General features: G+C 40.5%; 2 protein-coding genes across 8 annotated transcripts in view; one reads left to right on the forward strand and one right to left on the reverse strand.

The window, feature by feature from the left end:
* Nucleotides 1-5026: 5026 nt before the first annotated feature.
* Nucleotides 5027-120750, reverse strand: SOBP (sine oculis binding protein homolog). Of its 7 annotated transcripts, none has more exons than XM_062572682.1 (7): nucleotides 120329-120750; nucleotides 110934-111072; nucleotides 108878-109063; nucleotides 96431-96582; nucleotides 56063-56158; nucleotides 18927-20881; nucleotides 5027-5110 (listed from the first exon to the last, which is right to left on the reverse strand). In XM_062572682.1, the coding sequence occupies exons 1-6, from the start codon at nucleotides 120422-120424 to the stop codon at nucleotides 18929-18931; spliced, it is 2622 nt and encodes an 873-aa protein (XP_062428666.1). In that variant the 5' UTR covers nucleotides 120425-120750; the 3' UTR covers nucleotides 5027-5110; nucleotides 18927-18928. The 7 variants fall into 7 exon arrangements, 6 of the variants coding, with proteins under 6 accessions (XP_062428666.1, XP_062428667.1, XP_062428665.1 ...); XM_062572683.1 differs by having other exon boundaries at nucleotides 5064-5110; nucleotides 18891-20881; XM_062572681.1 differs by lacking the exon at nucleotides 5027-5110 and having other exon boundaries at nucleotides 18693-20881.
* Nucleotides 120751-138214: 17464 nt separating this feature from the next.
* The window catches only part of PDSS2 (decaprenyl diphosphate synthase subunit 2), a 126073-nt gene continuing 120108 nt past the window's right edge, over nucleotides 138215-144179 (forward strand). Inside the window, exon 1 of the mRNA XM_062572687.1 lies at nucleotides 138215-138450. Coding sequence (XP_062428671.1) covers nucleotides 138215-138450 — 236 coding nt within the window. The remainder of the gene's footprint in view (nucleotides 138451-144179) is intronic.

The raw sequence follows: 144179 nt of genomic DNA on the forward strand, positions 1-144179 counted from the left end.
AGTTTTGCTTCTTGGTTTGGGCAATGTCCCACCCGTAGTGCAGACTGCTAGGATCTTACACCAAGCCCTGCGTAGGACGCACGTGCAAGGCTGCCACTTCTCCCACAGAACTCAGGTGCCTGCACACTCAGTGTACAGACATGCAACTTTTAGGTGCTTACATCATTTCTTGGGAAGATCCTTGTCAATGTACCTGGCTATCTGTCTATCAGTCTTCTACATCCTCAGAGAACTATGTTTGTAAAGCGGCTTTCCTTCCCATAGCAAATTGAAAGAATAGTTTTATCCTTGTACACAAGGTCTTGAGCCACGCGTTCTCCTGACAGTAGTGCTTAACTTGGCTTAAGAGGCTAAATATCCCCAGGTGCTGGAGAGAAACAGGTGAAGTGACTGAGATACTCACTTGCTCCAGTAGAAAAATAAAGTTAGATACTAGGGAACAGCTTCAAGAAAAGAGGCTGTTGGTGGCCTAAATTACTCAATTTTTGCCTACTGGCTAGGTCAGTTCCTTGCAGTGGTGCAGAAGGCCATGTCCTCGCAGACCTTGGGTGTGAGGATGAGGAATGTCCATGTGCGATGTCCCCTCCTCCTTCACCTCCAAGGGGCTGTGCTCCCAGCCTTGCAGGACACAAATGGCCAGGGGCTGTTGTTCAGCTGGTATGGTCATGCTTCTGAGTATCTATTTTTTTGGCATGTCTTGTATTTTGTGGAAACTATGCCGGGGTGCTCACTGTGGCGTTGCATTCCTTTGCCCTGTGCCACATAAATGACAAGTAAAATGTATGTAAGTCTGCCCGTTTTGAGATACCTGACCAACTGTTACATTCAGTGCGAAGCAGGTGAGCTCAATTTCTTGCTCTCTCATTCTCTTTTTCCTCCCTCTGATGTGTGTGTGTGCATGTGGATAAAGCCTAAATCCAATGTTTCTGTACTTACAGATCCCAAGGATGAAACCAGGTTTGGATGAGAGCAGAAAACAAAGTAATTTAAGGGGCCATTTCTCCTCTGAGTTATACCTCAGTAAATCCAGAGTGATTCCAGTGGAATCAACCTGCACCAGCATAAGCAAGTTTGTTCTGAATTTGAGCACAGCATGTTTGTCATAGTTGTTATTAAATGATGCCTTTACATATTCCAGGCCTATTTTTAAAACAAAGGCAATGAAGTTAGGGCATCCAGTTCTATATATGGACACTCCAAATGGCACTGAAATGCCTCATGCATGTGTTTGGCTGAGTGTTGATTTGGGTGTCCAAATATGGACCTCAGAATGGGATATCTCACTTGGATAAGCATCCTTGCAAATTTGGCGCACAGCACTTATTTGAACAAAGCAAATTTATTTCTATCATTTAGCGGGGAAAAGGCATGAAAGGCTTGCATTTTATGGGACCTTCTTCTTCATGGAATTAGGCTGATCAAATACTGAAGTGTGCAGTAGTCCTTCTGAAAAAAAATAAAGCCCTCAAAACCATCTAAGACAACACAGGAGGTAATTAATGCAGAGTGTTTGCAGCACGCAGACCCCCTTTTATCGCAAGGGCAAAATTCTTGCTGACAGCAAGAAATCAGTGCCAGCAGAAGGGACCTATGCGGCTGGATCACGGCAACCTCCCCCTCTGCCCTGGAGGCGTGAAGGGATGCACGCTGGGCCAGGTGCTTGGAGACTTGAGGCAAAGCCGCCTCTCTGCTCGTGAAGACATGCTCTGCATCCCCAAACTGCACATGTGCAATATTACTGGAGTGATTTCTATTGCATACAGGGACCTTGCAGTGTATGTCCCAGCGCATCTGGATTTTCTTTGTCTGGCTCCTTGACGGTACGTTCTCCAGGAAAGAGGTTGGCTTGACTGCTCTGTCCTAGCGCATAATAAATAATGTCGGCAGTGAGTGAGTGCCGTTTTGCAGCCCTTTGCTGGGCTCCTGTTAATTGCAGGGGACTTCCTTATATCCTTTGTGTAATCCACTCATTTTGTTGGCATTATATAAGGGGTGGATTTGGCCTAAAAAATAAAGCAGGTTTCTTTTGCATAATGTATCATACCATTTGGTCTACATTTTGCTGAAGGTTTATGTGTACTTGGAGATTTCTCTACAGACGTGCAGCTGTAGACATTTTAAAATAGCAAACAATGAACTGATTCTACTGTCCAAATCAGTTGTTCAGATTTCAAATTTTGGGGTAAGTTGTTAAGAGAACATAATGCAGGCAAATTTTCAGGAAAGCTCAGGTAAGCCTGTGATCATTTGAAATGTGTGGAGCCAGCTTCAGCCTAAATCTCTTTCTGTACCTCTGCTGTCCTTATGATTTTTGACAAGCTGATTCCATTTCTGGAAAAAGCAGTTCACGGGAGAGAAAGATTTCTCTAAAGAGTCTGTTGTTTTTCAGAAGAGTGAAAATGTGTGCTAACAATTCTGGACCACTGACAAAAGCAAAATCAATACACACGGCCTTCATTTTACAGCCAAGTTCAGATGAATAAATAGAGATGCAGCAAGCTGTTTACTAGGGAGACAAGCTTTGCTCTACATGCCCTTCCAAGCCGGCACTCGTATGCTGTTTTTGTTTTCCTTACATGATCGGTTAATGAAATCAGTCAAAAAGTTACCGAGCTCACTGGACATTTCAAAACCCTCCGTCGGCAGCGCTGGCGGTGCTGGCCGAGAGCTAGGCAGCGGACGCTGTTGCGCAGCAGAGCTCCGAGCCCCGAACGAGCGAACTCACTGCTATGGCAGAGTTGGAGGGCGTTCGGGAGGAGTTACGTGCTTCGGAGGACCTGGGCTTGATTTCAGGGGGAGAGAAGGCATAGAACAAACACACCCTTACAAAAGGCACGGCCCCCGGGCTCGACGCGCAGGCCCCAAACGCAGCGCGAGCAAACGGCCCTTGCCCCAACCCCCTTGAAGCGAATGAAGCCGCAGCCATTGCAAACGGAGCTCCCCCTCCGAGGATCAGAGCCTAGCTCTGCGCCGCCGTCTGTGGGTTGTCCTCCCCGCACCTCGAACACTGCAGGAGCGGCGAGATGATCAGAAAGGCGAGAAAACGTAAGCAACAGAGATTCAGCCTCCAAGAACACTTACGCATACTTTTCCGAGACTCCAGACTGACTTTTGTTTGATCCGTGACCAGTCAGGTAGAGGAATGAATAACTGCATGCACAAAAAGGAAAAAAATAATAAAACAACAGCACATTTAAGTGCATTTTTTTTCTTGGAGATTTATTTTGTTTTAATAAATCTGACACCAGTCAGGGAGAGAGAAAAGTGTTGTGAGCCCAAAAGGAAAGCAGAGCACACTGAGGGTGCTTTAGATGCTTGCTCTCTAGAAGGTGTTTCATCAATATCTCTTTGAACTCTCTCCCTAGGCTCAGGAGTTGTTGGATTTCCCCTCCCCTTTTTTTTTTGTCTTTTGTTTTTTGTTTTTTTTTAAAAAGCGAGCTTGCTCGCCCGGTGATTTTTCCAAGCTTTCACAGCTCTAATAAATAAGGAGCACCTGTAAAACAGTAGCTTGACTTAAGTGAATCTGTACAAAGGAAAATATAGAAATACAGTATATACATAGTGCTCATAGTGCACCATCGCTACAAGGCTCTGGTTCAGCTGACTTTGATATCCTGCTCCCAACACCACTGAAGCTATCAGAGACACTGCTTCTGCAAACTGCTCCTCACTTCCCAGCAGCAGCCTTATAGAAAAGGTGTACTCTGAACACTTGAGAGTGAACAATTGCTTTATTCGAGTTAGTAAACAGTTACACTGAATCACAAGGTGATCTGAAATTTTGGGGGGATTTTTTTTGTTTTTGATTTTTTTGTGTTTTTTTGTGTTTTTTTTTTTTTTTTTTTTGTTTTTTGTTTTTTGTATTTGTCAGAATGGGATACTCCACGACTCTCTTACCAATTCAGTGCCAGTATAACATGCTCTAGTGTACTTTTGGACTCTTGGCTACAACTGTACAAGTGCACACAAGTAAATTCTACCCTGTTATCCTCCACCCACTGATTGAGGATCGAATTGCACATTTCTCTTAACCATGACAGGAGAAAGCAAACAGTGAAACAGAATCATGGGGGATCTTTCTCACTTTACCCTTGTTTTCATTGGTTTGTCCATACCATTCCAATTATCATGAAAGGGCTATGCATATGGAGAGATTGTCTCACTGCCTTCCTGGATCACTGAAAACCATCAGGGTTGAAATTTCATCCAAGTCTTTCGTGACGCCCAGCAAATATTCCCCTCAGATTATTTTACACCTTGAGGGAATTTTGGTCTTTAGTTCAACACTCTTGCTCTGTTCCCAAATGGGGCGCTATTTAGGGGAATTTAAAGAGAAAGCTGAGAAGAATAAACATTTACTGAGTTCTCTTGGCATTCAGTCTCTGAAAAACCACAGTATAAACTATTCATGCTGCTTCTTACATCTGTCAAATCAAAAATTAAAAGCCATAAAAGTGTAACACTGAAAATATGGCATTAGAAAGGATAAAGGTGGCCTTTGTAAAAATAACAAGGAAAGTATATTAGCCAATAAAATATTCTAACTCTTCATTTAAAAGTGCATCATGGGTAGGACAGAGATGACTCTGAAGCGTTGCTACTCCAGTATTACCCCTTTCCCCCATCAAAACTTGAATAGGTCCAAAACCATACAATGCAAATCACGATTCTTAGTGTAGCAGCAAAACCACAGCAGTTTTTCGAAAAAAAAAAAAAAAAAAAAATCCGTATCATTGTCCAGTCTCAAATATATGAACTTTGAAGTCAGAGAGGGGAAAGTACCTATGTTGGTCCATGTGGTTTTTGAAACCAGGGTGACGAATCCCCCCCAGTAAGAAACCAAGAGGAAAAAGTGTTCCTTGGAGGAGAAGAGGGGGTGGCAACAGGAATGCTGAGCACACTGCGGGGGTCCGTGCTGTGCTGTCTTCTGGGTTGAAGGCACCCGTGGGACTGAGGCTTCCTCGGAGGGACTTCATGGTGGGAAGCAGTTTGATTTGATCGACTTTGAGCTGGAGGGGGTGGTGAGTGGCCCAGCTGGTGTCAGTCGGTGAAGTGACGTGGTTTGCTCTGCTCCCGTTCTCCATGCAAGGTACCCTGTCAGCGCGTGTTCCTGTGAAGCAGACAAGAAGAGCAGATCAGAGGCAGCAGGAGGTAGCTCACTGCAGGTGACATGGGCATGGGCACGAGCCCAGAAAGCACAGGCATCTGGGCATGGACATGACCCTGCTGCTTCAGCCTTGACCGGACCTCTCGCTGCAAAGGACCACCAGCAAATTATGCCTCCTTTGCAGCAAGGCGGCTGGAAAGTAAGGAGGAGGAATTTCTGTGACAGAAAGCTGGAAATCGATATAATAATAGTTCATTCTCTGCATTTTATAGAGCGCCTTTCATCCTATAAGATCACAGGTGAATAATGATACTTTGCAATCATACAGTACCCTTCATCCCTTGATCTCAGCGTGTGTTGCAGAGCTGGGATGTACCATTATCTCCACTTCACAGGTGGAAAAATGGAGTGAGAGAAGGAGAGGCATCCAGGCCAGGATCCCACAGCACCTGGGATGGTGAGAGGATGGGAGCAGCACGCATGTCTCATGACTCATAGTTGCTTGCTTTTGCTATTAGAGCTGGATGCCTCTGAGAAAGCCAGATTTCCTCCAGCTCTTTAAAGGCAGTTGAAAATAGCATTTAGAATATTAAAACTGCAGTTTATTCCAATACTCTATATGTTTATAAAGCTGTCTGTAGTGCAGTCCAAGTGGCAGGGAGTGAGTGGATTAAGATTTCATTTAGTTCCCCTAAATAACACACAGGGCTTCCCTTCTCCCTTCTTCCCCTTGTTTTGACTGAAACACTGAGCTGTCTGTTGAGGACCGCTCCCAGCATCACTACCGTCAGTATTCACATTCAAACTGGTTGTTCATCTTGTGTGCATGCTGTATAGTCATTTAAGATAATTGTGCGATTTTGCTCCCAGAACAGTAAAGGTTTCTAGAGTCATCATGAGTATCAGAAAAGTGCTTGGAAAACTTCCCCCCACCCCCACAGCCTGGCCTCCACCCTTACTTGGAGAAGAGGGTATGTCTGCACCTCACATCCCAGGGCACAACAGAGCCACCACGCTGGACAGACTAGATGGCATCTCAGGCAGAACAGAGCCACATCAGTAGAATGGCTAGACAGGGCTAATTCATCTCACGGAGAAACTGGGAACTATACCTGGAGAGAGCTCACTCTCACACAAATATGGATCCTCCAGTAACACAGCTAACTCTGTTCAGCTATGTCCTGTGTGTGCCATGCATACAAACTGAAGATACCCCTCTACGGCCTTTCCCCAAATCCTTAGTCATGCAGATAAGTGAGGTATACTCAATATCAGCATATCCAGGCTGCAGCGAGGGAGGTCAGGACTGAGCTCCTCAACCCTCAGCCCTCTCCTGGGATGGCCTGCAGCTGGCCTCCTCCCACTTATGCCATCAGGACAGCAGCTGCAGTGCTGGGGAGACTCAAAACTAGCAAAGCACAGTGACTGACACTGCTTAGTCTGACAAACAGATATTGAATGAAGGCATCTGAGGACCAAAACTGAACAGAGTACTACTCTCACTGAGGTAGAATGCTACTGAGATCTGATTCTTTCCATGGTAAACGCTCACACTTCCTTGGACAAGGTGTAAGAAGAGAACAAAACCGTTCACTGCTAGAGCAGATCACAGAATTAGGCAGAGTTTAATTCATGACCCCTTGTATTATCTAGGGGCTACTGGGTGATACACCACGGTCTCATTTGCTCCCGCTTTCCTTGTCTCTTGATCATGTAGCTTGCCAGCAGGGACTGTCCTGTGTCTCTAAGCAGCATGCATTGGATGTTGACTCCTGAGGTGGAGTCCATTGTCCCCAAACGTCACAGACTGAAATTCCAAAGCACAGTATTAGCCTTCATTTTGGCCACATTTGGGTCATGCCTTCCTTCTGAGCCTGCTCCATGATCTTCCCTTTACACTGACTCCCCTCTGACCCCTCTCATTGCTGTGCTCATAATCCCCTGCCAAACTTCCACTCTTCTCCAAGCAGAGAGTGAAGGCACATTTAATATGTTGACCAGCATGAACTCCTAGAGCAAGAATGCTGAAGCTGCTGATGTGCTAGAAGATGCCTAGTTCATCTAGGACGTGCATGGCCCTACAGTAAAGACATAGCAATTATTTTCTCAGGGAAGCTACACCAAAGATAAACCAGCAGAGTGCAACTAAAGTCAGCATGGGGGCAAGCTCAGCCCTGGAAACACTCTGGAGTCATCTGTTACTTGTAGTCGTTCTGCAATTTATTTATTTATTTATTTATTTATTAATCTTAAAGCGGTTCAGACTTCCTCATTAGAAGCTTCCCCTTTGAATACTTAATACTTTATCTTTCCATAAACTAACTGAAGGGATGCATCATTGCAAGAGTCGGGGAGGCCTTTTGTATGAACAAAATAATAACTTGGCTCCTTATTATACACCAACCCTTTCCGGACAAACTTCCCTTGATTTCTAAGGTGGCATTTTCCTCCTCCTCTGGTCCTGCAAGCTACAGCTCTTTCTTAACTTTGTGTCAAATATGCAACTCTAGCTCTTCCACCTACTGAAAAGAGAGCTGCAATCTGAGCAGACATTGTGACTTCAAGGAATTAAATGGGGAAAAGGCTTGGGATTTGTCCTGCTTGTATGTCGAGGCAGAAGAAGTGCTGGGGACAGCTTAGTCAGCCCCTGACCCTGTGACTGCATGGTGGTGGGGAGGCACTAGAGGCTGTGCTTGCAATCATATCGAGTCACTTTGTAATTGGGGAAGGACTTTGAGGGAGAAACATGAACTGGAAAGTAGAAGGACTGCTATGTACTGACCCCTGCTTCCCTGTATCTATTCCTAGAAAAGTCTTCAGGGAATTTGCACCTGAAATTCATATCTACATTCGGCCCCTTGCTGGCGCATTTAATACCATCTTTCACTAAACTTTTTCAATATACTTTAAATTGAACCCTGAAACTAGCTACTGAGGTTAGAAACAGGGAGGTATGTTACCAATGCCCTTGTTATGTAGCAAGAAAATGTAGGAAATACAGTTCCAGGCTCTCCTTTGTGCTCCTGCATGTCACAGATGAAATGCACTTCTTAAAAAGTGTGAGCAAGGGGATCACTGCTATGGAAGTGACCCAGAGAGCTACCAACAAGATGTAGCCTCAATGCTCCTAGATTTACCAGGCTGCTGGTGATATTGAAGAGACATGAGATAGAAATCCAACCCCCTACTGTACTCAAAATCTGTGGGCAATCTTTCAAATTTGGCTATTTAGGGTCTGCTCTTCACTGAATTTGTTCCTGCAGCCAGGCACTGCAGTAGAGAGACAGCACAAGGCAAAAGTAAAAGGTGTCTCTTTGCCTCATTATGCATTTCCATAAAGACCATGCCAAATAAAACTGGAGTCCCCAAAATGGGAGTGGTATTGGTCTGGGTAAGATTGCAGCTCTTCTTCGAACTTGTGGAAACAGGATTCCCTAAGTTTAGCAGTGAGCAGCCACATACTTGGCTGAGTGGCCTGGGCCTGCTGTAAATCCTCTCCTGCATCATAAAGCAGCAACGTAACTTTGCTGTTTGACTTGTTCTACGCATACACAGGGGACAGGGCACATCCTCTCCCCCTCAGGTTTACATTTTCCTAGGAGAAACCACTGCCACTAGGATAGCAGCATTTCAAACATTTTCAAATTTCCATTTCTCCACGTCACTGTTACCGTTCAGCCTTTTGTGAAGGCAACTCCACATCAAATCGCACTGCTTTCTCCTTACCTTGCCTTGTGTTTCTGAGAGAAGAGCGGCGGTGCAAGCATTCACCAGGACTCACTAACTCCAGCCTTGGGAAACTCCTTCCCAGGAGGCAAGCAGCCCAGCAGACCTGGAGTTAGGTTCTCTGAAACACCTTGGAAGAGCCTCTTGTCCACCAACCGTACCAGGAGTCAGAGGTGATCACTCTCAGTAAGCTAAGTTGAACATTTAGGTTCAGGTCCCCAGGTTTCAGCATCAGTGTTGCTCTCAGGCTTCTTTACTGGTGTCATCCTTCCCCAGCTATACCACTTTCTGTAGTAGCAGTCTCCCCAGAACTACTCGATATTTTTTCATATAATTTTACATCCTTTCAAAGTCTTCCCTCATGTTTTAATTCTCTATAGAACAAACGCTCAATGCGTTCACGAAACTCACCTTCATTTTCAATCTGAACTGAAGACAAAATCAGTGTCAGCTAGTTCCTTCTGTCCAGCTCCGGACAGAGACAGGGGGTCTCTGCTTTGCCCTTTGAGGCATTTTGAGATACATGCTCAAGTCTTGCAGAGCGGAAAATGCCATCGCAACCCCAGACTTCTAACCTCAGCTGTATCATGTGCCCGTAACCATTCAGCACACCACAGAGCCTGCCTAGGCCAGATCCTGTCCTGATTTACCCCGGAGTGATCGAATATATCTCCACAACGGGGAGATACCAGACTGCTCTGCATCAAGTGCAGCACTGGCATATTTGGCAGAACTGTAAGAGCTTTGCTTTGCCCCCCACAATGCCTCATATACAGAGCAGGCAGAAGACAGGATTTTTCATTAAACAACAGGGGTCAAGTTTTCAATTAATTCTCCCATTCTGCTCTGGGATAAAGCTGAAGCTTTTCAAGATTCTTTTTGTAAAAGCAAACAAACAAAAAACAAAACAGGAGGTAAACCAAATGTAGACAGTTTCTCCTCTCCTTCCCCTGAAAATAGGCAACCATTGGGATGTGATAAGCTTTCATTAAGTCTCTGATTTTGTCTGATTCAAAATAGAAACTTTAGCTTGAAATTTTTGCAACCTCCTGTGAGTCCAAAACACGAGGCTTTCAGCTATTCCAAGGGGCTTCTCAATTTTCTTATCAGAGCTGATCTCTCCAGTTAATCTAGTTAAATAGCTAGAAGAAGGCATATTAACTCAGAGTGCCAGTGAACCGGCAGAGTAGCTGCGAGGCTAGCTCAGATTGAAAGTCCTACCTCTGAACCTGTAGAAGACTCAGTGGTAATCGTGAATGCCGTACTTCCCCTGTGTTCTTCTTGACATGAATGAGAAAGCAGAAGGGTTATGCATGGACCTTACATTTTCATCAGAAATTCTGCTGTAGACCAAAAAATAACAATAATCTTCCTTTCTTTACTGAAAACTTTTTAGTGAAAGGTTTCAGCACCCAGCATCAACATTTTCTGACTAAAATCCCCTCCATTCGAAGCTGACCAGGTTTTTAGGCCAAATGTGGCTGCAGCCGAGCCTGGACAAAGGGGGCTGAAGAGCTTTTCTAAACACTTCAGCAGAAAGGAGCAGAAGCAGGGAGGAAGGGACCATGATGGCTGTAGAGGTCCCCTGGCCCAGGACCCACCTGGCCTACCCTCAGGCTGGCTATTCCTGTCAAGCTGTGTGTTGCTCCAGGCCTATCAGGTGTACAAGAAACCGAAGTTTGGAGTTATATGCAGATATGGCAATCACCAGCTTCTTTTGATGGAAGAAAAGGCAGAAAACCAGGTCAAGGCATGGTAGGGGCTGAAATTGGGCCCACTTCTCAGCTACTCTGCCTCAACTATGTGTGAAGATGGGCATTTCCATTGAAAGATGCTGTCCTAGGGTAGGCATCAGCAATTTTCCTTTCCCCAGCTTGAGACTGAACGTGCTTGTAGGGACCCAACAGGAGTGGGGTGATACTGTGTTGCCAGCGAAGAAGCTGCCACGGTTGAGCTGGTGAGCAGCATCTTGCCCCTGGGGGAGGCAGAGGTGCTCAGCTCTGGGTCCCAGCGGCATCTGGAGCTGAGCCTGGGCAGCAGAGGACACGGTCCCTCTCGCGGCAGGCCCTGGGGATCACCTCAGGGAGGGAGAGCTCATCTTCCCATGGAGTTGGGCCTCCCCACCTTCAGGGCGGCAGCTGGGATCACATTGCTCCCTATCCAGCCCTGCGGCTCCCAGGACCTTTCCCAAAGCCTCCATGGGTGCCACTTCCAGTGCTGCTGTCCTAAATGCCAGGTCAGACTATCATGCCAAAGTAGGAAGCTGATTTTACACTAGTCCAACATCATGGAATCCCCATGAGTCTCACAGCCACATTAAGGTTTGTTTCAACCCAAACAGGAGCAGACACAAGCTTTGCAAATTTAGCCAGCTTTGAGGCTCAAGAGCATGGAGAGGGGCTCAGGTGGCCAAAACATCAGGCAGATTAGACTATTTGTGGAAGGAAGAGGAAAAATCAACCCAGGAGCAAGTGGGTTAGATCTAGAACATACCAGAGGTGCAGTGCTAGGTGCTGTAGGTATCTCTGCCTCAGCTCCAGTGCTGTCAATCACTAAGCGAACTGCACTGACACCAGTCACTATTACAGATTTTTCCCCATACACACCCCAGCCCCCTTGAGAAAACAGAAACAGTATTTTTACCATGAAGAGAACTGGTTCAGTAATTGCAAATAGTACAGAATTGGCATTGCAACTGAACTCAGAAAGTCAGGTTCAGAATTCAAATTTTTAGTGACCTCATCATGTATCTTTTCTTTTATAACTAGCATTCAAGCATCTCTCGGTTAGAGATGTTTGTTTCAATTCCTGTGGGAAAGGGGTTTTCCTCCTCCTTTGGATAAGAAACTTAAAAGTGGCAGCACAAGTGGTTCATGAAAGCTTATAAATATTTGAAGCATAAGCATGCACCAGATCATAATGATACAGAGTTTTACATTTAACCACATGAGCTACAAATAAATAGCTGAAAATTGCTCTAAACATAGTTTAAAATATCAGTAGGCTGATGATGGGATGCAGATCTTTCCAGAGAGGTCAGAACTTGATAGTTGTTTCATGCTGCACCACTCAATCTCTACAACCTTTTTCTGGTTTTTTGGAAATGTGTACTTCCATAGGAGATTATATTACACAGCCTAAAAATCCAAAACAAGGACTGGAAGATGAAATGTAGCCGAGGGGGAGGTGGTTGTTCTTAAAACAAATGCAGTTCAGCTTTTTTGCGTCTACATAATTTGTTATTGTAGATTGGCTCAAATTTAAGACAGTAATGTTTCAGAAACACTTGGAAAAGTAAGCCAGCTGCAGGGAGGATATCGTTACAAATTGAGACACATGTTGTACAGGAATACCATTCTTTTCAAATACCAAAATCATGTCTGGGGAAGCAAAGCCATACAAATGAGTCAGAGACAGGACCTCGTTCTGCAGTGCACCAAGTGCTTTCGGCTCTCATTAGAGGCACTGGTAGTTGAAGGTGCACAGCACTTCGCAGGACCTAGCCCAGCTATTTAACAGCTGTATTTTTCAGGGTATATGCAAATGTTGAATAGTTGAGGGTGCCATAAAATGTCAGAGTTTACCTTGATTCCCTTCTTTCCTGAGATGATCACATGCACTTCCAAACACAACCTCTAGTCACATGAGTGAAATGCAGTTTGTTATCAAAAACATAACGATGAGTAGGCCTGAGCTGGGAGGCCTTGACTGATGGAGGCACTCAGGAATGTGCTTAACTTGCCTGTTTTGCTGTGTGGGACCTAAAAATAGGCAGGGAGAGCCTCAGCTGGTAATCTGGAAATAAAAAAATATTTCAGAAAGTCTTGTTTGCCATAGTGAGATTTCTTCCTGATTTCTGGCTCAGATGGCTTTGCTTCTACTTTGCTTGATTTTCCTGTACCTTTTTTTTTTAATAGGAATGTAATTTTTTTCTTAAAACCTATTGCTCACTGCTTGATTATGTCCACCTCTTTCACAGCAATAGTCCCCAAAAGTGTTCTACTCCTTTCTGACCCACCTTCAGGATTTGTTCCTAATACTTAGAAATAGTTTAAAACTCCTCACAGTTCTTCTGAGTTCATAGTTCAGCACTGAAGTTGGCCATGGCTGTTTGAGGGTCAAGCTTCACAAAGGCAGGTGCTTACCTCCTTATCTGATTTCAGTGGCAATGAGACACATACTGGCCACAATCTCATCAATCTCATCATCTGAATGTAAAGGCAATCATTGTCTCTGATGATGTTTTCACAAGGTGTCCATCTGGTTTATTGTGATCTTTGTTGTAATAGTCTCTGTATTTAATCGTGAGCTTTTTTTTTCCCACAAACTTTGCCTGCAACATTGATGTTGGTACCTCAATAGCACAAGAAAAAAAATGACATGATGAAGAGCTAGAATCTCCTTCTACGCCCATTTTACACTTAACACTTTTGATTGTAGCTGAATCTGCTTTACGCTGACTTAAATGAGAAGAGCATAGGCCTTGTATGCCTGAAAGTGCAGGAGTCAGACTCTAAAGCCTCATAAACCGTTTTGAGTAGCCCTGTTGTTTCAGTATGAAGGTGGGTTGTAGCAACCTAAGGAATGTCACAGATAAGATATTTACTTCAAATAATTTTCTTTCCACAAGATAATTAAGTTAGTAAGGGCCAGTAAGTGCCAAAGGAATCTCTGAAGTTGGTGGTCCCAGACCTTGACAGGTACTAGTTGATCTACAGTCTCCAGGAGCCAAAGCTGCTGCAAATCTCTGAGTGTGTGCCAATGAAGCTATCGCCTTTTTTTTTTTTTTTTTTTTTTTTTTTTTTTTTTTTTTTTTTTGCTAGCTGAGGCTCTGGCCCTGTATTTTGCTTGCAAAGAGCCCTCAATGCTTTCCACTTTCACAAATCAAACCAGGTATAGCTATTTTTAAATGGGTTCAGGAACCAAATTTCACATTTGAAACGTATGCCCTGGAAGGTTTTATGAAAAAGTAGAAAGATCCTATCAGAAATTAGCACTTGTTCTTTTGACTTCAAAGTATATATAGTCATCTACAGCACTGTACCACAGGCCTGCTATTTACTGCCATTGAGGTGGAAGTCAGTGCTCCCACACCCTGGCAGCAAGATGCAGGAGCTGAAAGCTAGTCTGGAAGTATGTCATTTTATACTTCATCATTTTGAGAACTATTTTTTTTTCTGGGAAAACCTTTTTCTAATTTAATATATCTGAGAAGCTACCCAGGCAATTTTGAAATGTAAGATCACACTGTTAGTGCCAGGCAGATCTCAAGGGCAAAGCTTCAGTTCCAAGCAAATGTGTTTAAGGCTTTGTGGTGTTAACAGTCTCTCCTCTCTCCTGGAGAATAAATGGAAAATTTCTGTAGGCTCATAAGAAGCCAGGTGAAGGAAAACTTCTAGACTAGGAGTGTAGGTGTTAAGTGCATGCGTCCAATTACTCTGCTGATTTAAATTAACTTAGCATCAGTGGAACTATATCCAATTAAAATTAGCTAAAGCTCTGGCCCATAGTACTGCATCAGCAAAGAAAACTAGCATAATATGGGTAAGTACACCTGTAGAGTCATGTTCTGTCCTGATCAGAGCAATGAGGGCAGGGTAAGATGCTAGTAGATAGATGCTACAGCGACACAGGAGCTATAAAAACTCTTAAGGCAGAAAGGAAGGTTAATAGCTATGCCCGTTGCCACAGGAATCCTGACCAGAGCAGGAAATCTTGTCTCGGACTGTTATGGGCTGGGGAGTTCACAGTGGGATATATATTACTTCTGCTCTGAACTGGAGTGTTCTGCACATTGTATATTTTTACGACTACAATGTATGGACTAGACGGCTGGAGGTTGGGGCTTGTAGCTCAGCAGATGCTGACCCCAGGACATATGGGTTGGCTCAGTAGGTGGCCATATTCCTACTATTTCCACACTTCTGGGAGAATTCTGCTTACATAGGCAAAAAACCTTCCTTTTCTTATCCCTCTCCCCTCAACATAGGATTCATCAACATACACACATTCAAGCACACAAACACACATGCACACACAGAAGCTAGTTGTCAGTTTAGCATGTACTATTTAATTTGCTAATTCACTTTACTAGAACTATTATGTCAAAGCCAAGTGGCCCTTAGCATTTTGACTTACTTGCCTTAAAAAAACTTGACAGCAGAACCTGAGGGTTATGACTGAGCCTGCCTGGATGTAGAGCATGCAGTTAGGCAATACTAACACAGCTAATTTTAGAAAATTCACATTGCTCAAACTTGAAACAATTACATTCAAGAAAATATTCTTCTTTTTAGCTTCATTCCTTTATCATACTGGGGCTTTGGCCCTGAGACATCTTTTGCTGGTTGTTTGAATTGCATTGATCTATAACAGCTTGACAGTCCACATCCTGATGGAGAGACTAAACTTTAACATAAAGGATTATGTTGCTGATTAGCACTTCCAATAATCAAGTAATTGGTACATTAAATAATCCTGAGTTTGGCTACTTGCCCAAAAAGGTCATGCTTGCATTGATTTCTTTTTAGAGAGTCCATGTTGCTGTTCCATTAATTCAATCTGCCTGTCCAGAACTCTAGCGTAAAAATATTTGGCTAATTTCGTTCATTTCATACAATTTGATGGGAAATAAAATCCAGGAAAAGTTGCACATTTCAGCACTACGTTCAGATTTTCCAATTAGAGGAGGTTGGGAGCAAGAGAGAAAAAGACAATTCCCTGGACGTTTTTTGCTCCCAGGTTAGTGTGGTCAGTGCAATATAAAACTCCAGTGGTCCACGTCAACAAAATCTTTAGTGCAAATCCTACCCTTTTTGTATTTTATTCCTTCTGGGGAACAAGATATTCTCAAAGGCTGTCAGTGTGCAGTAAGAGATCCTCCTCACAGCCATAATGCTGAAGGAGCGGGGCGTTATCTTCTCCAGCCTTCCCATGAATGGGGCAGGAGGAACTTGTGGCTATGGTGGAGGTCAGGGCTGTGGTTTAAGAGGCTGCGCTGATGCTCTGTCTCCACACTTGTCCCCACTGTATAGACACATATCGACTCTAAGTGCTGGGAAGCCTTCACGGATAAACTTCTTGAGGGCCAGAAAAATAAGCAGCACCCTCCGACTGGCTATTAGTAGCACTCGCAAAAGGAGGCTGTGCATGAAACCAAAGAATCCTCACCTCAAATCAATCATCAGAACTGCATAAATCAGATATGCGTGCCTTGCGAGTCTCAAAACCCACCAGCATTTCACTGTGGTACCCACTGGAATGAGATGGTTATCACACTGTTTATTTCTGCAGAGCATTTTGGGTATCCCCTTTCCCTGGAAATACACAAAGATCCTGGTCTCACATATCTTTTGTACAGAGGCTACTTCTTCTTGTGGAGAAAAGAAGGGACAAACACAGAATGAGTAATAGCCATTGCTTATGCTCTTACACAAACTCCCAGGGCACAGCAGACACCTAGGCAGGGCTTTGTCTCTCTTAACTTTCAGTGTCTATGTAGACGTCTATGTCTGTGCCAGTCACCTCTAGTTTCCTTCACGACAGAGAGCCATAGGCATTGCTATGGCACAATTCATCTAATCTGTCTTAGTTGTCAACTTTAGGATGAGCTCAACTGCCTCCCTGAAGTGCTTGTTTTTTCTCTAGGTTGATTTTAAAGAGAGTTTAGATGATTGGCTCAGCTGTGTCTTCATTACAGATGTCTATATTGGATCAGATTAATCTTGCCTGGCAAACAGGCAATCTTGCCTTTCCTGCAAGACAACTGAGACACTGAGACAAAGAAAAAATATATAAAACTCTCAGTGAATAGGAAAATGGTTATTCCTGAGGAAAGCCAAAGTGGCAGTTCTTGACATTTAGAGAATATAAATGGTTGAGGACAATAACTGTGTGATAAAGCATCCTTTTTGTCTTTTTAATGCTGTTTGTTCAGTTTGTCCACTTTCTCTGTCAAATACTATCCATGCAGTGATGCCATGTATAACAGTGTTAACAGGAAAAAATAAACAAGAAAAGCCAGAGCTCTCTCTGAGCTTAAAGGCTCCAACTCTGGAAGATGCTGAACTTGCCCCGGGACCAGGACCTCAGAGCAGTGGCATTACTGCACCCTGGATGGTCTAGCCGAGCATATACACAGAAGCAAATACACTCCAAGAGGCAGCCTGTCTTCAAATACAGCATCAGCACACTTCAGGTCTCTTAACACAGGCTAGAAACAAAACATAGGTGTACAGAGAGCTTGAGGAAAGCAAGAAAGAATGTGGTAACCATAGTTGTCCTAAAAAATACATGCAGTCAAATAGCGGCATTCCCACTAGATCAAAGCACTTCCCCTAGGTGAAACGTAGGTACATTTACGAACAGACGATCTTTCAGGCTCCAAAGGATGCATGCAGGGAGCTGCAATAAAGCTCTTGATGCTGAAATAACCAACTGATAGAATAGGTGGATGTGTAGTCCAAGGCTCCGAGTACGGGGAGTCCCCACTAGTAGGGCCTAGGGGAGTATAAGGATTTTAAATACTCATTTAGCTTCTGAGTTATTGTACGTGTTGATTATTAGTCCAAAAAAGTTGCAGATGTCCTCTGTTCTTACAAATGTATCTTTTAAATGTGTCAGCACATGCCTAGAGCAAAGAATAATGGCTCTGTTCCACCAAAGAAAGTAAATAAATACTGTGTGCGATCAAAGGAAGCAACATTTCCTTCGCTGCAGCCAGAATAGAGAATGCAACAGTCACAAAACAAAGAGGCAACCCTGGCTATACTGCAGCATCTTTGATAGTGCAATTAGCCTGCACTGATGGAGCAGGGAGATACTGCACTATCCCAGATTCCACAGCGTGTGCTATGTCTGTGGTAGTGGATGCCAAGCTGTTCAAGGCAACATTCGTATTGCACTGCTGCAGTCACTATTTGAGCTACCAGGGACAGGGATTTACTGGAGGCTATGGAGTATTCCACAATTGTAATAAAATCTGGCATGTCACCAAGCCACATCCGGCAAATCATCAGTGTTTCACTGCTGAACAGATTCTTGTAACACCCACCATTTTCCCTTTTTCTGAAAGAAGCTCTCCATGCTTGTGAATTTAAACAAATGCAATTACATTTGTTTCTTGTTCACAGGTTTGAAGCAATAGACATATATTAAACAAGCAGTTTTGTAAAGGCTCTGTTTCATCAGAGGGATTCAATAGGCTGAGAATAAGGAATGAAGTGGGGTTCTGCCTCTAGAGCACTGTCTTTGGACAAGCCGCAGGTGTTGGTGGACCTGTCTGTATTGCTGCATTGCCCTGAAGCCCTTATCACAAAATATAACATATATACCAGCTGTGGAGCCAGGGGAAGTCTCAACTGCTTCTCTAAGGTGGGAGGGATCCTTGCATCAAGGCAGATACCTTGAATAAGAGAGGAAAGGCCCATGGTCCTACCGCAGTTGTCCATTGCCTATCAACTACCTCTTCAGCTGAGCCACAAAGCACCAATCCCAAACAGCAGACAGTCCCCGAGCACTGATACCTAGCGGGGAAAGCTCAGGGAGGGGGACTGAGTGCCCCAAGAACACCATCTGAAAGCCAGGATGCATTCAGGAGGCACACCGAAGCCAGGCAGTTGGGGATGACCATTTAGTGAGTCACCTGGACCTCAGCTAGCAGTGAGTAGCTGGGTCATCCTGTTTTACACTGTGCTGCAGGGCGAGTTCAGTCATATCATGAAAGCTTGAACTGCTGTGTAACTCGGCTGGAATAAGTAAGCAGATTAATAGCCCAGATGTAAACCATCTCTTAGGCAAAAAAACCCACTGATTTTGACATACACAACACAATAACTTCAGAGCCAGCACCATCACAAAATGTTCTGTGAGCGAAAGTGTAATGAGGCTGCTGATGGATGAAGTACTGACAAGTACAAATGCAATACAACACAAAGAACAATATTAAAACATAAATATCAATAGTTTTATGAAAGTGCTGATAAATCGGAATCTGTATCTCTCTGTTTCACAAAGGCCACATCCACATGCGGTTGGCCTCATACTTGAAAATACTCACTCTACTCACACAGAAGGCAGCAGTGATTACACAAACCTTTACTTATTCTGATTTCGAATTCGGAGGCACCTCCTTTTCAATGGTGGCTCCAGATCCTCTGGCCCTGTGCTGAGTATTGGCGTTGAGATAATGCACGGTGCTAGAGCAGTCTTTTCTGATGGTTTTGGCACAGGCTGGATCACGCAACCTGTCTTGGGTAGCATCCGCAAAGCATATGCATGGTCCTCATCTGCTGGATTGTTAAGGTTTGGGTCTTGTTTGTCTCCCCCTGCAAGGGGCTCTTCCCCAGTCTTCTTGCCAGCCTCTCCCTCAAGGTGGCAGTTTGATGCGCAGTTGTTCTCCTTAACAGACTCCAGCTCGCTCACCGCCAGCTCCTCTGGGGGCTGAGGCTTTTTTGGCTCTGGAGGCAGCTCTGGGTTCTTGGAACCCTCCATGCTCTTTGTGCCATTCACAATGACGTTGCAAACTGCTGCACTAGTTTCTAGTCCTGAAGTACTGGAGGCCAAGGAGACAGGACAGCAGTGCGCTGCATCACCGCACGGCAATGTTTTTGAGTCAACTGGGCTGCAATTGTCCCTGCAGTCGCTGCAGTTCCTTTTTTCTGAGCTACCAAAAGCCAAATTTACAACACTGTTAGGTTCATGTTCAACTTTCACTTGGGCATGTAAAGCCCTGTGGATAACATTGTGCAGCCTAGACCGGTGGCCTACTGTTAGGTCTATCACACCATCCTGAGGACCCTGTAGCACACTGGGGAACCCAAATTTACTGTTCACCGGACTACTAGGTCTGACAGTCAAGTCAACAACTTCATTTTTACTGTGCTCCTGAAGCACTTGAGCTTGATTTAAGGACTGGCCTGAGCAGCTCGGTGACGAGTCAGAGGATTTAGAAGATCCTTGCTTTGACTCTCGAGGGGATGAAGAGTTATTGGCTGGCTTTGCCCCAGGTGTCTCGCTGGAGGTGCTCGGAATGAAGTTCTCACCATTGCTGGAGAAGCCATTGGGAGGCTTGGAATCGTTGATGTGAGGAATGGGGATGGGAATTGGTATGGGGACGGGCAGCGGGACAATGACAGGATATGGCACTAACAGAGTTGGGGGTGGCACCAGCGGAGCGAGGGATGGCAATCCAAAGTTCATCATCTGTGGCATAGGCATAGGACCATTTGGCATCATGCTGACCGGGGGAAAGGGAAGGCTGGGCAAAGGAGCTCCGGGAGGAGGTGGTGGTAACAGACCTGGAGGATTCCCAGGCATGGTGGGTGTTGTGGGGGGATGGATATGAGGGGAGAGCATCGGCCTGTGCATGGGGCTGGAGGTGGGACCCATATTTCTGGGACCACCTGGTGGTGGACCAATTCCAGGAATCATTGGATTTGACAGAGGGCTGTTAGGATTTGAGGCATGGTGAGGTGGCCCACGAATAAATGGTGGACGGATTTGCTGCATAATTTGCTGTTCCATGAATATGGGCAGAGGAACTGGTCCACGGTTTGTCATTACCATGGGAGGACTGCGAGGTGGGACACCAATTGGAGGCACAATGCTAGCAGGTGGCTGGACAGAAACTGGTGGAATATTTGGATTCTCACTGATAGGAATAGGTTTGGGAACTGGTGTGGGGATTTTAGTGACAGAGCAGTTGGCAGTGTCAGATGGAGAGGCAGTGGTAGACGCTGATGGTCCAGGACCTTGAATTTGGCCAGCTGCAGACACTGGGGATGGGGCTTTTCTCCGAGCATCTGCTAGCGGTATATTCCAAGAATCTGGAGTCAGCAGCTGTACCCCAGTGCCTTCTGCTTTATTTTCGACTGGAGGATGTAATGTACTGCACAGTCCAGCTGGAAGATTGGCCTGTGTCTCTTTGTAGAAAATGTCCATTTTATACTGATTGAGACATTTTGCACTGCAGAACTGAAGCCTTCTTTCCCCGTCCCCAAAATCCAGATACTCTTTTGTGTGTCTTATGTGCTTACACCAGTCACATACCTACAACACAGTAATAAAATCAAATCAGGTAAGAAAAGCAATCTTTTCTTCGTAGCATTATTTTAAAAGTCATTTTTCAGTTGCTTGCTAAATAACCATGTTAGTTTTCTAACAGGAAAGAAAAATGGTCATGTTTGTGAAAACTACGCTTATTGGCTCCAAAATATCAGTGAACTGAATTTAAAGAATTCAGTTTAAAGGGCCGCTCCCTTTTTACGTCTCCTATGATCTTAATTCTGCCCAGCATGGTACATTATATAGCTTATATCCATACCACAGCAAATAATCCTCAGCTGGTGCAAACTGTTATAACACATACAGGTATGTATGCATACACATATGCTAAATCTGTATGAATATGACTGTGATTGCTCCCCAGTGGTAACCTACACACACCTGTACTATCTGAGATGCAATACTACACACTAACTATGATAACAGAAAAAGGACTCAGAAAGTTGCTGTGAAATGTGAAATGCAAACCATCACTGCTAAACAGAAGCACACTAACATTTTGTATTTTATTAATGGTACTACATAATAAGTTGAAAAGATATTTTAAAATAGTATGACAGAGCAAAAAGCATCATTCTTCCTTTCCCCTTCATTCCAAGGAGAAACTTTGAAATACTCAGGAGATTTATGTAAGGTTCAAATATTCCCAATTTGTGATGGTTCAGCAAGTTGGAATTACTTTCTGAGCTGTTTGCCCACTCTTGTATACTAGCCTCTTTGCGTAAAACGTCTTGGCAAGCAAGGTCCTATTTAGCAACTTTTGAAACACTATACCAATAAAGTTTGCATTGCAAGCTTTTCTATTTGTTTGTTTCTCCCCTTTCTATTTCATCCTTTTCTGTGTTCCTATCAGTGTGGTGAAGGCATAGCCAATTTTTTTAAAGTAAGGCTGCAGAACTAATTAAGCTGTGAAAGGTTTTCCCAGTTGTAAACCACTAGACACCAAAGTTCAAAAAATAGTCATTCTAGGCTTCAGAATCCATTACTTCAGAGAAATTATTGTGATTTCATTAACACATTAATTTTGCAACACCAACAGCTCTCACAGATGGTGAAGACATGATCTACAATTCAAATATGACTCTTGTTTGCACAAATGCCTTTCCTTCATATGGCATTTTAAACAAGAATTAATATGAGTAATCTTGCCATAGCTATAAACAGATAAACAGATGTCAGATTTTTCAGTGCCTTACTTTTTTGACAGAATTTTACACACACAAAAAAAAACATTTTTGTCATTTACATTAGATCTCAAAATATTCTGTTGACAGAGATTTTTGGTGCTTTCTATCAGCATGTTGAGCCTATGACCATACCAGAATACATCATGATATTGTTTGTTCTGCCTTTTCCAAATAGCCCATATTAGCTTGCTTTGAAATGATTATATCTTTTGTATGAAAAAAAAGAATATGATTTTGAAAAGACTGCATTAAAAGGATAATTAATTTTAATAACTATTGGCCATATAAACAATTCAAAACAACATATGTCGGGCATCTGATTACCCATCTCATTTAACTCTCAGCTTTCCTTTAATATAAACAGTTGTGACATTTTTGAGTTTTCAGTAATATATTTTTAATATATATATTCACACACATACATACACTCCTATATGTTATGGCTATTAGACTGTTTATTGTAATTCTGAACCCTTCTGGTTATCCCTTTTGGTTGCTACTTCATTCCCTTTCCTGTCTCCGTACCTCTTTCACATACTCACACACATACTGTGTTTCTCTACCATGAAGTTTTTATCCCAAGTGTTAAATCGAACTAAATAATTACTTGAGAAATAGCAACTATGAAGTCATCTCTGAAGTATGGAAATGTAGGAGCCAGATTTTAGCATGGACACGCGGATACAGCACCATGGAGACTATATCAGAGGGGCACCTGGCTCCGTGGACCCTGTGCTGCTCTGTGCAGTCTGCATTAGTGCAGGCTTCTTTCCACCACAGTGGCCCACACAAGTAAGAAAAGGCACAGTGCCAGTGCGGGGCACCCACATATTGCATGGCCTGTGGGGTTTTATGAGCATTGATCCTTTCCCTGTAGTAGGAATTTCCCCGCTTCCCGCAGGAAGGACCAGCAGCCTTCGCAAACGCCACGGGAGCCAGGCAACCCCTTGCTGCAGGTAGTGCAAACACATAGTCGCGGGCACTGAACAATCCCAGGTATTTGGCATATGTACAGCTTCTGCCACCCGTCTGGCAAGTCAACACAGCCCCGTCACAGGATGAGCTGATGGAAACACCATATCATTGACTTACTGAAATTCCCTGGCTTGCCATATTTTTCCAGGCAGACAAAAGAGGAACTTGTTTGTGAGTCTACTCTATAAAGTAATAACTCACTGTTTACCCCAGTAAAGCTGCTGATTTTACCTAAATGTCATACAGAGCTCACTACTGCAGAAGCAAAATGCTGTTTCTGTTGCGTGTATGGAATCGGGGTAACCTGCTCCTTCAGCCGCGCGCAGGCTATGGTCTTGCGAAGAGCTGTGCAAAGTGGCAGGGTGTCTCTGCAGGCACCCAAGAGCCCCCAGCCCGTGTCCTGGCCAGGACAGAGCTCACTGAGCCACTTGCTCATCAAATCAGCGTCCCTTTGCCGAGGAAGGACCCAGAGGAGACTAGTCCCAGCGAAGTCTGGCCCAAGAGATGGGGCAGGATCCCAGGCTGCAGTTGCTTCCCTGATTTAGCCCTGGGATGGTGCAGCTAAGACTCACCCTTCCTTCAGGGCAACAAAAACACACGGCTCTACTGCTTGCAAGCCTGCTGTGAAAGAAGCACCTGAGAAATAAGAGAAAGTAAAAACAGCCTCCTGATCTTTCTAAGAAGAGCCCCCTCAGTGACTTTAATTAGACTGAAAGCAAAATACAGCAAGAAACTCATGGCATCTACCCTAATCATTTAATTTTATTAGTTATCAGTTGAAAAATTCACTGAAATATTTTAGTGTTTTATTGCTGTATTGATTTCTTTATATCAAGTGGGCTCCTATGTCACTTGCAGCTAAACAAATATTTTCTCTTCCACAGTAAAATATTTAGAAATCCTGCTTAGAAATTCTCTACTGATTTCTCCTGTTTTCAATAATTCACAGAGGTATAAGAAATTCTGAAGTCTGTCTGCTTCACTCACATATTGATCACAGACTATTCTGTATATTTTATCACTACATAAAATTAATTAAAGACACAGAGTTAAAAGCAGTAATTCTGCTCCTCTGAACATCCTGGATGGACCATATATCTAATAATTATCTCATTGATTTTATGCAACATCCCAAAGTGTTAAAGTGAGCATCAGTGATAAATGCTTATCATTTATTACATTTATATATTCCATTATTTTTATATCCACCTATCTATCTATTTACATAAGCAGTAAGTCTATGCTGCTTATTTAAGATACAAATATAAAATGTGTATGTCATATGCAGGTAATAAGATGCCTTAGAATATCATAGTAAAATGCAGGAAAACAGTCTCTACAATGAAGGGGAAATTACTAGAGGAGAGAAAATGTCACTGAAGAATTAATGAATCAAGTCTGTCTTACAGGATTGATCATTTAAGATGAGGTCAATGAATTTATGATACAAATGGCTACATCACTGGGGTAATAAAATGGAGAAATATCATTCATTTTACTTCTAATTAATGACATGCTCAGAGTAATTACAGATTTCTTCTAAAAGCCTACAATGATTATTTCAGATGTGATAGGTGAAACATATATCTTTCAGTTCAATAAAATAATATTTTCTTATCTATAAAATACACAGCAAATGTCTTATTTTTTTAACTACTTGCATTCCATACAGAACATCATTTTTTACAGGCAGCTCAAAATCTCTCTATTCATCCATTCCTTTTTCTTCTTTCTCCTGCCTTGCCATTTCCCTGGACTGTACAATGGAGAGAGGAGCTCAGTTCTTGCAGAATGTTTGTTAATGTGGAGTACTGGCTCCTGTAATGCTTGCGCACAGGGGTAGTTCCCCCGGCTTCAGCGGGATTAGTCAAGACAGCTAATGCCACAGCATCAGTTCTTAGGGTCTGACCCAGCATCCACGGAAAACAACGACAAGACTCCCCTTTATCGCAATCGGCTTTGGATCTGATGCTTAATGCCGGATTCTGCTCACCCTGAAACCAGCGTGAGCTTTGCCACTGACCTCAATCAGCGCAGACACATGGCCAGGGGATTTCTGTAGGAACTGTGTCAGAAAATCCGGTAACAAAAGCTACCGAAAGGAATACACAGGGGAAAAAATGCTACAATGATTAGGTAGTTAACTTGTCAGACATTTGCTAGCAAACATACGTAACGCCACCATTTCGTACCTTTCTAACCAAAAACAAGGTGGCACCCTTAGCTCTGTGACCCGCGAGTGAAGGAGGACCATGAAAACTTCAGGGCTAATGGGTCAAATTTTGCAAGGTGCTAATAGATCCCCTAAGCACCTTCATCTGCCTTGGAAAATACTTGTCCTATCATTCCTAGGCAAACACACTTCAAATCACAAATGCCAGAACATAAAACCTGAATGACAGAAAGATCAGAAATAAGATAACTGCAGTCTCATTCAGCTGTAACACAACAACCTCCAAGAAGATTAAATTTACCTAACTGGGGCATGTCCAATTCTAAACAACAGAATGAACATTTCCTTTAGTACATTTAATGTATTTATATTTTAGTGGCGGGTTGCCAATGTGCTACTTATAAGCTCAATGTCTTGATATCATTCATCCGTTTTCCTGTGAAACATGCAGCAATCCACACCACTAGACTACTCAGAAGACACTGCATCAGCAGAAATATTACTCGCTCCTGATATGGGAAGACCAAGAAAGCCAGGACTGAGCGATCTTGTAACACTTGTATTTCTCTAGTACCAAGAGGAAGAAAAACTATTCCTGTTGGCATCTATATCTTTATTTTGATAGAAATGTCCAAAGTCATGTCCAAACTTTGCCATGAGGTTACCCGCACAGGCACAACAGACTTTCTGCTGAGTTTAAAAGTGCTGTGCTCGTGGCTTGATGCACAGGTAACCATACTTTAATCAGCTGTCAAATGCAGGCGCAAAGTTCATCCATTAGTGCAGTCCACCAACAACCTCTGAATGATAATCTAGTGTCAGATGCTATTTCATTAAGAAATATATTTGCTAATATCTCTGTCTACAGAGGCATTTACATCAGTCTGAGAGAAACCAGGCATGAGTAACAGGCAAACACCACCACTACAGTATAGGAGAGTCTCTATGTCTTACACACAGCACTTTGGACAAGTACCAGCTCCTTTGTAAAGCTGAGCAAAAGCAGAGAAAGGCATCACTAGGGCAAAGATAGTCCCTAAGATACCTCCCTAAAGATAATCCCTAAGATAGCCCCTGAAGATAGTCCCAAAGATAGTTTTCAGCTTCTACAAAACCAGATAGTCAACAGTAGAGCCCCTCTCCTTGGTTGGGACACCTTGCAAAAGTGAGGGCTGAATCAGATCCTGGGTATAAGGCTCCTATCTAGGATGCCAAAACATAGGGCCGAAGCTTATCAAAGCCTCACTTGCTGAAATGAAATCCGTGTATCGAACTTTGCTGAGTAGTTTCTACTCCCTTTTCCCAGTGCAGTATCCAAATGCTGTCTCTTCATATATGCTCAGGCATATATTCTGGCTTCATGGACATCAGTGCAATTTCCTGCACCCGCCTGGCCCAGTCCTGTCTGGCCTTTCCTCCAAGACCAGATCGAGCCCCAGACTCTTCCCTGCTGTTTCCAAACTTGCCACTCACCAGGATATACAAGGAGTGGAAGCAGAGGGCTTCCAAGTCAGTCCAAAAGCCAGAAGGCGAGGAGATGAAATCACCTCCCCCCTTACACACACTCCTTCCTTGCAGCCAAAAGTGAACTCAACATACCAACCATATGTTTTTAAGTAAGACCTCAAGTTTTTGAAGCCTGCCAAATGCTGGATGCAGCAGCAATTGAGAAATTAGGAAGTGGCTTGAAATGCACATACAGAGGTTTCTAGTAAACATTCAGATGAGTCACCAGCAGTACTCACCACCAGTACTCCACACCACCCAGTCATCCCCTTGTTTTTCTGTGTGGGAGTTACACAGCCAACTACAAAACCAGCTGCCACCACAACACAGGAGCCACTGAGCTCAAGCAAAAACGCTGGGGAAACACTGAGCACCCAGGCCCCCTTGGAAGGCTATGAGAAACATTCCCAGCAAGGTAACAGGGAAGAATTCATTGTATCAGAAGGAAAAAGAACTCAGCTCAATGTGTCTTGGAGCTGTGGGACTAGCATTTGTTACCTAACTATCTGTAAAGGGCAAAAGAGTGTAAAATCTCCCTCAGTTTGTTGTGAATGCTTGCTCCCTGCAGGCTTTTCTCCCGGGCGGGGAGCCTGGGCATTTATTCATGACTAAGGCTTCTGTTCAGAGCAAGTCACCTAAAAAGTTCAGCAAGGTAATGCTGATGTCTAAACAAATTCCTCTGTAGACCCTGCCACAAGGCCAAATCCCCCGCACAGCTTTATCTCTGCATCCTATTGCATGATCTTGCACTTTGAAACTTTGGGGCAAGAGCCATACCTTTAGCATAAATGCATTCAGTGCTTGCGAGTGCAAAGAAGCTGCAGTCCCCAATGGGGATCTGGGTTGACTTGACTCATGCCAGTAATAACAGCAACTCTGAAATCTGTCCTGATGCTGCACCTTCTGCCCTCCTTGCCTTGCTGGAGGACTCACTCACAAGAGCTGCTCGAGTGGATGCAAAGCCTCTGGCTGCATTGGGAGGAGGCTACTCAGCTGTTAGTAAACAAATATGCAGCAATTTGATTGACATAAAGATCATTCCAGAGCACTGGCATTCCCTTTTAGCATTTTCTGACTCAGGAAAAAAAAAAGATGAATATTAAGAAGCGCAAGCGAGGCACCCTTTCACGCTTGTGGGAAACTGAGCACATGAAGATAGCAGGGCTAAGGCTGTGCTCAGACATGCTGGGTCAGAGGGAGGAGGAGAAGGTGAACACATTCCATCCAGATACAACAGCAAAGGGCATGCTCCTTTGAGAGGTTTGCAATAAGCAGCACAGCAGAACTGTAATTCATAATTTACAGGCGTTTTTGTTTATTCTAATGCTGCTGTGCTTTTTCCAGTTAATTTGGTTGCTAAAGGTATTCAGGTGACAGCACCCAGGCAGAAGCAGCACAACTCGTCACTCACTATGGCGTCCCGCACTTCCCTACCTGGTCCTGCTCTCAGAGGCAGCCCCTGGACACACGGAGCTTTTAGCCTTCTCCCAAGAGTGGTTTGGCAGCCCTGGGCACGGCTCACACATGAGCAGTAGCTAAGTCCCAGCTGTGGACCTATGACACACTGCTGCCTAGAGGGCAGGAACACCAGCACAGGTGTCCCTGGCAAGGAGGAATACTATGGACAGCCTCTACTTCCAAGACAACTGTCTTGGAATCAAGCCCTGTCCCTCAGTTGTCCTTACTGGGAATTAATGTTCTTTCATTACTAAACCTCAGACAATGCTAGTAACATGCCTAAACCAAAGTGGTGGCTCCAAGCAGTCATCTAGGCTTAATCACCATCTTCAACATGCTCCTTGCAAGATGTTCAGCATGTTTATTGTGGCAGAATTTGCCTGCCCAAGATGGCTTGTGATAATTTTTTGTAATGATTGTTCCACTTAAATAGAATCATTATTATAAAAAAAAAAATCATTCCAGCTGAAACCTGCTACAAAGGAACCCCGAGGCAGGCTCTAACACACTCTCAACGTGGTTGTAATATAGCTCGTAGCAATGCTAGGTGTGAATGCAAACAGATTTTTATAATGTTTGTAGCTCTGTGCAAAAACAGTTTACAAAACAAAATACTGCAGTTGCCTGCAACTTAAAACTGTCCTGTGACAAATTTAGTCTTTCTTTCAATCTATCAGTTTAAAAGAGAGCAAAGCTTGCTTGCTTACTTTTCCTTTTGATGATAACCTTCCAAAACTTCTTTCCCTCCTGAAAATCTTTACCACAATTTTCTGAGGTGAGAATACTGATTTTATGTCATTTAAATGCAAGACCCACTCTATCTCAATTTTTCATTCTAATTATGCAAAAGTCTAAGCTACATGAAGCATAAGGAGAAAATAGAGCTATTTGGTAATTAATGGCTAATGATAAATTGATTTCATTTCTGAATCATTGCAGTTGTCATCTGTGGTATTTAAGACATAGTCTTTTCAAAGCCCTTGTGTTCCTTTGTTTTGGGGGGCTTTTTAATGTTCCCTGTGAAAAGCAATGAATGTAAGCTTATGCTAATGCCCAGTGCAATTCTAGTTTGCTTCTTATTTCATCAGAATGGCTACATATTTGATTTTGTATATAAACAGCTGAGCTCCGTGCTTTCAACTTCAGTCTAAGGCTTTGAAACCGTAGTAAGAACTTTGCATCTGAAACCTCTGGTGAAGCCCACAATATGGTGGGCGAAACTTCAGGGAAAATGAGTGCAGTGTGAAGTGGAATTTGCCAAGAGGGAAGTTCTTCTCCCCAGAAACCTTTCTGTCTAAAATAAAACGAAATGGAACAATAATAGCATTTAAACCTTAAAATCCTTGATGTTGGGTCTTTACACTTAAACTATATAAAAGATGATTGCAGGGCACATCCTTACTGCTGTTTCAGTACTGACTAAGGCTATCATTCCAGCAGTGACATAAATCCTAAATAAAATTAATATGCTGCGGAAGATGAAATGATGGCTAGAGCGGGAGAGGCGAGGGATTGAAATGCCATCAGCAGGACAGACAATTTGGCAGACCAAGTAACCAAGATGCTGGAAAGCATCTCCAGCACAGAAGGCCCTCAAAGATGAGTGATGCTCTGAGGCAAGCTTTGCAAAGCAGATACAATGCACATCAACCCCTTTGCATCCTCCTCCACTCACCACCTTTCCACTAAAACAAAAGTTGTTGGGGGTTGTTTGTATTTCATGCGGAAAGATTTTTAGCTTGCATTCTTGTTCTTTGCTAGAAGAGAAACAAAGAAGACAATGCCAGTCAAAAACCAAGACTTGCATGGTACAGCATTCCACACGTATACATGTGGTGCAGAGTTTGTGCTAATAGCTCTGTTATAACCCACAGGAGCTCTTTGGGTTCACATCAGCAGCGCCTATGACCTGTGCCACGTGTGAACATAACAGCAGCTGTACTGGCCAGACCCAGTTTCCATCTATGCCAGGATCCTGGACCCTTCCTGACCAATAAGCAGATGCCTAAGGAGGGGTAGGAACACAGCAAACATATGTTCCCATTTACTGCACTATAGGCATACAAAACTGAAACCTATAAATACACGAGAAAAAGAAATTCCTCCTGTATCTTCACAGGGCTACTAGCAGGCACTAGTATTTAATATTTACTGCTTAGATAAACAAATTACATATGAACTGCTCATGGAGAGATGCTAAAAAGGGAATTTGTTCTGACAGCCACACCTACGATGCTGATGCCTGTCTGCAAGGAATCAGATCAAGACTAGCATTTTCCAAAGTGCCTGAAGAACTTCAAAGCCTGAAACCCCTTTCCAGGAGTAACATAGGCCCTTAAAAGCCTGTGTCTCACTGCAAGTTGGCTGGTCTTTGAGCAAAACTACATCATGCAAGAGACTATGGGGCAGAGCTAACCCAAGTTCACACCATCACATCTACCACAGATCTGAAAGGAGTATAAAAGCATTTGCATAGTGTTGCACCCACCCCAAAAAGGCCAAGAGGCAGTTCCTTTTCCAGACTTAATGTGGTCTTATAGGAGACTGTTCAAGTGTGTCTTGCACCTGTTTCTTAGTGAGCCCAGGTCACGGGTGAGTTTGATGGAGTCTGTGGACGTCTGCACTATGCTCCTCATTACCCTGAGCTTGAGGGTAACCATGGAAGAAGCCAGCTCAGCACACCAGCAGCAGAGACACATTTGCTAGTCAAGCAAGCTGATTCATTCTATGAGCACATTGGTCAGCTTAAGTTCTGATACTTGATCACTAAGCCACAACTTTCCATGATGTGTGCTTTTAAACTTCCTCTTGTCATGAATATTCTAGGGAAAAATTGCACCGCTAGAAACAACTAGATCGAATAGGTGGAGCTGGAAGTCTTGGCGAACTCCTGTATGCACCTTTCAACATGTGATTTTCCTTTATGATCCTTTCCTTTATGAGCCATAATGAGAGCTTTGCTTCTTCCTAAAGATGACAAGAATGTATCTCCTCAAACTGCTGGCTCAAAAGCTTTACGAAGTTATCAGCAGTGAGAAGCACTGTAAACACCTTGTGAGCAGGACAAGAATTGTCAGCTTTAAAAATTCAGGAAACCAAAAGAAAGAAAACAAAGCTAACAGCTGGAAAAACATTTCTGGGCCTTAGAAGTACTTCTTCACAGTGTCCAATGTCTGCCATTAGCTTGGGGCAGCAGGGCAAGGTTGCACTAGGGAACTCCCCCCACCCTCCTTTTCTTCTCCTTAAAGAGTGGGAATACAACTCTTTCCTCGTGAGGAAGGTTACCTACACATTGCTGGAAAACTTTCTGCACAGTTTACATCTGCAAATGCTCCACTGCAAGAGGCCACCAAGCAGCTTCTCTGTCACTGGGGTGCGCAGACTGTGGGGACCCATGAGCGTCCCACGCAAGAGCAGCTGCCAGGGCCCACGTGAGGGAGAGACAACTGGGCCGGCAGAGCAGGCGCTCCGGGAGCTCCAGGCCCTTACACGCGGGCTGCAAAGGCTCCCCAGCTGCTATTTGCAACGGCAGGACTGAGTATCAACTGCAGACGGTTTCTTCTGCAGACCAGCTGTCAACCAGTGGGTCGAGGAAATAATCTGTATGTGTTATGCTTTCCAGTATTCCCCACATCGAGCCCCAGTAATCAGAAAAAGAAATAGAAATTGAGAGCAATTAACATTGTAAATGGTTATATCAAGTTCTTTGGGGAACTAGGAATGCTGTTAAATATGGGAAAACTTAGAGGCAAAAGAGCAAAGGGACACTTTACAACCCTCAAATAGTATCTTATTTACTAAGTGATCAAAATCTCCCTAATTGAGAAATCTTCAACTTTAACAATCTTACACTACTAAATCTGTGGATAACTTCAGAAGTCAGAAAAAGACTTGTATTCTATAATTAACTCATTTCTTTATTCAGCACCTGAATAAACATGTGCACCCTCCTTTTCTGAACAAAACTTCATTCTGGTCATATAGCAATAACATTCCAAGATGGAAAATAACCCATGTGGCTCATCAGTCTAGAATTTATGTCTATTAATATCTTATATGTATTTTTTCCCAATATATTTTCTTTTTAATATTCAAGAGAATATAAAAATAACAATAAAATCCCCTCCATTATGTTTCCAGTGACTCATAAGATGGTTGACAGGACTATAAATGTAATAATGAGGTGGTTTGAGGGGCAGGTTAATGTTTTTTGCTCACACATGATGCTTTTAGCCTAAGGCATTGCTTCAGGCCAATACCACTTCACCTGGGCCAAAATCACCACTGAACACCCATTAAATCACTCAGACTTATACATAATATTACTGAGTCCAGAGAATATTATCGTAATCTAGATTTGAAATATTACTAGTCTACAGAATAGTAAATAGGAATGCAATCTGAAACCTTGAGAAACATTTATTTACCAATAAAGAAGAGCTCTAAGACCAGTTCCTCCTCTCACCCCTCTCAGTGGCGTAGCTAGCACTTTTTTGTGTTGTTTCTTCTGATCTATGCTTGTACAAACAGGAAGCTTGTGGAATAAAAGTCTCTGGGTGCTTTGGACTATATCTATATTTTTTCCACCTATCTATCTATCTAGGTCAGGGATCTTTAGATTTTATTATTACTTGTTAATTTTTATGATGCAATAATATTTACAGGTCAGGACTTGTTATGCTCTGCACTATAAAATACGTATCGCCATAGTATGGGCTGCAATGGGACTGGCTAGGTCTCATAGTCTACCTGGTGGAGACTACCCTCACATGCACATTTCCCCGCCTTTCCCAAACATATAACATCCTTGAGGGACTGCATCAGTTGCTTAATTGGAAAAATGGTTTTGGGAAAGATCAACTTCACTATTACTAAAAATGAGTAAGAAAAATCAAAACTTTCCAAGAAGAGCTTTGTTGGTTTAGTCTGTAGAGCTTTGAAAGGAGTCAGAAATGTTCCAGATTTGACCGTTCTGATTCACAGTTTGAGAATTACTGATCTTTGTACTGATAATGGTACGCACCACTCTGCATCCCAGAAAACATTCAGTTTAAAAGTTCTCCTTCTGGAAGCCGCATTTGATTAGAATAACCAGGGCCAGATCCCATGCTCTGTTTGGATCAAAGAAAAGTTTGTCACATCAGTCATTTAAAGACCAGGACCGAGATGCATCGCATCTCTTGAGGATTGGGCATGGTGAGTGGAATACATTTTCCCATTTCCTTCAGAGCTGGGGGCTGGAGAAGATGAAGCCAAGCAAAGAAATTACTCTGTCTCGCACAGGGGCAGCACTCTGCATCTGTCTAGTTTCTCTTGCTCTGAGGCAGTGATCCTGGGAGTCTGTTCTTAGAGCCCCCAGCTACTCTTGCCCCTTCTATTAGCAGAAAATCACCAGCTGAGAGAGGCTTCTTCTGACTCACTGCTAGACTCACATCTGGGCACTTCTGGAATGCATTGTTTATTCCATAGGTAAGATTGAAAGGAAGAGAAAGGGACTGCACCAGTCAGCACATCCTGCAAATGGAATAGAAAAAAAGGAAGGGAAAGGAGAAGGGGAAGGAAAATGGGAAGGGGAAAGGGAAGGGGAAAGGGAAGGGGAAGTGAAAGGGGAAGGGAAGGGGAAGTCAGAGGGAAAAGAGAAGGGGAAGGGGAGCAGAAAGAAGAGGGGCTTTACTTTGTTGCTAGTGGGTAGGTTTTGCCATGAATATTATGGTTGCTAGCTATCTTAAACCACCATTTTTCAGGATTTTAGCCTTAAAAATAATAAAGGAGAAGTTATGAAGGTCTGAAACTGTAGCCTAGAGCCAAACATGGTGGATGACTGTGTGTGAGTACTTCCTTCTCTGTTCCTGGTCATGCCCCTCTTCTTTTACTAGGAACATTCCTGCCATGAAGCTGGGCTTCCTCTGGCAGGACCTGCTGGGGGTGACAGCAGCAAGCAGCAGTGAGCTTCATTGGTGACCTAAGCCTGATGCGAGTAAGGCTACCCCGTTACTGTACTGCACTGCCCACCGTGAAACTTTTGTCAGGCCTGAAACATTTGCTGGTTCTCAAGTAATGGAAAATACACCTTCTTCCTTGGTGATTCACACATACTTCTTTCGAAGCAGGTATGGGTGTGGAATCTGACAAAAAATTCCACTAGATCTTTTCTGTTCAAACAAAAAGAGAGAATATTGCTTGTTTATCTCTCTGTTTAGGAAAGTTTGTTTAGCACTGGAGCATACCTGACATACAGCTATTTACATAATGTCAGAGAAAGGATCAAATCTATTCTTAGTTACACTGGAATGAGTCCGGGATAACTCCACTGAAGGCAGTGTTGTTTTTTTCAATTTGAACCATGCAACTGAGGGTTGAATTTGGCACAAAGTATTAATTTATCACCAAGTAGGGAGTATTAAAACATAAGGCATCAGACAGGTTATTCAGTAAAGAATTACAGGAAACCCTTTAGTAATGCATTATGTTACTGTAGATGGCACTCATTCCTTGCCCGTGTGTATTATGCACACTGCAACTGCATAGATTTTATCATGTAAATGCATCATGACAAACCTTTCATACTTACAAGATCATGCAGATGAGTTTCTTATTGCATGACATAAGCAACAAAGTAGCTATCTGGAAGCTGCACATCAGGACAAAAGAATTCAACACTTTTAAACCCTTATGTGCAAGTGTACTGCAAGCAAAGATCAAAAGTCCTGTGCATTTTTAATTCCTCCTCAAAAAGGACCACTTAACTTCTTGATTTCTGCTTCCCTAGGTCTTTCCGCAAAATTCCTTTTAGCAACAATTGTCATTTCACATAAAACTGGAACTATTCTTTGTCAAACCAACTAAAATGAGTATAGAGTTGAAAAGATGAGTAGCTATTGCATCCAAAGACTCCAAACAACTTATTTGTTCAACACAACTGAAATGTTTGCTTTTCTTAATGGCCTATTTATTTATTTATTTTAGCAAACAATCTGGCTGAAGCACTCCTCCTTCAGTGACTTACAGCAGTAAAAGAAGGAAGGTTATACAGTTAGGGTGTTGAACTGGGACTCACAGATTGGCATTTAAGTCATTCCCCTTAAACATAAAATTCTTAAGTAATTTTGGACAAGCAGAATGGTAGGGAGTGAAATAATCCAGATTACCTAATTTTAGGTACTTACTTTGATTGTCTAGCTCAGAAGGTTTGTGGACAGAGGTAGGTGTCTGTGCAAGGCAGTTTACAGCAGGAACCTAACTAGGAGGCTCCAAATTGGTCTCAGCAGTCTTTCTCTTTCCATTGATTACACAGAGAGCAAAGGGAGACTAAGCTTGGTCAAGTGCCTAGAGTTCAGAGGTTTATATATTCTGTATTTTCACTCTGCATCTTCAATTTCCCCTTTAAAATGGGAAGGCTTCCCCTTGTCTGGATTGCCTACTTAGAGCTGAGTTTTTTGAAATGGAAATCATGTTTTCTTAAAAGTGTATACAGTATCCAGTACAATCAGGTCACAAATACGCTGTATCTTCATACAAAAAAAAACCCACTATGGGGCCCTCTTCCCACTCTGTGTGACTCAGCAATCACTAAAGGTTTTGTCAAAGCCCAGGATTTAGGATTTGGTCCTCTATGGCACAGTACACACATGCATACTTGAACACTTGAACACATCCCTTGTTACATGAAACGTTACGTGGCATGGCTTGTTGCAGGATGCAATATAGTAATGGGAGAAAGGAAGATGGAGTTAAGTATTGCAGACTTACAGGTAGACATGATGGAGAATACTGACTGTTCTTCACATCTACCAGGCACATCACATCATGATAAAAGAAGAGAGATGAGGAGGAGGTGGGGACATGCTAGTTAACCTCAGGCGCTTGTCCAAGCACAACGAGATATCTGAGGTATGCACGAGGGTTGAAATTCCATTATAGGTTTTAAATAATTAAACACTACATGTTTGGAAGCTCATTCCTTCCTATTACTTTTTAAATAATTAATCCGTATTTACATCTATTGAACTTCATGGAGCTCTACACATAACAAATTTGAGTCAAGTTGCAGGAGAGAGATTTTCCTGTCTGACAGCATTACAAATGTTTTTTATTGTGTACAGTAACTTCAACTATGTGGGATCAGTCAAAATCGAATTCAACTAGATGCTGTAGATCACAGACACGTGTAAGGGGTTTTCTATCAAATTATTCACGAGTAATCAAAACACTAAGAGAAGCTGTAAATCCCCAGAGGAAAAAATGTGTTTCTAACATCTTAGAATAGCAAAAAGTGATTGAAGTTAGAAGTGAGTAAGCAAAAACGTATTTTTCCTTCTATACATTTCAGGCTAGTGCCATCAGTTCCATGTAACTTGTAGTACCATTTGGTAAAAATTAACAATTGCTGCAATTGAAAATGCTAGTGTCGATAGCCAGAGTAACAGATAAAATGGAGTAACAGAATCTAGAACAGCAAAAAAATATTTTTTTCTACAGCACTTCTCTTCCTACAACATGATTATTTCCTTCTATTTACTTTTGGTTTTAGCTGCATAATACATTATGTGACTAGCAGTTCCACCTAAGCGACAACATGCACACTGCACCAAAGCAAACAGCCAGCACTGCTCGGAAGCTTCTAAACAACAGAGCACTAAACCAGGCTTTTGAAACCATAGCTCTGCCCTGGGAAATGAATCTGTGGCAATGGCAGTAGGATTACATGTTCATGGTACATGTGATTTCCTGCTCAAGTTAGCTTCTATTTACAAGCAAGCAGATACAGATGCATTCACTTATGCAATTCTAGCTGGCATTCCTGCAAATTCAGTCCAAAAGTCCAACTAAGTTATTTCCTTTTCAAACAGAATTACTACTAATAGAAATACTGCTGGCCAAACAGTTCCTTCAATTATAATAAATGGAGCGATGCTGCCTTCAAACTGAGATCTCAGTTACACCTGCAGTTATTCTGGAAGTTAATTAGATTGCACAGGGGTAAATAGGGACTTTCCCCTCTTCAGAGGCCTTACAATGGCAGAAGACCTACTAGGGCTAGAAGAAAGAAATCAACTTGACTTTCAAATCCCAGGCTACCTTTACAATGAAGGGAGAAAACCATCTATAGGTGTCAGTGAAGTACGCTTAAGGTAGAAATTATGGAAAGATAGTCAATAATCATTTTGCTCCATGGCAAATCTATAATGTCCCCTTACAAGGGAAAGGTACAATTTAAAACTTTTTGCCATGTTCTTATTTGGTAATTGTTATTAAAAAAAAAATCGAGGACAGCCATTAGATCCCATAATGACAACTCTCCTGTTTGTTCCTTTGACCTGTATGGTTCTAATTCAGAGTCCTAAGGATAGAAACCAAACATCTCTGAACACCAGAGCACAAACACTGCTGCACAAGAAGGGAGCGTGAGGTCAGATTTCAATGAAATCCAGGAATCCGTGCCAGGCATGGAGATCAAGGACTGACTAACTCAAAGCACAGGAAGAACCAACGCTTCAGATGTCAGCTGTTTCAAGGATTATAGGCCCTACTGTTTCTGGTGTCAGGGTAATAATCAGAACAGCGTATACGCTAGGCTCCTTGCAGCGATAGCTGAAAGTACAGCCTTCTATTTGGACTCAGTTTGGGGATTTTGTTTCCTTTTTAGACAAAGCCAACAGTGCAAAGTATTCATATTTCAAGGCTGTTTTAAGGATCAAAATCCAACTTACTTAATAAAAAGATGAGGAAGATTCAAAGCAGAAAATTATATGGGAGCTTCATATACAGTAGGTGGGGAGACAGGATTCTGTGACTTTTTATCAGAGGTATTCATTTAGAGATTGGGGCTAATGACAGCATCTTTAAAATGTTTCCTCCCCTCCCCCCCCTATATTCATGTTTTCACATAAATCCTTATTTTGGCATATTACTTTATTGTGGAGACATTTTCTGTGTACTGGATAGCTTATGCAAATTAACCAAATGTCCTATAAATTAGTCTTGAAATGTCTGGGATAATGAGCTGCTTGCATGGTGAGTAGTGCACAGTATTCAGAGGGACTCTTTACCATTTGGGAGAGCAGGAGGGTATTATAAATGTACCCAGGCTGCACAACAAGGCGGGATACTCTGCTGGCATTGTGCTTCTCATCCTGAAAGGCAAAGCTGACTGACTAGAGTTGAAAAATACAATGATAGGGGATGCCTAAAAACTAAAACCCCCAATAATTATCTGGTAGGAAGACAATGTGCCCCTAGCTGCTGAAGCCCAAGCCTGCAGATCATCTCAGCTGACTTTGCCAACACATTTAAAATGCTTGTCGGCTGGGATTTCTTGCCTGTGTAAGTTGGATTTTCACTGAAGGCTTCCTAATGTATGTTATGCATATGAACACTATTGTATTCAATGCATTTTTTGGAGATTTTATCCATCTATGAAAAGTCATACTTTCCTCACATTCCTAACCTGAGATGGAGAGGCTACCAAACAACACTCACAGCCGCACTTTTTAAATAAACGTTTTATGTCAGTTAGTACTTACTTGTGAAGTACAGATTTAGGAGAAAGCTTCACCTACAAAGAGCTGATTCTCCACTCCTAACTTAGGCAGTGCTCTGTTTGAACATGAGCACCTATGCATGAGGCAAATGACAATAAATCAGATGACAAACATCAAAAATACACTCATTGTTTTGGGTGTTTGCTTAATTGGAATTTCAGATATAATAACTAAATCTGTATTTAATTTGTGTGTGGGCACCTTCATTTCAACATTAAAAATAATTAAATGACATTAGTGTTCAGAAGTAGGTATATGAGAAATAAAGTGCTATTAGCATTACTTGGCAACAATGACAGTCTTAAAGATCATTTTACCCCATATTCTTTTATTTCATTATTGTTACAGAACTAAACTGGGGAAGGAGAAGGAAGGAGGGAGGATAGCCAACAGTATCAGGGATGAAAGCTGTAAATATATTTCACAGATGAGGTAATTGCCTTGTCTCCACATCCTTCTTTCTGGTACTTCCAAAACCCAACAGTTTCTGTTAAGGACTGTATGGAATAAGCACAGAGAACCATTTTATCTTTTTGCCTATATAACCACTGTGTATTCAGCTACCTTCCTTGGTAGCTTCTCTATTTGCTGTTCACAGATGGCATAGGAGACTTCTTGAAGCACATGAAATTGCTATGTATATGGTAATAAGTCTGACTCTCCATTACCAAAGTTATTAGGCTATAGCAAGCAGAGGCAGGAAAGGTTAGCTTTAGGCTGGTCTAGTCAGTTGGAGTATAAACTTTACACTGGACATGGCTATTCTGCATTTCATCCCAGCTAACAACAGTGCAGACAACAGGAATGAGATAAGGGAAAAGCAAGCAGGGGGGATTTATCCTCGCAATTCCATAGGAACTCCAGGAGTGCAATTACACCCATTTTATGAATGGGAAGCAGAGACAAAGAAAGATAAAGTGACTTGGGCAGGGTCACAGGGAATATATGTAATAGAGCTTAGAAGGGACCAGACACCTCATTAAGGATTAGTCTAATACCATATGCCATGTCCATCTTTCCTCATGAAACTCATGACTTACTCTCAGAGTCACAGGCCACGTAGTTTGGCTATATTGTGAAATTAAGCAGTAAACAGCAGTAGGTAATCCCGGGTCTTTCCTGGGATTTAGTAACATCTCTGCCTTACAACAGTTAGGGAAGGGGACCTTCTACAGGTAACAGTATTAAGAAGCCAAAGAGCACAGGAAGTTCGAAAACAAGTGGGATGTGAAAAATATGTGTTGCGATTCACCATGGACCTGAGGAAGAAGAGAGTTAAACTGAGAGAAAGATAATAGTGGAGAAAGAGAAATATTCAGAAGGGGAAGAGAAAGCTAAGGAAAAAGTTGCAAGAAGCAGAAAACCAAAGATAAGGGACAAAAATAGTGAAAAAAATGGAAGAATACCAAAGCCAGACACACATAGGTAAAAGCAACCCAGCTGGAATGCCACAGGAAAGACATTTGCCTCACTGCCGCTTTAGATAAACACATATGAGCTTGTATGGGGAAGCTGGATTCAGGAGTATGCTCACACTACATAAAAAGGCATAAAAAGGACAAACTCGAAGAGAAAAGCTCTGAGCACGAAGGTACCAAACCCAGGTACCAAATCCAGCAGCCGTGCCCCTGCCGTGCTCTGTTCTCTTGCCACTCAGCACTGACAGCAAGTGTAACGCTAACAGCGGCTGTTTCAATAACGTTTTATACTTTGCTGCCCTCCTTTTCAGAGCTCTAGCATGCAGATTCAAATCCCTGGACATTCACAAGCAATTATTTTCTAATGATGCTAGAAGCAAAGCTTCCAGTCCTATAGCTTCAAAAAACGTTGCCCAGCCATGCTCTGCTGTTGACCTTTTCAAGACCTGTATATATATGAGATACCTAAATAAGATAATTGGCCAAATATAATGCTGGTAACCCAGAGGCTTGCACCAGAGGTGACACAGGCCCATGCTAAGCAGGAGAGAAACCGCAGGAACTCCATCCTCACTGGATTGCCCCCTGAGTTCAAAGTCTTCTCTGATGCTCACTGCTCTCCTGATTTTCTGTGATTTTATTCATGTGCATCTCAGTGTTAGGTTTCACAGTAGATATGTTTAGCTGTACAAACTGTGCCAAGCAATCCTTACTAGAATGGCAGTGTTGTGCACTAGATGTTACTTTTGCAAGGGCAGACTAAAATTCCTATTTCCATTGTGGTGCGATAACAGCCTCCCATGCCAAATAAGATATAAACATTTTGTGGCCTTATAGATAAGCTAGATAGACAGCTGATCCATCACCATGACTCCACATCACCACGACTGTTAAGGGATAAGGAGTAAAGCTGATGGCTTCTCCACAACAAACAAACAAACGCAGAGGCAGTGTTTGTTCATTTAAATGTGCAAAGCCGGCTTGTTTAAATATGAATATGTTGCTTATAGCCAAATTTTAGTGAGAGCAGCCCCACGGCATCTATCACTGCACTTTTGCTAAAAATAGTCACATTGTCTTGGGATTTTCTCAGATTCCATGTCTGCAGGAAGTTTTTGCTCCCCTCATCCCATCTAGAGCCTGCTACAGTTTCCTCCACCCTCCTGGGTAAATCATGCTCAGGAAGATGCTAAGCACGCAAGATTCACACAGTGTCACAAAAACCTGAAATCACTTCCCTGTCCTCACCAAAAGTCTGTATCCTTTCCCTCTCTTCTCTCATTCTCTCTTTCTCTCTCTTTCATGTTTCTAGGCAGGGCACTAGGCACAGCTTCAAAATACTTCTAATACCTTCACTAAAGAGTCAGGTTGTCTAAAAGGCGGCATACACAGTCAAGACTGTGGGACAGTTGCTCTTAGACCAGATCAAGATACTTCATGCTTCTCCTCTTCACATGCAGAAAAATAATGAATTTTATTCCCACCATCAGCCTAAAGCATGTTGCAGGTACGCTTTAGAATCAAAGCACTGGCTAGAGGAACTAATAGGTCTTTTCCATTTCTAGCTTTCACTTTATATATTTAGACAAAATATCTATCCCCCGTTCAGAGTGACCACTTTAAGTCAAGCTTCTCTACACAGATGCTGTGCTTACAGCTATGAAAGGGAGCAAATTTCACCCAGTAAAGAAGCAATCAGAAAAACACATAATATGAAATCTAAGTTCTTGAGGGTCCCTCAAACTCCCACAATCCAGGAACTTTTCAAATAGCTGTTCTGAAAGAGAGCAGATCTCCCAGAGTTCCTGAGGGATCAGCAAAGTCCCAGCTATCTCAGATTTGCCCTCTTTGCAGTTTCCTCTCTATATCTACCTCTGATAGCACTGGGAGATCCCCATGCCTGCAGCAGCTGCAGTACATCTGGCATGAGCACTGGCATTCATCTGGATGGATTTTGCTGCAGGATTGCAGCTTTGACTCCAGGGAAGCAGTACCTCCAAGACACTCCTGCTGTGGTGGTGTACCACGGTATCAGTGTGGTGGCACAACAACATGGAAAAAGTCATTCTGAAAATAAAAGACCAGATTCCCCAAGCCAGTCAGGATTTTGCTAGCTTAGCATGGGGGACCTGCAGAGAGCCAACAGAGATAGCGCACTGCATAGCCTATCAGTCTGCAAAACTTAAAAATGCATTTCCACCTCTGCTTGCAATGTACCTGTCCCAATGGCAATCCTCAAAGTTTTACAGCAGAGCTATTTTCTTCACTTCGTTAATCAGATTTGCTTTCAGCAGGTTTTTCTAACAGCATGGGGAAAAACTAGGCTAGTCTACATTATACAAACTAGTCTACATTATGGCTCCTCCCAGTGCTAACATAGGCTCAGCTGAGCTGCAGAAAAACACTGGTGGGGTTATAGTAAATTTGAGGGAGACAAGCACAGCCTGTTTTCCAAGTACACAAGCAAGATACTACAGATAACCTAAGCAGGCTGCTGCAGTCTGCTCTGCCTCCCATCTCCCAACAGACCGCAGAGGGAGCCACAAACGGGCAGCAGCTTGAGGGCAACAAATGGACACATCTCACTAGGGTTACAACCAAGAAAAAAGCTCTGGACTCCTGGGCAGAAAGAAGCCACCACTTCTGTCACTGCTGCTACACAGTTACTTAAGGCAGCTCAGACTTCTGCTAGGTGTCAGGGAAGGACTTTGGCCCTCTGGTTATTTCCTTTCACTGACCAGTAATCTCAGGCTAATCTAGTTTGAACTTTGGGCAGCTTGTAGTCACACAGGCCTCAGCTGTGCCTACCTACTGGGGGTGACTTTCAGCTCTAGTTTGTGGATGAAGGAAAAAAAAAAAGAGACATAAAGCTGGACTACAGGACTGGGCACACACGTCAGCTACATCCCCTCATTAAATGAACTCTGCATGGTGAATAAGAAAGATGAGAGCACATAGCCCTATGGCAATACTCATGAGCGAACCCTCTGGAGAAAAGCATTTGCTCAATGCAGCCTACTGCAATGTCCCAGAAAGGAGGTAAGACATGCATAAGATAAAACTGGACATATTTTCGAGGTCTTTTACAACCCCTGTGCCTGGAAAAATGTGTGTGCACATGTCACACATGCAGATCCTTCCCTGGGCATATGCTCTGACAGGAAAACTGCATGCTGCATGCGCATGCAGCTCTGGGAATCTCACCTCCTTGCTTTTTCTCATGGACATGCACTGCTTCCAATTTAAACAACAGATCCTAAAGGATCTGGAGTTTTATATAAGATGCAGTCCCGGAGATGGAAAGTGAGGGCAAAATAACAGATAAGAGAAGCATTTACCATTCTCCATACTGAATCAATCTACTAGCTCTTTAGTATTTTTGTTTCCAGCATCTTTCACCCCTCAACACTTGGTGCTGGGCCAGCTGTAATGAGATACACCTGCACAATGTCCTAATCCTATCTTCTGGCCTTACATAAAACTATGTTTGGGTCAGATTCTCATCAGCTCGGAGGCTCCTTTACACCACTCTGGCAGCAGAAAGGGGCCTTGCAAGCACATTACATGCACCACCACCTCTGAGATTTCTTTCTATTGCCAGAGTGGAGTAAAGGCATCTCAGGTTCAAACAAGAATCTGGCTCTTTGTTTAATGTGTTTAACAAACGATGAAGCTGCTATTTGTATCCTAAAGGCACAGAGAGGGTCAGTAATTGAGTAAGCACCAAGTGCTTGTTCCCTTGGCAGTGGAGAATCCAGGTTGTTAAAAAGCGAAAATGTATTAGGTGTGGGAACCATGGTGAAATAAACAAAAAAAATCTCCCAGAAAATTACTGTTTCCCCTCTTGACTAAAGAGACATTAATTTCAGTGGTATGTGCAGTAATGTACATTCAGGACTAGGCACAGGTGGTCAATTATTCTTCTGACTGTCTAGAAGAAGCTTGTTTATTCCTCATAATAAAAAGTATTAGTATAATACAGAGCCTGTTGCTCAATTGGGTAACTGATGTGCAAAGTTACAGCCTCTTACAGGGAATACAGCTAGTAACAAAGTTTTGCAGCCAAATGAAATACCAGCCTCCCTCCCGTCAGACACACAAAAAAATACACAACTTAAGAGCCAATTGACAGGTTTTTGAGGACCCATATTTAACTAGCCTGTCAATGGTATATTGTATTGTATATTAAAGCTCTATATCAAAATATGTTCCTTTCCTTATTTAAACATTTTTAATTGATCATTCAGGCACTGATCAAAAAACCAAGCACAGAATTTAATTTTGTTCCTAAGCATAAATAAAGCTGTGCATTGAGCAGAATTTGAGAACACAATAGACATGTACAATTTGATCACTTTGTGGGATCTGCATTGACTGCACCGCTTGCTTTAGTTACTATGCATTGCCTACACTGTCAAATTGTTTTTAAATACCTAAAGGTAAACCTAGAAACCTGTTTTCAACTATTGTGCCAGATAATAATTCATAATAAATGAACTTCTCTGCAAATACCAAGGGCCCTGTTGTTAGCTATATGAAGTATTACACAACATTAAATAATAGATATCTCTTTGCACTTCTAACATTTTAATCTCAATCTCAAATTGCATGCAAAAGTGATTAAATAACAGCATTCTCATTTTGAACCTGGAGATCAGACATCTAAGCACAAGGTCAGCAGCTACCTAAATTTAAGCATATCAGCATTCCCTCTGCTTGCAATGAATGGATCTACAGACGAGCTCAAAGTTAGACACGTGCCAAAATATGCTGCTCAACTGCTGACTGTAGCTGTCTAAAAGTTAAGTGTCATATGGAATATGACTCAATGGAAAGCTATAGGCACCTCAAGGAGGTGGGTCAACCTATCCTAAATCAGCACCAAATCATCCCAAGTAAATCACACTCTAGAAGGGCTTGTCTTCCTATACTGGCTGTCAAGGAAACCTAGACCGAGAGATTAGCCCAGATGTCGAACATTTAGATACTACAGCTAGGAAAGTGAATCGCATCAAAAGTCAAAGGATACTGAGGAACAGGAAAGAAATGTGACACATGTAAATAACAGAGTTAAACCTGGACCCAGCTGAAGCTCAAACTGAAACACTTATTTTCTTAACTGTAACTGAGAACAACATTCAACCACCTGAATCCCACAGGAATATTATTGTTAGGGTGTACCTAGCACAACGACACCATAAAAAGTCCTTAATATGACCTTAACATTGATTAAAAGGAATTTTTAAAGGACTTAAAAGGACCTTAAAATGGTCCTTAAAAAGAGAAGTAAACTCCAGTGTGATGAAGGTTTCACTGAAGTTGTTTATGCCAGTTTGGTGCAAGGGGTACAGCAAAACTCTGTTTGCCTGGAGAGAATGTGTGCAGGATATTGCTGCATTTTAATCTGCATGTACACCCACCTGAAAGACCCCAATCTAAAAATGAAAGCCAGCATTAACAAGAAAGCTTCACATAGGGAAACAGACACTTTCCCAGAGAGAGACAACAGCACATCAAAATCGCACTGTGCAAGACAACATTTATAAAAATGTTGACAGATATCATCCCGTTTGACTTATGGAGCCATCGAAACCTCACTTTCACAGAACATTTTTGGACCCTTTAGTTGACTGAATCACCAATTTAGAATCTGTCAGACTTCGTTATGCAGATTAAGAGTCTCTCCTTGGTTTCATTTGTTACACATTAATAAAAGAGCATTGGTGAACGTATCCTCTCACACAACCAAAGCCTTTGTGCCATTACATAGTAAATTTTGTTCTTGCTAGTGTTTGAAAAAAAAAAGAAAGCAATACAACAGCAACATGGCTTAGTTGCTATGCAAAGACTTAGAGCCACTGCATAGGGATCAGTTCCAGAGTTTGGTTTGATTTGAACCAAGCCAGGCAAATTATGCCTGGATGTGATTTGACAACGTTTTCCTGCTTGCCTGTTTCTCTCATCTACAGAGAGAGAAAGGCAAAGACAGGACCCAATTCAGACCAGCCTTGGCTCCCCCAGAACTCCCTGGGATCCAAATACTTGTTTACTGCCTTTCAGCTTGATGCCTGGTGCTATTAAAATACTCTGTACCAAAAGGCAGATTTATTATGAATGCTGGTAGGGATCTTTTTTCTCTCTCATTGACTAGATGTGACTCAAAAAGTTAATGGTAATTGCTCTCATCTTCATTTAGCAAAGAGAGAGAGAGCGAGCGAGAGAGAGAGAAATGGGAGCAATTTGCAGATCTGAGAACAGGTCATTACAGGTGTGTTATATTAGTGTATTCATGAGCCCCCTGGGACAGCCATGCTGAGATATCCAATAACTTTCTTAATGTGTAATTACACACCATTGGACTATAATTGATTAATTGAAAAGGGAATGTAGGCAGATGCTAGGCCAAGGCTTCTGCTGCTCATTAAATGAATATGTCCTTGCTTCTTTTTAATAAGTTAACTACTCAAAAACAATTAAGTGAGAACTGAAATTCATTAAATTTTAAATAATTATCAGTATTATCTTCTATAATAAAATACAGGATTTATATTTTGCATTTTTTTCCCATTCCAAAAGCAATATAATACATGTCACTACTCAGATGAAAAAATAGTATCTGATACAGGAAGCAGTAAGCAGGGAGAAACACCCTCCTTGCAGATAGATTTTCTTTGGTGCACCTTCAATGTAAAGTTAATCTGCCTTGTTGGGATGTCATTCCTGGAAGCTCTATGTAATCACAAGGATTTCCAAAGGCATAAGTCTATGAGCTCAATATTCCAGAGTGCTTCCAAGCATCCCTGTAGTTTAGCTGAATCGTTTCCAGACTTTTTTCAGCTCTTCTTGCCACAAGCCCCATTTTAATTCTGAGAAACAAAAATAGTATGGGCTCCCCATTTTCAAAATCCCGTTCTCTTATACAGTACGTCAGATTTTTGCTTTAATGGTGTCAAAGCAATATCATTTCAAACTCTTTTTTTTTTCTTTTTTAACTGGTAAGACAACCTATTCATCAATACGGGTTATAACTCAACTCCACTATTACCGAAACTCACACTGGTCTAAGCAGGTATCTTTTCAGGCCTGACCAAAACCATTCTAATTAATATCCCACGTTAGTGAGAGCTAGGGTAAAATGTACAAGAGGGCCTGAGAGCCCAAGACCTAAAGCCTGTCTTCCAGGCTGACTCCAGTGCTTCCACTAGCGAAGCGCCGAAGGCTCCCAGCGGGACATGGGGCGAGGGAGTCTCAAAGGCATCCATCTGGGTGCCCACTTGGTATTTGCTCTGCAGTCACCTGCCTCTTCCGAAAATACTCCAATAAGAAAATATGTATGGCTCTGGGTGATGACTGTGGAAATTGTATGTCCAATTTATGTGGAAGGAAATCAGATGAATATTACTTCACCATGCTTAACTTCCTTTGGAACAAAGCATATCTTTATTCTTTAACATTCTATAAAAATTGTCTGAATTTTATTTAGATTGGTTCTGAATGCCAGTTTCATGAAGAAAAGTCAGGATTCACAACTGTTTTATTTTTTTTTCCAAGGGGTACAAAACTGCCTCTTTTTTTTTTTTTTTTTTTTTTTGTTTCATTGAGGTCTTGAATGTGTGTGGGAGGGCAGGAAAGGGACTGAAAATATTTTTGTGCATTTTTACTTTAAAATGTATTGAAATAATTATTAAAACACAGGCTGCTAAAAATGCATTTTCAGCAGTTTCTTAACTTTTTAATCATTTACATTCCTATTCAATAAAAATATTGTTATTTTATAAAAACCATTTGAAAAGCAATTTTTCAATGAGAACATGTTTAATCTGAAAATCATAACTTCGGTAAACAGACCAAATGAGGAAAGCAAAGAGTAAAAATAGAATAATACAACACAGCATAGTGGTGAAGAGAAATTAAGGTTGTAAAAATTATTCAGAGGTCAACAGTAATTGCACATTTATTAATGAAAATTTTAATGCTCCTTCTGGGAAGAAAGGTGACAGAATTGGAGCTATAATGGGATTTTAATTATTTTCCTTTTTAACAAACACACTTTGCTCCTATTTTGAAATAATAATAGCGGCAATGTTAAAACCTAGACAAGACGACTCCTCCGGAGGAAAGAAAAGCCTGAGCTCTCAACGTACAGCGTCAAGTGTCACGTCCTAAAATTACGCTGCTGCGTCGGTATGAAAGAAAGCGGTAACCTCGAGGCACTGGGGCGAAGTTGCCGGCTCTTTCTGGCGTGCAGGAGGAGAGCGCTGCTGGGGAGGGGAGGCCGTTTGCTCCCGGCTCCGGGAGGCCCAGCACCTCCCGGCGGCAGAGACGGCCTTGCTCGGCGGCAGAGACGGCCTTGCTCGGGTCTGCCGCCTCCTCCCGGGTCGCTAGGCCTCCTCGCGGCGGCGCCTCTTCTTCTGCCTCTTTAAACTCCCAAATTGTGCTCCCTGGCTAGGTCCGCGAGGCCAAAAACAGCGCGGGTTACGTGGAGCTGCTAAGGGCACCCGCCTGCTTCTTGCTGGAATCCACGCCCCGGGCTGCGGGGGACTCCGCTCCTTTTATCCTTGTCCCTCTTCCCTTCTTCCTCTGCCTCCCCCCCGGCCACGTGCTAGCTGGGATTTTGCACCTTTTAGTGCATGGGTCGCTGGGACGTGACACAGCCAATTGCTTGTCCCTGGGTAGAGGGCGACAGGCAAGTCCTTCCAGCCTTCAGCCCCGGTGCTCTCCTCGGGTGCCACTGTCTCTCTTGAAGAGAAAGCAGTTCCTAATGACCCACAAGAGCCTCAGCAAAATGCCCCGGGAAATGCCCTGCACGGCGCCGCTGCTGCCGGGGCCTCCCTCAGCGGGCGCCTGGGAAGCCCTCGCACTGCCTACTGCTGCAGGTCGCGGCTGCGCTCACTCACGCCCAGCATAAAAGAAATGAGGTTTAGATCTTATTTCCAGTAAAGCTGCTGTCTCGGACTTGCTATCCTGTCTGTCAGGGTGATATTTTCCCTAAGTCCCTACAGCTGGTCTCTGACGGCAGCCTTCAGCTTAAATATTATTAATAAAGATCATGTTTGCTACACTTTTAATTTATCGGTTAGCTGGCCTACAGCAATTTTTGGTCAGGGAGGGGGAAGATGTCTCCAAGAAGGCAGTTTGTCTTTTCTTGTCTACAGAATACAGGGTGCCGTTTGGGGCTCCTGTATAGTTAACGGAAGGGATCCTATTGATTTCACCAGGCTTTGGATCAGACAGGTCTGGAGTCCTAACCCTGGGGGGAGTTACGCCAAAACACAAACCTCTTCAGCTCCCCAGCACAGACGAAACACGCTGTCGCTGTTTTACACGGAGCAGGGGGCTGGGTGCACCTGGCGCGTGATGGCGGAAGGGGGCAGAAGGACTGGAGGTCGGAGGTTTTCTCTCCAGACCCAGCGAAGGTTTCTTGTCGCCCCGGGGAAGAGAATGGAAATCTCCCCAGTCCGACCTGGTGCTGCCCTGACAAAAGCAACTGCCCTCACTTCCATCGCAGAGCAGAAAAACACATAATAAAAAGCAGGGTAAGGGATGCAGCCTGTGCCAGGCGAGACGGCAGACACATTTGTTGTAAAATACTAGCTAGATCCGTGTAGGCGGGCGTGCAGCCCCCCCCTTTCCTGGGGACAGGCTACCTCTGGGTGACGTGCAGCTCGCGGCGCAGCAGGAGCAGGGCTGGCTGTGCGTGAGCGCGCGGCCGCGGCGCTGCAGCCGTCCACCTGCGCGTCTGCCTCGTGGCCGGGCCGCGAGCCCCTAACGGGGGTCGGAGCTGCCCTCTCCCTCGGGGCTGCCCGCGAGCCCCGCGCTGTCTTTTCTCTGCGCGGTCGCCCTGCTCCTGGGTGCTGGAGCAGCCTCCAGGAGCACGCGCAGTGTGATCAGGGCATAGCCCTTAATTCAGCCTGGGGGCAATTAAAAACCAAAAAATCCTTGACAATTATTTTGCCTGGTTTGTTCCCCTTGCTTGAGAAGAAACAGAGCACAAGTTTTCTGTGGGGTTTGGGGAAGGGTTTTCTTAATATTCTGCTATAACTCATGAACAATTTGGTTCTTGAAAATGAAATGTTACAGGCCATTAGTCTACGATATGACCTAAGCTCCACTGTTATTTCAGTCACAAGAAAGGTTAAATTTCATGTGGCCAAGATTACTGAGGTTTTAAGAACACCAGTATCAATTCTCCGCTGCAATTGCTTTCCCCAATATTTTTGTTCCAGAGCCATAACTGCAATCCTGAGAGTCCCCTCTGTGCCTCAAACCGGTGGAGGGCTCTCCGACAACTCTTGTGGCTTTCCAACAGCCGTTTGCTGGAATCGCAGCATACGCTCCGGCGCGGCCGATGGAGCGGGATCGCTTGCTCAGCCCACAGTGGCAAACTGAGCAAGAAACTGAGGAAAAGTACTGATAAGCCTCGGAAAAATAGCACCAGCAGTCAGGCCCAGCAAACCACGAGCGCCATCGCACAGCAGCAGGCGCAGCCATGGAGGTTTTAACTCTACCAGGCCTGGAGCCTGCTTGCTCTGCAAGCTGGAGCCCCATGGGCTGCGGCAGCTCTTGCCCCCTCTCCCCTCCCGTCACCCCACGGCAATGAAGTTGCCTTTTGCCCCCATGGTGGGGCCATGCCTTCCAGGCTAGATAAGGCCTGACAGCCGTCAGAGCCGCTGTTCACAGTCCCATTCAGATTTCCTGGTGGAAAGGGCTGTGCGTCACGCACCCCAGGACAGGGCTGAGGAAATGCTCTCCCTCTCCCTCTGCTGGTTTGAGCCTAAAAGTGTGAAGGAGAAGCCAGCAGAGAGTTGCAAAGGGAAGGGGTCTCTGCTTTTTCTCTTCTCTCCAGTAGGAGTAAGAGGAGCAGGAGGCGAGCGTGGGGAGCGCAAAGCGGGAGAGGCAGGAGAGAGGAGGAACAAAGCCGTCTCCCTCTCATCCAGTCCTCCTTTGGGGGCACCATGGCTGCAAGTGCACTGACCCGTTATTTCCCTTTAACCCTGAAGCAGTAGCAGTTTTGCTTGACACTGGAGCCCAGGAATTAGGTCAGAAAACTGGAAAAAAAAAATCTAAACCTTGCTTTGTGGAAAAAAAACTCTCCTGGCCTCCAAAAAATGTCAATATGCATATTGACATTTAACTTGATTATGGACTACAGAGGATACTGGACTCATCTATCACAGATATTCCTAGTGCCTTTTTAAAAGCAGTCTTTTAAGTTTTAAATCTTTTCAACTTTTCAGTAGTGTAAAGCTGAAGTCAATCTGCCTGTATTCTTCGTTCTTGCTGCAATGTCTAGATGCCACACGTATGTCACATTTGCTGACCCTGCCTCTAGTGCTGCTGCAGCGGAGCAAAATGGCATGAATTAAAGCTAAGCATCAGCTCTAGCTCTAGCTTGTGTTAGCCTTGTCATAGCCTCCAAAAAGCCCTCTTGCTCACAGGATAATGTTTTGCATTTCATGTTTCACTTGTATTTATTTTGGATGTGTTTTTAAAGCTTTCTTTTCCGCTTTTTGTTAGTGGTTAAAGATAGCTGGCTGTAGGTGAATTTTGCGTTAAATCCAGTAACAAATGTGTTTTATTTTGTGTCTTTTATGTAACAACTTCCAAACATCAAGTTTATCTTCTAATTCACTGCATACTGGAGTCATGAATTTATCCTCCCAAAGCAGAACTAAAAGGAGCAGACTTTTGATTTCAAAGAGAATAAGATCATGACTTTACTGCAGGAAAACTATGGATCACAGCTAGGGGTGGGACTGGAACTGATTTTTTTTTTCAGGGTGTTTATGTTTTGTTTGCTTATTTGTGTGCTTTACATATAATCCCATAGCAGTGGGTGGTACTCATATCATCTCCATAAACAAATGATCTGGAAAGCAACCTGGCGTTTAATTTCCTTAACCCATCAAACTCTCCTTTGCTCATACAGCAGCACACCAATCTAAAACCTTGACTCAATATTCTGGGCAACTTGCGGGGGGAGGACAAATTGTTGGTTTTTTCTTTCCTACTTTTGTTAAAAGGCATCCAAGCATGGCTCTTCCTACCCTGACTAACCTGGGTAGGTGCCAGATGGATTTTCCCTTTCTCTAGGCAATGGCTCAGGAATTTCAGCTGGCTAGAGCAGAGGCTGCGGGCTTTTCACTGGCCTTTTCATTCTAGCCTACCCTTTTTCACCAGTTAATCCCATCTCTCTCCCCACATCCACTATTAGTTGGACTGCACTGTTCCTTTACAATCAGCTTCCAGAGCACTAAATTCTGCCTCTTCCTTGTGGAAACAAAGAGATGTGTCTAAAAGAAAAGCTTCCAGTCATTGATGGAATAAGAAATTAAAATCCTGAGGCAGGGCCCATGATAGTAGAGCGCGCAGCTGGCCAAGCCACCATGCTGGCCGGGCTCTTTAAAAAGAAATTTGTATTATGTAGTTCCCAGTATTTATCATGGGCAGCTAACCTTAAAAAAACATGATTCTCAAAATGACTGAAAAGTTCACAAGGAAAATTCTATAACCTCATTGACTAAGAGCTTTCTTAACCACTCTGTTTTCTGTGCTCTACAATAAATGGCATGACATATAACATATTTGGATTTAAAGTGGGAAATGAATACCCTAGCCTAATCCCTTAACTGCAAAATTGCTTTCTGTATCAACCAGAATCTTTAATTGTCACTGCTTTTCTTAATGCACAGAACTACCATAAGCACTTGTGGATTTATTTTGCCTAAATTATAACTCTTTCTTCTTATTATTTCCTTTCAAGCTCCCTTAAAAAAATAGCTGAGTTGTACCTCACTAACTAAAACATCTCCTCTTCCGAGGAATAAGCAATGAGGAAAGGACACAATTTGTGATAGTAGAGGTTACTGGGCTTCCAAATCTCTCCAAGTACTTAGGAGTTAAAGCTTTCAGTGAGTGCCTGTGACCTCGGATATTAACATTCAGCCCGTGTACTGCTGCTCTCGTGGGAGAGCACTTGCATGCAGACCCATCAGCGCCCGAGCCCCTGGATCCCGCCTGGCAGCACCCTCGGAGCACAAGCATTTCCCAAACAGAGGAGGCTGTGCTTGCTGGAACAGACCATACTGGAAAATGGCAGCTGAACCCTAAAGCTAAGAAAGCACTTTGGAGCCTCCGCTTCCAATTCCACTTGACAGGCTATTATAGAACTGACTCTAAACTGCACTAAGAAAACTCCAAGGATTTCCTGATTCTCAAAAGAATAAACAAGTTTGGGTTTCTCTTTCGTTTAAAAATCTTAACTTTTCACTCCTTTTTAGAAAGCAAGAAACCAACATCTGCCTTGCTCTGTTAGTGTCTGGGTATATGTTTTCCTTTGGGAAAAAAAAAATTCAGGAAGATGCAGTCCCCACTCTTTTTCATATTTTTTCGTCCCTCTTCCCTTCCAAGGAGACAACTGCTGGCACAAATATAGAAATATCAGCTAGCATTTACGATAAAAATGCTGTCTTACTGACCACTTCCTGTGAAATTCACTTTACTCTCAAGCACATTTTAATATAGCTTTGTTTCTGAAAATGTGAAAATTTAGATGGAAAAACAGTACCTATCTGTGAAACACATAGCATCTTAGACAAATAATAACACTAGTTCCCCCATCAACCAAGGCCAAGTCAGCATAGAATTTTCACAGAAAGTTACGAAAATACATCTTTAAAAATAGCAGAGGTATATATTCATAATTTGACTACGTTTTTTTCAAATACAAATTAAGCACAGACTCCATCCCTGCCAATTTTGTTTCCAATAGCATAGGAAAAATAAAACTATGACAAATTATTTTTATTACTTCCTTAAATAAGAACTGAAACTTGTCCAAAAAAGCACATGAAAGACTAACTTGGATGACTTGAGCTTTTGCCAAGTATAGAAGTGATAAAACAAAACAGTAACTTAAATGCATATTGAGTAGAACAATAATTAACAGGGCATTAAAAAATGCTTGATTTTAATAGTACAAAGGGAATTAATTGGTCCATTGATTTCTTGTACTTCAAATAAAACAGATTTTCAATGGAAACGATAGCTTACTTATTTTATGTACATGTCATTGTGTTGTCTCTAGACTCTAGTCCTGAACTCCTCCAATACTTAGAAGTTCTGCTGACCTCAGGGGGGATCTTGGGTGTGTTGTGATGGTTTATCAGACATGATCTGACCCGCGGTACAGTAATTGTGCATAGCCTTGAAAAAAAGAGCTTCTCTTATTTGGCACAATAATTGTGACTACACAGGGGAATTGCTGTATGTGTTTATTTAGTTTCTTCCCCTCAGGACCTAACCCTGCTGCCCTCAAAATCAACAGGAACTTTGCAAGTGATTTAAGAGGAAGTAAGATCAGTTCTTAGGGTTGAAATTGCTTTTTGTTTGACAGAATTGCACTGGGAATGAACCAACCCTTCTGGGTGACGTGTAGTTCTAAATGCCCTAAAAATATTATAATTACCTAACCCCTGGGTGATGCGTAAGCCTGTGGGCCAGCAGTGTAGTATGGCCAAAATGCTCTATATTCTGGCTAGTTGTAGGAGCTGGAAGTGCCCCCTTGGCTCTGCACTGCTGCAGTTAATGATGGTCCCGGACTTGCCCTAAGTTCTGCAGAGAACACAGATGTGACAAAAAGCCAGCTGCATTTCTTATTCCCCTGCCCTATGCCAAGCACATCCCACTCGGACTGCAGAGTCTGGGTCTCTCTCTTAAACGCCCGTCATGGCACAAATCTCAGGGGCCAGTTTCCGTACTCTCTAGCATCAGTTCAGCGGCGTGACTTCACTAGATGTTGGGCCGGGGAGACGGCGACTGAGCGAAGCCCCTTGTCTTCTATGGGGGTGGCAGGCACAGTTTTTAGTGCAAAGGAAATGCAGCTTGTTTCACCGCTGCTGCCCCCCTCTTATATATTTATAATTAGAAAAAAGTGTTGTAAGTTGTTTCGAAATATAACTGAGTGTTCCGATTCTCCACAAATATTTCCATTTAGCCAAATGATACATTTTACTTAAATACAGCCAAGAGAAAAGCAAATGTGAGGGAGAGATCTACCAATTCATCTGAAACTCCATTTTCCAAAGAAATGTGTGAATCTCTTTTAAATACATTACAATTCATTCTCTGTTTACTTTAGGTAAATAGAAAAATTCATTGTGGAGCAATCATTTTCGCAAGCTAATCGAGAACATTAGGTCCCAACAGATTCATTTAATAGAAATACAATAGGCATTCCTGCTTGCTTTTAATCTTGCCTAGCTGCAAATGCTAAAATGAACAGCAAATTAACCCTGCCTTGGAACAGAGATCCTTTCACAGCTGATATCATCTCTCTTACGGCTTGTAAACATTCCAGGCTCCCTGTCAGTGCTTTCCTGGCTTTCACTCTTTCCCCACAGAAGAGAAGAGGAAAAAGCGCCTGTCTGCCGTTAGCTCGAAAGTAGAGGAATAGCTGAATTCTAAAGGGAGTACTGCGTGTCCGCTCTGCTGTGTCTCCTAGCAGAACAAAATACAGCAATGTTGTCCGAAAACAATGTAAAGCTAAAATGTGGAAGGGAGAGTGGTTTTTGTCCTTTGGGGCACTTTGGACGTGGATAGGGGTTTTTCGTGCTTTATCAGCCACTCCCTAAATGGCTTTTTCTGATTTACTGTACAAGACAAGATAGTAAGACAAGGCCATTCATGTTCTATAATCAAATATAAAAGATTTTCAAACAATTTGAGATCTTAAACTGTTCACTAATACCAGAACTAGCATTAGAACTCTACACAGGAAAAAAAAATACTATAATATTTCATAATGTATGTCATAATGAACAAAAGCCTTTCAAAAAAAAAAAAAAAAAAAACGTTTTTCACTGTGCTAAAGTAACAATCTAGACTTGTTGTAAGTATGTTATTCTTACAAGTAGTTCGCAGTTATTCTTGAAGGCAAGTCTTGGAGTTTCCTTAGCATAGTGCTGCTGGGGAAAATTTTCAGCATGTCCATCTTCATCTCTAGCCTGAAGGGAAATATAATGGCCTATTTAGGGACTTACAAATAATGGAAGGAAAAAAATAGCTAAAAGCATAACAGCTCAGATCATTAAAACAGACGGGAATCCCAAAATACAACATTATTAAAAAGTTTGTTTAAATACGCAGTACACCTTTTAGATATGAGAACTTGGGATGCTGTTTTCTTACATAGCTTAGGTTGAACATGCAAATTCATTGCAGTGTAATAATTAGAACAACAAGAGACAAAACCAAAATGAAATATTTGAGCTGGAAACTGAGTACTTCAGGGTTTCAATTTACTTCATTGCATTTTTCAGGATTACATTACACACGTACTCTTTTAAACTTTTTGACATGCTTAAGCAATCCCTAGATAATGTACTTGTATTTTCATTTTAACAGCAAGGCCAAAAAAAATAAATAAGTTTTCATACTCATAACTTACATGTAATACTACTATATATAAATGGATTCCCCCTCCACGTTTAAGTGAAGATTTGAAAGGAGCAATCATCTAGCAAGAACAACGATTCTTCAATCAAATGTGGTAAAAATATTTAATTACAAAGATGCATTAAAAGTTACTGGTTATTTGGAACTACACTGTTAATTAAGAAAGCTGAAGTTTAAATGGAGACATTAACAGAGCCCATTAGCCATACTGCTTGCATATAGTATTTTCCTTCTAATCTACAACACTTTCTGGTTTAGAGTTAAAGCAAAAGGGAAAAGTAGGTGAAAGGAGGAGTGTCAGCAACACACTCATTACACTGTTCATTTGGGTGACACTTGCACTCTGTTCCGCTCTATCTCATCTGATCCCTGACTGTTCACTCTCTCCCTCGCCCAGCCTCCCGAAATTCACAGCTGAGCTGTCTCCCTCACATATGGCTTGCATATAATTATGCACATTCCATTTTACACTGCATTAAAATGATGAGATCCTGGCTCCTGGCCAACATATTTAAATAAGCCCCAATGAAGCAGAGGAGAGGAAGGGGGGGGGCGAGGGGGGGAGTCGGGGAGCCCGGGGAAGCGGCACAGCGAGGGGCAGGTAGTCCCGATTCCCCCCTCTCCAGCTGAAGCGCACGTCTGCGGCGCGGGGAGCCGCCGAGCGCTGCCTGGTGCGGTGCCCGGGTGGCGCGGGGCTGCGGCGGTGCGCGCACGTCTCTGTGGCTATGACAGCGCTTACACGTTGTTCCTCCTTAACGTGGTGTGAACTGTCTATTTTCATGTGTCACACTCCAGGCTCGGCGACTTTTTCAGCGCTGGCATTTATGAAAGATATTTACACCTTGCACATTCTACGACTTGTTGTTTGTCTTCAAATAAGCTTCTGCCTCTCCTTGCAGAGGAAGGGTGGGAAAGGGGAACAGCATGTTAACAGTGCCGGTGATTTTTAGGAAAACCCAGAGGAGTTAGGCCTTGTCTGAAGCCCCTTGACTCAACTGGGCTTTGACTTGGGCCCCTGCTTGTCTGCCTGGTGGAGTTAACGAATTTCGCCTGACAGAGATCATCACGATTTTTAAAAGTGCAAAGCTTTTCTGACAGTATGTTTCAAGTAGTACCTACAATTCATTATTATTACAAGTAGCAGGAAGTGGAAAAGTAGTTTATTATGTACATTTTATGGCCGCTTATGTGTATTTTCTTTTCCTGCCCTCAATAGCTGCAGGGTGGAAAATGTTTAGAATTTTTCCTTCAAACCACAAAGAAGGGGCAGGGCATTCTAGAACACCTGAAATTACTTTTATATTGACTATGGTTTAAATTTGCTGTATTCCTGTAATTATTAGTTTGAAACTGAAACCTCTATCACACAATAAATATACCCATCATGCTGCGTGGAATATAGTTTGTCCAAATTTGATCCGAAATAGTTTGTAAACTTTTCTCTCTTTGAAAACAAATGTTGTCCTTTCTTCTCCTTCCCTCTCCCTAAGTAAAGGAAGAAGGAACTTGCTAAAGTTCCTCTGAGGAATCTAGAACTCAGCTGGGGGACGAAAGCCTTAAAAATGCCTTGCACAAATAGAAATGGACCTGTCAGCTCAGTATGGCACATGACTGATTGAATCAGTAGCCTTCCCCTCAGTGTTCTGCTCCAGCAAAACCGGTAACAAAGAAAGAAAAAACCTTAGCAGAGCCAGGTGACAGGGGGCAAGCGAGATATTCTGCAGATTACAGACATTATATAGGGCTCTGAATGGGCCACCGAACTCATGACATTGCATCCTGGCACTGTTGTAGCTATCCTGCAGTTTGCTCATTCTAGCCTGCCCGTGGTCCTTGTGGCATTATCTCGGTGCAGGCACACACCTTACAAAATGAAATGGATATCAGGGTGTTCGTAGTGCATGTGTCTAAAAAAAGAGAGAGACCAACCCCACTGACCTTGAGCTATTACCAAAATTGCTAGTTAAACAAAGGTTATTCGCCCCTGCTGACAGCAACGCACTCATATCCTACTTATTCAAATCTTGTTTTATTTAACTTTGGATATCACCCAAAATTCCTTGAGGAAAAAATCCATGGATACCTAGTCTCAAAAACAGTTTAGCTGTGTATCACTACCATTTACTCAGGCAATAAAAGTATGCCTAGCTTAGCTAGCTAGTTTTCATTGTAAAGAATACCTATTCTCAGCAGACAGGGCTACTGTCCCAGTTGCATTAATTCACTACTACTATCTTCCAATTGTAAAGAATTTGAAGAAGGAAATGCTCTTATGAAGTTCAACACTGTTATAAGTGCATTAGAAGAGTGGCTCAGAGTTCATCTTGTCACTTTAATGTTTCTTATGCCTATCACTGACTCCCTCTGCATCAGTGCAGCGCGCCACTGAGCAGTCACCTCAGCAGCCAGGCTGACAAAACTGCAGAAGCAAGTCCATTTTATTGTTATTCATGGAGCCGTAGAGCGCATAACGCTCTCTATGTCTCTGCACAGGCTGGCAGTATCAGTGGCCAAACTCTCACTCTTCTCTCCAGCATCTCTACCTCATTCGCAGCACGTTGGTGCTGAATCTGGCCTGATTGCCGTGGGATGCAGTTCACATGCTATTGTTTAAAGGGAAGCAGCTGAAAAAGCAAAACCAAATCTGTGATCTCTCTGATTTTTTAAATGTTTTTAAACTGCTAAAATTGTTACAGAAACACTCCCATCAAAAAATGTATGTCCAAAGTGTTATACATGATTGATTGCACAAATGCAATATATGGTATGACTTCTGGCATATTTTGTTCCAGAAAAAAAAAAGCTTCAGTTCCTAATCTGAGGCCTGGGACCATGGTGAGCACCGTTAGTTTTATCAGCACAAAACTGCTGCAACTTTACTGTGGCACTGCCTCTCCTGGGATTTACTGAAGCTCCTAATTCAATAGCCTGTCGTGGCAGGCAGCCTTCTCCCTGTCAGCTGCATCAGCCCTGACAGGGAAAGCTAGCTACCCCCTGGCTGCGAGATGCCATGCTGGACAGCCAGCAAAACCAAGGCACTCGCACTGCCCCAGGTACTTTTGGCAGAAGAGAGCACTTTACCCAAGCAGTATTGCCAGCAAAGAAGATCTATCAATGGAAACTACAGTCGACTTGGTGGAGCAAGCATGACTGGGAGGTCAGTATGATGATGGGTTACACAAGAAATTATAGCCTTTAATTGCAGGTTAGATATCAGGAAACCCTTCTTAATGATAGGTAGAGCAAAGCACTGGAATAGATTGCCTAAGGAGGCTGTCAGAGCCATCACTGGAGTTTTTTAAGAGCCGGTTAGGCAAACATCTGTCAGGAGTGACAGGCACAGAGCCGTTCCTGACCTGGGGAGGTGGGATGAATGAGACAGCTTTTCTTTTCCCAGGTCCCTTCTCGTTCTGTTTTCTACCATGGAGCTTCGATGGAAAATGGTAGAAGGGTTTAAAAAATAAATAAAAAAGGAGCAGGGATAGGAAAGAGCCTCTCTGAGAACAGCACAGCGTTTGATGTTCGGAGATACGTGTACTCATTAATAAGTGCATCATGATGACTATCTTTGGCTACACAAACTGTGCTATCTGTTCTTAAGCCAACCAGCCTATGTTTGTGAAAGATGCCAGTAGTCTGGAAACAGACCACATATTAAGTCAAGACTTCTTTTTCTAACAAGGAGGAAGAACAATCTACAATAGAATTTCCTCCTCTCCACAACACTTTCTGCATGGATATTTATTTCTTCTTATTTTCAGAGAAAAAAAAAATCTTGTTCCAGACAAGAGATTTCTTAGCTTCACTGTAAGTCTTTTTATACATTCAGCCTTAGTCTTGGGAGGCGAAATCTGTGCTTACATTTTAATATTAAGGGCAGAATCTTATGATAGTATAAGTGACAAGGCAAGCTGAACAGAATAATTCATTAAAATGGAATTTGTTAATGCAAACCTTTCTCTAAAATGGGACAATGCTTTTGTAACAAAATCCCATCATTTGGTCTACAGAAGTTTAGTGCCATCTAACTGATAACACCCAGCATCTAATCTCTAAGGACAATAACCAATTGAGCAATATAAAGTGACAGAATATTAGTCTGCTTATTCTGTATAAATTGCCACCTCATTTCCATAAATGTCCTTTAAAACAGATGAAATATCTGACACTTACCCTGAGACATAGTAAGCACATGTATATAGTTGAATATTTCTAGTAGGACAAAAAATGTGAAAAGTTGAATGAGGTTGCTATGGAAGTGCAGACAACTATGCTTCAAAACTCACGTCCCATTGAGATGCACAGAGGAAGTTCACATCACTCTTAATACTATTGTCTTTGGAGGCTGGCTACAGATGCGAGCAGAAAGCCTCGCTTCCGCTTTCACTGCAAAGGTTATCTCTTTTGCCAGAAGGGCATGGGATTCCTATGCGCTTACCCTTCCTCTCCCCACTACCTCTAATGCCTTTTCTAAGCAGAATTCAGTGAAATTTGAAGGAAATCCTTAGGGAGAACCTAATCCTTGAAATTCTGGTTCCTGTGGATTTCTGTTGTCTCAGATAATCAATTATCATGGTCTCTACATTCACTGTACCAGCAATGGTAAAAATAGTACTAAACTTCCATCTGTTGAGTATATTCTTTCCAGAAATATTAACACACTAACTCCAGCCTGAACTGGGGTTTCACTAAAGCCTGAAGTCGAGGTAGCATGTTGTTGCTCCATGCTGAGAGCAGAGCGGGGGCCAGGGAGTACAATCCAGAGAAGACTTCTCTGTTTCAGGAACCATGCAGTTAAGGAATGAGTCTTTGACTCAGGGAAAGTCTTCACTCAGGGAAAGCTTCCACTGAAATTTTGTGAGAGGTTTGCTCTTCGCAAGGACTTCAGGATTTTCCTGAATCACAGAATGATGGAATAAAGAATGTTTATTAATTTATTGCCTTTTTCAGCTGCAGTCTATCCACCTACACTCTGTAGGTGTAATTTTCTGCCACTCAAAGACTCTGAAGTCTTTCAAAGTTTTCAAAAGTCCCAGGTATTTTGAAACATGTCTAAGCAATGTGTCGTATAATCTCCCTAGAATCAGATTAGTGAAAAGGAAGGACTTAAAATCACACTGCTTGTTTATCATATTGTTATTACTTACACCACATTAAATTCTAGGTTAAGTATTTTGCCTGTTCTGTTGTGACCACCCCAGAAGCAGATCTTCTACTCAAAGTCTTCCAGTTTGGGCTCTCTATGCCCCTAGTGGTTCCCTGAACACTTAGTGGTGGTCTGTAGAGAGCCTGCAAGTCACATGGTACTAACTTCCCTTGTTTCCAGCTGCTAAAATGCATTTAAAGACAGCTAAAAATACATTAAATACTTTCCTAATGTTATTTTTCCATGTAAGCAACTGCTGTAGTCACCACAGGAATGTTATTTGATCGCCAAGGGGAGGGGAAGTGGTCCATAAGACAATCTGTCTACTGGAGGTGAGCTACAAAGTTAAAAGAAATTGGGAACGTGCCCTCTTATAACTTCTTTATTAAGTACACAGAAGAAAACCGGAAGGGCTTTTGCTAACTTCTTCTATTCCTCCTCTTTTCTCTCCCCACACACGTCACCCTAACGCACACATGAACATGCATACAAACACACATGTGCATGTCCCTACTCATTACTTAAGTCAGGAATGCAGATCTCGACCCTGGAAGAATTCACCAGTTAAGACTGAACAATACCGACAGACAAGCAAAACCTTGGAACTGTGATGCACTTTTTTTCCCAGTTCCTAATCAAAGGGTGCACTGCTGAAGCCAGGTTTCTGCATGTTGTTGTGTGGAGTCTAGCTACAGTCTAACTTGAAATCTCTCCCTGGCACTCAGTTGCTCCTGACACCTGTATGTTACAGTATGGACTCCATGACTGTGGAGTCCCTTTCGGAGTGAGTGAAACTATAGTCAGGGTGAAGGAGCTAAGATGTCCCTGCAAAGATGCAGCCCCTAAATAGCACCTGAGGTTCAATTCCTTACAGGCTTCTTTGGCAAGACAATGGATGCCTTTAGCTGGCATATCTCTTGGAAAGGTCTGTTCATGCTTTGCATCCATTTGATTTACTGTCATACATCCATTATAACAGTGATGGGTCCAAATCCTACCTATATCCAACTCGCTAACCTCTATTCCAACTGCAGTTCACATTTCATTTCTACAACTGTCAAAGCAAACATAAAATCTGAACACAACAACACTAATGGCAGGCTCGATTTAGAAAGCACCTGAAGTCCACATGTTCAGGAAAAGCTTTGGTGTGGGAATGACTTAAGAGAGCCAGAGGTCTGGCTTGTGTCATTAAAACCAAAGAAAATGCATCACTCAGAATATCCTGAAATCTTCTCCACTGTGCTGACATAAGAAAGAGTCTCTGACCTTAAAAATAAATGGAGTCCCCAGGTCAAACCTGCTATTCTAACCAAATTCAACCCAAACTTCTTCATTGTCCTTTTCCAAACAGGTGTAAAAACTCCTGGGAAACAGGCATTTTTGCTGAGAAAAGCTGCCCCAGAAAAACGTATTATGACAAAGAAGGAGAAGGTACCAATCTGCAGAATGATAGGGCAGTGTTTCTGAAATTATCTTTGTCAAACAACTGAAGAATGCCATGCTCATTTTCTTGCACACCAAAAACACCCCAACAAATGTGCTTGAAAATCTGATAAAGTTATTTATGGATCTTTTCTTTTTTGAATAATCCTTTTCTTCCAAGGGCAATGGCTCAAGATGGTATATAGCTCTATGTATTGTATTTTTCAGTCTGAATTTTATGGTATAAAATTATCTATGGTTTATATTTAAAATGCAAGCTGCAAACTCCGTTATAATGTAAGCAATATTATAACTGAATCAAAAGGAAATACTAATAACAGTACCACCCTAGTGCCTGCTAAAGTCATAACTTTCATCCTACTGTGCTTAAAGTCAGTCAAGACTTTCGCCAAAAAAAAACAAACAAAAAAAGGGGGATTCAAAAGGATTCAGCTTTCTGGATTCTATAAACTTTTTTTCTCCTCTTCTCCCATTTTTTTTCATATACAGTATAGAAGAATACTTATTTTCTGTTGGGTGTCTCATCCTTCTGGGCAAAATCAAAATTTTCTTTGTATACAGTTTTCAATACTATATATTTATAACCCCTTCCACCACACTCATAAAATACTTACTTAGCAAAAATTGATGACCACCTTCAGTTTCACAATACATCTATAAAGAGCTAAGGAAAAAAAAATCTTTGAAAAATAGTGCTGTCTACTGCTCTGGACCTCTATTCTAACTTTATAGGAAGGGGAATGAAAGGACTGAAGTGTTAAATGACTTGGGTCCACACACAAGGGAAGGCAGCCCAGCCTCAATCCCAGGCCTTCTTACGACCAGGCAGCTGCTTAAGTGTAGAACTGCCTTTATGCTCTCAAATGAAAATTCCCCATTAAACTTCATTTTCCTTTTACATTCCAGACTTATGCACCTTTTTCCTTCCTCTATTGGATAATAACGAGGCAGTTTCTGCAGCTCTACTGGATTCTTTGGGATTGTGCTACCCTTTTCCTGACAGTTTACAGCATGGTGATATATGAGAAGTATTCGGGTGGCTGCCACAAAAGCTAATTTTTCAAACTGCACAAACCTTTACCCGTATCATAAATTTTTAATAACCAGTTCTGAACTGTCAAAGAATAAATAAGATAACAAACACATAACATAGAGATAATTTGAAATAAACTGTGTTTATTGCCCCTTTGAACATTTCTTCGACAAGTCACAGCTGCATGGGACCTTCATAAAAGTGAGACTATTCTACTAATCTCCCTTCTGATTCATGACAGGCCTGATTCAGAGACACTAATGGACTGTGCCTGACAGTTATTGCAACACATTCAATACCCAGCCTAAAATATGGCAAGGAAAGAAATTAAAATATACTACAGACTTCCCAGCAGATCCCATTTTTGTAATGGATCGCTAATACCAGACTAGCCAGTTGTTCCCAGCAAGCTTTCCCTCTCTCTTTGCATGCCTCGTGTATTATAATTTATGAGATAAAAGCATTTTACAAAGTATTTTGGGTGGTTCGTTGTCAGGTAATTCAAGTATTCCTTTCCATCGCTCCCGTTATCACAAGGACTCCACAATACCGAGGAGACGCTCATGTGCAGGGAAAGCAGACATTTCTCATTAGTCTGCAAGAGAGGCGGGGAGGCAGAAAAACAAAACATAACACCCAGGAAAAAAAAATCCTCAAACGTTGGTCACGGTTAGCTAAGGCTCACAGACCAAACAAATCACTGTCCCTAGTGAATTTGTTTCGATGCATCTGCTTATTTCAAGCTTCAGGATTGTAAATACCAACCAACAATGTGGATTTGCTCTGATTGTGATCTTACTATATGATTAATCATCTTGACTCGGAGAATATTTTTTTTAAGCAATTGCAGGCAGGTTTAATGAACTCCTCTCCCACTGGCTTTTATAGACCAGTCATGATCAACATACCATTAAGATAAACCTTGCATCCCATCCCTCCCTCACTGACAGCTTGCCTTATTTGCCTCACAACAGTCAATATCCAATTAAGAGGCAACGAATCTGATCAATACAGAAGATAACAATAAGACTTAAACAGCTGGTAAATTCCTCACATACCCTTTTTTAATTCCCATCTTTGCGGTATATAAACAGTTTTACATTCTGAATAAATGTGGAGAAGGAAAACCAATGGCAGATCTGGTTGGTAAAATCTTAAATCTGCTGCTTCCGTAAGCTACCCTGCAACAATAAATGCTAAGAAGCTGTGATCAGTGCGAGACAGGCAGGAACGTATTCTCTGTCCTCAGTATTTTCTGTGGTCTTTTAAAGTCTGAAAATAGAAATCGCTCCCTACTTCAGTTATGAGTGACATGCCACTTGGACCATTCATATGTGAAAATGGAGGGGCTGTAATATTATTAAATTAGTCATTTACCAGATGGGTGAAGGGATGACCAGGCTGTAGAGGGGGCAACACCTAACAGGAACAGAGCTTACAAGGGAGGGTGAAAAGAAAGGACACCGATGACATCCTCTACAACCTTAACATCATCTCCCAGTCTTTCTCCAGATGATGAATGGCTGCAATAAAAGGTGGGATAGTGGCAGCTATAAGCAGGACAAAAGCACAACTTGGCTGGTGGTGAGGAGCATTCATTATCATTTCAGACAGCCCAGCTGGAGGTCAGGGATTGAGGTCACTATATCACCCCTGGCTTTGGGTCTAATATCAGGTACAGTACTGTTCCCTCCCCTCCTTGCCACCTTTTTCGAGGCCTTTATTCAAAATTATTCTTTCAAAGACAGTTCACAGAGCAATAGGTTGATACAGTACAAATCAGGTAGCCCTCTTTTGCCAGGATTTCTTTAAAGATTTCTTTAAATAAGAACACGTTAAGACCACAAGGGATGCTTTGCTCTTACTGACAAACAGGATGCAACCCAAACAGCTCTTAGCTTGGTCCAAAGGCAGGCAGAAAGTTATTCCTAAATCAACTGCAGCATATCTGTGTTTTCTGCTATCCACTGCATCATCTGGAGGGATCCAGGTAATACATATCATGTCTAAATATCATGGGAAATTGTCTACTCAAACTCATTGGAAAGTTCAGAGCACCCAGATCTTTTCAGGCAACAGTAGGCAACAAACTATAATTTTTGTCTTCCCAGTTCCCTTGTCTTCCATGGGGAACAGCTGCAGATGGATCCTTGGGCAGGTTTCTGTGCCTACAGGAATCCATTTCTAACTATTCCCAACAATTTACTTCAGGTCCTAGGGTTTATTCAATTACAGCTTTATGTTTTTAACTCTGTGCATTGCTACCACGGGGGGGGGGGGGGGGGAGGGGAATCTGTACTGCTCTGATTGTTAAAGGCAAGCTTAAAAATGGAGATGCTTCCACTAGGAAAAAGAGCAGGCAGAAACACATTTACCACCCTCTTTGTCTTCTGCATTGACTTAAGTGGTTTGTTTGCCGCTAATCTGACTTGCCTAGTTACCTACTACATGGTGGAGGCTTGCATGTTTGTTGATGAGCACCTCTCTTGTAATCCTGATCTGTTTTTTCCTATTTCTCTACAGCTGCTGTCTTATAAAACATCCCTTGAGGCTGCACTGGATTCCTGCATGTTCCCAGCACTGCTGTCTCCTCATGTGCATGTGTCCATGTCATCCCAACCATTTCAGGGAAGCACTATCCACTTTTAAAAGCCTCTATGGGCTTGCCTCAGCCTCTCGCTTGCTCCCTTATTTAACTCCTGCTTCTCCAGCATTTCTAACACACACTCAGCCACTAGCCTTGTTTACAGCTTCTGCCTTCTTTCATTTTTTCTCACTGTCCTATAGATGAGCCTGTATTGCCTCAAGTGTAGATCCATTGTATTACTGGACCCACTGAAGTCCAGCTGGTGGTCTGTGCAATTGGTCTACTGCTATAAGTGATCTTTTATGGCCTGTCACATTTTTCTCAAAGATGTAGCTACTACTTCCCCAGGGAAGAAAAGTGCTGGGGCGAGAGGCATGCCTGTGCGCAGCAGGTACCACAGCTACAGAGCTGCAAGCTTCTCAAATCACAACAGCCCTCTGCATAACGAGTCCCCTTGGCTCCTCTGTTTTAGGGCTGGCTTGAAGCAGCCAAGTGCAATTACAATATTTGAAGAGCAAAGTATAATCATAGAATCATAGAATCATACTTATGGTGGGTCTCCAAACCCCAGTCTTACACTCTCAGGCTGTAATTCCAGTCTGCCATTTCTATAGCTTATGCAGTGTATTATGTGTCCCACCTTAGGGCAGAGGTGAAATGACATCGCTAAGTAGAGTCCGGGGAAACTTCTAAAAATGTGGCCTTTGACTGTGTAACAACCATGTACAGGTCCTGAAATTCTTCATTATTTAACTAGGATGATGTGTAAGCATCTATCTTGGCTACAGGATATCTTACAATAGGAGGCAGCAAGGCTTGGGGGAAACTGATGCTCCTGTTACTATCACTATGCAAAAGTATGAAAGCATCAAGCGAAGAACCGGTTCTGAATAAGCACTTTAAGCACATTGCTGCTCTACTGAATATTGTTGCTGGCTGAAAGACTTGACAAAATTTTCTATTTCACGCCAGACTCCATCAAATTCCAAGGCCTAATAACTCTCTTGCCTGCATTTGTAAAGCATGGTAACAGTCTTCATCCCTGTTGTTCTTTCAGCGGACTTTTAAAACCTGTGCCTAAAGCTTCTATTAAGTGAAGAAAGCAGCCAGCTGCCCTTCATGCAATCACCAACAAAGTTAAGCTTAGACTAAGGCTAGATCTAGTAAGATAATCACAGGGTTAGTGACAGATGTTCAGCCTAGTGTAAGATTAAGTCTGCAGGGCCAACTGACAGTAAAATGAGTCCATGTTTCCCAGTACTCATAGTAAGAGGACCAACACAGTGATGGCTGTCATCATCTCTTTAGCAGCAGGCTGGTCAGAAAGAAGAAAAGCTACGGAATTCCATTTTCATACTCAGAATGTGAGTTGCAAGAATAGAATTCTAATCTAAATTAATTACATCTAACCATGTAATTAACATTCATGTCAGTTTACTACAGGCATCTTCACAATCTATTCTGTGAAATGCAACTTAGTGACTTTTTTGTCAGGAAGGAGATGGAACAACCACTTGTCTCACTTGCATTGTTTATATATTAATTGTTAAATTATTGCTAATATTATTAATCTCAATACCCTAATTGCATATGTTATGTCTTTTTACTGTAGCATTTCTTCTAGAATTAAGACTACTTCACACATCTCCATTGTTCTTCACAGTTTAAAAATCTAAGGTAGAATTACTGGCATTAAAGAAGGTAGAAATGAGCATTGTATATGAGGAGTTGAAACATCAGCTGCATATCAGGAAGGGGAAATCTATGAGTATCTCTAACAACTGACAGACTTCACAGCATACAGTGGCAGAAAATTTCACACAGTGGATGCAAGGTTTAAAAAACTGGACCACTATAATTCTCTGAAAACAGCCAATGTCTCTTTTTTAAAGTTAGGTCATGTGCCTGGCACTGCGTCATATGGTGTCTCTCTTTCGCCATTTGTTTATTTGCTTCTGGCAGTTTTGGCAGTGAGGTATCAGAGTGAAATGCACACCACTCTATACATATGGTGGGAAGAATCTAGTGCATCAGTTGAATGCATACTGTACTGTATACACATTCTGTTTTATCTCTGAGCACAGCTGTGCTGTAAAAGCTTACAAAATGTGAAGCCTTCTGTGCAGCAAAAACATCGACAGGAGAAGCTGGCCTATAACTTATTAGGTTGTGACACAAGCCAAAAAAAGCCGGAGTTAAAGCTGACAACTCCTGGCATCGGGATGAAAAGCACAGTGGCTCAAGTTAGAGAGGGAGTGTCTGCCCTAACTTTATGTTTCAGGCTTTCACTGCTGCAGGTCACAAATAGCATCACTGTTTAGTTGCAGGACAATGACTCTGAGACCCTGCGCACGGCTTCCAGCTAGAGATCAGCAAACAAATATGCAGATCATTCCCCCAGTGCCCCACTGAGCTGTCAGGCAGTGTGTGCTAGGAAGGGATTCAAAAGGGTGTGGGCAAGAGCCAAAAAGCAGTAGTGGCTCTCTTCCTTGCCCAATACAGTAGCCTTCAAGCTGTGATCAGTCCTGTGTCTCCTACTCCCTCAGCTCTGTGGGCTGAAGGTAGTGGAAACATATGGTTAGGAAACTCTCCTGCACTGGTTGGACCAGATGTCTGAGTAGATTTTTTTCCACTGCAACCTTGAAACAGGGACTTTTATTTTAATCTGAGTAAGAACAGTCACACTGGGTCAGACCCAGCTGGTCCCCTAGCTTAGGCTTGTCTGCAGTCGTGGCCAGTATCATGCTCTTGAGCACAATATTAGAAGCCAAGGGCCACCAGTCCTTGTGCAATACAGACCTGCTGTGAGGGCAGTGGGAGTGGTATGTGGCAGGTTTGATAAATACACTCGTTGTTCCTGGATGTTTTAGGTATATCTCATTGCATAGCACCACATTAGTTTCCCTCCTGCTGATGGACTCTGTGTGTGTCTATGTCTGTGTGTGTGCGTGCCTGTGTGCGCGGATACGCAGCTGGAGGAAATGTGATGACTAAACAAAAGAGGGAAGGGAAACACAAGGAGGGATGGCATTTTTTAGGACATGAAGCACTGCTCTGATAAGAAAACCACCATTGGAGAAATTGCTTTTCCCCCTTATCCCATAGGAATTTCATTCCTCATGTGGGTGGAGCTATCAGGGCTGATCTGTGGCATCTTCCCTGCCTGTTATGAGCACTCCCTAGGTGGGAGGAACCCCAGGCTAACATCTGGGGATAAATTCCCTCACATCTGGCCATATTAGTGGATAAGACAAAATGGGCCTTGAACACCAGCAGCTTCCTTGACATCTACAGGTTTTGAAGCCAAACCCACTAATTAATATCATTTGGTAGATCCACCCTGCATCCCACAGGCACTTACCCGGGGTAATCTCACTCTTCTATGCTCCCAGTTAAATTTATTTCTCTTATGCAAGACTCAGAGGGGAGGTAGGCAAGCAGTAGTAGACTGACTTGAGCCAAGGAAGGATGATTTCTTGAGGCACTCTCTAAAGCCAATGGACAACAGGAGCCTAACTTGTTCTAAACCTTCCTCTCCCCTTTATATACATAGGAAGCTTTGGAAACCAGGCTAAAGTAACCCTCCTAGCATTTAGACTGCAAACACTCGGCCTGACCATACTGTCAACAGGAACTGAGGAAGAAAGGCATTCTACTATGAAGTTTTTTCCTAGTCTCCTCCATGTCATTCAGTCTGAGGAGGGGTTACCTCTTCTGACACAGCCATGATTGTACCTCCAAACCCTACTGCTCCTCTGGGCTGCCTGAAAGGCAACAGAGGAGTCCTGTGGGGCTGTACAGTGAGAGCATATGCCTGCGGGACTCCCCTGGAAGGATGACTGCCTGGCACAATGTGTCACACTGGAGAAGAAAATACAACCCCAGACTAAGTTTAGCTTGTCTGCCTTATCTCATAAAAGCACAGGTACTTGGCCTTGCCATTACTCCATGTCCATCTTCTTCTTCTTCTCCAGCCCTATACATGACTCTCTGCTTATCCCGTGGCAAATGGGAAGGGAGATAAGGCTGACACACTTTTAGCCATATAGGAGTGCTCACAGTAAGAGAGGGAGAGGAGGGAAAAAGATAGGGAAGATATATAGGAAAGAGAATTTAAGTCTCAGCTAGGCATTTTGTCACATCTTCTATCAAAGCTATGAAAACAAAATAGAAGCAAGAAAAGAGGAAAATAACAAGATCTTGCCTTGGGCATTAATTGCTGCTGATATTAGTTTGTTTTTAACAACTGACTTTAACTGCATCTCCACATGGATAGACCTACTTTTTCAAATGTTATTTTAAATACATGGCAGGCTCTTCCTTAAAATCAGGCCGTACTCTGTATTAAAGAAAATTGTATCAGAAAATGTACAGTAAATGGTAATCAGTAAAGGGTAATCAGAGGTTTGAAACAGCTTTCATATGAGAAGATACTAAATGAACAAGGACGTATCCACTCAAAAAAAAAAAAAAAAGAAAAAAAAAAAAAGAGGATGACTGAATGACTGAGAAGAAATATGATATAAGCATAAATGTTACAAAAAAAGTGATTCAAGAATTAGCTATCCACTGTTTCTTACAATGTCAAAAGCCAGAGGTTCTATTAATGTGTACAAATAAACAAAACAAAATAGTTCTTCACAAACAGGTCACCAAACTGGGTAGTGTGAAGGCCAGAACTACACATGAACGCAAAAAGAGCATAATACATTCATGAAGGATGCATTCATCAACGGCACAACTGCTACCAAAGAAGAGTAGCTTCAAGGAACAGATACAGCGATGGCTTTGACATAAAGAGCCATCAGTCTCATCTATGGGATGCAGAGGATGCTAGGTTGACCTCAGCTGGAGTTTTGGGTCATTAGTGCTTCTTCGTAATGAGGCTCTAAAAGTTTCCTTAAGAGATGGGAACTCTGGATCTGCTTTCAAACCTCAAAAGTGTCCTTAGAAATCAGTTCAAACTATAATCTTTTCCTCCAGGAAAAGGTGACAAATTGTTTCTAATATTGGTAAGGTTATCAACTTTCAGACCCAGTGATTGAATTTAAAGTGCACAGAAAGCATGCCTGGATACACTACACATTGGCTAAGAGATGCAAGGCCAAAATACATGTACATATTTCCTAATGGTACTGGACATGGGGTAGCATTTTTTCTTGCACTTGCTTTAAGAAAGGTTTATCTTTAAAGAACTTTTGGGAAGTTAAGAGATCACAACTTCTCTGGCCTTCCAGGTGTCTGTTCACACTACCACAAATTTTCCAGATGTCTACTTCTGTTTTGAGAAAGCTCACAGTTCTTGAAACTCAACTTTGAATATCCTGACATGCTAAAATGAGAAAATTGTATTTTAAACACATAACTAACCACGTGGAAGCTTTGAAGTATCATAATGAGGTGTACAATGTAGATATGTCTCACTCTCATTCCAAAATTTTCTTTCCTATTTTTCCTGTATTGCTAAGTTTGATTGTGTGGTTATCCAGGAATTAACTTAGACTATATTCCTAGAAATAAATGAATTAACCAGAAATGTCATCACTCTCATGATGCCTTTCAGTAGAAGTTTAAATCTTGCTCTCAGAATCTAAGGAGTGTAGAGCTGCTCAGAGGATTAAGACAATTACAGAAGAGCATCCTGGAAAACACTACCCCTGGAGTGGAAACTTCCTAAAGTATTAGTCATTACACAGACACTTTCCTGTGATATGAGTTGGAAGAGGAAGGGGAACTATATGGTAGGAAATTATTTTTGTCTAGAAACTCAGCAAGACTCTACCATTTTCTTTATTGGAAGATGAATTTTTTCAAGAAGGAAAATACACATTTTTAACAAACTTTAACACTATAGTCTTACTAGCTATACCACCCAGATCTTCTGAAATGACCTTCCTTAACACCAAATGTTATCTTACTTGACACTATAAAAGCCCCAAACTCATAATCTCGTGAGTCATATACTGTGATAACAGGTGGAATGAGGGACATCCATGTAGCACTGAGCCACAAAAAGGAGCATGCAGAGCCACTAAAAGGAGTATGCAGTGCTAGAAAAGAATAAAACCTACAGATTGTGCCACAATATGCCATTTCTCTCTCTAAATGGATCACAGGAAAAGATACAGGGGGGCTTTGCCACATGTTTATATGTGTAAATGAAAGTGGACCTTTACTTTTAGTTTCACTGTTCTTAAGAAGTAACTGGAAACTTTAAAGTCAACACTTAACGTCCTAAAACTACAACTGAGCTGCTTCAAGAGAGGGTGGAGATGCCATATGTAGTTGAGGCTGGTCAAATGCTCTGAGAGCTCACAAAAGTCTATGTGGTTTTTATTCTCTTTTTGAAACATTTTTCACCCCTCTTGGGCATTAAGTGCTGGCTGCTATGGAAAGATCACTGTGGGAAGCAGAAGGATTTTAAGAACAAAGTTGAAAAAGGATTTTTTTAAAAACCATTGTTGGATTAGCTAGATCAGACCAACTTCCATTTTTCCACATCCTTGCTCATCTCTCCACACACCAGGGAATTCTACAGATTGACTTAAATAGAAAATAGTAGAATAAGAGGCCTGAGGTCTAGACCTCTGTAGGAAACTGAATTGGAAGATTCACAATAAAATTGACAGGCTTGATGGCTGAACGGATTTCAGCAACAGCTGGAATCTGATAAGCCTAAAATCACTTCCTGTGAGAAAGCTGATCGGGAGAATAAATCTTTCATGGATTACATTCAATTAGGAGCTTTCACAGCACTGAGAGACAGCTAGAAACCCATGTACAATATATGCTAAAAATAATTGGGTTCCAGGTTCATCCACCAGAGCTGAAAGCACAGGCTTTTGGAGTTTGTCTGCTAGACTAGATATTGACTTGGGGTGATTAATGTGAAAAAAATAACCAATACTCCTGGAAGGAGGCTAAATTCCTAGCATTCCTCTGAGGGGATCCTCTAGTGACAATAAAGCACGCAGCTTCTTTATAGTAGTTATGTCTGATATGCAGGAGACGAGGTGATTTCTAAAACCTGCCACTCAACAAGAAAGGCACAGAATTTTTACGTTAGCTACTTTTAGCTATGGAGCACAAAGTGGCACAGAAGAGCCTGCAGTGCATGAAAAGACTATCATTCCAAAGACACTCCTAATGCAGAAATTGCGGTTCTCTTGGCAAATCTGAAATAGCTTTCATGTTTTGAGATCAAGTCTCGGCAGTGAAACTTCATGAAACAGCAAAGGCAGAGAGGCAGGTCCTGAACTCCTGGAGCAAAACAAGCAGATAACTGACTGCAAATACAGCATGTCTCTTAGGAAAAATATTTAAAAGAGCCTGAGTTTATAATGCTAATATTTGAGACTGAGCAACTACAAAATCAAGGTTCTTGGAATATTTGAGCTAGAAAAAAAGGTAACTGTGTGTGTATTCTTATAAATGGAGGAATATACAGCTGCTTTTTCAAAACTGGATGCCTAGAAAGTGACAGAACTACTAAGAAATCATATAAGCATGGCTATGAGGAGATAACCAAACAGCACTTCTGCCCTATTATATCAGTGAATAAGTAGCCTTTCTCAAACCAGTCCCAAACTCAGTATTTTTCACCAGAGAAAAGTTTTGAGAAAGAGCAATTTCCTGCAGAAATTTCCTATTAAAAGTATGTCACAACAGTAACTGAGAAACTGCAGAAAGAAGTTAAGAAGTGCGGTTTGGATTTATACAACAGTGCTGGAGCGGAGATCCCATGCAATTGACTCACGCAAGGTCATGCGGGAAACAGCCGTCCACTGTTTGTTTTCCTTCAGGGAAATGGGTTGCTTAATTTTATCACATGCTTTTGGAAATCCCAGCCTTGCGGACAGGGACAAGGAATCATTTTCACTAGTTCCAGAGCTGTGATGATGACAGGATTGGTCATAACCGCCCAGCTAAATTAGCACTTCCCAGCTGCTTCCGCAGTATGGCCACGGGGCTGCTCTCCGGCGCTCAGTAGTGCTGCTCCTTGCGCAGGATGCTCCAGCAGCACCGCTGGAGATGTCTGTGGGGCCTTTCCTCTCCTGCTGGAGAGCCTGCACCTCTCTGACTGCTATAGCCATTGATCACAATGGAAAATAAAACTGTAGAAATCCATCTTTTAATGTTATTTAGCAGTGCGGTGGCAGGAGAGATTGCTCCCTGCAATACTCCTGTCAGGCAGCAAATTTGCCACAGATCTTCAGCTGCCAGCTGGACAGTTTGAGAACAATTACCTTAAACACTTGACCCATGCAGTGTCCTTAGTATCCATCAAGCTATGGCTCTAGTGCAAGAATCAATCCTGAGATACTGACATGAACTTGAATTCCCTTCTGACAGTTACTACATCAGATACGCTCTGGTGAATTTTTTGTTGTAGCAGTGGCTTTTTCGGGGTGGATAGGGTTGTGCTTTTTTTGTCTGTCTTACAAAATCAAGCTGTGATCCAAAAATTAAGCTGTCCTCTTTCTATGTTTTGTCAGGCCTGGTAATAAAAAAAATCTGTGTTTCAAACTTTCTTGGTGATTACAGTGATGATCTTAACTAAGGCAGGATGTCATCTAGTTGTACTCTTCAGTACTGGCAGAGACAAAAGATTTTTGAGTCAACACAGTAAGCACACTGTAAGCGTGCAGAGAGACTGTTAAAAAGAAGGTGCCATTTCTACATAATCACCTTCTTAATTACAATCTCATTTCCAAAAGAAATAACTTGTCTCTGTCCTCCAAGAAGTAAGAGTACTGTGATAAAATCAGCATCAGGAAGGACGCAGGATTAGAAATAGGGGGCAGGGAGCAAGGCTTTTGGAAGTTGAGAGGATCCCTAAATCTCAGAAAATGCTCAATTTCCCAAAACAAATTCTACCATTCCGGTCTTGAAATCTGAAACTCATGATATGAACATAAGCTCTGTCAAACCAGTCTGGTTTTCTGTAACTCTGACACGGATTTCTGTAAAGCAGCTCATGAAAACAGGTGGTAAGTGTCCAGTTCAGTCTTGGAAGCAGTGGACTATTGTAAAATTCCCATCTTCCCGCCCTTAAATTTGAGAATTTCCATGTCAGAATAAAATGGTCAGCACAGAAAATGGGTTGAACTGTGTCTTAAAACTCATGTCTTCTTAACTACAATAGCTGTGAAATACACAATGTATCTTTAAGATTGTACAGAACAGTAAATATAAAATAATTGAAATATTTGCCACTCTTATCAAAGTATCAGGCCTGTGGCTTATAGAAATGTTTTATGAGTGGCAAAACAGAAAGACTTGCTTTTTCATTCTTGGGTCACATTCACAACAATGTAACGGTAAAGAAAAAGCTCCTCTCCCTTTTGAAGAATTGATTCACTTAATTAAAATCTAAACCATCTTCCTCTTGCCAGTTGAAATAGCTGGCTTTGTATTCTTAAGTGAAATCATTAAAAAATGTGTCAGACAGAGAGAGATGTGTTTTTCTCAGGTATCTCTAAAAGCCATTGAGTACCACCAGTCAGCACTACAAAATTATGTTGCACTACTCAAAGCATTTGTTTCTCTTCACAAACAGAGTATCATTGTTCGTTTTTAAAGAAATAATCCTTACAAAGCTGAAATAATTATTCAGCCCAAACAGCCCATAGCAAGTGATACAGTCTTTAGACAGCTGTCATGGCTCAGTCTTCCGGAAGCTTTGATTTTAATGAAACTCATTAAGGAAAGAAATTAACAGAAATTAACAGGAAAATATCATAATTTGTCTTGTTTCAGAAAGCTTGAATGGAGACAAAAGGCTCTTTAATATGACACGTAATTTGACCAGTCAAAATTCCCTGTTTCAGTTAGTCTCACACACTGAGTAAATAAGCCCTAAGTTGCTTATGCTGCAGCTCCACAGTTTGGTGCAGTGAAATGAAAATGTTAAATGAGAATACCCTGTCTTTGAACGCTGAGGAGTCTGTCTCCTAGCATCTGTACACTATGTGCTCGTACAAGCATGCGGGAATGTTCAAGGTAATGAATATGCTACCTGTAAATATCCTAGGGTAATGAAAGATGAAGGGTAATAAACTCTCTGGAGAAGGGAACCATCTTATAGATAGTTCATGACAACTGTTTCTTTCTGAAACACTCCTCAGTGGAGGAAAAAAAGAAACACTTATCTTTTCAGATACATATTAGGTATCTAAGTTATCTCTGATTTCCTGTCCAGAAGCACAAAAAGAAACATTTCACTGTGATTTTTAATCTGAGTGGAATTGACAGAGGAGCATGCTGTGCTGTAAGCTGCTCGGAAAGCCAGAGATAATAAAATTGACATATCTTGGTTTCCTATCCTCAGCGTCTTCTCTTGCGCTAGCTGGAATGCTGTTTCTGACTGAGCATGTTACAGTTCCGCTGGGTTTGTGCAGCTTTCTTCCAGGACCAGACACGAAGTGCAGGCTGTGCATCTGCTCACGGAGGACCTCTGTGCTAAAACCTTGCCCCAGCTGAAGCCAATTGAGTTTTACCTTTGTCTTCAAAGGGGCCAGGATTTAGACCCCAGAGAGTGGTGAAAAGGAAAGGAACAGAACATGTGCTCAGAGGGAAAGCACCAAGGACAGCTGGAGAGCAAAAGGAGCATAGAAATCCACAGACCACATCTGTAATTGAAAATTTCCATTGAAATCACTCCAAACTCCCCACAAAGACTAGTTTTTCCTGCAGAAATATGGAGAAAAACTACTAAGAATCTGTTGAATGCATATAAATAAAAGCATTGCAGATTTGTCATTTGCCCCTTGACCTGTACAGTGGCAATCAGCTCCCAAGGTGTGTGCTACTCTGGCCCCGCATTATTTTGTGACCATATTATGAATCTGCTGATAGTGACAGGGGAATAATAGGACAGTTACTATCACTTCCTAGATCAAGAAACATGTATAAATATATGTTAAAAGATGACACTGTTTCTGGGGAGAAAAAAAAGTCTTAGTTACACAGAATTTAGAAACAAGTCTTTTTTTCTGATTGGTTATTGCCTTCGGCATAAGTGTTCATGGCATATAGAAAGTGCCAGGATCCATTAGGGCAGATACAAAGAGTACGCAGGATGAAGAGGAAGAGTCCAGTAAGTAAGCAGAAGACTGGTGGTGGAAGGGACAGCAAGATGGGCAACAGAAATCAAGACTAATGGAAATGCTGCTGAGAAAGTAGAAAGTGTTCAGCCTTCAACAAAGGTATTTGGGAGAAACAAGTAACAGCAAAATGACTCCCATCCAGCTTACACAAAGCCTGAACAGTAACACAAGCCATATAGAATATGGTTTTGGAAAATGGATGCTCTCCAAGTTGCCTAAGTGTCAGAATCGGCTGTGTCTCTCTTAAGTGGAATCAACTGTATCTTCTTTTTCCTTCATCTCAACTGACTGGAAAATATCCTCTCTTTGAGTTAGATAATTCCCACCTGATGTTTAACTAAAATTGTGTAGGGTTACTAATCAAGAATATCAGCAGTATGCTTCACTGTAACAGGTCTATGCCTAAAGCAATGGCCCAGTTGCAAATTCAGCTGTTCCAAAATAAATATTAAAATCACTATTTTAATGATTTATTTTTAGTCCATTGAAATCACTTGAGATAAACTAATGAGAATAATCAAAATTCAGCCCCACAGCCTACACAATTAATACTATATACAAACTAGGAAAGTTAATTGTGAATTTTTATTTATTCTGTTAAACAAGATTGGTTGCTATCTGGACTTCAAGCATGAGTGAAGGAAAGCTTTTGCATTATACCAAAAGACAGCACCTCCTTACAGTCTCTCAGACTATTTATTATATCCTTTTGTCTAACAATGCCATGAGGATAGGCTAGGATTAAATTAAGCAAACCCTGCTGCAATGTAGGGAAATGCCTGGATGGCCTCCAGGAGGTTATTTCTGCCCTAACTACTTTTAAGTAAGAGCCATTTTAGGAATACAAACCAGTGGAGAGATTAGAAATGGATGAATTCTGAGTATCACATTGCTGTAAGTTCACCAGCTCTTTCTGCATTAGCAGCAATGACTTACTGCAAAAAGGAAATCAGAAAAATTATCCCTCTCTCACCTATATTACCTTCTACCCAACTCTGGGAGGTCACTGCATTTCTCTTTGATTGGCACTTGTTCTCATGTGATGAATACATTGCATCAGCTTATTTACTTAGGACTGAAGACTATCCTACGTGGCATCTACCCCACACAAAAATTTCATACATAAATGATTCAGAAGTACATGTTTTATCCATTCCTGCTGTTTAAAATCATGTAAGCCAAACACTAACCACTTTACTGCCACTTAACTCAGGCTTCCTAATGACTTCAGCCTGCCTGCTTATGGGCCAAGGATGACCTGGCTTTCCCAGACATGGACATCTAGTTGTAAGCCTCATCACAGTTCCTGAGAGATGAGGCATTCACAACACCTACAAAAATCAAATAATTAGGATATAGCCTTTTACTTGTTGCTTCTGGTATTGTGATTAATAGAAAATAGTCCATGAAATTTCTTTTACTATCTTGATTTGCTTTCATTTATTCTGGCAGGTAATAAACTATGCTTTTATAACATTTATCCACAATAGTTATTTTTAAATTGCTTGCACTTCATCAAGTTTCCCTTTATATCCTCCCCTTTTTTCTTTCCAAGGAGGACAAATATAATTTATTCACCTTTTTATACGGAAACCCTGGAATCTTACTGAAGTCCTTTGCAAACCTTCCAATGTCCAAGATCTCCACAACTGAAACATTATGTTTTTTACTCTCCTATACTTCTCTTTTTCTGTTAATTGCTACCTCTAATCTGGGTGTTCCTGGAGTGTCAATCCCAGCAGCACCTCAATGCCCACATGAATACTCCAAACTACCCTAGGAGGAAAACTGTGCACACAGGGCTGCTCCATCTCCCACTTTGGGAAAAGGTCAGCATCTCTCCTTTAAATGCAGATACAGTATAGAGGTGTGTATTGACTCATTTTAGTCATTGGTCTTTCATTAAAAAAAACCCACTCCAAGGATGACTGGGAGAGGGGTCCCTATTTTCATTACCACTCTTTTCTTTATGTACTGCCCAACTTTTCTTTATAATGCCCAACTGCAAGTGGATCTGGGAAGTCCTGTCTGTTCCTTAGAGAAAGCTGGAAACTTGTACCAAAAACGTATCAAGAACATAGAGTCCGCTGTACATCAAAGCAAAACCCTTCCCTTCGTATTTATGTCTGAAACTTCAGAACAGCCAGCGAAGATTGTGCTGTCACTTTGGCTCTTACCAAAGAACCTGTCCTTTGCTTTCAGCCACTTTTGCTTTATGTAGCATGACAAGAAAAAGCTGTCAAAACTTTTCATTTTTCTAGTCCGAAACAAATGCTTTTCTTCTGAGCTACAAAAGAAGAAAAGCTTTTAGAATTTAGTGTGCAGGTCTGACAATGAAGTACTTTAAGTAAATATGAAATAGAAAGCATTTTTATCATGATCCTTTGTATGAGTAAATTTACGGGATATTTTTTAATTCTGGACACAACAGCATGTAGCTGCTGCATCTAAATTCCTCACACCAGATTTTCCACTGGTTTACTTCAGTTTTTTAAAACCATAATTCAATCAATTTCTATGGGACTGTCACACTGTAGAATTGAGTGATCCCATGGAGAATTTACTTTTCAGCTCCTATTGTCATCAGCAAAAATAACAGCACTGGACGTTACATGATAAGATTTTTTTCAGTGGGTATTTTTCACACTACAGTAGCCCATGATAATTTACAAGAAAAAAAAAGTAGAATGCAAATACTCAGAGTATTATTTTATTTATGGTTGGTAATTTTTTTATGTGTGTGCCCTGAATGCAGGTTATGTTGGTCAGTGTAAGTAATTTCTCTAAAACCACAAAACTGGGACAAGACTACTTTACTTCAGGAAGGTCCACTTCTTATAGTGGACACTCACTTTTGCCATAGCCTTTATGGTGAGGAACAGAGACCTAATTTCATGACTAGACTCTGTCTCATATTGGCGCATCTGTGCATCAGCATTGCCAAGCATGCATTTCCTTTCTGATGGACTAGTCAGAGCTAGTTAAGCCTAGCAAATGTGCTTGGTGCTTTAGCAATACAGCACACACCAAACCTGCTAGCTTTCTTCCATAATATTTGCAAATTTTGTAACAGTTGATTATTTATACATTAACCCTCAGATTTCATTTCTTCCATCTTATACCCATCCATTGTAGATGTAGTGTTGTTGCCACTTGCTCTGTTAGGCATGAATTAATGTATCAGAGCCATGTAATTTATGCATGCTATTTTGTCAAGTCTGTTTGTATGGAATCTGCTTTGGCGAGGCAAACTGCTCTCTACTCTGTGGCCAGAAATAGTATTTTTTTTTCTTTTTTTTTTTTTTTGCTTTTGTGCCATGGATCAAGGTAACTTCAGAGCAGTTACCAGAATGTCTTTGATGAGATAGAAATTGCAATGATCCATGTTTTATGAGATTTCAGGTAAAGGTGATTTGTGTGCACACAGAACTGTGACACTGGTATAATACAGAAAACCTTTGATAGAATGGATATTTGGGGGATGCCATCAACAGGACAGCCAAAGAACCAAGGACAAAGGACTGATTTACTACATTAGAATGTGACTGTGCATTTCTAGGTTTATAAACAACTGAGGACACCAAAGTGCCTCTCTTTCCCAGCAAGCGGTATTACAACACAGACAGCTTGTTCCACTTAAACAATCCTCACTGCAATAACAGTATTACTTGGGAAATAAAGACACAACATATAGTCTTTTCTTAGTGCTTTAGAATCTTCAGGTCAAGTGCTAATACATATTACAGAGCTCTCTCTGGCAAGTATTGTTAGAGCTGTCATTAAAGACCTCCAAAAGTCTTAACTGTGCAATTGAAAATGTTTCCAAATCCTCTTATCCCAAACATAACAAATCTCACTGTTGTTAAATCTGATGTTTTGTAAATTTGATACTACTTGGCTTATCGAGGGGTTTGGAGAATGTTTTTGAATAATAACACAGATCTACAGAAAAGGAATAATGCATCTGCATCAAGGGAATAACACAGACTGATGGAAAAGGAAAAATCAAAGATCGCCTCTAGTACAGTATGAAGATGATTCTAGGATTAAAAGGCACAATAATGCTAACCAATTACAACTCTGTCTAGGTCATATGCTACGCGTAGCAGAAAGAGAAGTAAGATGGCAGATACCCTGGGTTATTTTAATTAATTTAATCATGTGACTAATTGGTCTCTGCTGGGTTTCTGTGGTAACTGCTTCCTAAGTGCTGATGGGCAATTGTGTTAAATGTAGCTTGGAAACTGCACGTAGGGTGCAGTGCCTTCTAGAGAGCAAAGGGAATTGTACAGCTGTGCTTGGAAGGTGCTCCTGCTGGGGCTCTGATTATCTCAGCGCAGAACATTTACAGCTGTACTGTCCTCTTCGCTTGTTCGTAAGTACGCTTTCTGAGAGAATGTGCTCATTTGCAGAAAATGCGTTAGACTTTCTTCCTCTTGTCTATGAAAGTAGATTTCCTGGATAAATATGTGAACAAACATATACGCAGCAGAGCACATACCCTTTGGAAACAAAGGCAGAGCAGATACAGAGCGGTGCATGTAAAACTGAAATGACTCCTATGTACACAGTGTGAGGCCCTGGAAAACAGAATGTCTTTTTATTGGTGGCTGTATTCTAGGCTAAATCCATTACTGAATCCTGACAAAAACAACATGCAAAACTGTTTTTTCCAACTGCTGCTACATCTCTCGTATTATTCATGAAATTCCTAAATCCGCACAGGTCACAAGCATGGAGTACTGCAAAGTGGCACAGAACAATGTTCTAAATTGGCAAACACGAAAATGACTCGTGAAAGTCATTCCTTGCTTCATGAGTTGAATTTTGTACCACCACGAATAAGAAGCTGTCATCCTGCTGGATCCAAACTTACACTCACATCTCCTCACATGATTAACGTAACAATGAGAAGGGAAAGATGATTAATAATAGCAACCTACATTCTCGTAATCACAACTGTACATAAGAAATGACTGTTTAATGGAGTGGTAAGTTAAACTCTGTTAAGGGCCCAGAGAAAAATCAACTGAGAATCCCAATGGCACCTTGCAACAAAAAAAAAAAAAAAAAAAAAAAAAAAAAAAACTAAGAAGACAATACATGCTGCAAATACAGAACACAACAATGATCAGTAAATGCCATACCTCATCCTAACCTTCCCAAAGAAAATACGGAAATGGGTTAGGAAATACAACAAGATGTAGCCAGGGACAGGTTGAAAGTTTGGCAACTATATTGTCAAGGCAAGAAAGGTTCCATTTCATAAAGCAAGGAAGAGGATAAGATAGAATGGTGAAGAAGGAAAAATGTGCATTACCTCACTGCCGTGAGCTAATTGAGAATAGAGAGCTATTCAGCCTGAGCAAGTGTGGCAGAGTTGGGCTTTATTTTATTTAACATAAATTATTTAAATAAAAAAACCTTATATAGCTTTATCAGAAAAATCTAAATGCTAGTTATGGATCGTGAAGTACAGAGACGAATACCTAATTTTCATTTTTCCTGTTAAAACTTCACCACTGGCTTGTATCTTGGGATTGAATTCTCATTCTACTGACATCAGTGGAAATATTGCCTCTGATATGAGCAGGACCAAAATAACTCCCTTTGTTTTGATGCTAGTGATCAGTATCTTATTAGTATTCTGTTCTGCAATTTATGCTGAGTTAGTCAAACCTAAGTTTAAGGCTAAAGAAACAAATGCCCCAAATAAACACACTTGGTATATCTTGGTAGTTAGCTGTCTTTAGGAAACCAATTTGTGTAAGGTACCTGAAAGTTCTGTGAACTGCAGTTTTATGTGCTAGGTTATCTGGTTATCAAATAGCTGAAACACCTCATGTAGCATCTTACAGTCTACACAACATGCTTTAATATCTCTCGCTGTATTCTTTGGAAAGGGTAGGCATAATAAAGTTGTCTACATGTTACATTTTATACTGGAATGTCCAGACACAACAAACTGAAATCAGTTCTATATTAAACTTCCTTAAAAATGCCCCTTAGTACGTGACATTGCAATTTTACATATTGCTTTAATTTTTTGTAAAGTTTGCCATGCTTTCTATATTTACATCAAGGGTATATATCTTAAGATTAGGAAATACTTCATATTTCAAAAGAGCAGTGTGGTGACATTGACAACTGCATTATGAATGTGCAGAATTTTTGTGAGAGATTTGAGGATGATTGCAAGTAAGAATAAATATTTTCATTTTAATGATAATAAAAAAAATTCCATTGACACTATGGAAAATCTATTGCTTCTCCAGAATCAGTAGAAAATAAATGGAGCTATTAGAGTTCTTATACTGGGCCAAAATCACAGCTGATGCAAGCAGCTCCATTGGTTTTAATAAAGTTATGCCTGCTTACAGCAGTTTTGTATTTGGCTGACCCAATGGGAGACGTCAATTTACATTCAGATTATGGCACAGAGTCCTTCATGCTTGCTATGCAATTAGTGCAGCCATTCTGATTACGAACATGGGTCTCACCATACTGATCAGATCATTTGTCTATCTAATCTAACAAATTGCATCTGACAATAGCCAATACCTGAAGGAAGGAATGAAAAATACCTTATCATGTGTTCGGTTACAGGATACATCTGGAGCTTACGCTGGCAGGTAATACCCCGATGAATGAGATAGCGTTTCTGTTACTATTTTACCTGGCATAGCTTTACATTTTGCTAATAGTCACCAATTTTATAAAATGTATGTTGTTATACTATTTAACTATGACCCAATTCAACTTCTACTCAAGACAGAACACTCCTGTTTATTTCAGCGGCGTATTGTTCAGGCCTTTAACTGCTATTTGTCATAGCTAAGTCCACAAATGGGTAGTACAATTTGGGAAATAATACTGCCTACCGAATCTGAATATGCTATCCTTTCATTTTTGCAGAAGTCAGAGATGAAAGACATAAAGAAGACCACGTATCCATCCTCTCTGCCAGCTTCTATGTTTACCAGTGCTTGTTCATTCCAACTTCATCCGTCCCAAGTGAAGTGGCTGATTTCAGGCCACAATTCCAAATGTTAATATATCTAATTATAATACTCTAGAAATCGCAAAAGATGAGCTTCTTTCCAACCTTTTCATCCTACTGCACAGAATTAAGACCTCCATATTCCCTAAATCATCTTTGACACTGCTCATATTTCAGCTCTGTCCATCTAACTATCCCCAAATCTTGCTATTCGTTACTCTATCCTTATTTCAGTAACCATCCTTCTCAACATGGCCACTCCAGACCCTAGTTATTGCCATTTAATTACCATTACATCTTCACTGTCCAATTTATTACCTCTGACTACCCTTAGCTTCAGCATATTGTCCCACTCTTCTCATTCCACTAAGATGTTCGTTTCAGATTTTTTTCCCCAGATATATTAGCTTGCTCTTTTCAAAGTAGAAGTAATTTAGTTGCTTTTCTCCATTACTTACAATTCCTCAAGAGAATTATTTTCTGACCTGTCTGGTATTTGCAACTCCTTCTAGTTTAGTATCTCTGTAGAGTTTGTGAACATGCTGTCTGTTCTTTCCTGGAGATCATTAATGAAACATGAAACAAGACCAACCCAATGCAGGTCCCTCTGGTACTACTCTACCCATAACCTGATATGCTGCTCTTTATCACCACCCTTTACTTTATTTCTTGAGCCAGTTTTCAGGCCACTTGACAGTGTTCATATCCAAAGTAATTTGAATTAATCCGAGGGTAAGATTTCATGAGATGTTGTATCAAGTGCTTTACTAAATTCCAAACCCATTAGAACTTCTAATTTCCCTCCTTCAGCTTATTTCGTAGTGTGTGTGCAGAGTAGCTGTGGTTGTTTGGCAAAAGCTCTGTACTTCTCAACCCATGGATATGTTATTCATTGTTCATATGGTTTAACTGCAGAAAATTGGGGATTTGGTCAAGTGGCTTTTATGTGTGGAAGTATCTGCCTTTTGTGGGAAAATTCAAGTTTTTCATACCATTTCTGCTTTTTCCTTCATACCTGAAAAAGTGCATTATTTGATCCAAAACTTTGAATATTTCAGTTGCTGGCTAATATGTTATAGGTACTGCAGCTTTTCCTAAAAAAACCCGTATTTTTCTGCAGGCAATCGAATTAAAAACTTTTCTCACGCATATAAAAAACATTCCTCAGCAGTAAAAATATGTATCTAGTATTGGAACTAGATTCCTTTGGAATGCAATCAGCTTCTTATTTCAATATCTAACTTTTGGATTTAAATATCTACTTCTTAGGCATCCAGTCTGAAACTGCGGACTTAGATATGCAGGTATGCAAAAATGCATTCATCGCTTGTGTGGAACATATCAAACTACGCACAGACATCAAACCACATCTTGAGTCCAAATGAGCTATGTTCATTGTCTAATACGTTACATATAAAAATTATATCCCAACTCTTCTTTAAAATTTCACAACTGTTCAGGTCATGCCTATCTTAAAGTCACTTTATTCTGCCATTAAACAAATCAAATAAAATTACTCAGGATCTCTCAGCTTCATTTCCTATGTTCAAGAAGAAAGCAACTCTCTTATCTCTTCCTTCTTCTTCTTCTTTTTTTTTTTAACACCATACAAATGACTTCCAAATTTTCAGGAACAGTTGCTGGTTTTAATGATATATTGCAGATCCTTGTCAATATCTCTGCTGCTTCACACTTTTATTTCCTCAGGAACACTCAGATGAGTACCATCTGGTCCTGGTGATTTACTGCACTTAAGTTTCTGAAGTTGCTCCATAACTTCCTCCTAAGAGACTTCAATTTCTGTTATAAGGCCCCATTCTGATTTCCTGTGAAAAGTGTCCTTGGAACAGGAATTTCCCCGTCATCCTCTATAGTGAAGATGGACTTAGAAAATTAATTTAACTTTTCTGCTGCTTCACTATTTCAGTACGGGCTGGAGTCTGCAGGGTGGCCTATAGGAGCTGCAGTGTTAGAGGTGAGTTTTCTTCTACTATGATACATTTTCTATACCTTTTACAGCTCCCCATACATATGCACTTCAGAAAATTTCCTTGTCCTTTATTTTAGTGTGCACTTTATCTCATAAACCTTTTTTATAATTGACATGAGCAGATTTTCAAACCTTTGGAAGGATGAGTTTTGCCTTAAAAAGTCAGATAGTTGGTATTTTTGGTACAAGTGTGCCCGGGACCCCACTGGCATTTCCACAGTTTAACAACAACATTTCCAGTTTGAAAAAAAATGTTTTTTCCTCTCTTGCTGAGTGAAAACTACAGAAACAATAAGAAAAGAGAGCACATGCAAAATAATGAAACTGCCTGTACACAATCTACAGTCAAATATGCAAAGGGTCTGATCTAAAGCTCATTAACATCAACGGAAAGTCACCCACTGATGCCAATGGAATTTGGATCAGGCCCAAAGCAAGCACGTCAAAAGGCAGAATAGTACTTTTTCTCTAATCTTTCAGTTACAGTAATCATAGGTGTTGTTTGCAACAGTAGATGTAACAATTTTTCCAATAAACGTGTGATTTTTAAGTTGACAGTGTCCCTTTAAGCTTATGCACTTCTTCACTTAACTATGCCAGATTTACTCTCCCCTTTCTACTTTTTCCTTGCTCAGAGGTATATGTACCATCTGTGCATCTAATATGGTGTTCTTAAATAGCCTCCAGAGTGATTCAATGCTGCTTTTTTTTTTCTTTTTTTAAACTTTCTCTTGGTTAACCCTTTTCCTTGTTATTTTAGAATCATCTCTTTGAGAATTCCTCTTCCTTTCTTTCTTTAGGATGAGGTTACAATCTCGTAATATTAAAGTTAGTAGTATATTCACCTGTTGTTTTAATGTCTGTGCATGAAGGCAGAATCTGGCTTCCTGCTTTTCAGGCAGGAGATTAAATAAACCAAAAACATCTGAAGCCACATACACACACAAAACCCTCCCACCCCTAAAACCATCAGATATTTTATGACTGTTTCTAAAAATTATTAAACAGATGAGCACATTTACTTTAGATACAAAACTGCATCCAGGCTGACAACTTGCAACATATGTTTACTTTCAGCCCAATTTAAATTCAAATGGATGAGTTATAAACGCTTGGGTTTTTGACAGAGAGCAGCCTGTAACTGAACTTAGCTGGCCAGCAAACAGTCTTTCACTATTGCAGAAATTATTTTCTACAGCAAAGATATTTGACTTTTTCAGGCTCTTGCCATATAAAAAAATACCTGTTTCTTCCAGCAAGTTTAACACTTACACTTCAAGCACTGCTTGAAAAATAGGAAGTAGCTGACTTTAACTAGCAATTTCTGGTAATAGATTTTCCTGTTCATCTGGCAGCGTGCAAGTTCTATCCATTTGGCCTCTCCTAGCCTCATTTAGATTCACAAGGTCAGATTCAAGGTTAATGTGTGTAAGGGCTTCTTCAGTCTTGCTGTAAACCAGCAAACATTTGCAAACAAAGTTGAAGTGATGTAACTTTCCTACCTAGAAGGGGCCAAAAGATATATGATATGGTTTATTCCTTTGGTCTGGCATAGTTTCACCACTGAATTTGCCCCAAGATTTGTGTGTGTGTGATGAAGAGGGAAGTAACCATTTTAAAAGAAACTATGCAAACTTAATTTTGCTTAATAACATATATAAATACAGATCATCAACAGACAATAATTTGCCACAATTCCACTGAAATACCATCTCTATGGCACAAATTACTTAGCTGTTATCTAATGTTTGAGAGCACTGGGATAGCTACTTCTGCCCCTGTGAAAATTCAGAACTAGAAATTACTTCCACCTTCAACAGGGCCCCTAGAATTTTCTATTGCTGCCCATTATGGCCTTCTGCCTAAGGAAGAAAACTGTTAGAATTTCACCTAGTTAAACTATGCAGTTAATTGCAGTATTGCACACATCTTTCCAGGAGTGTGTACTCAGGGTCTCACTCACAACATTATTCCTAACCCAAGCATATTTTTGAAAACCATATTTGATTAATTTTGATTTTTAAATAAATGTATATGTATCGTGAAAAAATACTCAAGCTACTTTTTTCAATATTTCCCTAAATTAATGAGCTGACTGATAAGTTAACAGATGTATCAAGCCAATAATTTATTCAAGTGTCATGATATTTTTGAACAAATATATTATTTAATATGCATTTCATTATTTGCCCAGCTCTTACGAGTATTAATGATTGATGTGTTCGTGAGAAAATGGAAAGCGGCATCAAATATAACCCATGCAAACGAAATTCACTTTGCAGATCTATCCTAAGTTTTCATTAGAAAAAATGCTGTTTTCCATTACGATTCTGTATTGATCAAATGGAAACAAAGCTGAAAGGTGCATTATTTCATATGAGGTCAAGGCAACACACGCTAATCTAATGTAACATGAACAGAGATAGTGGAATATAGAAGAGAACAATATTTTACTGTCTAGCTCACATACATCAGAGCCAAAGGAGTTCAGAGTAAAGTAAGCACCCATGTGTATTATGTCTGCCCATTTTCTGAATGCATCATTGCTATGCATCTAGACTCTAATCAAAAATCCCTTGATGATATAGATACATACTGGACACAGAACATGAGTTCTATCTTGCCAAACTTTTTAAAGGAGCAAAATGTCTGTTTTTCTCCTAGTGTCTCTCTTTCCACTTGTTTAAAAGACCTCAGTGATGTACCTTAGTAATCTCTAGAAAAATAAGTACAGACATCTTTCTTCCTCAGTCACTCTGAGAATGTATCCAGCAGACAGCAACTTCTTCCATAACTCCAATATCACGGTGTCGTAGTATCTCCTCATTTAAATCCAACTCAGTGGTCTAAACTGCATAAATCCAGCACTCAAAAACCTTAAAAGCATTTCCAGTCAAGTCCTAATGGAATTAGCAGTATTTTGTTGTAACATCTGTGTGTAAACAAAACCTACTTCTGGCAGTGAGGAGAGAGTCAATCACTGAAGCAGTTCAGAATTGATGTGAGGCCACCTCACATAAACTGGTCGATTCATTTGACTCAAATGCCTGCTGTCCAAGAGACAGCAGATTCTAAAGTCGTAATTAGCACATTCATCTTGATATAACCAAAGTAGCCAGAATGCAACACGACTGATGTAATGTGACATGGTGGTTAAAATTAAAAGTGAACACGCCTTTTAATTGGATTGGATACCTGCTGGTAATTCAGACAATGGGAATTTGATTCAAATTTATAATATTAAATGGCAGCAGATGGACAGTAAAATGTCCATTGAGTTTGCAAACTGACAAGCACACTGGTTTGCCAGGTCCCTTCATTAAGGCATTGGTGGCATCAGTCAGTTGCTGATGCATTTCATCATTAGCAATGTTAATACATTTTGCTTTGGTGTGGGTGAGCAGTGAGATATTCTGACTCTCACTAGGTTAATTTTGGAATTTCATTTGCTGCTTCTAATCATAGGAAAATCTCAGCTCTGGTTTAGGCAAGGAATTTTGGTTTTAGTACCTAGTAAGCAGAAAGGTCAGCTGATGACAGCTAGACAATGATACCTACTCTTCTCCCTTCTAACTAATGCCACCCATCTCTCTCACAACTCAGGATTTGCTTTATATTTAAGAGTCTGTTACAGATTCTTGGTCACTGTCTGGGGCCTTCCACTCTCTACATACTTTGTAAACATCCTCTGAGGGAAGATATTTTCCTTCCCCCTCCTTTTCCAGACAGTTCCTCAAAGCAGTTAGCCATTGTGCCCCACACTATTTCCTCTACAGACCCAGCGTTACATCTGCATTCATTCATTAGCACTCGTTTATATCCTAACATAGCAATTATAGCTATAAAGATGTTTGTCATCCTTTCCCCTTCCACTTTTGAGCGTTAGCAAGAATCTTTGCTAATTGGCTTGTGCTGCAATGTACATACACATGCTTATGTACACGTAAATACATATGCACGCATTCTATGTAAATCCACATAAAAAGAAGAAAGTTTGTGAATTGTTTCTTAACTCACACTTCTCTATATCTCTGTAAAGCCAAATACAGATCATTTCATGCAAACCAGGTAGGCCACCAGCCCTACACTGACCTTTCTGAATACCAAATTGTTGCAGGTTAAATCTCCAGTATAAATACTAGTTTTATGTTCACAGTCCCACATGTTTCCACTTTTTACAGAAAAAGAATCTGAAGGAAGAGGTAACATCTAAGATTTTTTCTTCTGTCAGGGGCATTATTTGCATCAAGTCACTTTAAGCAGTTTTCCAAATTTTCATGAATGGTGATCATTTTACAAATTAAATTTTGCATGTGCCTAAGGAAAAAAAAGAGAAGCTAACTTTTTTTTTGCCATTACTCATTGACTTAACAGGGAGATTGTTACAAATTTCTCATGCACTGTTAGGCAGCATAATTAAGCTTGAAATCAAGAGAACTTTCTTTGACAATCCTCAGTAATAATTTGGGAGAATGATAGCTTCTATTTACTCCTAATTTTTAGTATGTGTTTGTATATACATGTCCTTATTAATTATGTAGCGATATACATTAACTGAAAAACTATTCAGGCAGGAGTGCTAAGGCTTTATGATGATGCTATGTGCAGTTCATTGTTTTTAAATACAAATTGAAAATGGAAGGAATTATCTAATGCAATGGAATGCATTGCTAAATAAAGGCATATCACTTCTTATGGGCCCGTTTCACTCTTCAGATTCATTCATGCCATGCAGATGAGATAAAAAAAATGCATAAAACTTCTTCAGGACTGAGTTCCAACACTGAAAAGGAAATGCACCTTGCCATTTCTCTCACCTTGGAACAGCAGGGAGAGTAAAGTTAGATTCTGTCTTGGAGAATAGTGCCATGTTAGCATGAAGGATGTCTGTCCTTGCTCTCTGCATTTAAGTCCATTAGGACCACCACTAATCAAGTTACCTGGCTATCTATGCTATTGACCCATGTACAGTGCTGCAGATCAGTGTCCCATAGGAGGAGAAAGAAAAAATGATCACCATTTACTTTTTCTTGTTGCTAAACAGCAGTTTACTTGTACTTTTTGATTAATGCCTTTTTGTTTATTTGTAGAAGTTAAATTTGATTACACTGTAAACAAAAATATCTATCATCTCCGAGTGAAAGGCAGAGCAAAGCAGAAGCAAATTCAAGTACTGTCTGACAACCTGGCAGCCACTTCCTCTCCAATATCTTAATCCAGTCAAGCAGTTAGTTCCAATCCAGTTAGTTTTTAATATATCTATGAACAGCACATATAACCTACATGAATTCAGTACTCATCCTAGGTTTGGCCATTAGGTCATAATAAATTTGTTTTCTGACTCATTGATTCAATAAACTTAATTTTAAAATTAATCTTTTTAGGCTTCAAACTCACTGGATCCAATTATGAATCCAGTATTTCCCTTTAAATTTAATATTCTGAAACTTGGTGGTCTAGTGCTTTTTGCCCGTGTGCCTCCTTAGTACTAAACTTTATATTAGTCGGCCTATAAAATTAAATACTAAGGAAGAGAGTATCGGAACAGCTCCAGATCTTAAATCTATTCAATTACAAACAAGAGTATGAAATACTCCCTTTCCTGCAACAGTTCCTTTTAATTGGTATTATTATGTACAACAGGTTATCATTATGCACTACTTCATTATGTACATTTGACTATGCATACTAGACCAAACAGGAACACAAATTCAGATTTGGGTTATTTTTGTTGGGGGGAGGGTTGGGTTTTTTTTTTCTGACTCTCATATAATCTAAATACTTTGCTCTGCCTAAAGGTGTAAAATAATTTTTTTTCTTCATTTATTTCTAGTAATTTAGACAAAATAACACTCTGTGGGGAGACACATTATAACTGCAAAATATATATATTTCTATTCTTGCAAGGCATGTTTGCTAATAGAGATAATTTTAAATGGTCATGACTGCAGGATACCTAGGACAAAATCTGCATTTCTTATGAGAAGAGCAACTTACAATTGTGCAAGTCTGTTTTCCTTAAAAACTCCCAGTCTCGGCCATGAAGCTCCCTGACAAGCCTGGCTATACACAGATGCAGAGCATGCACCCACAGAATTTCTAGAGTACAAATGGACACAACTGTGCTATGACAGAAGGTATGAAGGACGGAGAAGTACCTCCAACTAAAGTGCTTGGATTCAGACACTGCAGAGGCAGCAGTGTGCTGCCTTATTCCAGCATATTGCTGCTCTTGCTAAACCTACTGCATGAGAGGGCTGGGGAAGGACTTACAGAGTGGGAGTAGTCATTGCCCACCTACCCAGAGATTTTGGGGGGCATTTCTCTTGCCCTCTGAGGGCACTTGAAGCTGGTTTCATGCCAAGCTTTCTCCCAGCTGGGAATTTGTGGGCGTGGGGTGTATCCACGTAGATTTACCCTGTGTATGGAAGAGGATTTTTTCACTAGGGTGATGAGAAAAATCCTAATTCTGAACACAACAACTGGCATTCAGAGATGTCTAATTTGCAGCATTACTTAGTGCCATTTTGAGACATTAACAATGATTTATTCTTTACTGTTCAAACCATTCTATCATTTTAAACATGTGCTTATTACAGCATCTCTTATCTGGAGGAGAGAGGGAAGACTGCTTAACACAATCCATTAGGAAATTCAAGCTTTAAATGAAGTGACCACAAAGTCCTATCAGCTCCCTGAAATGCAGCAGCTGTACATATTTAATGTAATACAACACTATATTGTTGCAGAAGTCTGCTGTTTAAAATATACATAAGGCAGGTGAAATGTGACTATTTTACTCCTCTGTTTGAAAAATGAGAAAGTGTAGAATAGCGTAACTTCCCAAATACATAAATAAACATTAGACTCATGGAGAAGACAGGTACACTGTTGGACTGGTAATAACAGTTTAAAGGTCAGCAGTTAAATTATTGCGACCTTGTTCCGTTGATCTTGTTCCTCAAGATTCTGCTCTATTACTAACAGGTGAAGTGCAAAATAAGCAGCATGAGGGTCACCTGCATTCTGTTATACCAGCCTAAACTCAATGGCAACATTTCCTAAGGATTCTCCACTCTGATCATTTAATGCCCTAAACAGCTACTAGGCAGCTCTAGATTTCGAGAGTTGCATTAGATTCTGCAGAGTACCAGATTTCACAGAGGTGAAGGGGAATAAAATGTAACTTGATGATTTACCTTGAAGGGGATCTAATGTAGCAACGAACATGTCATCAATCACATGTTATTTTGCCAAACTTTGCCAAGTTCTCCCACAGGACATATTTTTTAAAATTTGTGACCTTTCTAGTGAAGAACAGGACATTTCAAAGGGATATAATAGCATATTAAAAGATTAGAAACTTATTATTTAGGAATAACTTACTATATTAGGAACTTATTATTATTCAGATACACCCAAAATATAGTACAGAGAACTTTCTGTATAAGAAGCTGAAAGTACTCAGAGCTGAATAGCTTCCAGAAGTAACTAATAGAGGTGTAGGAAAGGAAGGTAGGGTAATGAGATGCACTAATTCAACCTTTCTTATAATACGAGGTCAAGGAGATATCCAATAAAGCATACAAGTAAAAAAAAATTGAAGACAAGTAAAAGCGAACTTTTTCTTCTATTGTATGACTGATTGAATTCATAGGCATAAACTGTCACTGAATTCTGCCACTCATGGGATACTAAAAGGCTCAAGTATATCTATGCATTATGTTAACATGCTTTTTTTTTTCTTTTTTTAGTATGGGATATAAACCCCCCTATTTCAGGATCTAAGCTATAGACTAAAAAGACTCTCTTGTGAATTGGTTGTTCTTTCACCAACCATTCAAAGGTAGCCTAAATTATCTGGTACTCATCAATGCTAGGCACACATGACCACCTAACTAGGATCACTGACAATTCTTCCATTACTTTGACCTATCTCACTCATGTAAATTTATGACTAAAAGTTATGGGAACATCATCTGACAGTTATCTGTATCCTGTTACCCTAGAACATCTTACAAATCATAAAATATATTGAATTGCACATGCATAAATATGCCTCTGTGCACATATACGTATATATTGGAACCTTTCTGTCATGGCTCTGAGCATCAGTTTATGCGTCTTTCTTTGCTTTGAAATGAGGAGTACCTAAGAAGAATTTATTTCACTCCTCCACACTTTTTCTAGATAAAAGGGTATAACACCACTCTATACAGAGGATTCCACATGACTTTAACTTGCCTATCTGCTCCAGTAGACATTATGAGCTTGATTCTCAAAGACTGCAACTATAATTCCACTCTACTGATTTTTGCAACCTAATTCTTCAGGCACTTTTTTTTTTTTTTGGCAGGATGATGTGACCCAAATTCATAAAGGAGGGTAATTTGCTACAACAGTGCATCTTGAATCTAAGATCCGTATGTACTTAATTGTTATTACTGGAGATTTAAAATACCAGATTTGAAGATCTGAATTCTTTTGAACTTGACAGACTTTGAATGTTCTATAGCATGAGGGTAAATTGTATCATTTAGAAAACCCAAATGTAAAGGGTTTTAAGAATAATAAATATTTCTAAGACAATGAAGGCTAACCAAAGTGGTCCTCTTGGACTAAAAAGTGCCAAAAGGACATAGCTACTTTTAGAAAAATTGAAAGTGCTGGAGTGTTACTTCTTCTTCCTTTTTTTTTTTTTTTAATAGCATATCACACATTCTGCAGCAGAAAACAGCTGCTGAAATAACCTAGAGGGCATTTTCAGGCATGGCACTAAAGCAATTACAGCGATTTTTGTAGACATTCAATATTAGGACTACATTCTAATTTTAGACAAAGTCAAATTTAAACCAAGTAGGAGGGATTTTCATGCTACTTTAGATGTTCTGACATTGCTTATCCCAAATCAAAAACTATGATGTCTGAATTTTGCAGCAATAATTTATTAACAAAGATATGCTTCAAAAGACTGAAACTACAGCTTACTGGCATCAGTGAGAAGATTTCCGCTACATTGATGGAGCTCAGATTCAGGCCCTAACAGCCTAAAGCCCACTGCCATGATCCCACTGCCACTGAACTTAGTGATACAGCTTCCACTGACTTCAGTTGAACAGGACTCCTGGGGTAAGTCTTACATAGTCTCCATAACCACCCTGTAGTCTATGCAGGACACAGCCTCTACATATCCTGTTCTGCTTTCATGATTCCTCCTCTTCGCCATGTATACGCAGCAAGTATTCTTAGATGCTAAGGCCAAATTGGGACTCTTATGTTACTGTTTATTTAAACTTATTGACTCTCACAAAACTTAAGCATCAAGCTGAAGGAAACTGAAAGAAACAAGGTTAGTAAAAGGTTGACAGTCCAACAGACAATACAGATAGAAAGCGAGGGACTAGATGAAACAGAGAAGCAATAAACAAGCTTCTATTTTATGCTAAATAAGACCCATGGTGGGCCTGATTAAAACTATGTCTATGGATCTTCATATCCTTATTTCTCTTACCTTGTTTCTCTTGAAATATGCTCTTCGGCAAGCTGCAAAGCACTTCTCACTGCAGAAGCATTTCACTTCACTTCCCATACTCAGGGAATAGCGCTTGATTCCAACTTTCTGGCACCAGGCACACATTATTTGTACATTTGACACATCATCTTCTACAACAGAAATATAAGAACAACATTTACATGAGATGCAAACACCTTCCTCAGACATCTGCATGCTCAGTCTTAGATATAACCAGCGCCGGCTCATCTTATTTCTAACTTCCTCACTCTCTGAGTGGAAACGTGCAGCTTATGACTACCAGCTTGTTCCTTAGGCAGCCAGTGACCTGTGCCAACCAGGCTCAGTAGATTGGCAGAGCTTCTAAGATGGCTGGAAAAGGTTATTAACTTAAAAATGGTGCATTGCTGAAAAGCTCTGGAAGTCTTGAGAGCTTTTTACATTTTTAAGAGTATGTGACTATTTATTAAATAATTAACCAAGGCTAGAGACTTAATAATTACTGCTGCTCTGTTCTTGTTGCTTACAGTCCCTCATGGAAAGCCCCTGAGATATTCTGCTTAGCAGCCTGACGATAAAATACACTTGATACTGCACCAAAGTAGGGTTCTAACAAGAGTCCTATTTTAAAGGAAATATCCCTTTTCAGTGTTGTTTCTAAATACTGACTAAAGTACAAAGTGGGGAGCTTTCATTTGAATTTAGTAGTCACAAAAACAGAGCTGAGTGAGAAGGAAGACGCAGCACTGTGGTAATGATTGCCTGGTTATTTGCCAGTTTTTATTGTTATTGGTCAGAGAGTTCTTGAGTCTCTTTCAAGATCTTCTAAAATGTCTTATGAATATGATATGTACGCCTCCTGATATGAAAAATCTTTCATACTATTACACTAGTTTGAAATTTTTATTTCTCTGAATACTTGTGTTAACAGCCTGGTACCATTAGCTAATTGAAACTATTCCCTTCACCTTTGCTCTTTGCTGCCCTTCCAATGTTCCTCATACCTCTCCTTTATTTCGTAATTATTTTCTTTTCGGTTGACTCCATCACTTCTACTACCTGGAACTTCCAAATCCTTTTCCAGTGATATTCTTTGCTGCCAATTTGTGTTGCTCAAATTTATAGTTGTGCTTAGCTCCTCATGTCAAATCTTTTAGAATGTAGGAGTAACTAGCATGAGGGGGGGCAACACACTGGAGTAATAGAAACTTCAAAGAAAAGAAATACCGCAGTACTGAAATGTTATTGCACTCTTTGTCTTAAAGTCCTAACAATGTTCTTGTGTGGTCTTTACTCTTACCCCCACTTCACAGATGGGGACAGTGAATAGCTAAGACTCTTAAACAGATCAATATAGCAAGTTAGTGAGAAACTTTTGACTTAAAACTCAGAATTCTTTGGTTCTTATGTCCAGTCTATTACACAGCATGACCTTTCAGTTATGGACATCAGCCATTGTCTAACTTCTGGAAAAAAAAATCCCCAAAGACTAATTGTTAAAGCAGTTCCGAGTCCATGAGCTGTGGAGAATTCATAGCTCAGAGAGTCTGTCATGCAGTCATCCCATTTCCCTATAAAGGATTTGTTTTTGAAGCTACACTGTCATCGTTCTGTAAAATTATTGGCAAACTAATTTTTAGCAGAGTGATTTGGCTCTGTTCCCCAGCTATCATAACTCAGAACTACGTGCTGCATTTTATTCACCTTAACGGAATAAATATTGCCAGTTTAATAACTTTTTTCCTTCCACAAATTGTGTTATGATTTATAGTTACAAATAAAATTGCACGGTGTAAAAAAATGACCTTTTAGTTTTAATCAGGCTGTACACCTTTAAGCCTATGTTTAAGGCTAAGTCATAACATAGATTTGTGTTTAGCGCATTTTATCATTTACTCTTTAGAGTAGGATTTGCCAATATTATAAATGCTTTAATATATTGAATATCAAGGGAAATCAAAACTCTTTGGCTGAAATTATCACTGGCCATCTACAGGGGTCAAGAAGTCTACTGCTGAGCTGGTTGTAATTTGACAGCCAGACACATAGGGGCACAGAGTTGTGTTAGTCTGCTCTTGCACTGTACTGTCAGAGTTTTCTCTCCGGACCAGCCAGCACACCAGCCCTGGCTGGAGTGCTCACTTCAAGAGCTCTTCCTACCATTTTTATCCTGAGCCATTTGAAGTACTAAGCTTTTAAAAAGGCACCCTGGCGCAACTATTTTTGCACCATAATAAACCAATTCCTTACAGACTGAATTTGCCCCCTTTGAATTTACCCGGCAAGAGAAGATCCTGTGAACCAGAGGAAACAGACAGCAACCTCTTGTTTCAGAAAACAGCAACATATATTCTCCTACTGATAAGAAGTATTTTATCTCTGGAAAACAGAAGATCTAACAGTGATCCCTTTATAATAGTCTTCATTAATGGTGAGAATAGCTGTCATAAATGAAAAGAGAAAATTATAGAGCTGAGAAGAGAGTTCACTGGCAAAGGAGATGCTGGTGTACTTCTTTTCAAAGCAGTTAGGCTTTTCTGGAGTACAGTTTTTATGGAGAAGCACAAAGCACTGCCACTGGTATTCTCAGGTGTTTTCAAGCATGGCTTAAGAGGGGAAATATATTAATTAACATTCAATTCCCTGTTAACAGACACACATAATTCTCCCCTAGATGATGAGAAAGACCATATAATTGTCTTTTTTCAATTATATAACATCCCAGCAGCAGCAACAACCATTTAGCTGTGGAGGATCTACATTATACCCTTTGCTGCACAAGGTTATGCAGGAGAGTAAGGCTTACTCTACCTCATTTGGCTGAAGACCTCCTTTAATATGCATCCTGGCAAGAAGAGGATGGGACAAGGAGAGGCATCTATTCTGTTATGTTCTTGTCCTCTCATGCCCTGAGCAGCAGAATTTGGCCACCACCAAAGGGGGAATGCTTTGAAGCAGCATTGCTTAACTTGTGGTCCAGCGATCTGTTAGCCAATAAGCAGCGGAGAACGGTCCACAAACCATTCCCAGCTCCAGTTTGCATCTCCAGGAAGTGAGAACTGCTACCCGGAAAGCATCAACAATGTTCTTAATCAAAACGTTCATCATTTTGAAGGACGGAAAGGAGAAAGAGAGGGAAAGAAAATGGCGGAATACAATATAGCCCCTTTAATAGTAATAGTAATACTAATAATAGTAATTAAAGTAGATGTCTTTTCTATTTAAAAGACTCATACACACCGCTACAAAGGATTACACCAACACAGCCAAGCAAAGCAACCAAGAAACAGCAGTACTACAGAAGGTGGTTTGGAAGTAAGTGCTTTCTGGCACAGTACACTAAAATGCCACCTTTCAGTCATGGCTGCTCTTACAGGTGCAGGTTTGCCCAAGTAAACTTTTGATGTAATGCCAGCTTCTCATAATGCAATACATCAGGTGGAAAAAGAAAGAAAAAAAACTTCATCATGTGATTAATTCCCTATTGATTATCAACAAGAACTTCAGTTCAGTTTCCTCCAGTGGGAGGAAAATTTGCTCTAAAACCAATCTCTTTCTTTTAGCTTCAAGTGAAGCTAAGAATGGCAGAGAATGGTACCCATTCTTGGTACTTGGGATAGATACAGAACTATGTTCTACGGCTTATGTAGCAAGATATATAGATGACAGCTAGGGACAATGATAAAGGTCCAAACTTGATTGTGTGCCTGCTTTCCTGACACTAGTCGCAATAGAGGTCTGAGCTGAAGCTGTGAAAATATTTAACAGGGTTGTTTGATTGCAGTGTATTAAGTTTAGTGACTGAAAAAAAGAGGACTGCAACATTAACAGAAAAGTAATAGTCCATGTATTTCTACCATTACAATTCACAGCAGTGGGAAGCAGTAACTTAAAAAAATCCATTAAGACTGTGTGTAATAAGAAAAGCCAGAGGCTGGCGATTTAATTGCTTTCTCTTGCTAAACACAAACTGGAACAATCCAAAATCAGTAATTCAAATCTTCCATTCAAGCCAAGATTCCTCTCACTTTTTCACAGACCTTTGTTTCATAAGGCCAAATTCTTTAAAAATCACTTTACCAGACTCTTGCCCTTTTTGCATGAAAATGTATCAAATACCAGTATCTAAAATACTCATCAAGAAGAGTCAGCAGCAAGGAAGCAGGGAAGGAGAGAATTTTGAATCAAGTAGTTTGAGACAGCTTATCTACCTTGAATTTTTTCTAAACTTTTAGATAAAGTCTGCACTAAGAACTTCCAGCTCTAACTTCTAACTTCCAGCTAAGAACTTCTCCATAGTAACTATACAGATATACTACTACATCAGCAATGTGCTCCTATTTTATACAGGCAAATTGTTGCTGGTAGGTCTAGCTTAGCAAATCCCCTTGAGTAACCTAAGCTCACTCCAACAGCACGTCCATGTCTATCACGCGAGCACTTGCTGGAGCAGCTCTGTTGATGAAGACCATTCACCATCACCTTCGGGACTCACATAGGTAAGCTGACACACGTTTGTAAAGTAGGAAAAGAATGTCTGCAAGTCTTAGCACAGATCATTCTCAAATGGTTAGACCAAGAAATTTTTTTTGTTAGCAACTGCATTTTACAGACAGGCCTGCACCCTTATGACATGCTCTTGTAATGTGCTTAGCATGTTCTCAGGTTTATCACACTTATGAAAGATAGCAGAGGTACTCATACAGGTAAAACAAAGTAGAACTGACATAGAAACACTGAAGAGTAATATGAGAGTTTTCAGTAGAACTGAAGAAAAATATGTCATTTTCTGGTAAGTATATCTGGTAATAGAAAAACATATTATTTCATACACAGTATAAGATCTGAACTTCCAGCCTCTACTCTTGTAAGTTCTCAGCTCTTCATAAGAAGTGTTATTTGGAGAGTTCCAATATTGTGTTCTTCTGCCCCTGGGTTGCTTCATTAGAGCTGGAAGAAACACTCCCGGCACCACTGCGCAGATACTATTCAGATACATCTCCTTATGGTTTTTAGCCTGTGTATTTTTCATAATGAACAATGCAATAAACACAGAGTGTTTGCAGTGTTAAATCATGTTCCCAAAGGGAGCAGTTTGTATAACAAGATAAAATTATCACATTATAATAACTAAATATGCATCAGTCTAAAGCATGCTTCAATTAATCATCAAAAGTTTGCACCGCCTCTTTAGGTCTTAATTAACCAGAATGTTTGGTATTTTTTTTCCTTTCAAACTAGGGTGAAGGAACTGCAGAAAACTGTTCCTCTGAAAACCAGTGAATAACAGTTTAGACTAATCATTCTTCTATAAAACCATTATCGGGGGGGGGGGGGGGGGGAGAAAAGGAAGGAAGGCAAAGAGTATGTAACAGTAAATCCATCATGTATTGCTCTGCCCCTTTATCTAGGGAAACCAGCACGGCCTCTTGTGTTTAGCAGGATGATCCTAAAATCCCTTAAATTCTGGAATTAAATCCTGCTCAGTTTACTAACTTTAAGGCTGCAGTAGTCTACAAATATCATTTTGAATTAACTGATACTTATTTTCAACTTCAACTGTAGTTTCAAGAATTCAAGTGAAACTAAATGCAGATACAGATCTAATCCCGCAGTTTACAATGATCCTCAGATTGGTGCTCCAAAGTTTCCCCATTTCCTTTCAAGAAATTCAGCAGGAGATACTCAACTGTTCTGGCAAGACAAATATTTTACTCCTGAAGGTACCCAGTTGCAGTGCTGCAGGGATCTGTATCTCAGAGGGTACATCCACTGGACTGAATGAGTTTCTGTGAAACCTGTGCCCTGTCTCTGGTTGTACCTGTAATCCAATTCAGAGAACATTTTTTTTTATCCTGTCCCTCCTTGATGTCTCTCCACAGCCCACCTGTTCCTGGCATCTCAGTTTCCTTCCACCACAGCTACCAGTAGCTGTTCCCCTACTACTACTGCTTTCTTGTGTTTTCCTACTTTCTCCTCTTTGCTGTGTTGTACTCTTCACATTGGCTTATGCCTGACAGCAGTTTGGATCCCATTCTTTTCAGGTGATCTTAACAAATCTGCTAATTAGCCCTTTTGCCCCTTGCTGGGAACTGCACTCATTTCACTGGCCCATACCTTTAAAATTCTAAGCAATTTGCAGTACTACTTTGAAATGAACAGCTGAGAAACTTCCTTTTTAAAGAAATTAAATCTTAAATAAACTGTAGCATCTGCAGCATTAGCGATAAGTATTCATTCTTTCCACTGGGATGGGCCAGGATTTCCTAATAGTTAATTCTGAGATACCCTGTTGACAATCCTGAAACCTTAATTTTCCACTAAAGAAAACAATGTGTTCAGATTTTTCATCCCAAAGCAGTTGCTGAGGTAGATGTTCTCAAGCAAGGTAGAAGTAGTGTCAATTATTTTTCTTTCATCCAAGATGTTTTATTTGATTAATCTCAAATTATAAAACAAAACTTCTGATCATTTCTGTAGAACCATTCATGATAGCATTTAAGCACTGATTCTCTAAATAGATGGTGCATGTGACAAATTTAAGGTCCAGAAAGTACATTGAGAAAAAAAGTTATGAAAGTTATTATAACATGGCTTACAACAGAAAGATTGTTGTAACCATAGTTCTAAAAATGTCTCAAGGGTTCTATAATGAATTTCCTTTTGAGAGTCAGTCTCTTGAAGTTCACTAGTCTGCCAATAAGGTGGAGTGTCCTAGCTCTTTTTGAAAAACTGTTTTGGGGAACCACTACTTAACTCATGCATAGAAAATGTAGGTAAGACATATTCTCATGCATAGGTCAGTAATAACTGAATTCACAATACACATGAAAGCTGGTATTTAGGCAGATTTTAAGCATGTAAACAAAAAAGGACCTGTTTCAGCTAGTGGGGGGGGGGGTGCTCCTTGTGTATTTTTAATATACAATACTAAAGTGCATAGGCAGATGTTATGATTTTCTTTTTGGCACAAGAAAAAAAACAGTTGCCCTCCACGGAGAGCAAAAGGCATCAACAATGAGCTAGGTAGGGCAGGCATACTGACAACTGACATTTGAAAACACATGCAATAGAAAGCCTGCGATCAGTGTAAATCAGATGATGTTTCAACCTGAAAATGAGAGAGAAGTCAAAGTGCAGAGATTTGTTGTGGAGGTCTTTATTAGCGAGCTAAACCTGCAGCTATAGAAAGGGCAATACTGTTCAGCAGCAACTGAAGTAGGATTTAGAAAATACTGAAGCAAGATTCAGAGTGTAGTAAAATGAAAGGCTTAATAAGATCTGATAATACGGTCTTTATTTAAGGAAAACTGCCACTGGCTTCTGCCTGGAATAGGATTTCCTGATAATATAATCATAGAACCAATTCCTTGTTGAATTTAGACAGATAATCCTAGATTTCATTTTTACCGCTCTGCTAAAAAACATTTTAAAATCTTTTATGCTTTAAAATTCCTCCAATATAATTTAAATATTGATATAGTTTACAGTGTGCAATTCCAGACTGTTCTTAAGGCAGGGACTCTACTTAATTCTACAGGTTGCAGAGCAGCAGCCATGCTAATAAGAGCTCCAAGTTATTCATGTACACTTACATATACAAAGAAATCGTAAACTTTAATTTTAAAGTTATGTTAAACTATAACACAGAAAGTATATCATTCCTTTCCATAAAATATCTAATTACTTATTTCAGTATTTGAATATGAAATTTCTGTGTGTTTAGTGCTTTCAGAGTTTTTTCTAACTTACAGATTTATTTTACAAGGTACTCACTATTGGAAATGCTTCTGTTTCACTTTTAAGAAATTTTGCCTCACCAGATACAATTCCTCCAGGTCATTCCTCCTTCATTTTCTGCTAGTTCCTCATACAATACATGGGTTTGGTACAACCCAAACTATTACCATTTGGAAACCATTGAGCCAAACATGATGCAGAGGCACTGATCTGTGGGTTGAAGAATTTAAATCCCCTTTCCTTTCCCAAATGTATTCATTACCTTGTAAAAACTCTACGAGGGAGCATTATTTTACCTAGTACTTTTTCCCTGCAGAAAGCTCAGCTAACTAAACAGTAGCATCCTTTTTGCCTCCCCTTTCACTACTTGACAATGACCTTCCCATATAGCGCAGCATAGAAGGAAGCCAGTTCTTGTCCATAATACTTAGAATTCTAACAGATGTATTCTGCATATCAGAATGAAGCAGGACATAGAAGGAAGCAGGAAGGGTAATATTATCACCAAAACGCATGCCCAAAAGCTAGATCAAATAGCAGTTGCATTCCCCTACTGAGGTACTGCCATGTGGATCATGCGGGAAAGTCAACCAAAGAGCATAGTTAAATGACTAAGGATACTGTAACATCTAGGAGATGATGAGGGAAGAAAAAAACATGTTCTTGCCTGCATTTAAGGAATTTTTTGCAACTTTTCTTCGACTAAAATAGTCTTTATGTTAGCCTTCCCTCATCTCACATAACAACAGCCATCCAAATTTGAGCAAAAGGGCAAAGTCACTCAGTGCTCTCTGAGATTCACTCTGTATGTCAATATGAAGAGTGTAAATCAGGATTTTTGTATACTGAGTATTAATATCATAAACCCTGCACAAATGTGGTATTTTTAATTCTAGAGTGTTCCTGGCTGCCACTTTTTTGTTCCTTGTTATTTCAATTCAATTTTTTATTGAAAAGAAATACTTTCTTTACATTCCTTTGGAAAAAAAAAAAAAAAAGAAGAAGAAGAAGAAGAATGCTCTAACACCAAACAGAAGTAATGTTAATGTTTGTATTTGTTTGTTGTAATGAGTAGTGTTTGAGACTAATCCTGAAGATCACTCAGAATCCGCTGTTGGTAGTGAGTGTAGCTAGAGGAACTGCTGAGGAAGAAGGAAGGGTTTTAGCCATAGGGAGACTACTACATCAGTTCTCTAGAGACTGAACTGACTTCCTATTTGCTCCCAGATGCATGTCAGATGGCTGACGTTGACGGATAAAGCCTCATCTGGTTTGGATGGTGCCAGAGCCTGGTCTATCTGCCTAGGGGTTCAGGTCAGCTGGTGTGCTCTTGTGGACAATCTCCAGATCTGAATAACTGGTAGCAGAATATTCTTCGTGGAGGTTTCTCAGGTCTGGAATTAATATCATCCACTGATGTGCAATAACCTGAGTCTGTAGACACTCAGAGCACACAGGGCCCATGTGTTTAACTCGGACTTACGCTGGGGTAATTCTGCAGTACTGCAAAGAGAGAGTGTCTTTATCAGAGCTGTTAATATTTGGTCAGATAGCAGTCTAACGTTTCCTGGATTTGAATAAGCAAACTTTTACCTAATATTTGACTAAAAGAGAAAGCTGAACAGCTTGGAGATAAATTTTAGCCATATTGTTCAAAGGCTTTGGTTTTCAACAGAAAGACAATACTATGCTGTAAGATAAGCATGAGGGAAAAAAATAACTATTTAACTATTAACTATTCAGTGTTCTAGCCTATTAATTTAAAATATGAGTGCACATAGGACACTATTCAAAGTTTTCCAGTGCACTCAAGGAAGATCTGATCAGATGAAGTCTTTAGTGACTGCTTTCTAAACATAGTTCAGGATCAATACTCCTTCCTCCTTCTTCTCAAGCTGGTAGCTATTTCAGATACAAAGAACCATATCTACCTCGTTGAAGATTCTGTTTCCTTGGCTTCCTTACTCTGTCTTCTCCTCTTTCTTTTTTTCCTATCTCTGCAATTGCTGCATCAGTGCATCTTACAGAGTCCTGCTTATTTCTCCCTTCAGGCTCCTATGAGCATCCCTAGTACTCTGCTCCTTCTCTTCTCCCTCTCCATCTTAATTGTATAGAATCTTATCTGCAAAAATTATTCAGCTCCTCGTCCTTCAGGTTCATGATCTAGATATCATTTTTGACTGTGGGTGTTCCCTTTTAAGCTTTATTTAAATCTTGTTGACTTCTTACCAGTGCAAGATCTCAAAGCTTTGCACATCCACAAAGCCTAGGCTCATCTAGACTCTCAGCATCTCACATCTCAGTTACTGCAATGTGTCACTACACAGTAAACTTGCCCTGTGCATGTCTGCTCAAAATATCACTGCATAAGTCCCTTTCTCTGCCACAGTGTTTTAACCTTGGAAGCTTCCTCTTAGACTCTTTTGATCTGCTCCCTTCTGTTCCCTTTCCTCGCTTATTAACTCAAATATAAACTGCATCTCTTCTTTTGGCAGGTCGTTCATAGCCTGTGTCCCTCACACAACATGTAAAACGTTGACTTTCAGCTTTAGTGGTCAACGATGTGGGTCTTCTTCATTTGCCTGGTCAATACAAATAAGGACCTTTGTGCTGTTTCCCAAGCTGCCCCTTATGCTTGTAAGGGACTCCTAGAAAACATCCCCAAATTTACTGTTGTCCTGCCTTGTACTGCTCTGAAGAATTCTGCTTTGATGCAGCACCTACAAAATGGTGTCACAGTGGAGTGCCAAGACCACTGTCTCTCATGCTGGCTCTCCTGGTTCCTTTGTACCCCCTCCTCTGCTTGTATTATTCATCAGTTGTTTTCTGTCCTATACTTAGCTGCAGGCTCTTTGGGGTGATCGTGACTAGGGCTTCTATGCCCTATGATAAAACAAAACAATTATTACCAAGGCTTATTGCAAAAACCCCACAATGGTTGTGGTTCTCTTCCCCCTCCAGTCATCTCACACTTCACTCAAAAAAGGGCGAGATAAATTTGCTCATCTGCTCAGCAGTCATGGTAATCTAACGCTCGTTACTGATCATGGGATAACATTAAAGAAGGCAGACATTATGCGTTCATATCCTTTATGTAAGTAAAACAACGATATTCATTATGAAGTAACGAAGTAAATTCCCAAAGCTGGAAAATACTTATGAAAGGCCTTATCTGAATAAGAACATTTGAATACTGGAACACACACATGGTAGGTGAATGTGCAAAGAACAGAAGGCAGTTGACTTGACCACAGTTCCCTAGTGTCTACTTAACTACTGCTGAAGTAATTTGTTTTTCTACTTCATAACTCCATCTCCTCCTGCTTATTTGATGTCATAAAAACCAAGTACTTATTGCAGTTTGCACAATTCATGTTATAGCCCTATGCTCACATACCACAAATTCATTATTATGAATTCATTCATGACTCTGATTGGAGAAAATAGCTTGGGCTGACACAAGCCCCTTGATTAAAGCTTTAGGGCCAAACCAACAATAACTTAGGATCCAGCCCTTACGGCTTCAGGTCTTCAGCTGTGTAAAGGCTAGAGGAATGGGCCCAAATAGCTTTGGTAGTTAGCAAATATTGTACAAAATAGATTAGAAGTCTTTGGCACAGAATATATATCAGGTAACATTTGAAAACTATTCATAGCATATTAGTATGCTTCTTTAGAGATAAAACTATATGGTATTACAATAATTTGGGGGAGAAGGACAACTGTAACTATCTGTCAAACGACTGTCAATAAGTAAACAGTTTATTGGACCAGTGTTTTACATTTAACTTTTGTAAATGAGACACATCCTCCTGCCTGGTGGGGACTCTTTAGCTAAACTGCTGCTCTGTGCACAGAGATAACATTCTTTTGTAGGTATTACAGGTTACACTATATTCCTTTGTGCCTCAGTCACTCAAGAACATTTGGGATGACACCCAGTGACTCCTGTGGAAGCAAGATTGAGCCTGCTGCTATATAAATTCACCAATTATTGCTCTGAGTACAACAGTAAATAAGAACATAGCAATTAATCACCTTAATGCAGCCATAACAGTTACTTTCACAGATTATGGTAAACAGCATGCAGTGTAGAATAAAACATTTTTCACACAAACTTTGAGGAATGCCATGTTATAAAAATCACTCCTGATAAAAATATAATGAAAATGTAGAAGATTTCAGTGAAGTCTCCTAGGCAGAGTACAGATCATATTACTTCCTCAAGAGACAATGGTCAGGGATTTCAATGAGAATCAGAGACAGTTTTCCCAGGATGAGCTTGTTAAGCTGATATAAAGACATGATATTGATTTAATGGTTTTGTCTCTTTCACTGTTTGCTTTGTGAAGCCTATTTTTAATTCAATCATCTTCTATTAATTTATTTAAAGACTTTATTAATCAAAACCAAATAATTTGTTTAAAACAGACGTTACTGAAGTGCTGAGGGAGTAAAATCCAGCATGCAGTGTCACAGCAGTAGAAGCGTGTACAGAGACTGTCTGTTGTCATTGTATTTGCAAGTTTTTTCAAGAATATTAACAAATAAAGTCACTCTCACTCCATTTTAAAGTTCCCTGTAAGACTACAGTGACTGTTTTCTAAAGATTTTGAAATCAGAACTTTTTCAAATAAGTTATAAACTAGCAAGTTCAGGATAGGTGTCAGTGATAGTCGTCATTTTAAGATGTTCATTATGATTTACCTGCTGGTGGCTTTATGAAAGGTGGTGGAATTAATGGGACAATAATAGGTACATTCCCATGATCCTTTGACCCTGCTGGTGAGTCTGAAAGTCCATTTCCCGAGGCAAGCCCTGGGTAGCTTGTATTTATATTGTAAGGTGAAATAACACTGTCCTCAGATAATTTTGGTTTTGGCAAAGAATTTTCTGCAAAACACAAAGAACACATTGTACAGTATGACAAAAATATTTCTTAGATGCCCTTAAATATTTTCACCTACCTGTTCATTAATTACTTACTCTAATACAAGAGAGTGCACAAAAAAAAGAAAATATTTTCTCCTTAAATAAATGGATATTTTCCAGCATTCTTCAGAAATACTTCTTTTTTTTAAAAAAAAAATCAAAATTACATTAAACACAACTATACTTAAAAAGCGGGGGGTGTAGAAATCACTTTGTCTTACACATCTTTAGTATGCCTTACTTAATCAATAATACCGTATTCCTGTTCTTTATATCCACTGCTTTCATGGTAATCACACACCATATACTGCAACTTCACTAACTAATGCAAGAAATGTAAATTGAAAAGTGAAAGAACTCCTAATTCTCCATCAATTTGGTAAGCAGTAGTAATGAGAAGTATTTAAACAAAAATTTGAAATTACAGCAAAGTGTGTAAGGAATGATGACAGTTATGATTCTAATTCTTTAATCCCAAATCACCTCAGGATCCTTATTTAGAGGAATTCCTCTAATGCACTTCCATTAGCTATGGGGCAGGACTTAATTGTTACCCATCTTTCTTCTTCCAAATCACAGAAAAAGAAAAGCACTTTCTCTCCCACAGACTATATACACCAAAAATTTCTACCTGGCACAGTTATTCGACATCTTTGGTATATAAAACATGATTTGTATCATGTGTCTATAACAAAATTATGTCACAAATTTAATTAGGCATAGATTATATCCACAAATCATCCATTATAAGATCTAGTTATTAAAACATAAATAAATGGATCACATCACAACATAACAAATTTCTTCAGAGTTGACTTAAACATATTACATTTTCAGTGAAGTACAAATATTGATCACCAAGGTCACTATACAACTAACAGACTGCAAACATTCAATTTTAACACAATTGGATTGTTTCACCTTACCTCTAATTTTTCCACCTTTTGTTAGTCACCTCTCCTTCAGAATTGGGCTTCCCAGTATCACTACTCATTGCAACACTCACTGAATACAGTGCAGCTGCTTGCCATCAGAAAGAAACCCCAAATGCTCCTTCTTGGCCATAAATGCAGTAAAAAGCAGCAATCCAAGCGTGTAAAAGCTTCTGCAATTTCCTCTCTTTACCTCATCTTTGAGAAACTCTTGCTCGATAAGTCAAGATCCAGCAATTTCCTACCCTTTTGCTGTGAAGCAATGTTTCTTCTCTTTACTCTGATCACAAGTCCCTATCCACCTGCTGTGGCTGAAGAGTCAAGAAGTAGCAACGGAACTGCTGCACAAAAGGACTGAATCTCCTCGCTTACGTTTTGAACAACGGTATCACATGAAGATCCGGTAATGTCCCTAACAAACTCCACCCCTTGAAAACTCATAAAGCACTTGTAGAACACAATATATTACATTGTTAAGGAAGGTTTTGTAAATGTTCACGATGACTCTTACATGCATAGTGAATATTCCAGTTCAAAATCTTCTGGTTTTTAAAAAGACACAGGCCAAAAGTGTTAGTTTTATAAGCAGAAAGGTTCCTTAAATCTCAACCGCTAAGAAAACACTCTCTTTCTCCAGGTATCTACAGCTTATTGGAACTATAGGTACATGACTTTCAACTAACAAAAGGTATTATTTGTGAAGATATACTAATGTCTGCAAACTGCAATTTTGTTAAATTGCTTCCTTTGTACTCTACTGGATTCCTCTTACGAGGATATTTTTATTTAAATCAACAAAAAAGTAAGTAGTGGAACATGACTCCTAGTCCATGCCAATTTGGACAGGGTGGGATGTTAATCATTCTTTGCCTGAACAAAGAAACATTAAGCGTCATTACCTTTGAGAACAGAAATGTGCTGTCGGCTTTCCCCATCTGCAGAGTAGTTCCTGAATTCAATATCTTCTCCATCTTTCAGTTCAACCTTATCATAACCATACCAGCCAAGGAGCTCATTCATAGTATTTTCTGCAAAGTTCTGAAAGACAAAAATTACCTACTTATTTATGTAATCACTAATCATTTGAAATGAAGGGAGGACTGCATAAATCGAACGGTATCTGTGCTACGCTAGGAACTGCCAGGTTTGTCCCACCTCCTCAAAGACTAATGTTCATTTTATAAGTCAAGTGTATAAAGTGTAATGCATTTAAATCTCAGACTGGCACATGTAATTATGACAAATGCCTCATACATCTGTAATTTAAAGAAAATAGAAGAGAGAGTTATTTATGACTTTTGCTCTGGCATTCAATGTCAGGAATATTTTAACACATATTTGTTGCAAAAAATTGTCTGTGTTACCATAAAATATTTAAGACTGCAGCAAGAAAATAACAGAAAACTAAGATTTTTTTTTTCAGCTAGCAGTTAATCAGTGTTAGTGTGATACAGTCTTTTCAGATGGAGTAGGTCACTGGCACAATTACAGTTCCTTGAGATGCACATGAACCAAATCAAATAGAATCGCAGTGAAGACATTTTTCCTCACAGTTATAAACTCTCGCATAGTCAAAGCCCTTAAAGAACTCTATATCATGAAGGCATTTTACCATAATGTTTCACATAAAATTCTCACATATTTGTTTAAGATGACCCTACTGAGTGTTGCCATGTTTACTTTTAAAACAATTTCCAGGCAGCAGTATTGTTACATATTTTGCTTGCACGGAAACGCAAAATTTGGAACATGACTGACAAAAGTCTCAAATTCTATTAAAAAGTATGTCCTCTAGGTCATGCGTCAAAAATATTTCTGTAGAAAATGCTCATTACTGGGCCGTGAGATTTAGCAGAGTAACTTAAGAATTCTGCAGCCAGGCAACAAAGCTTTGTGAAACTGAATAGTGTCACAGAACTATGGCTGATAGATTTGGGAACTACATAATGAAACTGGCTAATGAATTATTGTCACTGTAAAAATCATTTTAAAGTAATATGACAAATACAAAAATGAATTGAAAAAGCCATGAACAATGCCTTTCAATTTGGTCTCTTCATTTTTTATTGCCACTCTTTTAAAACAAATTCAAAACTTCATTTTATTTTAAGATCTTGACATCTCTAAAATAATGATCTTGATAAGATGTCTCCTGTGACTCTGGATTCCAGCATAGAAATGAGAAAAATATGATACCAGTTTGAAACAAATAGCATACATCAAATTTAGAGGTTGCAAGATTCCATCTAGTAACTGCTGTAGCTTAATTTTTGAGTGAGAGCAAGTATAATGACAGAACACAGCAATTCTCAAGTTATTTAAATAAATAAGTAAAATTCATCAGATCGTAATTGCTTCAGAATTCAAAGCTACCATAGACACTCTGCCCCAGAACATTAGAGAGCAGCAGCACTGCTCCTGGCTCATTCATCACACCAGATTGCCTAGGTGTTCCTGTCAGTCAAGGAGTGTTGTAAAGCAGCTATAAGCAATAAACACAAGCAATTTACACTCTTCCAAAAGTATCACCAGTGCAATTGTGCTATAAACACACATTTCAGCAAAAACAAAACAAAACCCCACAACAGACCTGTGGAGCATCAATTTCCCTGATTTTTTCCCCTTTCACTTTCACTTGACCTCTTGCTGGAAAACTGGATTCTGTGGCTGTTCTGTGCAGCACTGAACTGCCAGAGAACAGCACTGGTCCACATCTACGTCTAGTTTCAGCATAACAAGTATGACAACCAGGTATGTCTGAACTCACCACACTATTACAGTTTGCAACAAAGAGTACAATGTAATGTAACGTGGCTAATATTTACGCTATTTAAATATACTTAAATTCAGATTTTAATAGATGCAGTTTTGTGACAGTTTTAAGTGTCGGGTTTGGGTGATTTTTTTGAGTTTTTGTTTGTTTGTTATTTATCTTTTAGAAGACCTTTCCCTCAATGCTGAAACCTCAAGTGCAATACTTTCAGCTTTAACCCATGTGAATCCAACAGTGAAAAGGTCTGGAGACAGAAAGCGAAACCCCACCAGCGCAGTTCACTCAGAATGAAGCATCTGACCTGAAGGGGCCCATGAAGTCCAAAGGAAAGCTGTGCCAACTTCCCCTGGTTTGCTAAATTTCTACTATGAAGACATAGCCCTAGAGATTAATCTAGTAAGGTGGAGTCCAATTAACAAAGTCGGCCTGACTTGAACCTCATGCAACTCAGTTAATTGGATAGCTCTAAATTGCCTCCTACGGATATTTTGTGTTTTATTTGTACTGTTGATCAACTCAGGCAATGAGTAATTTCCAATCAGTTGTCAGGGAATAAGTCAACTAGGGTTATATATTTTTCCTTACAGGGCCATACATGTTTATGCAACTTAGTATCCCTCTTCAGAATCTAGTCAACATGATAGTTGAGTTTGTAATGGCACAAACTTTGAGTACCTTTCAAGACTCATTTTATCATCTAGGAGTGGTGTACAAAAATGAACAGCTGCTAACAAAAATACATTGGATTTTGAAATAACTCATAATACAGACTTGAGTCCTTATACAAAAAACACTCCAGGAGGCCTTTGCTATTAACTTCAATGAGAGTTGAATGAGGTCACATATTAGCGCTAAAAAAGTATCTTTTTATCATAATGTTTTCTTAACAAGGATGCTTGGAAAACAAAACAAAACATTCTCCTTCCTCATTTGTCTTTTCTATTATAATGATGGTGATCATTCTTAATACTATTCCATCAGTGGCTGAAGGCCAGGGCTTCATTGCAGAGCACATGGTACATACCAAAACCAAAAGGACGATCCCATCCTTAACAAGCTGATAGTCAAAGCTGAGAGATGTTGTTTTCTTCCACACCAATTCTCACACGTGAAAAGTATCCACACGAAGAACATTCAAAAAAATGCATTATCCTTTTACAGATCCCTGATTAAAATACCCTTTTGCAGCTATGTCTAACATCCTGTGAGTCTAGGCAATAGTCACACAGGTCATATGCTCCAACTCCTGGCACAATGCTGACTAATATTATTTCATTTCTTTATATTCTTTCTTCCTTCCATTTCACTGTTAGCTCCAGTCTGAGCAGATTCATAATATGAAAATATGATGGGATTTGTAAAGATCAATGTGGTGGCAACAGTCAAAACACAAATAATAAGATGAGACAGTTTTTAGCTGTGTGAATGAGAAAACAAAAGCTCAGCTTTTGACGAAGTTACAGAAAAGGAAGCAGGACAATTAATACACAGCCTGTACATGCAGAGCAGAAGCTCAGTGAAAGATAGGAAAGGTGAAGGAAAGGTGACAATCGGGTACTTGAAAAAAACAAGAATGCAGGACCTGACATTGAAGCAGGAGAGCAGAAGATGAAGCAGCCTAGAGAGGAACCAGCTAAACTGAGAGACAATGGACCTGCCAAAGCCAAAGGACAACAAGATGTGAAGATGAGTGCAGCTGATCAGACGGAGGATGTGAATGAGTTGTAATTCTAAGCCCTTGCAGCAACAGGACAGCACAGGCACAAATGAAACCAGTCCACATTTAGTTTCAGACTCTGGCCCTGGAAGGATGTGGATGGCGTGCAGGACAGCCTGCCAGCTCAACTCCACAACCCTACCAGAGGCCTGAAATGATGTGAAAGACCACCACAGGGAAAACCTTGCTAATGATCAATAACATCCCTATTTTGCAATTAGACTGATAAACTGGAATCCTTGAGCCCCCAAAGAATCCCACTGAATGCAAATGAAGTCATGCAGGGGGTCAGGAAACAGTGCCATGGACTTCGTTGCAAAATTACAGCACTGAACCTAATGTCATTCCTAACAGGCTGGGAATGCTCAACATCCCAAGAGACAGAGCCACGCTTGTGCTCACAGCATGAACCAACATCAGAACTGAGAAGATGAACACAGGAATCCTGTCCCATCCTTCCATACTCAAACTGCTACATCACATTTGGTCTCTTGTGCCAATGCCAAGCAGTCAAGTTCCTAAGGCCTTGGCAGAAATATTGATAACCTCTTCAGTTGCAACTGCAAGTGGAGGACACAGTCATTTAATATACTGGGGACCCACTAGAGCCAAGTCTCCTGTAACACTTTAGCTGACAGTGAAGGTGTGCAGCTGTGCACTATCACAGCTGTGTAACTGCCAGGGAATTCACTACAGTTGCAACAGAATTAGCTCATCTTTGCCAAAGAAAATGGCTTTAAAATGCTCCAGTGCTCCAGTGGCCCCAGTTACATAAAATCACCAAAGTCCTCAGTTCCTAATAGACAGCAATTCTTCTTTGTCCCCTGCTAAGTCCCAAACCATTTATAACCACAGTGGGGCAATGTGTAATTTGCATGTTTTAACTGTGTGATTTCTTTATTCTTGTACTACACAGAAATATCCTCCCTCTTCGAAGAGCCAGAAAGATAACTAACCAACTATTATGCTGGTTGGTATTTTAACTTGAATCTGCTTCCTTTTCCTGGGGAAAAAAAGGAAGAATATGTTGATTTGTCAGGCTATGGTTTCTTTCCTTTATGAGGCCATCTTATATGCAAGGTAGTAAAAATATAATCACATTTATTCTTTTCAAGATTAATTTCATCATAACAGTGTACCTATGGCTTGATTTTTACATTACAATTCATCATTTCATCAATTTTCACTAATTAATATGCTTTGATGCTGAACTATGCTTCTTGTCTTATACCTCTCATCTTTCCTTCTCTATGAACCTTATTCACAGGGGGCAAGGCCAGCTTCACAGAATGAGGCCTGGCAAACACGGAGGCAGGAAATGCAAAAAAAGAATGAGTCTGTCAGACTCATTTTCTTCTAGGTTTTACTGCTGAATGTTTATTTCAGATTTTGGAGGAAGTAAGATGGCTCCATTCCATTTCCTTGCATGCATAAACTACCGGGTGCATAGCCCAACAAATTCACTTTTTAACTCCACTGCATAGAGGAAATAAAAATGTTTTATTGATGATCATTTTTAAAATATAGACCTCACTTTGCTTATTTATGCTATCTCTCACCACACTGAATTTTAGAATTAGACTCAAAAAGCAAATTTTCTTGTTGCTTTGATTTCCTTTGCCCTACTGCATACACATTTGCTTCTATAATGTGGGTTATCCACTTAGTTTGGATAAGCATTTATATAATGCGCAGATAGGTGAGGCTCCCTATGCAGATAATGCAACTCCCTTTTGCAGCCATACCACAAAAATACTTCCCTGCAGACTCTAGGGGAAAAAAAAAAAAAAAAAAAAACAGTATCTGAAATAGTACAGTTGATAAAGTCTGTCTGCTTTTTCACTTTTACAAACCCATTTTTTTGGTTTTCAGGAGAGAAGGGAGGTGTTTCCTTGAAATCTTTTTCACCTTAACATTTATCTGGCTCATTTTAAGTGCAGTGCTGCTATGTCAGTTTCACTGCTTCCCTAATTTTGACAGTGGTACTTTTAAATGCCAAATACAGAATATTAAAACACTAAGCTGAATGATCTTCTGATGAATTTACTATTAAGCTATAACAGATGGAGCTGTCTTAAGCTCTAAGCATCAGGAATGAAGCCCAACTTTAGATACAAATTAGTTATTGAGAATATTTATAGATGGTAAACTCCTTGGGCACATGGAGCAGCCCTGTGAAATTATAGCACAGATTAATTGCTAGCTTTTCAAGTGACAGAGACTCTAAACACGTAGATATGTTGTCTTTTTTAAAAAAAAAAAAGAGCTTTCAGTAAAATATACTTGATGCATCTTCTTAAATTTATTCCAATGTATTTCATAAAATTGCAAAGCACCTAGCTTCCACTGTTGAGTGGCACTACTGTGTGACAGTAGGATGGCATATGGAAATCAGCTGAGGAGGGATGGATGTGAAAGTTATCACTAAGCATTTTGTAAGTGCTTTCATCAATTAAACTGTAAACATTAAGTTAGTTTTAACATAGTATCAGATTCCCTGATTATGCTAGCTTTGGATGTATTAGATGTTCTGTTATACACCAAAAAGTGAGAAATTACACTACTTAATTTGAGAATAACTACCTGCTATTCTTCCAAAGTGTGAAATGAACAATGCCACCTCTGAAATTAACTGGAAGGCACAGTCTGAAGGAGGAAAGAGAAAAAAAAGGGGGGAAGACTAAAAAAGAGAAACTGTGAAGGTCACAGTGAAACAAAACATTTCCTCTTGAATATATTTTCATTGAAATATAACATTGAAAAACTTTGTGGAGTCATGTACTTTTGCACACAATGTTGTATCAAATTGAAATTTGTTATAACCATCATGTACATTAGGTTAGTGATAACAAAAATGTAACTTAATATCTCATATAATGAAACTGCAAACAACCTGAATTTCCAGTCATGTTAAAACTGAGCTGTGACACTACTGTTGTAACAGACCAAAACCAAGCAGCTCAGGTATTGTGACTGTTCTTGATCAAATTATTGTATCAAACAGCAAATCTTGAAGGAAATCTCTGTGATGAGGTAATTTTATTACTCATTCATAGTGCCCTGCATTTGCTGTACTTAAAATAGACACTTGTACCAATGGCCTTTTTATTACTGAAAGAAAAAAAAATCGCATATACACCAGACCTTTTTCTTTCTGCTAGCAAAGGAAAGCAATTCAATACAACGTGGGCTGAAACCTGAGTAGGTCACCGTACACCATGATAAAATTCCCTAATCCCTGAGCCAAATTTCCCTGAGGGGGCCCTCCTACTTCTCCTTCACTTTCCAAGCTGACTTTTCCATTCCCTCTCTCCGTCTTTTCCTCCCCTTCATCTCTTTCATTTCCCCTACCTTAAAGCCTTGATATCTGATCTGCTGCTGATACTCAGGTTACAGTTTTTACAGCTTAGGCTGTCTATTGCTGTATACATTCCTTTCTTTCTGCTCTGCCGTGATTACTTACCAGAGCTTATTTTACACTGGTCCAGATGAAAGCAGTTCAGATGAAGGGAAACTGCCAGGCTGTTTGAACGGTACAGATATGGACCTACACAAGGGCACATTGTGTTTGCTATGTCATTTTGTTGCAAACATTTTATACAATGTAACCAATTTGTTACAGTCTTGTATTCCTCAGGTTTATATGAAAAACAACTAGACATCTTAACTGATTAGTAAACAGAGTGAAGAATCTTCACAGCTTTTAAACTTTCTCAACAAGTCAAAAATTCAAAACTTTTTTTTTTCTTTCCTCCGTGGATTCTAGCGGTTAACTGTCCTACTAAAAGTGTAGTCTCTCAGCAGAGCATAAAAGCATAGATTACATCGTAAGGTGGCCTGTGTTTTGCGAAAGGTTCTGCCACCAGCTATCTCACTCTCAACTAGAAAACATATCAGTTCAAAATGCCATTTCTATCTGCTCATAGCCTTTAATAATTCAGTTGAAATCTTGAGGTTTGTAACATTAAGCAGCTACAAATGATTAAAAAAGAGAAACTCCCTACGTGAAGGTTAATTCTAGTGCTTAATACCAAAGCATTAGTTTAAAATTGTGTAATTTTTCTCCTTCACACAATGTTGTTTTTGTTTCTTCCTCACCCTTTCAGACAAACATCTGTTATACTGCAGAAGAACAACTATCTCCCAAACCGCTGAGTGTGCCTGCAGCCAAAGTAAACAAAACAAACCCAGAGGATCCAGCACAGTCAGCCTTTATATCCAGCCAGGATAACATTTCACATGTTTTGATTAAAATTAGCTAATTTGTAATTCTAGAACCTATGAAACTTAAAAGCTGCAATCCATACAGATCACATTAAGCAATGTTCTAAGGGGCCAGTGCCCTATACTACAGATCTTTGCAGTCCTCGAAACTATGTGAGGTTACAATGAGTGATTACTGTTATTATTCGGAGCCTGTACAAAACCCTCTCCAAAAAGAGAATGTGTCATATATCTCACAAAGAATAATAATGCTCTTTGGGACTTGAAACTAGTGCAGTTTGTTTCTGAAGAAGTGCACTGATACGCAACGCAGCAGTACGTTGTTTCGCTCATTCCGCTAATACTACCCTTGCTCACATTTCCCAATCTGATGTACACTGAACTGTTTTCACACTCATTACCCAGGCAGCACGAGCAAACGCCTGCCTTCAGCAGCAAAGGACACCTATCTGGAATTAGCGATGTGTAGAAGAAGGGAAGGGGGAGGAGACAGTGCATTCCTGGTTAATTTTACAAGGGGAGATTGATGCTCCCGAAAGCAAAGATACTTTCAATACATATAATGCATATTTAATACTTGCCTATGTACTTTGCGAATATGTGTCATTTTCTAAACAGTCCTCCACTTAGTTTTTTAATAAATGACATTTAAAGTAAACGACAGTAGCTTTATCATATAAATAAGCTATACTGGTTTAATTGCTTCATATACGCATTAAACAACAACAGCAAGTTCAGCTGAAGTCTCACTATGGGCTGCTCTCAACTTTTGGGAATTAGAGATGTAACATAAACAGACGGGGAACAGACATGCAAAACAGGCGCAAAAAATACGACCAGTCAAGCCCGGAGCAGCGACCTAACGATAAAAGAAGTCCTGAAATACGTTTTTGTGCAATCGCCACCATCCTAACATCTGGAGCAGGCGCCTCGGGCGCTACCTCCGGAGCACAGCTGGATTGGCACCGCTTCCTATCAGACAGGACAGCCCTCCAACCGATAAATACACTTCTATCAAAAGCAGCCCTCGGACAGCTACCTTTCAACAACACCTCTGCTGGTTTGATTAACTGGGAAGTGAAGCATGTAAACCAGAGGAGGCGGCGAGAAGGAAAAGGAGAGAAAAGGAGTCTCTGTGCTTAAGTACAAGAATGATGTGCGGCTCAGACCATAACATTTCACTTTGACAATTTAATTACACAGTTGCAGCTCGCTACTGAAAAAGAGAGAGAAATGCAGCGTTTAAAAGAGGTCCCTTTCTTTCCTAACTTTAGGGCGTCCAAGCTACCTGAGGGGATTGCTATAGAAAAAAAATGCTCATCGTTGGCACCCAGAGAGCTTAAAAACCCAGTGAGGGAGAGTTTTTTAAAAAATAAATAAATCAAAGCTGGTCAATGAACAGGATTTGCAGCCTGTGAATTCGTCTCTGTTTTCAGCCCAGGAGGCGGAGTTGAGACACATTCAGTGCATCCTACAAAAAAAAAAAAAATGACAAGAGATCCTTTCTTATTCCATTTCCATGCATGGTGGAGGGGGGGTGGGAGAGACCCCCCGCTCCCGTCCCCATCACAGGCACCTACCTTCATCTCCTCGTTGATCTCCCGTTTCACCGGGTGAGCCGGCTTCCTGCTCCTTTTATTTTCTGGAGGTCTCCCTTCTTTCTCCATTTCTGCCATTTTTTGCGCCTAGTTGGTGGAGATGAAATGGCTGCTGGTGTTCTTGGGGGGGCCGGCGAGGGGAGCAGTGGGGCGGGGGTGGCTTTCAGTGGTGGCAGGCGGCGCCGCGGAGGGCCCGGGGGGAGCGCGGCGGCGGCGGGCGGGCGGGGGGCGCAGCCGGGCCGGGGCGCGGGTGCCCCGGCGAGTCAGCCATCTTCTGCCTGCCCGCCTGCCTGCATGGGAGAGGAGAGGAGAGGAGCGGCGCGGTGCGAGCGGGTGTGTGTGTGTGTGTGTGCGCGCGCGAGAGGGAGCGCGGAGCCAGCCAGCCAGCCCCGCTCCTTCTGTGGCGCGGCTGGCGGGCTGCCGCGGAGGGGGCGGTGGAGGGAAGGGGTAGGCCGGCCTCCGGCCCGGCGGCGGGCGGGGCTTGCCGGCACCGAATCGGCCGTCGCTGCCCGCCATGGGAGCCGGGGGGGCGCCGCGCCGGGAGAGGGGGGAGAGGGAGGGAGGGAGCCTGCAGCCCGCCCCGCCCCCCACACAAAGCCGGCGGGGGGAGGGGGCTGCGTGCGCCGCTACACACACACACACCACACACACACACACACACTTATACACACTCACACTGACACACACAACGCCGCGGTGCCCAGCCCGACCCCTTGGCCCGGCCCCCTCAGGCTCCCCTCAGGCGGCGGCCCCGCGAGGCGGCCGTTACCCGCCGGCCGTTACGCGCGCGCCGTTGCCGTTACCCGCCGGCCGTTACCCGCGCGGCCCGCGCTGCCCCGCTGCGCCGTGTCAGTGAGACACGGGCGCTCTCTGAGGAGCTGTCTCTGTCGTGCCAAGGTTTGATTACTTCTATTTTTCCTCTTTATCTCTGTCTGGGAAGTGAGAATGAATGGCTTGATAGGACGTACTTGAGAAATGCGGTGCTGAATTACAGTACACACTGTGGGGGATACATTGATTCTTCCTGGGTTGTGCTTTCCTGCTCCCTGGCAGTTCATAATTACCTGATACAGTACAATATGGGGGTGTCCATTGTTCCATTAGTCAAAATTCTACAGGATTTTTCATTATGACTGCAGTAAGGCTTAAAATTACACATTTTTTAAAAAATATACTTGAGAGATAAAATGTGTTCTGTGTGGGTATGAGTAGGATCTCCATAAAATCTCTGTTTAGCCTGTCAAAGATAAGTTCGTTTTGCATGCAACGATGTCTCATTTACATTCTGTTTCTTAAGCTTAAATCACTGACATTTCTGAGCATAAAAAGTTGAGCAGAACTCCTTTACTCATTTTGTGACTAAAATGAGCCTTGCTTACTTTCTTCAGATGGCAGTGATTAGAGACATGGAGCACAATTTCCCCCTGTGGCACTGAAAATAGGAAGAAATGGGGATTTTGCATAGTCTTAGCCATTAGAAAGAACGATGAGCAATAGAAGGTGAGATAGGAAACAGACCTGCAGCTGAAAAATCCTAAAGCACATCTGCAGCAGTAAGGTCACCACTACTGTGAAACAAAGGTACTCTCACTTCCCTCACAGCCCAGAAGAATAAGGCAGAAGTCAGAAAAAAATAGAACGGATGATAATTTTTAGCAGAACAACAGGACCTCACAAGGACTCCTGAGAAGTCTTTGCCAGCAGCAAGAGAGCTGCAGGAGTCAAACCACAGAGAAGGGATGTGCCGTGGGCTCGGTTCGCACTTCAGAGGAGTTCTGTGTGCCCCGGGAATGCAAGATCTGGCCTCCGACTTACCAGCAGTAACTGTAATAAGACTCCAAAATCTTTTTATTTTTATTCCCCCCCCCCCCCAGAATATTTTAAAACACAGTGAATTCTAAAACTTTTGAAACTAGCTTTGACTCCACAGGTAACTTCCAAAGTATGGTGCTTGACTGAGAGGTTTCCCTCTTGTGCTCCCCCCGCACCAGCAACCCCATGTTCATTTTCTGTTCACAGTGTCCTATTATGGATCAGTATGGTTGCTCTCTAATAAAGTACAACAGATATTCCCAGAATCTCAATATAAGCTGTCATATAGTAGGGATAAGATAGACGGCACAAAGGGAAGTTGCTTATAAACAGTCTCATGTAGCATCAGAGGTTTTTGAAGCCTTTTGCTTTAAAAAATATAGCCAACCTCAGAAAATTATTCTGCTTTGAATTACCACCACCTTTCTGATAGATGAAGTTGTCCTAACGAAGGAGACAAAATGAATTCTTTCATCAAGAACATATCACTGATTTCTCCAAGCAAAAGCTGATAACACAGTTTTAATGAAAACCTTAGAACTTTACCCAAATACAGTAATCATTTAAGAGTTATGTTCAAAATGGAGACATGTATAAATACATGAACAAATACTATAGTGTAAATTTCAAAGCGCCCTTTCCTAATACACCTTTGCCCTGACTGGTTATTCTATTCAGTGAAACTTTTGAAAACACCTAATAGAATACTTCTCAACATTTATTATACCTGCTATAACAAAGTTGTGTTTCCTTGAACCAATTGCACAAATTGAGTTGATAATCTGACAAAAAGATTAATCCTGAACTACCAGCGTAGATAAAGCTTCCTTTAGTATTAGAGAAGATGTTGGAGAGTGTAACTGCAAGCCCAAATAGTGCAAAGGCTCTTCAGCAGGTTACAGTGAGTAGACAAAAATGAATGTCTTTTAAGATCAAATCTGTCATTCCCTCCAGTTTTTCTAACATTTGAAGATTTACCTGATCCTCATTTCTTGATCACTGAACAGTGGCTTTCAACTTCTTTTTCTACTTGCAGATGCCATAAACCTTTTGTGCCTCCAGACAATAGGTTCGGTTTTCTCAGCTGTTTCTCGCAAGCTCCTTAAAAACAGCCTACAGTCCCCCAGTACTTCGTCAACCGCAGGCTGAAAACCATGGTCTTAGAGCATATCCTGTTTTCTTGGTATCTAGGATAGACTTTGGATGGATCAGGAAGTTCTACCTCTCTGTGTCCTAATAATAAGGTCTCTTATGTGACAGCAGATTATCCCTACAACTATCACAACTCGTAACTTTTTTGAACTGTTATTATTACCTTTTATATATTATTTCATGTTATTATAATATATATTCTTGTGAAATTGTTAGCAATAGCATATGGAAGACCATCAATTGCCATCACAGAAGTTAATGTATTTAGAATGCTCAGGCATTATCTGACACACATCTTAGATACTGAAATAATTTCTGGAAACCCTTTAATTGTTTCATTTGTTACCTGAGAGGCAAAGATTGGCAAAAAAAGAATGCTTTCAGGTTTTTAATGGCAGCTCATGAACTCATAAAGGGAGACAGAATATCAGAATCTATGGAGGCCATAAATTTGTCAGTTGCATAATGGCATTGATCTGAACATCTCTATCAAGTTAGGAGAAAATAAATCTGGTATTGACATTACAAAGACCCTAACATTAAACACGTTTACTGAAATGTGACAGCACATATTTCTTGAGTAATTTTTGGTAAAGAAACTTGGTTCAGCAGTGCTCAACAAGGATTCTGCAAACAGGTGAATAACTTCAGCAGATTGAATCAATAGGATTACTCACATTTGTTTTACCAAGGCAGAAATAGGAGGTCCATGATGTCAATAAGCAGTTACCAGCCAAAGATGAAGTCCTAATCCTACTGAAATCAGTGGGGATTTTGCCCCTGAGTTTAATAAGGCCAAATTCCATTGGAAATTTTCAATCAGTCTATTGTATAGCGTGGATTGGAAAAGAAGAATTACAATTCTTAAAATGCAAGGTTTTCAAAATACATCTCCATTCTAATTCAAAGCAAAAATAACGTAAGAAAAAAAGAGGTTCATTCTGCCTATCGTAATGCATTTGGAGGGGAAGCAGAAACTTCTTATGGGCTTCTGTGATGAGTACCATAATCACAGTGCAATAGAATAAGTTTCTCACTATCTTGCGTGCTGAAGGGTGTGTTGTTTTTTTTTTTTTTTTTTTTTTTTTTTTTTTCCGGGGGGTAGATATTTAGCTATTTTGAAAGCAGGAAAGAGAAAAGCTGTGTGATCCTGTCTTTGTGATCAGTAAGTCACTTGCCAGACCCACTTTAGGACTCTGCTGCATTTGAGTCACAGGAAGAACCTGGATTTTTTCTTCCATTCCCTGAGTAAATGCTTCATGCATAAGGCAATTTGCTAAGCTCAGTATTTTTGCTCTATCGAGGCTTTGCATTTCCAGCTTTAAATTTGTACTTGAATTTTTGCAAGCACAGTAATTTGGACTTCTGAAAAACAAATATTGTGCATAAAATGATAGGTGCAAATGAGTTGCCTAAAGTAAGTTGCTCCAAATTTAATTTATATTCTGTTACTCATATTCATATTTATTAGTTTTTACATATTTTAAAATGGCACCTATCCATTTACTGGAGTTGATTTTTAGATAACATAAAAGCAACACTTCTTTCCAAGTTATTCAATTTGGTCTTTATTAATTTGTAAGTCTCTTTAATGTTATTATTGAGATATTTCTTCTCATTATGGTCTGCCACGGAGGATGAGATAAACAAGCAGGCCTGATTTTCCAGTTGGTAAATATGTAAGCAGCATGACAGCTTAAAAGAGAAAGGCAACAATATCAAACAAATGACACAAATGGCAGTCTCTGGGAAAGCCAGAAATTATATGATAGTTTGCTAAGGCACTGTTGTAAAATTGGGAAAATCAGAGTAATTACTGTAGCATTTCCACTATCATACAAGAAGACCAAGTGTAAGAAGGGATGGAGTACAGCTTCCCGCCTGCTAATGGCAAACCGAGTTCCCCCACCTCTCCGTAGCTTGGGTGAATAGCACTCCCCAATGGATCGCTTTCTGCCTTGGCTGGTGCAGTGAGAGCTCCCCCTCCTGTTTCTGTCTTTTTAAACACTGTAGAAAATGCATCATGGAACCTCATATTTATAACTGTATGTGAGGAAGTGTGTGTGTGTGTGTTTATAAATATACACGCATGCATACAGGGACACACTAGGGAGAAAGCAGAAGGAAAAAAGCTGCTGTATTTTTCCAAGTAATAGCCACAGACTTTGCACTCCAAAATAAACATGTAGTTCTTACTATTTTTCACTTAAAATTGCTGTTAATTTACCTTATTGTTCCTTACTTGCCAAGAAGTTCAGCCCTCCATCAGGTTGCTTAGTAATGTCAATCATTGTGGAAAACAAATGTCTACACAATCTTTCATAAACTAATCTATTCTCATTTCACCTGTATTTCAGATGAAGCCATAATAAATAGCAATTTAAATTCAGGTATTCTGTTTGCTGAAGTGTTTAATTAAGCAAAGAAATTCATTATAGGGATTCATAGAAAAGTACCTTTATGTTGTTTTTTTTCTTTTCATTTGATTTGAAGTGGAAATGTTTTCAGTTCTTTTGACTTTTTTTGTGAGGCATGCTAAGCTGATAGATTATTTATGTCATCAGAAGCAAATACATGCACTAATTAATTAAAATATCTACTCCCATTTTTTTTAGTACAGTCAGCCATTTTCGTATGCATGGAAAACACACATGTAAACCTCTCCCTCGCTTCAATTCCATCAAATCCCCACTTCCACTTCAGTAATGTTATTTCACCCTTACCTTTTAGAACTAGTACATTCCATTCATTCTTGTGCTTGGATGAATGCCCATAACATTACTCATACAGTAGTGTCTGTAGATTCCTTTCTGCTATGGATACTAACCTCAATCCAGAGTTTCCTTAGACGATTAGAGCCTGTTCTGCAAAATGTCAAAATGTAGCCTCTCCAGAGCAGACACAGTAAGACAGTTGAAGTGAGAGTAGTGGCAGCTTTCCAAATATGAAGGTCTGGAAATGTTTGGAGGTATTTTTAATATTAATGAAGATTTCAGTTTTTGTGTTGCTTCAGAGTATTAGTGTCGAATCTGTGCAGATCAGTGACAAGATAGAGTCCTAACACTGTTAATGTTTTTTAAAGTTTTTAAACTTTATTTAATTTATTGTAATTAATGATTGCTCTTCTTGCCTAAAACTTCATGTAATGTGATGAACGGAAAGAACTGTTAACGTGTTTCTCTGGTGCTTTGTTAAATACTTCTGAGTCTTCTATTAAAATGCCTTTTTTGTTTGTTTAATTTCTAATGTTTCCTAGAGCAAAAGTATACAAGGAGAAGTCTTTTCCTTTTCCAGTATCATAGAACACTAATGTCATTAATAGCCAGCTGAGATTAAACCTTTAAAAAGGTATCAACAATGCATGTAAAACCAAATTAGTAAAAGCCACCAGTGTTGACTCTGGGCAAAAATCTCTACCATCTGTCTACTGCTGCATCCTATCTGCTGTAGTTACTCAGTAACTCTTGAGTGTAAAGCCAAAGATCAGGTGTAGGAATAGGAAGGACCAATGGCTAAGCAAGAAACCTAGACATCATACTAGACTTTAACTTGGATGTTCTACACATTTGCAACTTCCAGTTTTCATTAGTGCTAAGGACTGTACCTCAGAATGAAACTTGTGAATCTTTTTTTAAAGTTTCATTTGGTTCAAAACAGTGGTCTGCTTGTTCAGTAATACATGTTGTTAAGAGTATATACCAAAGGCCTCCTCTCCTGAGGGTTTCTTATTTCCTAGTAGTTGAAACTCAAAATCTTGACCTGTATTTTAAAAGGCCACTTTGGTAAGTCTGATGTACCTCAGAGACCCTCCTACTTCTTATCCTTCTGTCAGTTTCTTTTATACCTTGAAACCAGGGAACTGTCAAACTCAGAAGTGGTGAAGGGTGAAGACCTGCTCTTTCTGCAGCTGGTCCACAGGTGTAAAGCTCCCTCTTAGTTGAACTGAGAACATTTGCATCCAAGTCAACATCATTGCTTCACCTGTTATTTCTCAACAGCAACATATTCCACCCCTTCTCCACGCAGAAGGCAGCAAGATAGGGAAGTCTTAATATTTGGGTGAGTCTCCCAGATTCCACTATGATATATGTACCTCAAGAACTTAAGCAGGCAGGCAGACACTGCAGAAAATATGTGCAGGATAGAGAAAGGAGGAGGAGAGAGGTTGCATGGATTTGGGATATAGCAGAAAGTTCTCCCATCCTCTTAACCTGATTTTTTTAATAGATCAGTTGTGCTGATACACCCCTTAAAACATTATTACAGTAATCTACATCAAGTTCTTCTTAAAATGAATTCTTCCTGTCTTTGTCTTTCTGTGACGAATAAAAGAAATCTTTACAATAAGGAAAGTGGTTTATACATTTTCTAATAATCCTGTATTTCCCCAGTGAGCTTTGTTGCATGATATGGTATGTCAGTTTAAGTAACATCTGTCAAGGGATGGAAAACAATTACAGGTTCTTTTCATTCATAAAAGTCATTCTGGAGTTTTTTATCCTTAATTTTCTTGTCAGGCTTTCAAAAACATTATATCATTTTGTCCAAATTACCCCCTGCATTGCCTATACTAGATATAGTAGGTTACTCATTTCTTTCCTGGACCTAAAGAATCATGCCAAGATATTTAAAATGACACATGCTAAATAATTTAGACTTGGGTAAAGTTGGACTTTGACATGTCATTACCTGACAATTATTCTTCTACTGCAATGCTTGCTTTCCTGGCAGCATCTCACCAGAATCTTACATGACATGTGATTCAATCTCTTGATCTTCTCTGTTATATTTACATGATTTTTACACATCCTAATATATAATGGCAATACATTCACATCCCTGTGTCTAAAAGTCTGTCAAAAAAAAAACCCCAAACATACCTTGGGAATATGTAACAGAAATATATTAAGGACTAGGATGTATCACATATTTCCAGTGCAGGAAAATGTTCTTTATTCACAGAATCATTGAGGTTGGAAGGAACCTCTGGAGATCATCTAGTCCAACACCCCTGCTCCAAGCATAGTCAAATAGAGCAGGTTGCTCAGGGCTGTGTCCAGTTGGGTTTGATTTTGTCCAAGGATGGAAACTCTACAGCCTTTCAGGGCAATGTATCCCAGTGTTTGACCACCCTTCACAGTAAAAACATTTTTTCTTTTTTATTATGTTTCAGTGGAATTTCCTGTATTTCAGTTTGTGCCCATTGCCTGTCCTGTCACTGGGCACCATTGAGAAGAGTCTAGATCCGTCTTCTTTGCTCACAACTTTAGGTGTTTTTCCACACTGATCAGCTCCTCACTGAGCTTTTTCTTCTCCAGGTTGAACAATCCCAGCTATCTCAGCCTTTCCTCATATGAGAGATGCTCCAGTCCCTTAATCATCTTAGTAGCTCTTTGCTAGACTCACTCCAGTAGCTCCATCTCTCTCTTGTATTGAGGAGCCCAGATCTGGACCCAGCACTCCAGATGTGACCTCACCAGTGCTAAGCAAAGGGGAAGTATAGTGATACTTCCCTTGACTTGCTAGCAACACTCTTCATGATGCAGCCCAGAAGGCTATTGGCCTGTTTTTGCTGCAAGGGTGTGTTGCTGGCTTATGGTCAGCTTGTCCACCAGGACCCTCAGGTCCTTTTCTGCAAAGCTGGTTTCCATGCAGTTGGTCCTCCTCCTGTCCTGGTGCATGGACTTATTCTTTCCCAAGCACAGGATTTTGCATTTTCCTTTGTTGAACTCATGAGATTCTTGTCAATATATTTCTTCAGCAGTTTATTGATTTTATTAATAGTTTGTTTCAAACAGTTAGTATAACTATTATCTGAAAGATTTTGTTTTCTTAACTTGCTTTTTAGTAATAAAATCACACAGGTAACATTAATGACAATAATCTATATTTGTTACTGCTATAGGCAAAAGTAGTATTTTGCTCAAAGAGAATTCTTCTCTACATAGATAAGTTTTTTTTCCTTTGAACAGGACCCAAATATGTATTCATCTCCATCCAATCTTCTTGAAGTCACATGCACTTAATTTCTTTTCACAATACAATTATTTAAAGCAGAATTAACTTGTCCTACTACTCCCTTTCAGATCACACTAGGATGCTAATGGGAGATGGTTACATACAAATTCCATCCCCAGCTAGCCTGGGAAGTGACTTCAGCTTTGGCGAACTCCTGGGATTAAAGGGTCAGGAACTCCATGTTATCTTGATTAGTATACATCAAAATCCTGCTCCTACCACGGGTATTCATGCCAACCCTGCCATGCTGTAGTTTGAACTTTGTTTAGAATTTCTCTAGAGGTCTCCAGGTGCACCATCATTCCTGAAAGCTCAAGCAGTAAGTTAACTGCCCAGGCATCACTGCCTCTCATCTCTCAGGGCAATCTGAAAAATCGTCATACGTATTACAATTGTGTAACAGTTAAATGGGGGCAACCACTTTAGCCTCAGTGCAAGAAGCTGGAGACTGAGGTTTATTGGTTTAACCTGTACTGTCAAGACCAAAACCAGGTCCAACTTCAAAACTTAGTTGCCCACATGATTAATCGGAGCCTCCTTGTCTGGACCTCTGTTGTTAACTAATATTTCAATTATTAGTTTGTTTTGCAGATAACAAATTATAGGCGCAGAGAAATAAAGTGCCAAAAGCTCACATACTTGAAGAGTCTCACAGCTTGAACTAGAACCCAGCTCTGATACTTTGTAGAATAGTGCCATCACCATTAGAACATGTACTGTGACCTTGTTGGAAACAAGTGGCAGCTTTGAATCAGCTTGACTTTGAGCTCACCTATTAAACCAGTGACCTTTCAAAGAATGAATATAGAGATGGCACCACTGACAGATTTTGCCTCGGTTGGCTGCAAATACGGTTATCTGAAATAACTGCCAAAGCTGTAATTTATCAGACTTTTTCACAGTTTCCACAAAGGCAAGGAAATTCAAAGTCGAAAGGCTTTCTCCAGGCAGCGCATGCCAGGCATTTGTGCATGAATTGCAGCAGGGGAAATGATATGTTTCTTCAAGAGCTGTTGTTGCCATCATGGAAAGTGAGCAAGCATCTGTGCTTCGGAAATAAGTAGAAGGAAGGTGTTCCATGAAAGAGAGCATGTGGGAAAGCAGCTTAAAATGGTGAGAGTGTATGAAAGTGGCAGGAGTTCTGAATGCCATTGGGGAGAAGAAATGGAACAAGGCTGACACATAGAAGGGTGAGAAAGCAAAAAGGCATGTAAAGTGGAGTACATTGAAGGAAAAAAGAGAAATTTGGCTAGAGAATAGGTCTGAACAAATTCCAAAAGTGAGAGAGGAACAAAGAAAGGAGGAAAAATTATAGGATGGATGAAAAGTTTGTTGGATGATTGTGGATGTGAAAGTGTAAGTTAAGGTTTTAGCTGTTGTTGAGGAAACAGATATAAATCTGAAAATGAGGTGTCCAAGAAGGGCTCCTGATACAGCAGTAATCTATACATTTATGCTTCCCGAAGTTTGTAAGGTGATTGTGCTCTCTAGCATTTACTATTGATCCTAAAGAAATAAGAAGAAGACTGATTTTTCCTCCTATTTAGTAATATTTAATTTGAGAGGACTGCTTACCTTAAATCACAGCCAGTCTTAAGGTCCTTAATTTCACTTCAGGGCTGGCTATTTTGTATGTTACTACTCTGTAAAGATGACTCCAGAATAACAATTTAATACTTGAGTGCCCAGAGCCAGGCAGACACTTTGCATAAAAGTGTTCTCTTGTGCGTGCTGAGCGCCAGCAGCTCCCCCCAGGGAAGTGGTGGGTGCTAAGCACCTCAGAAAACCAGGTCACTGTCACTTGGAAGCTCAGAAAAGAACTGAGGTGCCAGAGTTAATGAATTTATCAGTACATGGCATCAATCAAGAATAGTGCTTCTCTGAAGGATTGCCACATTTTTGGTTGTTTAAATTTTGCAATGAAACACGTATACATTTGTAATTCAGGTGTAATTGCAAAGCCCTCCAGAGATAATATGAGGATATAAGAGAGGGAATGAGAGACAGAAAAAGTGAGCAAGGAAGGGATGGAAAGAGATATTGCTCAAACCTTCTTTTAGACTACCTTGGACATGCCTCATTGGCTTTGAATGCAAACAATTAGTCAGTGGGCTTAAAATAAACATAATGAAGTGTTTTCTTCCACATAATGCATAATGAAACTGTGGAACGCATGTCCACAGGATGTTTAGGGGAGCAAACGTGTAAACAGATTCAAAGAAGAACTTATACAAAGCTCTGGAAAATACATCCAGTTCAGATTATTAAACACAGTAGACTTGATAGAACATCTGGCTCAAGAAGTCTCTGAAGTGTAGTCAGCCGGAATCTGGGAGGCCATGCCACAGGAAACACTTCTCTGTACTTGCTTGATTTCTCATTCTCTTCCCTTAAACATTTCATTCTGGCTGTTACCACAGATGGGATGCTGTCTTAGATGCTCCTTTCATTTGACCCAATATTCTTCTATTCCATTCTGCATTAGTAGCTTATGATTTATTTCCCTTCTATAGCTTACTTAACTGTGCTGGCCTAGATCAATTGTTCTTTCGCTTGTACTGCAGGAATAGCAATGATTGCTACAATGTTATTGTTTTAATCATTTTAGAACACATATTGAGGTGACAACCAGGCATTTCAATTACAGGGGTTAAAACAGGAACCGACGCAGTGAGTCAATGCTAGATAAAGATAAATGTGCCTCCCATTGTACACTGAGGGTCATCATTCTTTGACTCCAGTGCCCCTTGATAAAGGGGCAAATTCAAAAGCAGAGGGAATCCTACTGAAAAAACATCTATTATTGAACAGAAGGGTTTCCCTATGGCGTGGGGGGAAATGAATAGGCCATACAGCATGGATGAGTACAGTGTAGCTAAATGATATCTTAATTTATGTTGTTTTAATTCCCTAAAGCCATTTAGTTAGTGCTATTTAAAATGTATTACTTTGTTCAGACACAGAATTACAAGAACTGATTCAAATGATTTTGTTTAACTTGGGTTATCTAACTCAATTTTAAAACCATTTTCTTTATCATCTAGGCTGACTTTCATGTAGTCAGACTTGATTCCCTGAAAGACATCACTGTCCAGCTGATTTTATGCAGTGGGTGGCCACAAAGTGAGAGGATCCATTTCCTTGAGCATTCAGAGCTTTAAAGTTCATCAGCAAACAGAAAGCTAGTGCAATGTAGAGACACTGGACTAGTGTCCAGTGTTCCTGCTGTTCTACACTGTTCAGGAATTGGGTAGTGGGTTTTTCAGGAACTGGATCTTTCAGGCAGACTTCAAGGTGGAGTCATAAATAGAAAGGCACAGAAACCAAGGTGGAGATAACAAAAATACCAGTGACTTCTGCAAAGTTTACTGTAAAGGAAAAATCCAGCTAGCCTTAGTGGAGAATACATAGCTTCCCAAATAAGTTTAAAAATTGAAAAAGGCAGAAGAAGGGGTATAGATTTTTCCCCCCTCAAACGGATCCTTATTAGTAAAAAGAACATTTAATATTCTATGTATGCTTTGGTTATGTATATGAATAGCAAACAGTAAAATATAAATAACACTTCATAAGTTACATATATTTAGTCCTTGAGATGTAAGGATTTTAAGTGAGAAATGCTAACGGTTATTTAAATCCATAGAAAATTCATATGTTCTATATGTTTTCATTTTTTCCTACTAGATAGGACCTTAATTACTCAGTTGTATCACATCCCAATAATTGTAGAATGCTTTCAAGAGGAGCTTTTCAATCTATTTTTCACCTAAGACCCCAAATCTTATTTTTTATGCTGGACTTCCACAAATCTCAGTGTCTTCTATGCTTTTAAAGGATGCTTAGATGGAACTCACTAAATATATATATCTATATCTATATCTATATATATATATATAATCTATAGGTTTATGGGAGGGGAAGTAAATACAGGGCATGTGCATAAGCCTCTGCTCAGTTTGGCTACCATATATCATATATTGTTTGCTGCATTTCTCTCTTATCTGGACCATTAACTGCTTAGACATAGGATCATCTCCTTTGTCCTGGTTTTGAAACCCATCTGAATGGAGTTTCCCACTGCTACTAGAAATACAAAGAGCTAATAGGTTTCTAAGTTGCAGAAGCGGGGCTAATCAGCTGAGGCTTCATGGGGAAGTTAATGATGGAGTAGCTATGAGGGAACTGGAAAAGGAGAATGTTTAAAGGCTGGTATTGTGCTGGATGATGGATCCCATGTCAGCTTCGATTGCCTATGACCACAACCAGCACAGTACTTGTCTTCCTCCTCCTCCTTCTGTAGTTTATTCAGCTCTAAAACACTGCTGTTTTAAGGGACCATCAAAACCTCTAATAATTCACCTGTGGGAAATCACTGCCAGTCAGAGCAGACAGCCTAAGAAGCTATCTTACAATTGGAATTGGATTGAGGCAAAAAAAAAAAAAAAAAAAAAAGTGATTCTAGGAGGGAGGAGAGTTATCAGCCACACAATCATCTGTTTCTGTTCCTACTCAGCTTGCTAAAATGCAGGGATTTCCATTGATTTTGTTTTCTCTGCAACGCTAGTTAGTGAGCTGGTGAGAATGGAGCTGCGTTCTATGAGCATGCAGCACAGGAGGTGCACGTCCCATTGCCTGAGCAGTGCTGGGGAGAGCTATTGTCAGCTCTGGCTTCTGATCTGTGCTATGCACTCACTAGGGACTATAGCACTGTATTTTGCGTGCAAGGTGAAAAGGATAATACACACCATACAATAAATCTTTATATCTCCGCTTTATTTATTTGTTAAATATAATTGAAATAATTATGCATTTATTATCATTATTAACCAGCAACAAATCATGTTCTGATATTGTTATCTGTATACATACATTTAGGCTTAAAGTTAATACCTTTTAGTGTCAAGTTCTGTGCAGGAGACATGACATACTAGAATCAACTGAAGTTAAATGAGTGCCATCTAAATAGAATCTGATTCAAAGCCGATAATAACAGAACTTCACTATTACTGTTGTTTCAACATCCAGTGCTAGAATCAACAAGGCCTTCATCCCATACTGTAGTCTGTAGGCTAGCAGGAAAACAGGCAGCCTTGTAGACAAGGAACAGAACTGGAGGTCAAGAGAAGTGAATTCTTTCCTCAGTTTGCCTTAGGGGGTTTGTGAAACCTTGGACAAATCACACAACCTCTATGTTAAACCTCCTGACTTGCAAAATGGAAATGATCATAACTGTCTGCTTTCCCAGGATGTTACAAACTAAATCAATTCTCCACACGTATGTGTGTGTGTGAACTACTTGGATTGCTTCAGAAGGAACAGACATACATACTTCTGTCAGCTTTCATTTTTGTAAAGAGTTTTAGTGTAGAGACAAAGATTTAACTTATTAAAAAAGCAACATCTAGATAAGGCTATATTAACTATGAAAGACTGAAAGGTCAAATGTCCCTCAGTCAGATAAGAATGCCTTGCAAAAGTTTTATTTGAGGTAGAAGTCCGTAAAATATTTCCTCATTCCATTTGTTAGAAAAGATATCCAGACTTGGCATTAGTGGTGGCTTTGATGTATTCTCTGGTATATTAGTCCAGAGCATGCTGCTGTAAACAGAAGTGTCTCTTCACCTTTCATCTTTGTTCTTCAACTTTGATACTGGCCTCCCACAGTGGCTTCTTTCTCCTCCTGGGAGGCTTAACAATGTCAATTGATAGAGGGAAAAAAAGCTTAATTTTTCTTCTCTACTTAAGACTCAAAAGAAATAGACACATCTATTGTATCATCACTGGAGTTCTTGAAATAGTGTGGGTTTTTCTGTTCAATCTGAGGGGAAATGAGCCAAGAAGAAAAAAAAATGCACACTGTTTTGTCCACAACTTAAAATACAGTAAGCACATCACACTTTTGCTTCTGGTGTGTTTTTGGATAGAGGTACTGAGCAATTCTAAATTATAGGCAGTGCAAGTAGCAAAAAGCAGTAAACTTGTCCATCATTACCCTCTATAAGATTGTGGCTTTTGATGCCTTATGTCCTTGTCATATTTTAATTGATGCGTGATTCATTTTTCTATGATTGGTGTCTCAGCTTGAAGCTGATTTTTAAAATAGTTGAGTCAATTTGCAGAATGCGATTGGGGAAAAATATATTATCTTTCTTGTGTTAAACAATATTGTTGGACAGCATGACTGAGAAACACTAGCATCTCCATGTTCTAAATTCAAATTTGGCAGAGGATTTGAACTGAGACTAGGGAGGGGTGGGGAATGTCGCAGACTGTTTCCATTAAAAAATGTAAACACCCACCCCTGGCCAGAATGGTGTTTTCACATTCTACTGTCTGAAAAATCCAACTGTAATGAGTATCTGCTGTTAAGTTTACTAGGGATGGGCAAGACTTTCCGGCAATGGCTTTTCCTAGCAACAGAGGCCTTTGTGGAATTGAGCACAAAAACTGAGAGAGCATGCTCCTGTTGCTCCCCATAGTTGCCCTCACAAGTGTGTAAAAAAGAAGAGCCCATGATTAGGATGCAGAGCATAAACTGGATCTTAACTTAATCACTGGAACTTAACATGAAAAAGATGTGGGGGCTCTAGCTAGAAGGAGAAACAGTAGCCTGTAGGGATGGTACATGGAACTGGAGCAAGAAGTGAAGAGGCTAGGGGAAAGAAACTATGAACTTAGACCAGAAGTCAAAAATAGCCTAGACTAAAGGGAAGAAGGGGTTGGGCTAAGAGTGACAGAGGCTACTTAATTATAATCCTCTCAAAAACAAGAATGTCCACATTATTCTGCTGTTGAAAGGAAAGGAAAGGAAAGGAAAGGAAAGGAAAGGAAAGGAAAGGAAAGGAAAGGAAAGGAAAGGAAAGGAAAGGAAAGGAAAGGAAAGGAAAGGAAAGGAAAGGGAAAAGGAAGAAAGAGAAAAGAAGAAAGGAAGAAAGAAAGAAAGAACCTGTGAAACTCACTGACAAAATGTATGCTTTATTTCTCTAGTGACTGTCATTTTTAAGGGGTGCCAACCTACTGCTGCTACTGGTGAATCCTGCGGCAAATTGTGCTGCATGTGGTGATTTAGATTCTTGCCCTATTTCTAAAACATTTGGACTTAGTAGAATTCTACACAAAGGAATTTTGAAAGGGGGCAGAGGTGTTCAGTTTCTTAGAAAATAATAAGAACCTTTAAAAGAACAGTGATTTTGAAAAGCTGAAGTTTCACACATTAGGAAAGGGTAGATTTGCTGCCCATAGAACCTTAATCTTCCTCACTCTGTTTATATGTATTATTATTTTAAGCAGCTTTTAATTGCATAGTCATGTTAGTTTTTTCACAGAATGCTTATTACATTAAGTGCAAGAATGGATTATGCTCAAGAAATGAATCATTAAACTTGTCACCATTGCAGGATGAGGTACCTTGGTTGTTTCTCTTAAGTGCATCCCTCTGGCAATTTTCATTAACTTAGTCTCTCTGCATAGAAACACGCCATTACATTTTGTCATTTTTAGACTGCACTTCTAAGCTGAAACATCCTATTTACCAACAGTTTTTTCTGTGATAGTAACTGGCTAAAATGACTCAGTGGCAGCTCCTTCAATGCAAAACTTTATTCTCTCAGAGAGACATAGCCCAGAAAGTAAAGATATCACAACAGGACCTTAACCATTTTACAATCTTTTCAGTGCAGGCTCTCTTCATCCCAGTTTCCTCCCTCTCTAGTTTGGGAAAGACTGACTAGATGCTACCAGCCTGTCCCACTGTTGACTCCACACTCAAATTCCCTTTCCCTCCCTTCTACAATTTTGGCATCCATTTTGCGTCTTACTTCAGGTGTAGGAATGATAAACACCTTGTTACAGTCACTAGACACAGGTACGAGTATTCCTTATTAACAGCTTCTTTCTGCAACTGGAAGAGATACTGGTATTCTCTTGCATCGCATTTCATCCTTTTGGTGTCTGAATTGTTTTCTGCTTGCATCTTCAACAGTATCCTTCAGTGTAACACTTTTTAATCAGGTGGAATAATGGAAACAAAATAAAGTGAGATGTGTCTTGTATTTATAAAGATAAATACAATGCCCTCATTTTTCATGTCAATGTCAATAGAGTAATGAGACTGTTTTTTTTTTTTAAACTGCCTCATTTTTTTGCAGTAAAGCTTAAAAGTTTTAGGAGGAATAAGTGATTGTGAAGACAGAATGATTGTTTTCTTGCTAAGGCAGTTGAGCAAAATTCTGATGGGGAATTGAACAAATCACTTAAATTTCTGAAGGTGGCCAGTGAAAGTTCTTCTTTTACTGAGTACAGAAAAGCTGTTCTCTGAATTCACAAAAGCTCTGGGCATGTGCATCTACAGAGAAGAGCCAGTGATGGCCGTGCTCAGAGTAAGAGACTACAGGAAACACGGTGGACTGCGCTAGGGAACGGCAGGACACAGACAAACCGGCCGCTACGAATTAGCTTCACTGCTACTATCGCTACTCGGTTGAGAGAAGTTCTTTAGCTCACAGGGAGGCCGTGCTGGAAACCCGCCGCTGCATCGCGGAGGAGCACCGTGGGACAGGCCTGCGAGGGCGGGAGAGCGTGCGCTGAAGGCGACGAGACCCGAGAGGGACAGGGACCGCGGCGCCGCTGCCTCGGCGCCGAAGGGCTGGGCGGGGGGAGACACCCGGCCGCCCTCGCTTTACGGCTCGGCGTGCTTTGCGACGCCCAAGATGGCTGCCCCCAGGGCACAATGAGCCCGCTGCGCCCGCCGCGGCGCTGCTCGGCGGGAGCGGCACGGGCAGCGCGGCCGCCGCGCGCCTCCGCCGCCCGCTGACGGCGCCCGGGGGGAGGCAGGGCCTGGCCGCAGCGAGCGAGCGAGCGAGGGGGAGCCGGGGTGGGGGGGGGAGGATGTGGGGCGCCGTGGCGCGGCGCGGCGGCGGGTGGCGGGGGCTGGCGGCGGCGGCGGGCCGCCCCCCGAGCCCGGCGGCGCCCTGGAGCCAGGTGGTGTCGGAGGCCGAGAAGATCGTGGGCTACCCGACGTCCTTCATGAGCCTGCGGTGCCTGCTAAGCGACGAGCTGAGCAACATCGCCATGCAGGTCCGCAAGCTGGTGGGCACCAAGCACCCGCTGCTCGACACCGCCCGGTAAGCGGCCGGCCGGGGGGCGCCCGGCTCGGCACAGCCCCGCGGCCCGGCGCGGGGGCCGGTGGCGCGGGGAACCCCTTCCGCGGGGGGAGAACCGGGGGGGAGACGGGACCGGCGAACCGAGTCAGTTCGGAAGGCGCAGGCGTGCGTCCTGTGAGTGAGAGGCCGCGGAAACGCCGCCTGTTCCGCACCGCGCCGCTGGGAGCGGCGGGCTAGTCTTTGGGCGGTGTGGAGGCTTTTTTAGGTTGGTGAGCAGATAAGCCGCTCGTTTATAAGGCGAGCTGATGGAAGATTAGCGTTCCTGCCAACAGGCAGAAGTTGGGATTGTTAGGCAGTGTTTTCCTTAGTTGTAAAAGAACTGATCGATAGCACGCTTCTTTAAACAACAAAATACTTGAAGCTTAAAGTTATTTTTTTTCTTAAGTGAAATTTTCCAAAGGCGACGGATTGTTGGCTTTTTTTTTTTTTTTTTTTTTTAATATGCAACATTGTTTGCTATAACTGAAGTTCAAGAAGGTTAATAGAACTCAAGTTTAGTGTACACAGCATTTTTGAACAGGTGTAAGGCAAAACCTAACATTTGTTCAAAACAAATGCTCTGCTTTTCTTTTAAAGAATAAAAACTGCAACTGTGTAGTACTCCTTGGCAACTCTACAATAATGGTGCAATGTTATAAAAATAAGATTTGTTTTTCAAGTTCCATGTAAATCTGGTAGCCTTGATTTGAACAAAAGGAGTATGGGAGACAAATATAGCTTGTTAAAACAAATGTTCTTTTTGGGAGGAGGAGGGGATTTAGATATTGGACTTTGGTACACTCTTCTGGCAAAAAAAGGCAACTTGTTAATAGAAGTGGGAAATAACTGACTTGAAAAATGCTAGCAGAGGGGATTTTGCTGAATTGTTTATAAATATAAGGTGCAGTATTACGATAAGCTTAGAAAAGCTTTTTTTTTTTTTTTTTTTTTTTTTTTTTTTTTTTAAGAAAAAGTGTTTCTGCCTTTGGATCCATTGTTAAAATTGGTGGATGGAACACAGAGAATAGGAGAACCTAAGTGCAATATATTTGGGCTTCTATTACAGCTGTAGAGGTTTTATCATGGAGACCCACAACATTGATGTGGGACTTCATTGTTAGTTTTAAACATTCTGTTAAAGGTATAGGCTGCTTGTTTATTTGTGAGTTAAGTTTAAAAACAGTATTTTTGGAGATGGATTCAGGTTTGAGGATAGAGCTATGATGCTCCTTTTTTAAGCGATCCAGGTAGGCCGCTTCGAGACTTAAAAGCATGTTGCTTGAAGAGCACCAGTAAGAATAGAAAGGTGTCAGCAGGATTGAATCCACACACATATATAATGTGTGTGTGTATGTAAATATATATATAATGTATATATAGACACACATATACATGCACATAGTACTTTGGAACATATATGAAGTAAAAAAATATATTTTTGTTGTATACTTCATATATGTTTCAAAGCATTGTATTAACCTGATGTATCATGTGGAAACAAAATTATTTACTGAGATAAAAACTGAATCCTGTGCCTTTGTTTATGATGTTCTTATTTGGCTTCACTGGTACTTCTAAAAGCTTTGCTGCAAATTCATTTTGATGGCCTAGGTCTTTATATTATACGAAGAGTTCATTTCGTGTTGACAAGTTTCAGTCAACTGACAGCAATACACAAATCGTACCTTAACGTATTTTATGGTATGATAATGATATCAGTTTTGATTTGGTTATTTCTTAATTTCTTGAAATGTGTTGTGTATTTGACTGTAAATGTGATTAATCTTTAATTGTGGGTCTGAGACCTATGTTCTGAGTTAGCATAGCTGTTTAGAAGACAGACTTGATTTTTTAATACTAGATACATGTTTTAAATCTGTGTATTTTTACCCATGCTTATATACTGACATAGATTTCCTATTTTGTGTTCAGGTAAAATATATAAAGCAAGATTATCTAAAATATCCCTTTGGTAATTTTTGAAAATGTTTTAAGAGATTTGTAGGTTGGTCAAACTCTAATCTTCAGATTGTGAGTGCATTGTAAGTGCGTATCTATTAAGTACTTAAATACTTAGATGTTCCCCAAAATAGAAAAAACTGAAAACATCTCTGCTGTAAAATTGGTTAATTGCCCATGTTGCCTTTCTCAAGGTCCTATTCATTTATTTTTGAAGTTATATTTTATAAGTTGTGATGATCAGCTTATGATTGCTTGCTGTCATGTCCGATCTATATCCGTTTTCTTTAACCTTTTTGACTGATGTCTTTTTGTCATCAGTATTTTCCTTTGCTTTTGATCTGCTTTCCCATCTATATACTTTGCTAGTCCTTGAAATCTTCTTTAGACAGTTAAGAGATTCTTAGTGTAGAGGTTTTTCTATCCATGTTTGTCTGTGCAAAATAGATTCTGAGTGGAAATAACGAGGGATGTAACTGCCACCAGGTTGAAAGCCTTTGGTGTGATAGGAATACTGATCTGCATTTTTAACCTTTTGCTGAGTTTTGGGTCGCTAGGCTATTTCAGCACAGAGCCTGTGCTGGGAGCCTTAAAGAAGAAGGCTTAAAGATAAATGTCTCTGTGAGACAGGATGTAGAGGAACAGCTGTTGGGACAGTATACATTTCTCTGATGATCTTATCCATTTCTTCCCGCTGTTTGGATGTGATGGTGGCAGCTCCTGTGCCTGCCATGAATCAGAACTGCATCAGATGTCCTTGCTTTTAGGATGGATGTGCTACCATAATACCTCCTACCTAGTCTGTGTCTGGCCAGCAGCTTTTAATCTGTGAGGTGTTGCTGCCTTTGCACAGGTCCTGCGTGGGCTGAAGCTCTTGGCTGACCCTTACAACTAGAGATTTTGGTGTTCTGTAATACGTGCAGTAAGGGTGATGTTTTTTAAGGTTTTATTTTTCTCAAGAGAGTCAGTTGCATGAGGTGAACATTCTTTGTGTAAGCTTCACCAGACTTTTAGGAAGAAGGTGAAATGTGAGAAAAGGTTAAATCTCACTTTAGAAAGGCTAACGTGTAGTGGTAGACAGATCACTGGAAGTTGGGGTATCTGGATTATATTCACACCTAGGCTTTTGGCTCTGTGATCGGGGCAAGTCACTTAATTTTTCGTATTTGCATTTACTTATCTGTAAAGTGAATAATGTAGCGTTTCTGGAGGTATTACCATTAGTTCATTATAGCCTGCATAGATCATTGTGATCTTTGAGTAGAAAGTGACACATAAGCAATAATAATAAAGAATACTTTAAACAAATGCTATCATTAACATATTCATCTTTAATGGATACATCTTAAATGGAATTGTGATCTTACTATTGCTGGATCTGTTTATTTGTAGTCCCGTGAGTCACTGTGTGATTCTTCAGAGCTTTCGTTTTCCTGTCTCTGAAATGAAGTGTTTTCAGCACATACTTATAGCAAACATTTGCATTTTTTTCATTCTTCAGGCTTTGTTGGACTTAAGGAAATTTCTTCAACAAATGAATGTGTAACCTTCTTTTCAGTTGGGAAGAAAATAAATCTCCAGTCTTTGTTCTCTCTTCCTCTCCTTTCTAGGCTGACGAATATCCTTTATAACATAGTAAAGAATCAGTAATTGGCACACCAATCTACTTTTTCAAATACATAGTGTGAATAACATTTTCTTGATTATTTAATATCCCTTGAGAAGGGTATAGCTTACTGCAGATCGTAAACAGTAAATGTTATGGCCAATGCATCACTTTTATAATACCACTAAAAAAATAGAACATTCGTATGTGTAAAACTATTATGGGATACCATTTAGTTCTAGTCATTTTATCATTAGTATATAGGGGGAATTATTGTATTTTCTTTCTGTCAGAACTGTTTGTGGTAATAAATCCTTAAATAGGCAAAGATACAGTTTTTCTGTATTATTACAGAAATAAAAAGCCTCATAGACCAGAGGTTTTATTTCTGTTGCAGCCTGCTGCACTGAAGATAAAGTGAAATGTAGAGTAGCGTGAAGATTGTATGCTTTTTAGTTAAAATTTCTAAAATAGTAAAAAGAAAAAATAGCAAAGCCAAATTGCTTCAAAATTAAGGTCTAATTTGAAAGAATTTGTAATCTCAAAGTTTGTTTTCATTAAAAAAAACAAACAATCCACTCAACCCAGCTGTGTCCAAATTTCTGTCCAACAACATTCTGTAACATTAAAAACTTTTTTCCAGTCTGTATGTGTAAATGTAGGTTAGCTCACAAGCCAATATGATCTGTTTACTGAGTAAAAATAGTGAAAAGTGATTTATAAATATAGTATATAGTATTGAATTGTTGCCCTTTGTACCCAATGTTATGAATACTTGTTTATTGCACTAATGAGGCTAAAAAACCTGTTAGGGCTTTCTAAGAGCATTGTACAGATTTCAGGTAAGGATAACACAACTGTTTTTACATGTTAAATGTTGAACTTTACAGCTAGGAGAATACATGAAATGAAGGGGATTGGTTTGACTCTAAATCAGGTGTGAGTAGTTGTTGATTGTAAATCAAGTAAAACTTACAGGAAAGTAGTAGTGCTATGCATGCAGCTTTTTCATAATTTCTTGAAAGTCATTTTTCAGACTTTTCATGTCTTTGTTTCAGACTTAAGGCTTTTCAAGTTTTTGCTTAACATCTTATTAAAAGTGAGGAAAATATTTACCCACACTGTTTAATAGAATGTGAATTTTGACAAGTTCATCCTTTTCATTACTTTTATCTGGTATTATTCTATTTCTGTTGTTGCTGTAATTCTGATTTGCCGTACTACTTGAGCTTTTTGCATGTATTGGAAGATCACTAGGCAGCTAAACTTGTGAAGCTGGCAGCGGTCTGGTTAAACAGTTGTATTCCCAGCTAACTAGGTGCTGCTTGGTTCAGCTGTATGTTGTCGCTAAACCTATTTTCCAGTTCTTTCTTTTGCCTGTAAGGTCAGACCAGCACTGAATCGCTTGCACTGGCTGGATATAAGGTTAAATAAAACCTTTTTTGTTTGTTTTCCTTTAAATGATTCAAAAATATTTATTGTACTATTCCAGACGGCGAGTTAAATGTAATACCAGCAGTAGTACTGTGAACTGTTTTAACGCTTTGGGAGGAGAGGATGTTATTCCCAAAGGCTGCGTGCAGGCTGGTGGGATGGATTTCCTGGGGGGGAGGGCACGTATGGGGAGAGGGGCAGCACAGCGAGTTGCTTCTGGTAAAGTTTCATGCTTGGGCTAAGGGAGCTTGAATCTGCGTTACCGCCGAAAGGGGCATTGCGCTCTCCATGCAGTGACAGGGACGCTTGTGAAACTCCATCAGGGGCTTGATCTGGCTGGAGTCCGGGGCTGCCGTTTGGGATCGGCCTTGTTCTACTGTGGCTGAAAAGTAATGTGAAGCAGCCACCTTTAACTGCATTTCCATGGCAGCTTAAACAAATCTACTTGCAGACTTCCATGTTGTCATATTCTCCCCTCCCTCTCTCCACCCAAAGAGTTTGTTGAACCCGTATTTGAAAGCATTTCAACACATCAAATTGGTAGGAAGAAGCATCCTTTTTTTTGGTGTGTTAATTTGTATGCCTTTTGTTTTAAAATTGCTAAGGCTGTTTTTGTTTTTACTGTTGGAAAGGGTGGCTAACTGAGGATGAGGTGACATAACAGAAATTGTGAATTTTTTCATCATCACCTAGCTCATTTTGTGTCCTGCAG

The sequence above is a fragment of the Rhea pennata genome, chromosome 3 (genome assembly GCF_028389875.1).
Source record: "Rhea pennata isolate bPtePen1 chromosome 3, bPtePen1.pri, whole genome shotgun sequence".
Classification (NCBI taxonomy): Eukaryota; Metazoa; Chordata; class Aves; order Rheiformes; family Rheidae; genus Rhea; species Rhea pennata.

Coding starts and splice junctions, on each gene's coding strand:
- SOBP (XM_062572682.1), bottom strand. CDS start 120,424: ATGGCAGAAATGGAGAAAGAAGGGAGACCTCCAGAAAATAAAAGGAGC. Junction 111,073..120,328: donor AGATCAACGAGGAGATGAAG/GTAGGTGCCTGT, acceptor TTTGTCTTTCAG/AACTTTGCAGAAAATACTAT. Junction 109,064..110,933: donor GCACATTTCTGTTCTCAAAG/GTAATGACGCTT, acceptor TGTGTTTTGCAG/AAAATTCTTTGCCAAAACCA.